The 124768-nt window shown below is 36.1% G+C and overlaps 11 protein-coding genes and 1 pseudogene across 25 annotated transcripts; 1 reads left to right on the top strand and 11 right to left on the bottom strand.

Moving 5' to 3' along the window:
* Positions 1-3727: 3727 nt before the first annotated feature.
* Positions 3728-16789, bottom strand: LOC110714487. Of its 8 annotated transcripts, none has more exons than XM_021893005.1 (14): positions 16583-16789; positions 16379-16471; positions 13617-14144; positions 11510-11835; positions 11311-11403; positions 11136-11223; positions 10114-10207; positions 8415-8512; positions 7676-7745; positions 6165-6268; positions 5940-6056; positions 5102-5178; positions 4681-4725; positions 3728-4589 (listed from the first exon to the last, which is right to left on the bottom strand). In XM_021893005.1, the coding sequence occupies exons 3-14, from the start codon at positions 13956-13958 to the stop codon at positions 4070-4072; spliced, it is 1974 nt and encodes a 657-aa protein (XP_021748697.1). In that variant the 5' UTR covers positions 13959-14144; positions 16379-16471; positions 16583-16789; the 3' UTR covers positions 3728-4069. The 8 variants fall into 8 exon arrangements, with proteins under 8 accessions (XP_021748697.1, XP_021748699.1, XP_021748700.1 ...); XM_021893007.1 differs by having other exon boundaries at positions 16379-16485; XM_021893008.1 differs by lacking the exons at positions 16379-16471; positions 16583-16789 and adding an exon at positions 15160-15261.
* Positions 16790-17369: 580 nt separating this feature from the next.
* On the bottom strand, positions 17370-25233 carry LOC110714489 (protein-tyrosine-phosphatase PTP1-like). 5 transcript variants are annotated; one of them, XM_021893017.1, is made up of 12 exons: positions 23833-24030; positions 23518-23576; positions 22749-22868; positions 22550-22642; positions 20826-20934; positions 20322-20380; positions 20057-20188; positions 19680-19814; positions 18764-18909; positions 18537-18678; positions 17878-17964; positions 17370-17778 (listed from the first exon to the last, which is right to left on the bottom strand). In XM_021893017.1, the coding sequence occupies exons 5-11, from the start codon at positions 20923-20925 to the stop codon at positions 17890-17892; spliced, it is 789 nt and encodes a 262-aa protein (XP_021748709.1). In that variant the 5' UTR covers positions 20926-20934; positions 22550-22642; positions 22749-22868; positions 23518-23576; positions 23833-24030; the 3' UTR covers positions 17370-17778; positions 17878-17889. The 5 variants fall into 5 exon arrangements, with proteins under 5 accessions (XP_021748709.1, XP_021748707.1, XP_021748706.1 ...); XM_021893015.1 differs by lacking the exon at positions 23518-23576 and having other exon boundaries at positions 22550-22633; XM_021893014.1 differs by lacking the exon at positions 23518-23576.
* On the bottom strand, positions 24955-31988 carry LOC110714488 (protein-tyrosine-phosphatase PTP1-like). 3 transcript variants are annotated; one of them, XM_021893013.1, is made up of 9 exons: positions 31383-31988; positions 28999-29095; positions 28779-28861; positions 28260-28397; positions 27220-27354; positions 26188-26336; positions 25960-26101; positions 25391-25476; positions 24955-25255 (listed from the first exon to the last, which is right to left on the bottom strand). In XM_021893013.1, exons 1-8 carry the CDS (start codon positions 31593-31595, stop codon positions 25393-25395), a joined length of 1041 nt encoding a protein of 346 aa, XP_021748705.1. In that variant the 5' UTR covers positions 31596-31988; the 3' UTR covers positions 24955-25255; positions 25391-25392. The 3 variants fall into 3 exon arrangements, with proteins under 3 accessions (XP_021748705.1, XP_021748704.1, XP_021748703.1); XM_021893012.1 differs by having other exon boundaries at positions 24955-25313; XM_021893011.1 differs by having other exon boundaries at positions 24955-25297; positions 31383-31986.
* A 523-nt stretch (positions 31989-32511) lies between these two features.
* LOC110714089 lies at positions 32512-35505 on the top strand. Its single transcript, XM_021892562.1, has one exon. The coding sequence runs from the start codon at positions 33050-33052 to the stop codon at positions 35222-35224; it is 2175 nt and encodes a 724-aa protein (XP_021748254.1). The 5' UTR covers positions 32512-33049; the 3' UTR covers positions 35225-35505.
* A 6456-nt stretch (positions 35506-41961) lies between these two features.
* On the bottom strand, positions 41962-46754 carry LOC110714138 (annotated as a pseudogene).
* Positions 46755-50132: 3378 nt separating this feature from the next.
* LOC110714423 (F-box/kelch-repeat protein At3g23880-like) lies at positions 50133-51389 on the bottom strand. Its single transcript, XM_021892932.1, has one exon. It carries the CDS (start codon positions 51387-51389, stop codon positions 50133-50135), a length of 1257 nt encoding a protein of 418 aa, XP_021748624.1.
* A 1468-nt stretch (positions 51390-52857) lies between these two features.
* Positions 52858-55871, bottom strand: LOC110714652 (G-type lectin S-receptor-like serine/threonine-protein kinase At1g34300). The gene has a single exon (XM_021893206.1). The coding sequence runs from the start codon at positions 55573-55575 to the stop codon at positions 53065-53067; it is 2511 nt and encodes an 836-aa protein (XP_021748898.1). The 5' UTR covers positions 55576-55871; the 3' UTR covers positions 52858-53064.
* A 2126-nt stretch (positions 55872-57997) lies between these two features.
* Positions 57998-61007, bottom strand: LOC110714377 (G-type lectin S-receptor-like serine/threonine-protein kinase At1g34300). The gene has a single exon (XM_021892884.1). It carries the CDS (start codon positions 60704-60706, stop codon positions 58238-58240), a length of 2469 nt encoding a protein of 822 aa, XP_021748576.1. The 5' UTR covers positions 60707-61007; the 3' UTR covers positions 57998-58237.
* Positions 61008-61399: 392 nt separating this feature from the next.
* On the bottom strand, positions 61400-63780 carry LOC110714424 (GDSL esterase/lipase At5g45670-like). The gene is made up of 4 exons (XM_021892933.1): positions 63751-63780; positions 62727-63191; positions 62312-62539; positions 61400-62133 (listed from the first exon to the last, which is right to left on the bottom strand). Exons 1-4 carry the CDS (start codon positions 63778-63780, stop codon positions 61654-61656), a joined length of 1203 nt encoding a protein of 400 aa, XP_021748625.1. The 3' UTR covers positions 61400-61653.
* A 124-nt stretch (positions 63781-63904) lies between these two features.
* On the bottom strand, positions 63905-66881 carry LOC110714485 (GDSL esterase/lipase At1g29660-like). Its single transcript, XM_021893001.1, has 4 exons — positions 66350-66881; positions 65130-65357; positions 64649-64895; positions 63905-64384 (listed from the first exon to the last, which is right to left on the bottom strand). The coding sequence occupies exons 1-4, from the start codon at positions 66767-66769 to the stop codon at positions 64167-64169; spliced, it is 1113 nt and encodes a 370-aa protein (XP_021748693.1). The 5' UTR covers positions 66770-66881; the 3' UTR covers positions 63905-64166.
* Positions 66882-68036: 1155 nt separating this feature from the next.
* On the bottom strand, positions 68037-79842 carry LOC110714196 (GDSL esterase/lipase At5g08460-like). The gene is made up of 4 exons (XM_021892677.1): positions 78996-79842; positions 68973-69203; positions 68613-68853; positions 68037-68498 (listed from the first exon to the last, which is right to left on the bottom strand). Exons 1-4 carry the CDS (start codon positions 79395-79397, stop codon positions 68275-68277), a joined length of 1098 nt encoding a protein of 365 aa, XP_021748369.1. The 5' UTR covers positions 79398-79842; the 3' UTR covers positions 68037-68274.
* Positions 79843-87483: 7641 nt separating this feature from the next.
* LOC110714443 (GDSL esterase/lipase At5g08460-like) lies at positions 87484-89922 on the bottom strand. Of its 2 annotated transcripts, XM_021892956.1 has the most exons (3): positions 89448-89921; positions 88898-89131; positions 87484-87916 (listed from the first exon to the last, which is right to left on the bottom strand). In XM_021892956.1, the coding sequence occupies exons 1-3, from the start codon at positions 89850-89852 to the stop codon at positions 87911-87913; spliced, it is 645 nt and encodes a 214-aa protein (XP_021748648.1). In that variant the 5' UTR covers positions 89853-89921; the 3' UTR covers positions 87484-87910. The 2 variants fall into 2 exon arrangements, with proteins under 2 accessions (XP_021748648.1, XP_021748647.1); XM_021892955.1 differs by lacking the exon at positions 87484-87916 and having other exon boundaries at positions 88725-89131; positions 89448-89922.
* Between the last annotated feature and the right edge of the window lie 34846 nt (positions 89923-124768).

Raw genomic sequence — 124768 nt, forward strand, 5'->3', positions numbered from 1 at the left:
ATTTGATAAAGATTGTGAGCATATAACCATATACATACAAACTTCGTATCATATATTTTTCATTCATCACTTTAATTTTTATGTCCCTGCAATATAATTATTGCTCGATACATAAAACGATCATTGTCTTGTTGATATTCATGTACATTATACATTATATGGCTGTGATCGATTCAAGGTTTAAACTTTATTTTTCTTTAAATTTCGATATTGATCGATTGGAAATAATGAGACATGGACATTAGTGCTTATCAAGTTGACAAGAAAGAGAGAGGACAAATACTGAATCTTAATTAGCATAGGACATGAGTCGCAGGTGGACCGTGGACATGTACATGAGGTATGCTATTTAAAAGAGGTGCAACCCATGAACCTAGATATATATATCCTCAACTCGATCTAGCCATATATACATGTATATCATGTATGTTGTCGTTATCCAAATTAAATCATTGATCGTATTATCGTATATATGTAGTCTAGAGGGTCTTAGTGACCATGTACACCATCTTGTGTGCACCCCTTTAGTTGCATTGGTGTTGTACGTGCCTGTGATCCGTGTTATGACGTGACATCTTAAAATTATTATTCTCAGTTCTCTCATGTACATGGTATACATATTGTATAAGCTAGCGAATCAATAGTTGTAATACACTCCAACACTAGTAAATAGAATAGATATATAGGGAATTTATTTTCACGTTTATCCCACTAAATAAAATGGTTACTGTTCTCCCCCTTAAATTATGTGAATTGCTAAACACCGCCAACAAAAATGATCACCACCGCCAACATTCGATGTGAATGGACAATCGTACCCTTATTACTTCACCACCCCTTATCCTCCCGGCGACCCACAATCCCTTCCGATCGGCAAAGATCACCACCACCCTGATCGGCGACCTACCATACCCTCCTCTATGACGACCCACGACCTTCCCTCGCCGGCGAGAAGATGGTGGTTTAAAATATATATTTTTTATTTCAAGCAACCGCAGTAACCGGAGCCCAAAATCGGTTACCGTGCGCGATAATCGGACGCCCAAAACCGGTTTTGGGCTCCGGTTACCGTGCACCTTAACCGATTCCATGGTAACCAGAGCCCAAAACCGGTTATCGTGCCCGGTAACCGGTTTTGAGCTCTGGTTGGTACGATTGTCAAAAAAAAAACCACCATCTTTGAGGGGGATGTGGTGGGTCGCCGGTCAGAGTGGTGGTGGTGGTCAACGCCGGTCAAGGTGGTTTTGGTGGTGGGGTCATCGTCGCCGATCAGCGTGGTGGTGGTGTTAGTCGTCAATTGGCCTGGGGTGGTGGTGTCAAGGTGTTAATGATTGGTGGCAAGAGGGAAGATAGTGGTGACGTACTAAGGGTATGGTTGTCAGTTCACACTAAATGTTGGCGGTTTTGATCACTTTGAATGGCGGTATTTAACACCCCTAAATTATATGTACTACATGTACTTCAATTTATTGTGGGGGTCGAAAGTTCAAATGCACAGTGAGAAATTTGGTAAGAATAGTGAGACCATTCAAATCAAGCAATTAAAGTCATATAATTAAACCAATCTTTAAGAAGACTAATAGGAGTCCACGTAAGTCTGACTAGAGGATGACAATTATCAACATGATTAGGAATTATGAGACAGAAAGTCTATAAGATAACACTTCATATATTTTAACATTCTAAACAGTAGAACTATTGAGAACCAAGGTTGAAACTTGTTACAATTAAATCTTATCCTATATCCATCTCATTAAATAGGTGAACACATTCACATAAGAGTGCAATTTATTTATTTTTTCAATTTTTTATATTACACGGATAGTCTCATTCAACTTATAACACGATCGTAACAGTTACTATATAATTTTAGGCAAAGTTATATATGCCGAGGTGGATCCTTAGCATCGAGGTTGCTTACACTACAAAAATCCGTGCTTTTAATGACCGTTAAATTTAGTCAGTAACATTCAAATATGTGTCCTAAATCTTATGCAACACGAGCTCTAGAAGCAAGATTATGAAGCAAGTTTTCTTTGATGCGAAAGTACAAATCTAATTAAAAGTATTAATAAAAACAAAAAAAAGAGTTGTAATACTACAAGTAAAATTTACAAAAGTGATAGTTACGCGGTTTACGCCTGATTACCTCAAGACAAATAAAACATTCCGCATTCCTAATTTTGTATTTTTCCATCAATCAAGAAAATTTTATAATCTTTGTGATTACTACTTACAAAAAAGTACAATGAATTTGACTCAAACTTTAAGAAGTTTAAAGTACCCCTAAAAATCTACTGTTAGGTGCAAACCAAATCAAATATTATTAATGAAAAAACAATGGTTTAAGTTACACTTTTAATTAACATCATTAACAATATACTCAAAGAACCGCCATCTTTTAAACCTACTCCCTCTATAACAAAGATACTCATATAGTAGTATACTTGACATGACACGAAGAGAAATTAATGCAAATAATCGAATGTATTTGTGTTAATGTACGGGATTGTATAGTTCCTATCAATAGAGAATCGAGAAATGGTTGGGTGGCAAATGGCAAGCCGAAAGCCTTACATCTTTTGCCGACTGAGCACGGTTTGATACCTGAGATTGTTAGAATGGCCCAGGACTAGGCCCATGTGTGCCGTTCTAAACAAAAAGAAATGATAATGATAATTTATATATTAACGACCATGAAAACTACACGTAGAAAAATATTATACAAAGTATAATATTCTCTCGTTAGGTTAAAGTGGGTAGTTAGTATTTTTAATCAAAAAAATTTATCTGATAAATAGAAATAATAACACATCATCTTTTAGACCCACAAAATCCACCGCCCACCTTCATTCTCCCAGGAAAATAGGCCCATAATTTCCGTTATAAAGGGCCCATTATAAATTATATATTAAAATTATTACAATTGTTATTATTACTATTTCTTACCAAATTTTTTTATACTATAAAATTTAAATTTTAGTATATGGTTTATATTTTTTTTTTTGTTATTTCTTACCAAATTTAGTGGTCACAAGATTAAAAATAAAAAATTTATATAATATGGTTTAAAAAAATATAAATGTGAAAATGGCAGTTCCAGTTTTGGTAGTTGAAGACTGGGGACAGATTAACACTAAACATGGAAAAAATTTGTTTCTAGAAAAAAGGCCCACCAAATCGTTGGTGTGATGCTTATGTAATTGATGGCTAAATTCGTGAAAACCACTTTTATTTTATGATATGACTTTCCCATTAACAATACTCCTGAAACAGTTGAACATGCCTTTGTTTGCCATCAATTTCTCCTCTAGTTAGGCTTTTAGCATTTAGCATTTGTTTCAACATAGTATTGGTCCGCCCATTTTCGTTTTCACTACTACTTGGATGGACAATATTCATTGTGTAGATTGCGTTGTACGATTCGCTTTCCTCGTAAAGTTTGTTTAAAGACTGAAGAGCATCAATATGTGAGTCGCGGGGAACCTGTAATATGATTGTTGTGAATCGTTAATTATAAGAGGTTAGGACAATGAGTTCGGAACTGGTTTGATCACTGATTAGGCCTTAAAACATGGCTATTGTGTATGTCTATCCAAGAACAAGAATCCGAAGATAGGGAGAGAATGTCTGCATCCTTAGATAAGACTGTAATAGGGTATCAACTAGAAAGGATTTGTATCTGTAACCTGTACTGGGATGTGATGCTCAATATTATTGGGAATAGTTTGTTTCAGAAAGATGCAAAAAGGAATATAATGAACCAATATATATTTTTTTCAATTATTCTGGTGTGATCAAAGTATTCTGTACATCAACTTGAACTGACAAAAAAACATGCTGCCTTAACCTCTGCAGAAATCTGAAAACCTCTGAAGCATACAATACATCCTTCCCCTCCTCTCCCTCGAATCTGGTTCTGATTTTCAATTACACGTTTGATTGGGATCCAATTGCTTAGTACCAGCTTTCCCAGTGTAGTCTGAAGGCGTGCCATCATTTTCAAAAATCACAAGCATACTACCCTCCACGACTCCTGAGTATCTCACCTTGTTTATATAGGGCATAATTACAAACTCCTTAAAGTATCCACCCGGTCAATAACATCCAACGCTTTCATCCGGTCAATATCAAAATCAATAATTGGTACAGATGATGGTCGTCTTGTGGAGTAAATTTCTCTTTTAGTTTCTCTTGTGGGGGAATGGCTATTACTCTTGCTCAACCTTTGATGCTTACTCAAGCGAATTCTAGCAGTGTCAAACTCCTGGCTCTTACTAATACCTGGAGTAAGTTTCCTTCTAGTCACATCACATAGCATTTGCTGGTCTTCAATAGAGAGTGTAGGAGATGGACAGTTAGTCTTTTGGGGAGACAACTGCAGGGTCATTTGGTTGGGGGACCTCATCGGAGATTTGATAGGAGATCGTGTGCCACCATTTGAAGCAGACCTAGATTGGCTGATGAGATGGTGAAGCCACACCACTAGGTCTAGGATGTAAGCCTCGGTTTTATCTTTATTTGCGTGATATAGTGTCTCAATTCTGAGCAAGTCATTTTGGCCTGCTGGTTTTCGATTGACCTCCGAACTGAGAAACTTAAAAGAGTTTAGACAACTGTATTTTTATTTTATTGGAGATATCCAAGAATAAGAAACAGGAGTCTCAATATTCGACTTACCCGGTGTTTGCCCATTCACCAACCCAACCAAATCCATGATGTGCTCTACAAATTCATATTGCGGAAAACAAAGTTAGGATTATATTAGGACTAGTAAATTAGATGTCACAAGTCAGGACTTGTAAATTAGATGTCACAAGTCTTCTTGAAAATAATTTTATTGGTTAGAAACAATTAGTATTATTAGGTGATTTATTTGTACTTCAAAATCAATTTATTATTTTTCACGCTAAAATAACCAACAGTTTAAACACATATTTTTTTTTAAAACAATATATATATAGATAAATAAAATATAAATTATTTTTAATCCTTGAAACTACAGCAGAATCACCGTGATTTTACTTTTTTTTTTTTTTTTTTTTTTTTAACGACGAAAGGTGGGGAGGCTAGGGGAGTAATGCAGATATGAAGGGCTCACTTAGTTGTGTTTGTAGCAATAGGAACAAGCCAATGCAGCGTCTTCTCCATTTCGGCTTTAATTTGTTGGACTGTAAGCTGCAAGAGATAGAAAATATTAAACAACATAAAATCAAGCAAAGAATAACTAGACCAATATTCAGCTGTACTGACTTTCAAGGTTGTAGAACCAATTGCGCAAATGACAACATAAGTAAGCTGCTATAGTTGTATCCTAGTCCATATGGGTGGCAATTGATCAACTTCTCATATCGAAGGAAATTATGCTCTAAAAAGTGAAAAATGAACTAAACAAGATTGTGGCTGCTTATCATCTGCTCGGTTCATGCTTTTTGAACAAAATTATCAAAGGAAATTATGCTCTAAAAAGTGGAAAATGAGCTTTGGGTAGTGTTTCTAGTGCACAAAATCTTGATATCCCAACAAAGAGTACATCCATAATAAACTCTTTCATTACCATAACAATTCTCTGTGTTGAAGAATTGAAGATTTTCCACCAGAATAATTTTTTACAGAAAATATTTACTTTGTATTTTGGTAAAAGCTTGTAGGTTCACCAGCCTTCAACACATTGTACAAAATGAAGGCCTTCAACAGTTTATCAATTTTAATTGTTCTTGGAGAAAGTAAACTATATTGGGTGTGGATTTTCTAGAAAATGAAGACAGAAGAATGTCGTGGAGCAGGGTAGTAGACGAACACCCAATAATTTCCTTTTTGCTGTAAAAAATTATGCATCTGCACAGGTAGATTAGTTGCACCACAGTAGGGTAGTTAAAAACATACAGGGAAAGGGAATTAAGAGTGTAATACAACTGTCCTCTAACAAAGCACAGTACCTCTTCCTTGAGCTGAAATGCTTGCAACTTTGATCTTAAAGCTGATTTAATGCTAGGCGGCAATCCCTGGTATAAAGCGTCCCTTGTGTTCGGCGGTACAGAGTTTGAGCGAGAGAACTGTTTATGAAGATAATGTTAGAAAACTTGAAATGATCTATGAATATATACTTAAGACTTGAGGAGCAACCAGTTAAGAGAGGGGGGGAGGGGGGGGGGGGGACTCACAAGAGTATCTATTTGTGTAATAATATTTGCATAATGCAAGGCCAGGCCAGCTGACCCCAACTTTTGATGATTGTTTGAAGATGTCCTAACTGACTTATCTCCATCTGCAAGATTACATTGAAGCTCAATAGATCAGCATTTACTAATAAACCCATGTACTTTTTTGACAAATATAGATTAATTAATCTGTAAAAAAAGTGACCTCGTAAGCAAATCTCACTAAATACAAAATGAACTAGCTGTACTACTGAAGTTGCAATGCAAGACCCAAACCTAGGAAGGAAAAAGAAATCCAAAAAACGACAATGCTCTAGTCCCTAGACAAATTAAAAGCTAATATTGACTCAAAGTTTATGAAAACTTATGTTAACATACATGGTCGCGTTAACAATCCATTGTCATTATAATAAATTTTTTTATAATAACCTAGTTTAAATTGTCGCCTAAGATTTTGCATAGGCTTATAACAAGTATTAGTTATTGCATTGGCATTTAAAACTAACAAGTATTAGTACATTGGCATTTTAAACAAACAAATAATAGTGCATCGATATATAAAATGGCATATAATATAGAATGAAATAGGCAGTTGATTGAAGGGAGTAATAGTGCTGCTGACATCCACAGAAGTAGTAATTTGAGGTTTTTAAGTGAAGATCGTCAGTCCAAATTTACAAAAGTGTTGTGTAACTAGTGTTTATGTTTGTATTAATTTTTCACAATTAGAACAAAATGACAACGATAAAAGTGAACATAATCTTTCTTCTCTTTCCCTCCCCGTCCCCTCCCCCCCCCCCCCCCCCCCTCTCCTAATTTAAAAACAAAGAGAGAAGAAAATAGGTTTTTTTTTTTTTTTTGTTTTTTTTTTTCAGATTTCAAGATGGGGCTTTATGATTTCAGTATTATTTGTCATGGCTGATTGATTACAGTTAAGAATGAATGTATGTTTTTAACTTGATTATCTTTGATAATTTGATCCCATTCTAAGTTTCAAACCAATACAAAAATTGCACTCCTTTGTTGTTCTTTACTTTCAATTGCCACCCCAATTAAAAACGACCAGATCTGCCCTTATGCACAAAACAGGTGCTACACACAAAGGATCTTGAATCCACCTCATAACTAAAATTTTAAATCCATCCATTCTCTATTTGCCTAAAAAGCAAAAACTGTGGGGGGGGGCCTTCAGTACGAATGACCTGACTGAGGATAAAATGCAATTTAGGAGACTTTGTGATTGACTCTAAGTAACTTCTGCTCCATAAATCTACCATGTTCTATTAATCTTTCTTGCATTGGTTTCCCGCAGCACAATCACTTTATCAGGCTTGGCGAAGATAAGACCAGAGTATGAAAGTCTTTTAACAAGGTAACAAAGTGCACAGTTTAGAATTTGGATTCCCAACCAGGGATTGAGGATCAATTGCTGATCAATCCACTTTATTCGTATTAAGTGTCCAGGCAGGAATGTAAACGACATCTGAATGAGCTTTAAAATTACCAATACATACCAGCACTTCCAAAGGCTTCATGAATTTCCAAATGTAAAAAGTGAACTATGTCCACAAGCTTCTCCATCACCTACACAAATCAAGAGACAAACTCAATCAGACGAGCGAGCAGCACAAGTTACATTTTTCTGTTCTTCCATTTCTTTGGGAGGAGAGTAGGGGAAGGTGAGTAATTGGATGCTTTCATTCTTTTAATGCATTTATGCAAATCATAATGTATCAGAGAAGCAACTTATAATAAAACTAAACTACAAGAACCTGAAACTGAAACCCCCCAAAAAAGGAATAAACAGTATAAGTAACAAACATAATACTGTAATATCAAATTTGTCATCTTTGTACGTATTTTCATACAGCTCACAAATCACATAGGAGTGAAAATAACAGAGAAAGACAATGTTCACACGTGCTCACACAGAAAAAAAAAAAAAAAAAAAACACCTTCACTTATTTCCTCCACCCTTAATGATGGAATGAATCAAATCCTCATTCAAGCTACTAATGCCCAACCCTTAAATTTACTTCAAACACCTCATACAAAACACAAGAACATGATTTGAACACAACTAAACCCCTATAAAATAAATACTTGCTTGATCAACAAAACTTCAGTGTAATATAGCTTTACTAAGAGGGATCCAGAGACCAAGGTGACACTTGCAAGTTGAAGGCATTAAACCCAGGACACATGCATCAAGAAAGCATTATGTTGTATAAATCATAAGCTCTAACTGCTTACATCTTCCAGAATCCTAGACCAAAGCGATTTCTTTTTCAAACTTCTGACGTGCTTTCTTTGGCTCTTCAACTCTGCCCTTAAAATTGCCAGGCTGTCTCCTGCAAGAAATCAACACCGCAAATGACTTTCATGGACACTGAGCCTTACAGTAGACAAGAAAATTAATACTGAACTACTTTCAGATCACATGCATCATACAAAATATCCAGATATGACAGTGGTAACAGGCAAAAAGAAGGCAACATATTGAGAAGGATAAGGCACATCAATAAGCATCGAAATGATATATCAAAACAAATAATATGCAATATCCAGGACTCAAGCATCAGTATCAAATACAGGAATAGATCCCAGTATCTGATACAGTAATTTTAAAATCATAAGATACAGGGACACCACCCAACATTAGATATGCGTAAGGGGGTAGGACCATACATATTCCCTCCATCTCCAAATATAATTCTCATTTTACTTTTATCTATTTACTTAATCAAATCATTCAATCAACTTAACCCCACCATCTTCCTTTTTTAGTCACACTTAATCAACCAAACTCGACTATCTTATTATTTTATTCACCAAAGGGACTTTTATTAGGGGATGGACTATGGAGGGAGTAGTATCTAATTTTTAGACCATTAAGCAAATATTAAAACCTTTTGGGACTAAGGTTTTGTTGTTATTGTAAGAAAATATTAAAACCAACAGACTACAAAAGAAAGGAAAGGACATCCAAAATTTTTATTTTCTTAAAAAAAAAAAGTATGTTGTTTCCATGTTATATAGGGTAGAGGAATATAAAAATAATCAATCAAAGCCTTAATCTCATAAGCATGGTCGGCTACATCAACCAAAAGTGATTATTCCGTATAGTCATCCACAAAAATCTTCCTCCATCACTTTACGATCAAATACCTAATTCTCATGCAAATCCATTTGCTTCACTAGAGATGAATAACAATAATAATAAAATCAGCATTAAAATGGTCAGGTGCATGTAAGAGGAGAGAAGATTCGGAAATAGTCGTCGTCACTAAAGAAGACAATTGGCCGGAATGCTGGGCATGCCCATGGTGTTCAGCTAGCCATGGCCCATCCCATGCGTATATGACACAGCTTTTTAGTTTTTACTTCTTGCCTCCAAGTGGTAGATCCACCTGGGTTTAGATGTTTAATCTATAGATGTGATAGACCTGATAAATCAGACATGATTTTGATGGGAAAATCTGATAAGTTTCTCAGTTGTAATAGATCTTGATGGACAGACTAGAACCAGGGATTTTTCAGGTCCAGATAGCATGGAGGTTTCAAGCTAGCAAGGAATGCAAATGATATCTCAATTCTCAACTTGTATCATCATCCAGTGAACATAAACAGACCAGTTCTTACAGCCCCCCCCCCCCCCCGGGTCAAGATGTAGGTCTGGTATTATTTTTTTCCCAATGCTTACAGGAAGCCAGCAGGGGAAAACATAGGAGGCATATAGGTCATAAAACAATTAACAGCTGTTGAAATGCAATCTAACAATATTCGTAACAATCCAAAAAATCATCTTGCACAGCATCTTCTAAGTTCTACTAGGAGAACAGCATTGCACATGATTAACATACCACGTAAAAAAAAAATACTAAAAGTGTACAAACATCCACAATTGGAAAAAGGTTAAATTCATGAAATCAAACAAACTAATTGATAATACCTCTTTGAGCTGTGCTGGGGTTATCTTCCTCTTGTAGTTTCCGCCGATAATCTTGTTCAAATCTATCCAAAGCATGTGACTCATGATACAACTCCTGCATCAAGTTTAAGATAGATTGTAAAAGTAATAACTAAGAGCTTTTTTTCATAGGGTATTATTAGATTTAACAGGGTTTCACATGGTGGGATAGGAGATGAAAAAAGACTACATAAATTAAAGGTGAGTAGAAACTATGATAAAAACAGAAAGCGAGTAGAGCTCAGGATATCCGTAGTATAAGATAATCACTTATTTAACAACAAAGTAAGCCACTTCAAGCATTTACATAAGACAGTAGACACACTTCATGACTTTACTTAATCACTTATTTAACAACAAAGTAAGCCACTTCAAGCATTTACATAAGAAAGAACACAATATTTAACATCAGGACATACTAAATAATAATTCAAATTCCAATTAGACTGATACTTCATGACTTTACTTTGCACCATCAACATATCATAGGGCCATATAATGAGAGCTAACAGCAGATTATGCTTAATAATGACGATATTTTGTGATTTAAAAAATCTCTTTTTGACAGAAATCAACAGGATATTATAGACCTGTAAGCATATAGTTGCAATAAGAATTTGTTGATTGCAGAACTGTTCATTAGCAATTGCCTATACAAGAAGATCAGCACAAGGCAAATAAAGATCTAAACGTCCACAAAGTGATAAAAATGTCCCACATCCAAGGACAACCCTCCTTTTCCTTCTTAGCAAGCTGCAAGCTCAAAAATAGGTACAGGATGATCCTTCAACTTTCCATTAGGTTTTGAGCTTGAGAAAAGCAAGTTTTTTCTTATCCTAGGGAGATATTAGAATAACTTAAGATGGTGTAAAGTAAAGAGTAAAGAGAAAACTTGTTAGCAAGGAGAAAAGGACATGACATACAATAGGCTAGCATAAAAATTGAAAAGACCAATGGTCAATGCCATAATAAAGCAATCAGATCTAAAATTAAAGATCACTCACGGCAGTATTCTGAACCAATGTCATCAGAGTTTGCATTATTGTCTCAGCTTCTTCTTTCAGTTTTTGAGGAGTGAGTTCAGAAGCCAATCTGAGATGAACAGAAAGGTACATAATTATCTTGCATGTCAGATAATTATATAGATCACAAAAATAAAAGCAGTCAAAATAGCATTACTTCTCAAAATAACGATCCAAATTGTGATATTGAGGGTCTTTACAGCGATTTCCAAAGCGAATGACCTCCCCAGAAAATACTTTCAGTTCTTCCCTAAGAAATACATCGGTACACTAGTGTCATGCAAAAGCATATACAAAGAGCAGGTTCAAGAAACGAAGTTGATTGCATCAGAAACAACTAGCTGTTCTTAAAATACCTCTTGTCAGCTGCAGCAATCCTTTGGAGTTCATCAAAATCTTTGGATATTAAGCATTGCACGCCTTCGGAGCGAAGTACCACTTCCTTAAGGTGTTTAATGCTTTCCTTGGAAAGCGACTGCATAAGATTTGCACCCTTCACAATTGTGTTGGCGACTTCAAACGACAATATGGAAATCTTATTCCCTTTGGTCGTCACACTTGAGACAAAACCACCACTGAGATGCAAGCTTGTCATGCTACTACCAAGTGTGTCTAAAACTTCTACAGCTTTACCAAACCCAGCAGAGCCAGCTTTACCTAAACGGGAGCTCACCTCAGACACCTGTTCACCAAAAAGATATTTCTTTATTACCTCAACAACAAAACACTCAGCAGCTATTCCCTAGACCTTGACTTTTGATTACCCTTAAGTTCTAAACAGAATTTCTGGAGCACGGGATTCAAGCCATATATAATTGATGCAAAGATGTGTAACGCCATCATGTCAGATAGAAGTCAAACATACAAGACTAAGGAAAAAAATCAAAATCTTTTAAACAAAAACAGTATCCTTTTCTCCAAAATGACCACAGAAACATATAAGGATTCAGGGGTGCACCCAAAACTCTTCCAAGTGTACCCTTCATTATAGCCATCTATCAATCTACTTAAAGCCAGTTTGAGTTGTAAACAAGATTATTTTCACTCAAGAATTTATAAATCTAATCTAAATTCAGAAGTCAAATTTGCAGGCTACATGCAAGGGCACCAAACCATTAAACACCAAGGATTTTAATAAGAATTTGCCCTGTACATTTGCAAGCTAGCTTCCATGTGATTATTTCCCTAAATGGAGGTCTTGAGCCCGTAGCTTTCAGATTTAATTTTCAATTGTCAAGTAAGCAATTCCTGAAAACATGCATATAAATTAAATATTAAATAGTAAAGGTAAACAAAGGTTACACACTTGGTCTCACAAATTAGGTAGATGGATGGTGACAATCCTCACAAAGACTTCAAATTACTCGTAAACACAGGAAAAGTACAAACATTATATAAACACGTGATAGCATTTTAATAAGAATTTGCCCTGTACATTTAGTCAAATACTCTTTATCAGAAATTCAAGATAACTGTAATGTTTCCTCCATCATTCAAGATAGTTCAAGAACATAAACTAGATATTTACAATAGTGATCGATATATGTAACAGACGTGCAAATCTCATATCTGGAGTGGTATGAAAGATGAATGCAGCGGTGCAGCCTTCAGCAGGTGTTTATAGGCTATGTTATAATGACGTCAAATGGATATCTTTAAAGTATATTATGTACATATAAAAGCTAAAAAGTTCAGATAAGAAACCGAAAGTTCAACTCACAAATTGAGAACAATTTCCAGATAACAAGGTCATGTCAGATCTATTAGTTCAATTCAGACAAGTAGTGGGTTTCAGCTGAAAAGAGCACATCCTTATTGCCCTAACTTTAGTACACTACAACCTTGCTCTTCAGGTGAAAAGAGCACAGCCAAAATATATCATGTAGTCGTCAACCAAGACCCTCCCCTTCTATCAAGTGCTATATGCTCTCCTATAAGGCCAACTTCTTCATAACATTCCTAGCTCCCTCCATCCAAGTTTGTTGCACTAAATTTTATGTTCCACATCATAGTTAGGTAAACATCATTGAAGGAGAGTAGGCAGGCATAAGGGACAGTAGAGCAATTGATTAAAAAATTTAAAATCATGCCATAATACCAATGAACAAACATTTAAAAAAAAAAAAAATTAAGATAAAAAAAATAGCAATTTCCACAAGGAGCAAACTCTATCTTCCTACTGCTTTCCTATTTAACAAAATGAATGTTATTGTGCTGAAGCAGTCTTCCAAATATGTCTGTACCTACCAGAGTTTCTCTGCTACAATGTTCTCTTACATTGAAGCAAGTTTATAAATTGAGATGAAGATGAGTGATGAAATATACTATATTGTACAGATAAACTCAAGGTGGAATAATTATGATATATGAGTGGATGCATCAATGTTACTCATACATTAGCAGGAAAAAAAACAGCATAATAACCTTCAAAACATGCTATTATAACACATGATAGGAATTCACCTTTGCAACAGCAACCTGTTTGGACTTGGTTGACCTAGACTTATGTGATAAAACCCTAGAAAACCGCGGAATTCCATCATCATTTGCATCCGTATACGTCCCATTAGAGTTCTCATTGATCCCATTAGCATTAGCATCCATCTGTGGAAACGAAAAGTCTTCCCGTGTATGCTTATCAACATTTTCCTCGCCATTAGGAGGCATTGATACACTGTTATCTTTACCAGGCAATGCATGAGAGTCCAAAACCAATCCAGCACCGTAGTTGCTACCACCATTTTGCGAATAACCACTACTCGGAACATTATCAACGGTAGCCTTCTTCGAGCATATTCCACCCATTTTATTCACATAAAACTAAAAACTACACTCTAATTTCTATACATCCCTTTGCATAAAACCTCCACCAAATTTCACCACAATCAAGATTATAACACCAATTTCAGCAGCAAAAACTTGAACCCACAACACTGATCTACCACAATACTCTCAATAATGATTCACCCACAAAAATCCAGTTGTCCAAAGCTGCAAATCATAAAACGAACAATACCCATTTAATTAAAATACCATTTTTACCCGATCAAAACCCCAAATTAGAAAATAAAAAAGCATAGAAACCGAACTAATTAAGCACACTATAGTTCATAAACTAATAAAACCTTAAACCCCATTTCAGCAAGCAGGAAAAGGGAGCTAAACTAAACTAAAAATTCAACCCCCCCAAAAAAAAGGCAGTAAATTGATATTAATAACATACGGAAAGGGAGAAAGGAAAGATACCCAGAAAAGTAGAGAGTGTGGATCTGAGTGAGAACGCCAAGAAATTCTAAAATTTTGATATTCCAAGAAAGATAGTGAGTAAAAGAAACGGCGAAGAAATTGATGGGGGTGCAATGGATGATGATGAAGACAATGATTGTAAAGAGAGTAGTACGAACAGTAAGAACATAAAGATGAAAACTTTGATTAAGAAGAAAATTATTACAATGAAAATGGAGATTAACACGGCCCCCAAGCCCAGGTCACACGGTCTGCAAGGAGGCGCACTTTTCTGATTCTCTCTCTAAAAACTTTCTCTATCTAGAAATTCTGGTGCCTAAACAAAAAGCAAAGCAAAGCAAGCAAAGGAAGGAAGGAGAGAGAGACTGAGAGAAGGGGTGAGAGAGAGAGTCAAACAGCAAACCCAAAAATTTGAGCAATTCCACTGTATATTCATCACTTTTTCGTGAAACTATGGTTAAGCTTTTCTTCCTTTTCCTACTCGCACTTCTTGGATCGTGTCGTTTAACCAATTAACCCCCTCTTAACCTCTTTTGATTGTAGTAATCCCTAGCAGAACCTTCGACTTATTTGGATCATAGTAAAGTGTAGAGTTGTACACTAGATGCAATATTGCACTTTGCTATGATCCAAATACTTCGAGATATGGAAGAATCGTAATTTTAAGAGGGAGAAGTATAAGTTTAAATGTCTGTATGAATGTTTGAACAATAGAAAATGTGAAACAATTTATTTCTAAAAGAAAGGATATGGAATTTACATATTGGTTTATTGTAGCTTTTCTTTTCTCACAAGTGGACAAGTTGGGAATTGTTCAACTTGTATGAATGTTTGAATAATAGAACATGTGAAACAATTTATTTATGAAATGATGGATATGGACTTTACATATTGATTGATTTATTGTGGGTTTTTTTTCTCACGAATGAACAAGTTAGAAATTATTCAACCCTAATCTATGGGTAATGTCATTTTCTTGTCTGTTTTTAATCTTTGTCATATTTTAGATGCAATAGTCAATAAAGTATGTGAATTTCGTTTTTTTTTTTCTTTTAGCCTTGCTAATAAATAATGTTAGTTGAATAGACTAATGCTAAGTAACTATCTAGTTCTACATAGACCTCTCATCGTTACCATGTAAATAGGTAGGTTAGTTCAAATTGAAATTCATAGCCTAATCAAGAAGCTCAAGTCAATACACTTTGGAATCTTCTATTAAATCATATCAATCCAAAGGTTACTTACAAAAGTTCGGTTCATATCAATCTATGAACTAAGGGTTTGTTCTCATTGACTGAAGTAAAGTGAACTAAAAATAATCGTATGAGAGCAGACCCTAATTCACATTACATTAGACCTTAGTCCATACTTCCATATTCATTTATAATTTTATCAATTAAACTACTCTCAATATGTTCCTAAAACCTTTATAATTATATCTTTAATAACAACAATTAACCTCTTACTCTTTTTTTAGTATGACTATAACTCTACCATTTCTCATCATTTCATTCAACACTTAATTATATATAATGTTCCATTACTTACATCGATCATTGTATATTTGTATGTTATTGCGCCATTCCATTTATTACCCCCATATAAAATAAGGGAGTTTGAGTCACCCAAATATCTATATATGAAGACTTCATTCAATCAGTAAGCATGAAGTACTCTCCAAGTTAGACTAAAGTCCAACCCCATGAACAAGCAATGCAAACAATCAAACCGCATAAATTTTTGTCATAACACAAAATTGCATACAAATCCTTAAAGACAAATATATTAAGTACTAAGCGGTTTCTTAATGATGGAATTTCAATGGTCAAATTGCTGATTCATACGTAGGTCCCATAATATAAATCTATACAGGTAATCAAGTACTTCGAATAAGACTTTTCAAAGGGCCAATAATATATATTTTCATGATCTTAATACAAGTACTCCATAGTAATAAAGACATTAAGATTTGGATATACCTTCATGTAGTACGTGAAGATTTTGATGGCTCACACTACATGCTCCACTTGCTAGAGTAAGTAAGTACCATGCCTCTAACAAGCAATTTCCAACTACACACAAAGAGCTAATGTCCAATTAGTATTCAATGATCTGATCTGGAATATTTGTCCTGCAATTTCGAAGAGTTTGTATTGGACTAGCAATGTGTTAGTGGTCCTTACAAGATGTATGACTACTGCATAGAGAAATAGTTCAATCCCGTGTGGAGAAAATGAGATACTCCGTAGTAGTTAAACAGTTTAATCTCGTGAAGAGAAATTGATTGCAACAATCCTTAAGATGCGCAGTTGTATCACCGGTCATATGTTTGTAAGGGCATATACACACTTTAATTATACTTGGAATAAATGACTATGTGATGTATTCAGGCGGTGTGTCTGAAAATCATAGAGTTGAGTCAAATTAAAACATAATATGAGTAGTAAATTTAGAGAAAGAATGGTGCAAACTCTTAGAAATGAGTATCATTCGATGATTGATTTATCATGGTGGTCGAAACTCCAAAGCATTTAGTACAGTTTTACATGCTTGCAAAGTCAATGGTTACATATTTGCATGTGAGTATACCCTACTTCTCAGGTTTGATAATTGTTTATACAAAAACTATAAATCATTATGATGTGACTCTGATTCATATCCATAATTCATTCAAGTTGTTGCGATTACCTCAACTTTGAAACAAGACCAACTGACCAAGTCAAGTATGACAAATTGGCAAAGTATAAAATTTCTGGAGAAATCTCTATCATCCTAGGCCCTAGAAGCAAGTATTAGTCAATATTTGGACCCCCTTTTGCAGGATATAAAACATGATTTTAAACAAGTAGATGTAGATGTGATAAGTTTAATTTGTGTCCAATAATGAAATATTAATCATTATACTCATCAATTATACAGAGTAATATTCATGATTATAAGCCAATTTTCTTAATTGAGTATATCTTGGCATTTCAATGTGATAACAGATGCAATAAATCGAGTTGAATTAATCAATTTGCCCTAGGTACTATTACTTCAGTCAACAGTCTTAAGAATCATCACCTGATTCAACAAGCTACCTAAAGAAGAAATTATCCTGCAGATCGTATAATTAATTTTCCAAGATATGTAAATCACTCTAGAAAGCTTGAAACACACAACTTCTTCGACAAAGCAATACCACAACAAACACACTGAAATAGCAAATATAAGCCACCTATAAGGCATGCTTCTAACAAACACACTCTAAAAGCAAATACATGAGTTTTCCATTTGGATTTTGCAGCAGAAACCAGTGTTCCAAGAAACAGGTGCAGAGGCTTAAAATGGCTACGCAAGCATGGATTCTGTAGGGCAGGACATCACTCAAAATCCTGAGCTGAAACACAGAGAGACGATCCATAATGCTAGTTTTGTCTAAAAGACAGAAGTTTGATGAAAGTACAAAGAAAAGATAATGCAAACAATTAAATTATACCATATTGAGCATTTAAGGATTAGTTCCTCCTGATATGAGCTCCTCCAATTCATCTATCACAGCCTCGTAGCAAAACTTGTATTGATCCTAGAAAAATCCACACTTATAAACGTACAGAATAGAATAGAAGCAGAGAAATTACATGCTAATTATATAAGATCCCAGCATCGGGATAGAAACAGAATACATAAAGATAGTTACTGAAAAGTCTGACTCACCAGCCTTTCTCCTTAGGAGAACTAATCACAAATAAATTTTTACGTTTTCATCATACCAATAATGTATTGATTTAAATTTCTTTTCCATCAATAACAATCAAGGGAGTGAAGTCCAAATTAAAAAATAAATCCTAGAAAGTACACTATTATATTGAGAAGGCCTAAAATAAATAGTAGGTGCCTCCTTGTTAAGGAATGAAGTTTTCTTTCAGAAAATGTAACAGCTTTTAACGGACATCCTTATTTAGAAATTAGAACTATGTATACGTGACCATTCTTCTGTACAGAGAATGCAACATCAAAGGGTTGGACTATTCAACATGACTACTGCAGCATTTCCAATAACTAATTAATCAATCTTATAGCTTCATCCAAACCCAAGCAATAGTTATAACCAAAAGACCAAACACAAGAGTTGTCAACACTCAGAAGAGACAATACCAGTGATTGGACCATTCCAGCTCGCTGAAATCTGAATGCCTTGACAGTTTTGGCTAATTCTAAGGCAGACTCATCTCCTCCTAGAATTCTTTGGATTGTATCATGAATGGTGCAGTATGTTCCAGTACGGCCAATTCCAGCACTGAGAAAAGTAGCTAATATGTCAGAAAATCTGAAATTATCCAGGTAATAGTAAGCCCGGAGAATAAAGTCATTTATTTACTTACCTGCAGTGCACCAATATCGGGCCAACACTGGGAGGCTGATGAAAAATTCTTCTGAAGAATTCTCGAACAGCTAATGTGTCCTTCGGTGTGCCATGATCTGGCCACCCTAGATACTGAATATGCAAAACCGACAATGCCTCTTTCGACTGAAACAAATGTGAACTGTAACAGTGAGGTACCATCTCATCAAGGGACGTTGCTACTAAAAATGCCAGAGAAAGAAAGCTCATATATGGATAAAAGCAGAATTTCAATTAACATAGTTCTGTATAACTATCAAACAGTGAATTCATAGGCGTACTAATCATTTTCATTTCAATGTTCCAGAGTTTTCATGTTTATTGGACTCAGGTTTGTGCCCAAGCATTAGCCTTGGCCAGTTGGCCCTTGGCTATAAAACTCCTTTATTTGGCCCAGGATAAACTGTCAAGCATCCACAACCATATGTCAAATCATCAAAGAGCTGACATGAGTCCTTAAGGTAAAATGAAGAGTTCAAGGAACATAACTAAGGATGTCAATGGGTCGAATCTGACAAGACCCACAACCAAACCCAGACCAGACCTGGATTTTTAAAGGTGGACCCAGATCAGATCCACTGGCTCTAAATAAATTAGACCCATACCAGAACCACTGGGTCTAGCAGGTCTCAGGTCTAACTATGAATTTTTAATTTTTTTAATCACTTGTTTAGTTATTTTATATACAAGTATTACACTATCCTATTACTTGAATATAAACAAAGATACATAAAAAAAATTTGCTACATATCAAAATAGATTGCATAGAAAGAAAGATAAAACATACTAGTTCATAATAAAAAATAAAAAATCTTAAAAACAAAGTTTCATGCTGCAGGTCTTCATTTTATTTTATTTTTTGCTCCAATTAATTTCTTTTATTAAAATGACCTTACCTCTGCTTTGGTGACTTCCAATTGCCGAAAGACCAAGGAGCTCCCAGTTTCTTTTATCCAAGTTGTGACGATAGAAATGTTGCCAAATTCATTAGGTCCATTCTCTGCTTGAAAGTAGTCATGACACTTCAACTTCTGCATTCAAAATTCCATTCCAGAAATTAAGTTACACATAAATAGATTACTAGTACAAACACTCTGTTCAACAAAGAGTTTCTTTATGTTTTTTACTCCTGAGATGCAAACCTAAATTCAAGAGTTGAACCTTGAAAGCAGCATTAGCAAAAGAATCAAAGGGAGTTTGGAAGAAGTACATCAGTGCCAGATATCTGTCACATAGAATGCTAATTATAATAAGGTGATAGCAATCAATTTACCCCTTCAAACAACCGTGTAAGCATTACAATCACAGGGCAGCGATACTGCAACACCATTTCCCAGAAATCCGTAAATGTGCTTGGCAATGGACCTTGTGTGGCTATGAACTGAGGAGCATGTTCTGCAGAAGACTAAATTTGACATAAAATTCAATGGACAAAAAAAAAAAAAGAAAGATAAACTACGAAAAAAGTATGTAGTGAATCTAGTGATCATGCTTGGTTTACATAGTAAGATATAGAGTGCAATGCGCACATCACTTACATTTACAAAGCTTGCATTGATGTAACCCCCGTCTGTCAGGACAATTCTGTTGCTGTCAACTGTAAAATAATAAATAAATAAATTTTCTTTTTAAAAAAAAAAGACAAAAATAAGATTTTTAACACAGCTAGACAATTCACAAGTATATAACAGTAATTAAACATGCGGATCATATCAACATTACCCCAATGCCACTGAAGAGGCTCTCTAACCTAGTCGATTCAAGAGGTATTGAATGCATGTAGTATTGTAGTCTCATAATCTTACACTTTTAATAATGGAGAGATTATTCCCCATCAAACTTTGAATTTGACATACACTAACTGTTTGCTACGTCAAAATGAATAGGAACTTTAGGCATTTACTTTAACCATTTTAATTGTGTAAGTTATATTCCAAAAATCAATGGTAACTAGTACGTAGTACATGTTTGATTCCATTATAATTGGAGAAATGACAGAGTAAGATCTTTAAAAAAAGTTAACTTATTGGATTAGGAATTACATGGTAAGACATTTGGATACCGATTTTTGTTCAAATTGTCCACATGAATAGCCACCTGACAGATTTCTTCCTTTTGCTTTTCCACATCAGATTCTTTCATTGATTCTACCTGCATCAGAGAAGAGCTGGCTTAACATCTATGTCATTGTAGGAACCACAAAATAATGAAGAAAATATTGATGAGCAGAAAAATCGAGAGGAATCACACATAATACAGCATAATCTGCAGGGTGTGATGGACTAAGTATTTCCCACCCTAACAGATATACGGAATAATTATAGGTTTACTAACATAACTTGTTTTGCAAGTTTCATATTGATGCAAAAACTGACATCTTCTTACTAAAAATGAGTGAACAGCAATTGTTTAAAGTGAAGTAGAAATCGGTAAAAACTCATATTTAAAAAGATCAAACAGTGGTTACTCTGTAAAGTGTCACATGAAGTAGTGGATCAGACATAATACCTCAAGAAGATCAAACTCACGTTCTTTGAAATCAGGGTGCCCCAAATTCTCCTTGAAACAGTGAAGAGCATCATTGCAATATTCTATCTGCTCAGCGGAGAGAGATATCTGAGGAGGATGTTGTGGGAAATCAAAGGATTTGGGAGGGTGAGACAGAGAAGGGGTAGAAGAAGAAGCTGAAACTGAAGTAGGTTCTACAGGAGCAGCCATATTTATCCTTAAGAAGTTAAGAATAGCGCGAGAGTGAGAAAAAAAAAAATGAAAGGTATTGCTACTTCTCTTTCAATGTCTTCAGGTAAGTTCTCTGATTCTAATGTTTGATTTTCAACATATTTATAGTTGGGAAATAAGAAAGATAGTCTGTCTACTTTTCTTTTTTTATCAGGACATCCCAAACTTTTCTACATTATTATAAACGGAATATATAGAAGTACCATTAATTAATGGCTATGTGAAGAATTTTGCATTATTGATATAAAAAAACAAATGATACATTAAGCAAGTTACTTATTATAGTTGATCATTTTAAATCGTATCGTACATAATATGCTATCTTTATTATTACAGTACAAAACACAGAACAAAAAATACATACTTGATCATCACTTGCTAACAACCCACAACAACTCATGTTCTACCCAATATAATCATCGTACCTTATTGAAACAATACTATATCTAAGCCTTTACCTCCATTTATAATAACCAACAGCTTAGCCGCCCTCATTGTTATAATGGGAATATAATAATACAAAGTATCAAACTTCATCAATTATTAAAAGCAATACGATGAAGACTTACAAAGCAATCTCTAGTCAGATTACCATCATAAAATTCGCAATGTACACATACATTTTCATTTAAATAAGCTAGACTACATCCCATTGACGGGGGGGAGGAAATCTGGTGATCGATTTGCTTTACATCTACTGGTCTATGTTGTATGTATATAGAGTCATCAAATACGAAGCAGCAGTAAGCCGGTAACAATACTAACAACAACAAAGTTAACTTTAAAATGCCTCTCCAGGGTTAAATGTACACATACGGGCAAAAGAACAAACAATATATGATAAACGCGTACAAGAACATGAATTAAAACTACAGCAGAAGGCAGAAACCCAATTTTCCGAGCTTGGTGCAATCAGAAAAAGAAATAATAAAAGCAAAGACTGATTACAGTCTGGAAATTTTAGCAGTACGTTGTACATTAAGCAATCATCATTCTTCCTCTGTGAATATTCATGTAAGGAAATTACCTTGAGAAGTCACTGCTGCTCTTCTACACCTGCACCAGTCTTGCTGCCGCAAAGAAGCAACATAATGGCAGAACAAGGACAATCCTGCAGAGTCTACATTCTCTAAATAAGATAATTCTGAGCTGAACAAAAAATAATATTGGTACATGGTGCGAAATGGGTATAAACTTATGAAAATAGCTAGATAAAGGTGACATACCTTTTAGCACTTTCTCAGGATCCTACCCAGATATGAGCTCCTCCAATTCATCAACCAACATCTTCCTGATATGCGCTCCAATTCATCAACCAACATCTTGTAGCAGAAGTGGTATTCATCCTAGATAAAGGGCACATGCATAATCATGTAATGGGTTTACAAGACATAGGAAAATTACTTCATAAATCCTAATTCTTAACAAACACTTTAGCATTAAACAAAGGCGGAGATTATTATCCTAATTTAATAAAATCAGTTTCTGTCCTCTACACTTTCCATCTGTGAGGGTTAGGGTCATTTCTCATTCCCACAACTTCAAGGTCATTCTTACTCACTCTTATACCAAACCTAATTATTATATATTACCCTCATCAAACATACCAAGAAAGTCCAAGTTTATCTCCTTGATAAACATAACAATTTATCAAGTGGCAATTTCCAATTAATAACCTTATAAAAGTTCCATCTTAATCACTACTCAAATCCAGGCAAGGCCTTGACAACACGCTTGCTTTACTGCGATATAGTATACCGAACTTCGAAAATTTTTACATAGCCTAAATTAACCACACAGAATAATTTCTTAACTGGCAAAAATGGTACAGTATAAAGGAGGTTTTTTTTTTTTTTTTTTTTTAAATTAAAAAAAATAAAACTGAACAAGAAAATTAAGATAGCCAATTAATCAAGACAAACGCAATAACCATGATCATTAGCATTAAAAACTCGAAACGATAAGGGGAAAACAAGACGATCGTCAAAATCATACCCCAGTCATCCATGATCGTTTGATCACAATCACTGCAAATTACAGCACAGGCTTAAACCCTAAATTCAAATTAGCAATAACATTTCAATTATCAATTTATTATCACAATTTGACGTAACTAAAAATAATCAACTCAAGAAATTTCAACACTACAATTGAACGCAATTAGTTACTTAAATTTTTAATCGCATAAAACGGAAACCCTAAATCTCAGTACTGTAATAATTCAGTTTGATTGGAAGCCTAAATTATCACTAATCAATGAGTTGCAAAAGCTAAATAGGTAAAATACAGCAAATTAAATAAAATTCTTACCATCCATGTTTAGAGCGGAAGCTTGAAGAAAGAGAAAATCATATAAATGAAAGAAATTATGGGATTTGGATGATCAAAGTATGGATGATTCAATCAAAAGAGTGATTTCTCTTTAAGATGAAGAATGGAAGAGGAATAATTGGAGAAAGTACAAGTTGATCTTCAACAATTGTTTATGGAAGGACAATATTGTACATTTGTACAGTAGATATATGGATAAATATTTTGGTCTTAAAAAAAAAAAAAAAAAAAAAAAAAAAAAAAAAAAAGGATAATTGACTGTTGGCACAATGGCACTTGATACACTCATTCCGTCCTTTTTTTTTTTTTTTTACCTATGTCTTAAAATGCAATTACTCCCTTTCTCAAAAAAAAAAAAAAAAAAAAAGGGAATTACTCCACATTTTGGTCAATGTTTTGAAATTTGAGAATGAGGGATAAATCAAGTGGTTAGACCTCTCATTTTCGATTTCAAGCGATTCTGAAATCGATTCGTATCACTCAGTCTTATATTTCTCTACATACCAAAAAAAATTACGAGTATTTTTAAAGTTAAACTCATTTATTTACAACTGAGGAAAAAATGTCAACAGAGGATGTAATGGGGAGGTAATAGTGCAAAGCTTGACTTTAACATCACAAGGGCATTTTGACTTTGACAATATAAGGGCATTTTGGACTTTTTCCCTCAGACTTGAACATCAGAAGTTCACAGCTCCGGGGCAAATTTGATGTTGATATTGTTGAAGCTATGGCAATGAGGCATGCTTTGAAGATCACTATGGAAGCTGGTTTTGTACGAGTATGTTAGGTGAGTAAGGTGACTGATAACAGCAAAGTGTACAAGCATCTTCAAAGTGATGTCTTCACAGATACTAATATGTTAAAACAATGGGTAAAATAACCAAACTTGACTCATAATTAATAAAGCACGCCTCTTTAAATCAAATTTGAATAGTTACATATAACAGCATTGTAAGAAACTTAATACACTGTTTTGAATTCTAGTGATTGACAATACTGATATACAGACAATAGTCACAAAACTCGCAATATGTCCACACTTCCAATAATATTTGTTTGGGTTGGGGGATTATAAAAATTCCAGAAAAACAAGCATCGTCACAAAATCACAACAATAAACTTTAAAAATGTCTTTCCCGGGTTAGATGTACCAATACAAGTACAAGAATAGCTATATACTTAATTAGTATGGATAGAAGTACACTCACAGAAATTAAATGTACATAAGAATCCGAATTTCCATATGATACTAGGGATTAAAAATCATAAATTCTGAATACAGTCTGCTCAGTATTACGTTGCAAATCAAGCAATTTTCATTCTTCCTTCTGCAAATATCCATGTTGAAATAATCACCTTGAGAAGTCACTGCTGCTCTTTTGCGCCTGCGCCAGTCTTGCTGCAGCAACAAAGCAACCAAATAAAAAGGACAGGATCGATCCTGCAATAGCATTATTCTGAGCTGAAGTAGAAAATAATTGGTCTGTGATGCAAAATTTACATAAAAGCAATCTTATGAGAATATTGGATATACCATCAAGCGCTTTTCTCAGGATTGTAACTTGATATCAGCTCCTCCAATTCATCAACCACCACCTTGTAGCAGAAGTAGTATTGATCCTAGATAAAAGACACATACATAAAAATCAAAAAATGTATCAAGTTTATAGACATAACTATATAAGACATTACTTCACATCCTAACAATTAACATACACTTCAGCATTAGAAGAAATGCAGAGATTATTATCCTATTATAGTAAAACCAGTTTCTTTCCTAAGAGATACTTGTTCACAAAGTCAACAGTAACGAAAAAAAAAAGTGGCAGAGCCACTATTTGGAAATTCAATGGTAGTGCTCCCACTTCTTCCAACTTCAAGGTTGGGTTGTATTATTGGGTTCTCATTGACCGTAACATCCAGATTCGTATTTTAGGGAAGGGTTTCCCTATGGTTGGAGTCCCTTTTAGGCTCATAGGGGATGGTCCTCCTGAAATAGCTAACTAGTAATTACCATATCCTCTTCTGTTGTGCCCACACCTACCCTTCGAGAGAGAGAGAGAAAGAGAGAGAGAGAGAGAGAGAGAGAGAGAGAGAGAGTACCAGTGTTTGAACCATTCCAACTCGCTGAGATCTAAAAATCTCAACAGTATTGGCCAAATCTAAGGCAGACATGTCTCCAGCAAGAATCCTTTGGAGTGTGTCATGAATGGTGCAGTATGTTCCTGTGCGACCAATTCCAGCACTGAGCAAAGAAAATAGGATGTGTGAGGATCAATGGTCAATGATTAACTTAGAGAGCAGAAACTAGGAACTGAGCACGAAGTATACCTGCAATGTACCACTAAAGGCCCTAAACCAGGTGGCAGATGATACGTTCTTTTAAAAATCTCTCTAACAGCTACTGAGTCCTTGGGAACACCATGATCAGGCCATTCAGGATACTGAATATGCAAAACAGACAATGGTGCCTCTTCCGACTGCAATAACCACATAAGCACAACAGTAAGTTACTGGTCACTGTCTCATCAAGTACATCAAGTTATAGAGAACAAGCTCACACTAAAAAGAATTCAGCTTAGTTACCAGACTGCCAGTATAAATGTCAAGGAACAAATCTGATGAGGTGATAACTGATAATTGTACTTGGTCTTTAATCAACAAATTTTTATAAACAAATTCAAGAAGCAAATAGAAGTAAGACTTTTCCAATACATTCTCGGTTTATTTACAAATAGTATTATCTAATGCAATAAGTCCAAGCACTTCGATGCAAAGCAAAATGATCCAATATTCATAATTCATGATTATTCAGCATTCCTTGCTCTGTTTCTATTTACCCATACTCCATAGTCCATACTCCCACCAAGAGTATGAAACAATTTCTCCTCAATTATTGCAAACAAGAAAGTTGTATTAGCTATGAAATGGCTAGTGCTTCTGCTTCATGAAGATGAATGATATAATTTAGTGAGTGTTTGGCTTATCATTAGCCTTCTTATTTGCAGTATAATCATCTGCTTTCTAATTTGAGAACTATTTACAAAGTTTGGGTGGTCAGGGCTAGAGCTAAGATTTTATTATGCTCTTTTCTCTTATTACTCGTCACAAAGCTCTTCAGTTAATTTAAAAGGATGGTTCAGGTTGGATCGTCTTTAAAAACTCCACTGAGATGGTTCAAGTTGGATCGTCTTTAAAAACTCCACTGGATTTCTCTCCTAATCCAAAGATCAATTAAAAAAATAGATAAGGCCATAGCCTAGCATATTTATTCTTTAAAATTATTCTAGTTCCTTCTAGTTCAATTTTTAAGACAATAATTCAACAATGAACTACAATTTTGAAGACATAGAATGATCTTACCTCTGTATTGGTCACTTCTAAATGTCGCAAAATTAAAGAGCTCCCAGTTGTCTTGATCCATTTAGTGACAATTGATATGTTACCAAATTCCCGAGGACCATCCTCTGCTTGAAAATAATCACCACACTTCAAAGTCTGCATATGAAATCCAAAAATGTAGATACACACTATTAGAGCAGAGTTCGGAACGGAAATTCGTGGAGAGCAATTAAGATATCCACACTCCCAAACTAGTACAAGAAGGAATAAATCACTGCGTGCATTTCTACAAACATATAGGCCATCACATATATGGAAGAATAAATAATCCAGAACCAATAACTTCCCAGAATACAGCATTAAGCTTGCTTGCTTACAAAAGCTGTGTGTGGCAGGCCTAAAATACTCGTAAACACACTGCATATAATAAAACACATACTCAAATGAAATACAAGCAGCTTAAACTAACCAACTTTGATTTTTCTCTCTCCTCACACATTATATGCTTTAAACAAAGGCACTTAAAAAGTTAAAAATTAAAATTATCTCTGTTACTGATGTTTTAGAGGTGTGCTTCCTTTCTAATCCATGTAAATTTTATACGGAACAATCCATATAAGCTTATATATAGTTATTTAAAATCAGATTTAACTGAACATTTGCCATATTGTTTAAGATAGGTAACTTTCATACAAGCTTTAGTTCACCATGACATCAAGTTTGCCATTGATTTAACATCAAAGTTATCTCTAGTATTTGCCTCCTTGAATAATAATCATAGATAATTTTATGGGCATAGGAGTGCAACGTCAACAGTGTTTTCATTTTCACACAACACATTCAAATGGAATTGCAACATGTGTATCATCACTAAACAAACAATAGTCAAGTGTATTTTACATTAATTTGTTTTTTGCTCTGCTTATTAGTGAAGACTGAAGACATGGATCAGTTGAAGAAGCAAATAGCATATGATTAGAGAAAAGTTTGGCAAGTCACAAGTCCCTTTCCTTATATGGTCACACAACTCAAATAAGATGGTATACGGCACAGTGAAGTACCTTGTAATTGTCAACCAGCCGTGTTAGCATCACAATCGCAGGGCAGCGATTCTGCAACACCATTTCCCAGAAATCTTCAAATGTATGTGACAATGGACCTTGTGTGGCTATAAACTGAGCAGCACCTTCTGCTGGTGTCTACATTTGATATGAATTCAGATGTCAAACAGAGAATGTAAACTATTATGACACCATTCATCTATGAGTGACAGTCCCAAACACAAAATATTTGCAAAAATTTAGCAATTTTGATAGTCAATTATTCATGCAAAAAAGGGTTTGAATTGCTCTAGATTTTTTTGTCCAAATAAAAACATAAAATAAAAAGATAACACTTCCATGAGTATTATATTACTCGTACGAAATATAAATGGTCAAATATTATATTCAATGATTCATTCAATAATCAGATCACAGCAATCAAGTCTAGATGGAAGGAGTGAGTAATAAAACAAATTAGTAAAAACTACTCCAGGAGTCCAGGGTTACATAATTCAGTGGTGGAGAGCACATACTAACTTTTATAAAGCTCGCATTAATGTAACCCTTGGCTGATGGTCTATAGTCCTTACATGAGGTCAAAACAACTCTGCTGCTGTCAACTGGAGACAAGGACAACAACAAGCTAGTCAATTACATTATTCATTCATAACAACATTCAAACTGATAAAAAGAGTCAGTGAAAGTGTGAAACAACTAGAAACCTTCAAAGAAATAGATTGATTGGAAAAGAAATTACATGGTATAACATTAGTATAGCGGTTTTTGCTCAAATTTACAGGGTCAAGGGCCACCCTACAGAGTTTTGTCATGTCAGATGATCTGATTCTTTTGTCCTGCACCCAAAAAAAGCCTAAGATCTCAGAATAGGAACTGCATCACACTGAACAGAACTTGATAAACAAAATTTGGCGGACAAACAATAAACAGCATAACATAATCTCCAAAAATAAATATTACTCCGTAATAAATAAATTATACAAGTAAAAAGAGATTTTATTTATCTATTTATTAATAAGAAATGAGAAATACAACTAGAGGAAATGAGGTCCCACCAAGTGCCACAACAGAACAAAATAGAAATGAACCATTGAAGCAACATAACATTCAAATTCTAGTATTTCACCCTTTTATAAAGTGCAACATGGATTTTATAATATCCATTCACAGAAAATCTATGGAGTAAAATTCACATAGCCTTAAGGTTGCATACCATCGAACCATTCACATGGTCTAGGTGAGGCGATTTTGAAGAGGCGCAGCTTGAGGCGCACAAAGATTTTGTTTTTTTTCAATTTTTTATATACTGCTTATTATATGCACCTCACTTCAATGAGGCACACTTAGGCGAAAGGAACTCCAAAAAGCCTTTGTGCTCCTTGAGCCTTTTTTACGCATTGACCTGGCTGACTATCCACCTAGATATTCTGATAAGAGACATTCATGGATCAAAGAAGTGCCTACTTTGACTAAGATATGAGTAGTCCATTCTAATATAGTAATATTAAATACTCCCTTCTTCCCTATTTTTTTCCCTATTTGACTTTTCACGGTCACCCAGACACCTCTTAAAACGTATATATCACTAATTCTATACACGTAAGTACGTAACATTATAAATACTTGATATTAATAAAATGTACAATGAGACGAATTCAACAAGATCCTGCATAACTATATTATCTCCTATAGATTAACTTTCTTATAAGCAATGGAAATTAGTTTAATACGGTAGAGCTTGGTTGAGCTAATAGCTTATCAACAGAAACATGTATGACTGTTAGAATTGAGAAAGAAGTACTTTGTAACATAATATCCAGAAAGGAGTTTCTCTTGGAATGGGAGAATCATGGCCACTGAGAAAAGTTGATGCTACTTGGCAGCTTCACAAAGGACACTGCACACTTTAGAAACTGCTTCTAGAGCAAATGTCCTCCAAAAAAAAAAACAGCTAAATCCTTGAAGCAAACATATTTCCTGCTCCAAAAAAATATTTACAAATTCAAACTCTACACCCCTCTCATCAACCCATTCCCTCCACCAATTCCCATTCCCCCCCATTCACAAAAGGCAGAAACTGCTCACTCAGTTGGAAGCATAGTTTCATAATTTCTAATACTTAGTTCTCCAAGCAACACTCATACTATCAAAATATGCCACTTATTTCAAGAATTCGTACAACATAAAGCTTCTCAGTTTGATTAAAATTCCATGATCGTTCCCACTAATTTACATTAGATAACAGAGAAGGAAGTAGGGAATCCTCAAGTGCTAACAACAGTGTGGGTCAAATCAGAAAATACAACCCTTAGAAGGCCCCTGGAGCATGAAGTCAGTGACAATTAGAGATACTACTGAGACAATTTTAACCCATAAGCACTTGCTAATTCGCAATCCCAAAAATCAAGTCAATCCTTTTCAACCACAATGTCCACTAAAGAGCATATCATGCCCTATGCCACAACATGTAAATATGTAACAGCTCTATCCAAACCAACACAGATCGAAATACAGGACTTGCAGGTGTACCTAACAGAAATCGACCTAACTCACCCCGCTCTCAAAGTCTCAAGGAGCTTATATCAAAAGAATCTAGCATTCATAGTGTAGATTATACTCTCAAAGAAGGGAAGAAGTATATTTAGTCCCCTATTTGGCACATAATCTATGGTGTTAATACCTTTAACTCCAAAAAGTGTTGCAACAAAAAGACACTAAAGAAGCAAAATTATTGTAGCTGTTACCATGACAACCCACAAAACAAGGGTATATTTGGTAAAATTAGGAGCATTTTTTTTCTTTTAACAATGTACTTTATGCCGATCATCAACTAATTATGTCTAGGTTTTAAGCATCTGAATTGGACAACATCATCAAAATTAACATCAATTAACTCCTTTTTCCTTCTAATTATATATCCAAAATATCTTCTAATCATACAACAATAACCTACAAGTACATACAACCCAACATTCAACATTGAACTAAAATCAACAGTACATCAAATATCTCCCTAAAATAATTAAAACTGCAACATTCAAGCTGATCCCACCAAATAAAGCACAATTCATAAAAATCAATTATTTTTCTGGGAAATGAGTAAAATTTATGAATAAGAAGTACCTGAAGAGAATCGAACTCACGTTGAATGAGTTGGGTATTGTCCAATTTTTGTTTGAAGAGGTCAAGAGCACGAGAACAGTTATGAAACTGGTCAGAAGAGAGAGAAAATGCAGGGGAATGTTCTGAAAAATCGACAGATTGAGGAGGAAGAGGAGGTGGTGAAGAAGAAGAATGAAGAGAAAGTGAAGCAGGTTTTGGAGAAGAAGCAGACATTTTGGGTTTTTTCCGGAAGCAAATCCGGGATGAAACAGAGTTCCCCGTTGTTGAGAAAATGAAAAAAGATCAAATTTGTAGGGTTTTTTTTCTGGGAAGTCTGAAAATTTTAGACAGTGTGAGCTGTTGTTTCTGTAAAATTGTGATTTGGAAGAGAGATTTTCGAAAGAGATAGATTATCTATTTATTTATGTGGGTCAATTTGATTTCGCACTCTTTTCTTTTTGTTTGATTTTTGTGTTGGTGGATTTGGTGTTATGGTGGGAGATCATTGTATGGGTGTTGGGGTGTGTTTGGTGTGTGCTTTTTGAACCATTTTTTTGTGAAAAGAAATATGGTTAACATAGTTGGCTAATTAATAACGAGTACTAGAAGTACTAGTTAAGCTTAAGCTAACATCATGGTAATAACCTTTTGAGCTTTTTTCGATGAGTTAGTAACGGGATGTGTGGTCATGATTGCTTGTATTGATTATTAAAAATGGTTTCAACCGTTTAGATGGTCTCTAAAGGTCTCGTGCAGTCTATGAAATTTATTTCAAATGTTGGATGTCTAACTTGAAGACTAAATCATTCGAGTCCAAAAATGTTCTCTAAAGGCTAAATTGAAGACTAGCTATATTTACAATATTGGAACTGGCTAAATTGGTTTCGACCACTAAAAAGGCCTCCCATGGATTCACGACTCGCGAGCTCCATAACAAGCATCATGATTCATGTCCTACATACTTTATAGGTCTAAAAAAGCCGAAAAATTCTTACAATCGACAGTTCTAATACACAATTTAGAATTAATTTCACCAAATTTTTTGAAAGTTGAAGTGAATGCCTTGTGGGCATAAAAGTGTTAGTTTAAAGCTATAATAAACCTACCAATTCGTTTTTAAACTCTAGAGAATGAGCTTGGGACGGGAATGTTAAATTACGACAACTGATACACTGACAGTATATATCAATTTGCGATATACTTCGTAAGTTCGTAGTATATTGATTATCAACGCAATATGGGTGTAAAAGTGAAGACAATTTTGAAATTTTTACGACTAATATATCCCGAAAGGAAATCGAGCAATAAATTATGTTTCCCTTCTTGGCTACTCTACTCCAACTTATCAAAATATTGCCCCCCTTAATCAATTTTATTTTTTGAGACGGATTAGTGTATGATCTTGGATCTTGTGAGAAAACATTCATAACATTAGAAATGTATTTTACCTTTTCAAAAAAAAAAAAAAAAAAAAAAAAAAAGTGTACTAGAGTGAGTGAGTGACCTAACTAATCTCGGGGTGTGTTTCATCCAAAAAAATCACAGCCCCCAAACCTTAAAACTCCTCAATCCTCAATTCCAAACAACCAAGCAGCCAAACTGGCAAAACCCTCCTTAAACCCCAAACTACCATTTCCTATTCTTCACTTCCCCCAAACCCAGAAAACTCTGCAAATTTAACCACAAAAATGCTAATAAAATCCAAAGTTCAACGCTTTATATTTGTACCTCACCACCCAAATCCCTCCAATTTTCAATGTATAAGAACTTTTCTTGATAACATTGAGATAAATTTTGTTCCAGATCGTGGGTTAGACCATGCTGTTGAGAAAGAAAAAGACCTAAAATATGTGGTTAATCTCAAGAACTTGCTTAAATCAGAGCCTTCAAAGTCTCTTTCTCTGTCCTCCATTGTTGACCATACAGAGAAGCTCAGTATCCCATGTCGAACAATTGATTTTATTCGTAAGTACCCTAATTTTTTTGAAGAATATTTTCCTGCTAATATTGGGGTCCACCCACATGTTAGATTAACCCCAGAAAGTTTGAATCTTGATGCTGAAGAACAGTTGATGTATGATAGTGATACATTTAGGAAAGATGCTGCTGATAGGTTGTTGAAACTCTTGATGTTGTGTAGAATTAATGAATTTCCTTTGAAATTGATTGATAGGTTTAAATGGGATTTAGGTCTTCCTGATAATTATGTTGATACATTAGTTCCTGAGTTCCCTGATTATTTTAAAGTGAAAAGGATTAATCAGACCCGGCCTAATAGGGTTGAGGGTTTGCTGGAATTGGTGTGTTGGAGTGATGAATTGGCAGTTTCGGCTATTGAAAAGATGGCTAAGAAGGGGGATCCCAAATATGAAAATGGGATGCCAATTGCTTTTCCTTTGCAGTTTTCTAATGGGTTTGAGATGGATAAGAGTCTGAAGAGGTGGTTGGATGACTGGCAAAAGTTGCCTTATGTATCACCTTATGAGAATGCAACTCATCTTCAGCCTAATACTGATATGTCTGATAAGTGGGTGGTTGCGGTTTTGCACGAATTGCTCCATATTCTAGTTTCCAAGAAGACAGAGAGAGATAACCTGCTTTGTCTGGGAGAGTTTTTAGGTATAAAGCCAAGGCTTAAGCGTGCATTGGCTCATCATCCAGGCATATTTTACCGTTCAAGTAAAATTGGGACTCATACTGTGGTTTTAAGGGACGGGTTTAAGAGAGGTTTGTTGATTGACAAGCATCCATTGATAGATATGAGAAATAAATATATACATCTGATGCACAAGGTGAAGGAAGGGAAGAAGTCAAAAAGTGTGGCTTGTCCTAATGCTGGTAAGCAACAAGCAGTGAAGGAAGGGGAAGTGGAAAATGAGGAAGAGACTGAAGAGGATATGCAATTATCTGTTTCTGATGTGGATGAAAGCAGTGATGATGAGGAGGACAAAGAGAGAGAAGTGGAGGAGCAAGCTGAAAGCTCAAGAGATAAGGTTAATAAGGGAAGAAGAAAACCTGGAGAGGGTAGGGGGAAGCCTGGGAGAAATGCTTTGGAGGAGGAAAGTGATAGTGATGATGATGAGAAGCAAGTTGAGATCGCAGAGGATGGGCGCAATAATGGAAGAAGCGGATCTGGTAGGGTAAATGAAGGCAAGGGAAAACCTGGAGAGGGTAGGGGGAAGCGTTGGAGAAATGTTTCGTGGGATGAAAGTGGTGAGGCTAGAGAGGAAAATCAAGTTAGGAGCTCAAGAGGTGGGCGCAGTAATGGAAGAAGAGGATCTGGTAGGGCAAATGAGGGCAGGAGAGATTCTGATGAAGGTAGGGGGAAGCCTTGGAAAAAAGCTTCCCGCAATGAAAGTGGTGGCGATGATGAGGAGGAGCTAGTTGAGAGCTCAAGAGGTGAGCTCAATAATGGTAGAAGAGGATCTGGCGTGGTAAATGAGGGCAGGAGAAAACCTGGAGAGGGTGGGAAGAGGCCATGGAGTAATGCTTCACGGAATGAAAGTGGTGGTGGTGGTGGTGGTTATGAGAAGCGAGCTGAGAGCTCAAGGGGTGGGCGCAGTAATGGAAAAAGAGGATTTGGTGAGGGGAGGCCATGGAGTAAAGCTTCACGGGGTGAAAGTGGTAATGGTGGTGGATATAATGAGGAGCGAGTTGACAGCTCAAGGGGTGGGCGCAGTAATGTTAGAAGAGGTTCTGGTGGGGGGAGGCCATGGAGTAATGCCTCAAGGGGTGAAAGTGGTAGTGGTGGCAGCTATAATAAGGAGCGAGGTGAGAGCTCAAGGGGTGGCCGCGGGAATGGAAGAAGAGGATCTGGTGGGGGGAGGCCTGGGAGAAACTCTTCTCGTGAAAGGTTGGCCTAAAATAACCCACCAGAACTTGCAAAATAGGTCATACTCATTAGTCATTGCAGAAGAATGCGTTAAGCTAATAGCAAGTCCAATATCAAGATAATTGAGAAAGCACTCTTTCTGTCACTGTATCACACATAGCTTTGTAAATGATTCAGTGTCTAATGTGAAAGTCTTGAATAACGGTATTTTATTTCTTTTTTGGTTATAAACCAGCCAGTTTTGTGACTTGGTTGTTCCATATCATTCCACCTTCAAAATTTATATCCTTGAGATGTTTATTATTGTTTACATTGCGGTGTTGATGTTATTTAAATCTATACGCCATAAAATCACGTGTATGAACAGTTTTGCTCCGTATGAAAAACTACAGTATCCTAAATTTCTGTTGCGTTATGGGGGTTATTAATCTCTCAAGATTAATAATGTCAGAAATCCTGTAGAATGGTACTTGCTATTTAGTTTAGCTGGACTTAAAACATATGTGGTCTATGATACACCATCAATCCATCATATTGCTGATTTATGTTATCGTTCATTTTTTCCAAATAGTATAGATTGCTATTAAAGTGGTGATAACATTGTTAATTATATTTGCTGATGGGTGATGAAGTTGTCAAGCCACTAAGTGCGCTGGAATGCCACCTTTTGCATTGTAGTGCTGCTCTTTCTAATTGCCCAGACCATGCTGTTCACAGATAAATTCCTTTCATGTATGATTATTGGGAGAAGCTTTCTGTGAAGTCCATTACTGTTTATTGAGTGGCTCCATAAATTGTAATATGTGCAGGCATCCCAGGTGTTATTATTGTGGTTCTTTGTTATCTGCATATGGTCTCTATTTTATAGGTACTCAACTACTCATGGTATGGACTTTTAGTTCCTCATTGATGTCATATTATTTCATGGCATGGAGCCAGTTCAAGTAAACTTATTGGTGGGTTAGTTGGCGTGCATCTAGTCAGAATTTGCCATATTTAGTGAGGCTCAAACACATTGGGTTTTGCATAATGGAATCAATTAAATGTGTGTGCAAATTAGATGAGCTGACTTGGGAACCTATACTCATGTTCATGCTCTTTGTCCCTTCAAGGTTCAAGTCTGTTTCCTTGCTTTTACTGATCCATTATTTACAAATAAAGTTTATGATTTTTGTATAATTATAATTACTATTGTTTGACAGATATTTAAGACAAGATTAGTATTATTGGTCAGTACGAGAAAGATATTGGAGAATTTAACTTCATTATCAATTGTGACAAATCGCAGCCATTCCATCTGACAGAACTCAAGTTGTGCTGCATTATCGCCATGATTATGGGAAGATGAGTCAAACTTGTGCCAGGTTTCTATCTCAACCCTCTTGTTGCTAGTATGCTCTGAATATCTGCATCTTCAGCCCACCATTAGAATGTGCCAATATATAATATAAACGAAATTGACCAACATATTGCTAATCATATTGACCTCCACAAATGAGTAATAGGCATCTTGTAATAAGAGGCTTTTATAAGGTCCGGTGTCTGCAGTGAATTTTTTCAAACTTAATCTGATGGGGGTTTATGTGTTGGATGTAGCTGCTTAGGTTACACATCTAACAATCCTTATCCCCAAAAGATTATATGCCGAAGGCACAACTTAGTATATGGGAGTTGTTGCTGCAATAAACATTTGCATACAAAAGAGGATGGGGTTTGGACTTAATCAGTGAGTGACTTGTTTTGAGACAACTTAGACAAGGTTGCATCAGTAGAAGTTTAAATTCTTCGGAATGGCCCTTGTCCTTAGCAGTGGTCTATTGAACATTTATAACTAGTCCTGTGGTTCATATTGGATCCATGCCAAAACTGATAATGTTGTAGAATGTAACGTAGAATAGACCATAGCTGATGATGATGGCATTGTTTTAATCTTCCCTATTGTGGGCCTGTATGCGTGACTTGTGCATTGACTTTTAGCCGCATGAATCTGAAATTTGGATGTGACAAGCCTTAGATGGTCTTTTCAGATGCTATCTTATAGTACTTGTTGAATTGATTGGTAGCATAAATGGTGGAGAACTCTTGCTGGTCATCTAAATTGAAATATCTAGGCTTCATGAGATAGTTGAAGTCACTGTTAGTTTATGTGTTGTGGTTTAGATGTTATGGTCTATTCTGTGTGTATAAATGATCACTTGTTCAAGCCTTAGTTCTAGTACCAAGTTGTTAATGCACTGTACCTTAGGATGCTAGTTACCACAAAGAGAACAATAAAGTTTATAATACAGTACGATAAGGTAGAGATAGTGGATGCAGTTAGCGAAAGGGAATTGACTGAATCACTGAAATAGATAGTTCAACGATGTGCACTTAATGCATTATTGCTCTCTTCAATCATGTTGATTTCATAATGTAAATGGATTGAAAAAATCACGGTACATGACAATGGAATAATTGCTATAATATAAGGTTGGTTTCAGAAACACTGTCTCTTTTGTTACAATAAATAATGTTTATTGTGGTAGAAAGTACTCTTTGATTAATCAGGAATTGTGACAAGGTCTATAGCTTTGTGCCTACGTGTGTGACTACTATTGTGGTTGAATCATTAAGCATTTTTTGCCGATGTACCGGTGACTGTGACTTTCACTAACATTATATGCAGCTGATGGCTTACCATACAGGAAAGTTTGAGTAGAAATTTGGTAATCCGTACAGATTAGAGATTTGTTATATTGTCTGAGGTACTAATTCTTCCACCTTCCATTTTTTAATTCAGATTTCATTTACTTTACAGTTATCTTTTTAAGTGTTTCTTATTTTCAAACTCAAAATATGATTCGTGGTACCAAAGTTTTTAGTGACATGATATATACGTAAAATGTAACACTGTTGGTGGATAGCGGCTGACATCTATACAAATCAGCTGCGCCTAGCAATCTGCATTTTGATATTCTAATTAACTGATATCGACCTTCTCCCCTTATCAACGTTAATTGACATATTTACATATTGTACACTGACATATCGTTATAGTCCTTGTCGCCTCCTATAGTTATGATACTGGGACTTGGCTACTTGTTTCACTTTTTTTACGAATACTTGTTTCATACTTAGATATTTACTAGTTAGTAAAAACAAATAACTTGATGTTTTTGGTCCAAATTGGATTCTCAAATGTTCATACACATATTAGTGTCGAGGATCCAACACAGGTTCTTTAGGTAGATTAAAGAGCCTGATTAACATAATTGTCATGATTATATACATCCATGTAAGAAGTTATCATTATTGAGTGATGAAAGATCCTGAAACAAGAATGACTCTTCAATTAGTTGAAGGCACATCTTACCTGAAAACTGTTGCTTGTTCACTGTAGATTTTAATAACAATATATCATTGACTCTTGTTATGATTGTTACCCTTCACCCTTTTTTTTCCAGATTCCTGAACAAAAAAAGTTGGAAATTCTTGAATTGTTCTTTTCACCATACAACCACTGAACTGCAGGATTATTGGTACAAAACTAAAGTTTTGTTGTTTCTTGCCATAGTAATGAGCTTTTGTGCTATATGTTGGAACTTTTATACTAAATATTCTGATTATCTTGCTAATTATAGCTTATTTCTTTCTCTAAATACTCTAGAAAAATTTCGACGGTGGAGAATGCATATCTTCGGTACACACGAAGAAGCCACCTTGCAGCATCAAAAGAAAGCAAAGTCATATACCTAAGTAGTGAGCATGGCAAATAAGATATGGTACATAGATTTGGTATGGTAGAATATGTTTCTGTACATATGCATGATGATGCAATCTCTTGCTGTATATTGTAGTATGATTGATGCCACTACTTGCCATGGATACATAAAAGTAAGTGGTTTTGTGCTTTTGTGACAAGTTAATGGGTGTTTTTCCTGTTCTTTTGCCATCTGCAAAAGTTTTAACTTGTAAAAAATAGCTGATTTATCCACAGAATATTTGGACTAAATGCTCACAGCCTCACCCCCACCCCCACCCCCTACAGTACAAACACATACGGGCACGCACACAGCTATTGCAACCGATTGTTGTTGGTCTAGACATGATTATTGGGCCGGTTTGATTGCGTAACTGGTGGTGAAATTGTTTTCTCATCTAGAAGTACGAAGCCAATCTATTAGAAATTTGGAATCCCTCTTATCAAGTGTAATTTCCAAAGAATATGACACTAATCGGAATATTTACTTACCTAAATTCTCTAACACAATAAAACTTCTCGTCAAAAGTTTGTAGACTAAGGGCCTGTTCCGATTGACTGAACTCAGCTGAGCTGAATTGAACTGAACTGAACTTATTAATTAGTGATTTCTAACTACGGATTAGTGATATTTGATTATTTATTACTATACATATGTGTATATACAAATGTACATATTATTATTAATAATATTATTATTATAATAATAATTATTATTATTATTAATATTTATTGGTTATTATTATTATTATTATTAATTTTGATTATTATTATTATTATTTATTGATTATTGATTATTATTATTATTATTGTTATTATTATTATTATTTATTGATGATTATTATTATTATTTATTGATTATTATTATTAGTATTATTATTTCAATTATTATTATTATTATTATTATTATTATTATTATTTATGGATGATTATTATTATTTATTACTTATTGATTATTATTATTATTATTATTATTATGATTGTTAATATTATTATTATTATTGTTATTGTTAATATTATTATTATTATTATTATTATTGTTGTTATTATTATTATTATTATTATTATTATTATTATTATTATTTATTATTATTAGTATTATTATTTCAATTATTATTATTATTATTTATTGATGATTATTATTATTATTTATTACTTATTGATTATTATTATTATTATTATTATTATTATTGTTGTTGTTGTTGTTGTTGTCGTCGTCGTCGTTGTAATAAGAGCTTATAAGAATGAAATTTGGTTTTATATCATTAGCAATATCATTAGACGTAAATTAAGAGCTGAATTGAACTGAACTGAACTAAATTTCAACGAAAGAGAACAGACCCTAAATAAGATTACACATTTTTTCGAAAAAGGTACTTTATCTGTTCAACCAAACGATTGAAACGAACGCCCGAGCATGTCAAATACTCTGAAGTCAAGGTACCAGTCATAAGACTCGTAAGACTCTACGGCTCTCTAGTCTCTTCAGTCTTGCAGATTATTGGATCAAACTTGTAGCTATTAGTTGGACCAGTTTACTGACTGTACATCTATATTGAGTATTTAAGGTGATATCCGTACACAATATACAAGTACTCACTTACCAAAACAGATAAGGTCAACAACATCACCCCTGCACTAATGCAGTCATGCAGTCATGCAGCCAATGCATGCATGCAGGTCATTTGCATCAAAACTATACATCTTAATTTATAACTCTGTATTTTTTAATTTTTTTTTTTCTCTTCTAATAATCTCATCAAAACGATAATTCTTCGTACAACTATTAAAAATTAGTTATGCGGAAATTTTGTTAGATTTGATTCAATGTATATTTAAAAAATATTAATATTAAAAAATATTTCATGAGTTTTTTTTATAATTTGTTACATTATAATAAAGACTATCCCAATAATTACTATTTTAAGTGACAAATCATCAATCGGAGAATAAGGCGGATTATTTAAGTCCGTTGCTTTAGAACGATGATAAAAGGACAATGATTAGTTGGCTTGCTGGTGAAAAGCAACGTTGAAAAGCATTGTCATTTTACAACCAAAATAATAAAAATTGAAGGCTAAATGCCACTGTTAACTACTTGTAAAATAATTGGGAAGTCACAATCAAACAATAATTTGAGTCTAAAATTGCACGTATCAACCCCACCCATCCATTATCCACTTTCTTCTTGGACACCCTTTCTCTTGTTCATCTCACAACACAACCTGCTTTACCACTACTAGTATTGTTTGGTTCGATGCAAAACTTAAATCAATATTCGAAGTTTCATTCACCTATGAAGATTTGATCGGATTAGCGTTTTGAAAGTAAAATTCATCATAAAGTTTTCATTTTATATTTTTGAATAGGTGGCATGATAATATAAGACGATAAGATAATATGAGATAGGATCTTAACTCTTAATTAAATTTCGCAAAATTTGTAAAAGAGTTAAAAGGTCATTCTCATTCTCCTCCACTTGCTAAAATGTACTCACATAACACTAGGAAAAGGGAATGCACATTGCACTACATATGTGTACAAGGTACACCCCTCAAAGTTGAATTGAGATCAAACCTATCCTCTTATCATGTCCCACCTCTCATAATTTTCACACAACTTCATATGATGATGACGATGGCCAAAATAACACTTGTGATGTTTTCAAGATTGTGATTAATGTAGGTGACATTATATAATAAGACATATTAGATAATATAATGCAAAAAGGACCTTTACCAACTAAAATATGTGTTACTCATAAAATTTATTCAAGACAATGGCAACATATTTTTCAAAACCAAACCAATTCAAAACTTGATTGCAACATCGTTCATACAAACATCCCACCACCTAAATTTTCATCACCCTTGTAGTATTCGAGTTGATCTTAGTGGATATGATTATAAAACACGTTGAGATATTAGGTTCAATCTTAAATGCAATAAGGGTGTTACTCCATTAATAAAATAAGACATGTTAAGATAAAATAACGTTATTTTATCGTTTCGAAATTTACAAAAATGAAGTTAAGACAAGGTAGGCAAATCTGTGTATACTATTACCAATCAATCTACATAGAAGACAAGACACTTGAATGGTCATAAACTTGGGCAGTACAAAAGCAATGCAATAAAGATACTTCTCTGTAGATTGGGCCACATCAAAACTTGAGAATAACCCTACAGCAATACCATTATCAGATCTTCCTTTACAGAAGAACAGCAAAAGTTGGTTTTTTTTTTTTTTTTTTTTTTTCAATTCAAAATTACAAATTATTGTTAATTTTGTTACCCTCTTTTTCCTCACTATCTAAAAACCCTACTTTTTCTTCTTGATTAATACAAGATTTACTATTATTATTACTCATCTCAACTTGTTCAGAACACTTCATAGCCTTCAATGCCTCAGCTTCCCAATCAGTAGACCCTAACACGGCATGCAGAACCCAAACAGCACAGGCCACCTGTGCAGCCAAGAGCCCATACCAAAGCCCACTAAACCCAAACTTAAGCCCAAAAGCTAGGCCCACTGCAACCGGGGTCCCGACAAAGTAGAAGGACCCCAGGTTGATTCGGGCCCCCACAGCAGGGCGTGCCGTGCCACGGAGGATGCCACAGCCAGTAGTTTGTGGACAGTTGCCTAGCTCACATAACCCCATTATTGGCATTACTGAGGCAACAAGGACAGTAACACTATTATCAGGTGTAAAGAGTTTACCCCAACTTTCTCTGAAAATGACTGTCCATATTACATTCATTATCCCAATAAAAAATGCACATCCTAATGCAACCATTGCTGCTAGTCTTGCTTTGTATGGTTTTCCTGCTCCTAGCTCATTTCCCACCTGCAACAACATTATTTCCAATTCAGTATTTATTACGGAGTACTTCATTACATATTACGAAGTACATTGGTACAAGTTATAACCAATAACACAATTTACGTGGTAATAGTGCTACGTGTTACCCCTTAAAAATAACAAAAGTACCCCGGACATTGTACCCAAATGTCACACTATTATTCCAACATTGGATATGCGGTTATACAGTATCATATCAATCGAAAGATATTATAAGTCCCAAAAGGTACTAGCATGGATATGGATTGGATATAGATAATCTCCGATTAGTTGGAAATTTGATATACTTATTGTAGCATGAAAAAACTTTAAGAAGATACGATCTTCTCTATAACAATACTTAATTGAACAACATTACGTCAAGCCTCCCATAAACTGCAATTGGTCCATTAACTACCAAATTAAATAACAGTGCCCTTATATTTTTGTGGGGGTGACATGAGAAAAGTGTAATACTGTACCACTTTGTTTAGTTTTTAGTTGGTTATGATGTTTAGTCACCACATCAAATAGTAGTGGATGGGGATATAAAAGTACTTGGTTGAGATTTCTTCACTAACCTTGTTCCACCATATTTCATGGGTGACCTATGCTAAATTTGATGGGATTAAGTAATAGATAAAAAGACAAGGAACTTTGAATATACATACAGTATGCCTAGTAACCAGTCTATCTAAAATTGGTTATCATGTTGGTAAACAAGTTACGCTACAATTAGATTGAGATGGATGAAGTACCTTTTTTTTCTACACCATATCGCCCTCCAATCTAATCCATATCTTCAATCGTATTACAAGTCTCATTTAAGGTCCCATATGTCTATGTTATTGCCTTAGAATGAACCATTTGAAGTGAATGATCCTTATTATATCTATCTTGATAGACGACAAATACTAAACATTTAAGATCGAAAGATGAAATACAAAGAGGGACACAAGATCTGTATATCCTTTCCATCCCTCGAATTTCTTTGTCCCCATGTGAACAACATTCTTGAGATATCCATCAATCTAGAGATGTCCATTTCTTGTAATATCAAGTTGGTCCATACCAAAACCCCATGAAATTATGTAGGGTTTTTGCTCAATTTCCTATAAAACTAGTACTTGGTACTATATAAGACTAAACAAGGCTAAAGTAAACAAATTACAAATAAGCAAAACAAACAAAAAGCATGACTAAGCAAAAAACTTAATTGCTTTATAGTACCATAGTATGCGGTTAACTGTTCCCTAAAAGTTGCACAGTACCATGCATGCAATACTAAACTAATCCAATACACAAATTATTCTTCCCAACCATAAAATGGTCCCAACTTCAAGTGACTTTAGACTCAACTACACTAATCCCTCAAAAAAAAAAGACTCAACTACACTAATTACTTCTTAATCTCCCCATTATTGCCCGTATCTAAGTTAATTAAACTGACTTATACAATCCACAAAATTTCAAACTTCTGTTATTATTGATTTTCAGTTTTAACCAACTATCATATATATCACTAAACAAGAAACATGATCAAGTCTTCATACAATTCATCCAAATTTAATCAAGAATATGATTCAGTTCTCATAATTTAAAATTTTGTACACAATATTAACAAAATAATTAATGGCTGACATATTGTATTAATTGATAAAGAAATATGGCAAGTAGTAAGAATTCATTGAACCCTTCACTTCCCTAGCTACAACCTTAAATCCATTGAATTTCTTTGTTTCCCATAGTTTTTTTTAATTGGTTATACCAACAACCAACTTAATTCGTATTCGTCCATCCCTATTTTATTTTGAGGTTGGTATAAGAAGGTCTAGATATACGAAACCTTATCTTAAGTATACTAGCAAATGAAAATAATTAGATGCTATGCTTTTTTTTTTCCCCTTAAAAAAAAAAAAAATCACCAAGACCTTTTGTTCCCTTGTTTTGTGAACAATGCCCTCAATCATCCCAAAACACCCCCTCCTTACACCTACACATTTTTCCTCACCCAAAAACATAAATTGACACCCAAACACATGAAATGACACACAAACAAGACACAACGTACAAAACCATATCCAAACACATGAAATGACACACAAACACGACAATACTATGTATTAATCAAAACTCGTAAATCATCATAGTAATAAACATGAATCCATCAAAGACAAAAATCATTAAAAAAAAAAAAAACAGTAATTTCGGGAAAAAGATTTTAAAAAAAAGCTAAGCTTACTCTAGCGGAAACGCAGCCGGCCAAGGCCATAGGAACAGTATACATAAGACTAGTAGTCTGAATCATAATCCCAGTAGCAGCAACAGCAACTTTAGGATTACTTAAATACCCTGAAAGAATAGTAACAATTTCATACCACCACCACTCTAAACAAATCCAAGACAACTTGGAATTGCCAATTTCATCAATGGTTTAATCCCTTCAACACCAATCCCTTTAACCCCCCAATTCCACCATTTCATCATTTTCCCTTTTTGACCCTCCATATAATAAACATATCCTGCTAACATCACAGCCATGTTCAGATTTGTCACCACCGAAGCAACAGCCACCCCTTTCACCCCCCACTCTAGAACCATCACCAACCAATAGTTTAACGGCACGTGGAACACCACAGCAGTCAGAGTGCACCACATCATAGGCTTCGTCACCCGCTGTGACCTTAGATAAACCCTCAAAGGCTGTAAAAATGTGTTGGTTAACAAATCAGGAAGTGAGAAAATACAGTACAAAGCAGCCATTGATGTAACTTCTTTATCTTGGCCCAAAAAGATCATTATTGGGCCGAGATTGATCCAGAGGAAACTGATGGGTATGATTGCAAGGAAGAGGATGAAGATCATTCGGAGGAGAGAGAGTGAAAGAAGGTCCCAGTTTTGTGACCCGAAAGCCTGTGAACAAACGGGCTCAAGACCGGAAGCAAGGCCCACTAAAACAGAGTACCCTGTTATGTTGGTGAAACCTATTGAAAGGGCCCCACCTGCAAGCTCTAAACTTCCTAATCTTCCTAAGAAGAGAACTGATACTACTGCTCTTATGTATACTAAGCAGTTCATTGCTGTTATTGGAAACGCCATTCCCCATAATTCTTTTAATTCTTCTATTACCTGCAAAAATAAACAGAGGAAATTTAGAAAAAGAAATGAGTAAAATGATTCTAAAAGGGAGTTTTTTTTATTATCAAGAAAAAACTTTGACAGTAAATTCTCATTGGTATGTAAGGGACGAAGGGAGTATTCGTAATAAAGATTAAATCTTTACCTGGGAAGAAGAAGGGTGTTTGTGAGAGGAGAAATCAGGGTCTTTTTCTGACATTTTGAAGGTGAAAATATGAAATTAAGCTTAAAGATTTGTTTTTTTTTTTTTAGAGGAGAGAGAAATTAAAGGATGGAAAAATGGAGGGAAGAAAGAAAGAAAGAGATGAAATAGTGGAAGTTAAAAGTGTTGTTTAAGGGATGATCAGGTTTATACAGCTGACAAAATGGGGTCAATTAATTTGAGGAAAATGAGTGGACTTTTTTTTAATGTTTTTGTTAAAAAAGAAAAAAAGTGTAAACGGCGGCGACTGTGACAGCTTAGGGAAGACTGGAGGATTACTGCAGAAGAAGAAAGAACAGAGGAAAAGAAAAGTGAAAGTGAAAGGTTTTATTTTTCTTTTCTTTATGTAAAGATGATATTTTTGGTGAGTGAATAAATATTGTTGTGTTCGTTCAGGGTTCGGGTTTGGATCCTCTAGAGTTGGTTCATATTTTCATGATCCAATTCATTTTTTGCTCTATTTTTTTTACTTTTTGGTAATAATTTTTTTTTGAAACACTATATAGGTATCAATAATTAATAAAATAATACAGAGTAATTGATTTAATCTGCTCTACACAAAACTCAAAATAACTAAGGGGTCGTTTGGTTCGCGAGGGGTAATCGGAATGGAATGAACATAGGGAAAGACAGGGAATGGAATGAAAATACCTAAAATTTTCTATATTGTTTGGTCTTAAAAACAAAGGGAATGAGGGCCACCAGTCCCACCCCCACACCACCACCACACATCCACCTCAAACCTTCATTCTCCACCGTTTCCAGCCACCAAACCACTCGCCGCACCTCCCTCCCCTTCGCCTCCCTTCGCCGGTCATCCCCGCCCCTCGCACAGCTCTCCCCGCCCCTCGGAAACCCTCCCTCAACCCCGAAAAACCACCATCAGCCTCGAATAAACCCTAGAAAATATTCTCCCTCGTCGTTTGAGGTGCGACAACCTCCGACGAGGGTTGGGGAAGGTGCGAAAAGGGTTGGGGGAGGTGCGAAAAGGGTTGAGGGAGGTGCGAAAAGGGGTAGCGAAGTGCAATTCCGGTGCGAAAAGGGGCAGCGAACGATTCGATTCCGGTGCAGGGGAGAGTCGGTGAGGGTCGGCGAGGGGCGGCGAGGGTCAGGGGAGGGGCGGCGAGGGTCAGGTAGGACGGTGGTTGGTTTTCCGGTGGTTGGGTAGGTATGAAGGTGGTGATGTGGTGGTGTGGTGGTGGTAGGGAATGGGAATGGAAATACCTAGGGGGGTGGGGAATGGGCTTAGAAGAATTTGGGGGAATGGATTGGGGAAAGGGAATGAAAAAAAAGGGCTAACAAACAGCAACAAAGGGAATCGGGGTGGTTGATTCCCTTTCCCTTTGATGAATACCCCCAACCAAACGGCCCCTAAGTATAACTAAGAATGTCTGCCCCCTTTTTTTTTTGGAAAATGCTCCAGTGAAGCAATCCATTATCATTGGAGAATATGGAGATTAACATTCAAAAGAGAAAGAAAATCCATCACCCAAGCTCGACTTCCTAGTTCCTACTTCCCATGGCAAGCAATGAGCGAGCTGAGCAATCCCATAAGCTACTTTATTTCCCTCCCTACAAACAAAACTCCAAAACACATGATAAAAAAAGCAACTAGCATGATAAATATCATCATCAATAATGTTTTAAACTACAAGCTTCAAAAGTATTGATCATTTAATTTATAAAATTGGATTGGATGCTTTTCAATTTAAAAAATAACGAACACACTACATTACTAGCTATTTGAGAATGGAGTAAATTGTTATAAACTATAGAAAAATTTCTAGAGGTTGCTCAAAATATGACCTATTATTCTATTAAACAATGTCTTTGGCAATATAGATTTGTGTTTGATGCTATGTTTTGTGTTCTAATAGGAAGTGTATTGATGTAATATCATTAATTATAATGATAATTGTGGTATAGCTTCTCAAAAGTTGAATTGGTCCTACTTCAAAGTTATAATTAAACTATGTTCCTAACAATGTTTTTTTATGTTAATTTTTTTGAAATAGTAACATAACGACACTTGATATTTAAATCATGTCGATAAGACGACACTTGATATATGAATCATGTCGATAATAAGAGTTAATTAGGTAGGAATGTATCCTAATTTAATCTTATTTAATTTCAAATCAAACCAATAATTTATACAACATACACTAAAATAGCCTATCTAAATTGAGGAAAATAAGTACAGAAGTGAGCCAAGTGATAGAATCTTTTTTGGCCAAAGGCTAGCAATGAACATTAAGAAATATGAGAAACTTTAACGGCAAATAATTCCTATTTGACACGAAGCTGATTTCTTGTTGGTCCAATCAAATGACATACTTATATGCATATATTAAACCTTATATTATAAGAAGTTCTTATAATCATATCCATTAATTGGCGAGGTTAGGTATGCAAAGCACAATTAATTTAGAAATTAACTACAAAACAGCATCTTAGCAATAACAAAGTGGCTCTTTTTTTCTTCTTAATTTTCATGGCTTAATTGCTTAAATAAAGCGTAACATATAGCTAACCGTAGGCACATTACTTTATCCTCATTGTCGAGATATTAGGGATATAGAATCGATGCCTAAGTAAAGGGAATGATTTTTGATACTTCAATGATATGCTAATGTGATTTTATACTCATTCCAACTTTTGATTTGACAACAACATTTTGGGTGATTGAATTTCGTTGTCGTATTATTTTTAGGGTAATTCTATACATAGCCCTTAGACTATACATAAACATTAAATATACTATTGAAAATTATATTAAAAATAGGAATTCATGACAAAAACACACGTAAATCGGTATAATTAGTGTGTTTTTCTAAATTTAAACAATTTTCTAGAGCATATTTAATGTTTATATGTAGCCCCAAGGGTTATGTATAACACTTTGAAATTAGAGACCAAACTTTAAATAAAAATAATTACCAAATTTAAATGGAAAATGATAAATATATAAGACAGTGTGTATTCATCAACTGACAATAATTATGATCACTAAGATAAAAAGTGCTTAGTATTTTTTTTAAAAGAAACAAAGTGTTTAGTATCTTATGTACTCCGTGGTTCTTTAATATATATATATATATATATATATATATATATATATATATATATATATATTAAGAATAGAAAATTAATAAACATTTATTATACCGATTTACTCGTGAATTGTCGATAGATTCTCAACCTAATACAGAGTACTAAAAAAGGAAGTATATTAAGGCTGCATATAGCTTTACCCATAAAAAAATAAAAAATACTCGTACAAAGCATATTAATTCTTATCAAAATTTGTAAAAATTACGAGACCGGACATGAGGGGAGGGAGGGGGGGAGGACATGAATGTATTTCATTTGCAATAACTTAGCTAAATGTAAATTAATCCCTAAATTCAAGTAATTATGTCTTGTTTAAGGCCAAAGATGATGTTTATGTCAGTTTTATGTCTAATTCATCTCTTAAAATATGTCAATAAATGACCATTTTCATGATTATATTGTTTTGATCAATTTGGTAAAGAGTCACATCCTCCCCTCCCATTTTTAGTTATGAAGAAGGGAAACTTTCTGATTATGTTCAGCTTACCTGAGTTAAGTTGGTTTGATTAAAAAATTTTATCTATATTTTGGACCTTATTAATTTTTTCTAATCAAACATTATTTGGCCATATTTAATCAATTTATATACTACGTATAATAATAATAAAAAAAAAAAAAAAATATTTGCCTAGATAAGCTAAATTGTACATACCTCTAAGCACTTAAGTTATCGCTACATTTGAAGCTAACACATGAACTTAAAATATCAAGATGAAAAGGGTAACATTGAAGATAAGACTACTCTTGCAATAATTTAAGGCACCAACATTACTACTGATTATGATACAAAAAAGCCAGTAATTTTATTGTATACTACAATCCAAAACACAATTTGAAATAAATTCATACTCTAAACCTGAGTAACCACAAATGTTCTTAGAAACCCCCAACATACAAAGATGAGCTTAATTCTGGATAACCCTCCTCAATAAAGGGAACAAGCTCACCACATATATGTGACAAAAATTAACTCTTATACCAAAGCTCGAGATATTGTCTGTCGCGGGATTATAAAGGTACAAATCACCATTGATGAGGAGCAGCAGATCACCATCCATTCGCCCAGCCATAACACCATAAGTAGACAAAACACCATAAAGTTTTGGAAATGGTCTGGAAGAGAACAAACATTGCCATGCCAATGGGACTCCAAAGTCATCATCAAATTCAGTGGCTACCCAGATATAAAAATTACCCGCTAACTCAGGATGAGATCTGCGGGTGACAAATACCGCGAGACATTCCTTGTATAGCCCAATATCATACTTTGTGTCAGAAGGGCCAGATAGAAAATCCCAATCCACTCCAGGAAGATCAGAAAATTTAAAAAGCTCAGTGCTCATGTTAAATGATAGGACCCAAGACCCATGACGCTGAGCTAGCTTAGGGTGCATATGACTTCCGAAGGCATTGCTAATCCAATAATAAACACCATTTATGCATGAACCCATAATAGGATTTTGAATCATGCCAAGACAACCCAATAACAATGGCGGCTCAAGTCTCTTCCAAGAGTTGGTGTTCAGGGAGTAAATATCGTATGCTAATCCTATGTCAGATGACACAATACTAGTTCTAGTCATAATCTTCAAATCATTAGACACTGAATGAAACATAAAACCTACTACCACAAAAGTGCATCCATACTGAAGATCAAGATCTGGTGCATCAGGATAGGCAATCATCCTAAATTCTCTTGTGGCCGGATTCCATAAGCAACAACTAATATTAACACTCATCCAATCTTGACTGGTGCACCAAAGTTCAAGACAAATGACACCATTAGCACTGCCTCTACAAATAACTTTCTCTTCTCTATAGGAGGGATCCATTGTGAAAACAGAATTTTTATCACGCTCTAGATCAGAATTCAAATTCAAAACATTGTCATCCCCTTGTTGTTTAGAGAGAAGATACCATTGGCTTGAGTCATTTACTACTGCAGTTGAGCGCTTCATAAGAAGGAGAGGCACATCCCCATTTTCTTTGCACATGGCACATTGAGCATGGTGGTGCATCGAAATGAATCTAGAACCGTCAATGAGGGCACACCATGACTTACTGACACATCGCATACGCAATAAGTCTCTCACTGGGAGCCTTGAAAGGATATTCTCAAACAGATCATCAGTAAGAATGCAGTTTGTTTCCCCAGAATCCATTTTGCTACAAGTAAATAAATTAGGTGAATTTCAACTGTTTTAAACATTAACATACTTCTTCAATTTCTTGTTATTCAAATGCTACAAATTCTCATCAAAAGTTATCATCTTGCAAGTAATAACATGTTCGTCAACTGAACTACTAATCACAAATTGGAAGTAAAACATTTAAATTGGAGTGAAATAGTTGATTCCAATTAAGAACAAGCAGATTAAAATTTTGGATATTGAATGATCAATTTCATACACCAGGGCCTTAATTACTGAGTATACAAATTACAGAACAAATCAAATTCTGAAAATGATTATGTAAAACAGGGGATTAAAAACAATTATCCATTCAATCCAAAGATAACAAAACTCGTTGAAAGGCAATCAATTATATCACAGGCAATCATGGTTTTGTAATGAGATTAAAGCAGGGTTATACAAAGCAAACCCAAAATCGAATAAAATTAAATCTCATTACAAAACCCGTGAAATTATAATGATATCGAAGAAATTATTGTTAAGTGAACAGTATAATTTTATGCAATTTAATTGATCTAAGTAAAATACTTATAGGTGTGAAAGAAAAATTGTGGGATAATAGTTTATTAAAAACAATTATTGTGGTGGAGAAAATTACGTTCACATTTGATGATTGGTGAGTTTAACACTTAAATAAACACTAGTTTAAGTCCCGTGCAATGCACGTTTTTACTTAGCATATTTATAAATTATAATGTTAATTTAACAATAATTAAAAATAAAAATCAATGTTTTTAATTGAAACAATACTTGATTTTCTTTTCCATTGAATTTTATATTATATTGATATCAAAAGTTATTTAAAAAAAGAAGAAGCAATATTTAATGATTATAGAGTTTTATATAAGATTAAAATGTTATGTTAATTATAACCCGTGAAATGTACTTATGTACCCTATATATCCCTATTTTGTTGACATGTTTTGACTGGCACAATATAATGTTTTATAGCATACTTTGACGGTATAATGTTTTATACAAATTTAATTGAATATATTTTTTGTGACAATTAATAATCAAGGTTTTTTAATTTTTATTTTATAGTTATTGAATTGTAGTGTTATTTTTATAAATAAATCAACAATTCTAAAAAAATATAAATAATAAATAAAAGGAAATGTAACAATCCCGGTTGGAGCAAAAAATCTTTCAAAGAAAAAAAAAATATGATGTAGAATGATATGAACTATGGAAAACTGGAGTTTTACATTATTCCAATATTCCTTATATTACCTTATATGTAGTATATGTTTGTTTGATATAGAAAAATACCTATTATAAAATATTATATGTCAAAATATTTTCATTGATTGAATGCATATAGAATATACTTTATATATAGTTGTCAAATTGAAAGTTAAATATTATAGGATATTATAAAATAATGTTCATAAATATTGTTAAAAAAAGGAAAGTAAAAGTGGCACTACTTAAAAAATTGCACAACTGTTTTGATAATGCATTACCATTGATAATTTGATATTGATCCCATCAACAACTTGGTTGTATTGAAGATTTACTCAAAGCGAACAGAGCAATTAACTCTTACACAAGGATAATTACAGAACTTCCACAATTTACAACAACTTAAGTTATAATGGGATTTTAACTACTGTCATACATCTTACATGAGCAACAAAAACACTCAATGATTATGAGGTTCAGAGGTTGTCTCTCTAGGAATTAGGGATGAAGTATGCCTCTCCACACTCATAGAAGATTGAGCTAAAGGAGTTTGGAATGAGGATGATGACGAGGGACCAGGGGCTGAAGTGGCAAATGTGGAAAGAGCGCTAATACTACCGCTCATATTCAAGCTAGTCCCGCTGATTGAACCTTCCGGGGCTGCCTTTGGGGCCGGAGGCTTTTCAATCGCCATAATCCCTTCCAACATCTGCACAACTTTACCCATCATAGGCCTTTGAGATGGCTGCTCTTGTATACACCAAAAGCTAACTTGAATTGCTCTTGTCACTTGATCCATATCCACAGCTAAGTCAGCAAGCCTCCTGTCTAGTATATTTCTCACCTTTCCCTTCTCAAACTCCTCATATGCCCAAATCGAGAACTTCTTCCTGTCTGTTTCGTTTGACACTTCAAAGTTTCTTCTGCCACTCACTATCTCCAACAACACCATACCAAAACTATAAACATCAGATTTTGAAGTTATTGGAAGATTAGCAAGCCATTCAGGTGCTAAATATCCTCTTGTACCTCTTACACTTGTGAGGGTGCGGTATCTATGGTCTTTTGGGTTAACGAGCTTTGCAAGGCCAAAGTCTGAAACTTTGGCATTGTAGTTATCATCTAAGAGAATGTTTTCTGGCTTTATATCACAGTGTACAATGCAATCCCGACATTCCTCATGAAGATAAGTAATTCCTCTTGCAGTTCCGAGGGCGATATTGAACCGATGCTCCCAACTTAAGAGTCTTCCTGATTCATCCTCTGTTGCAAAGAGGAAACTATCAAGAGAGCCATTTTTCATGAACTCGTAAACCAAAAGCCTATGTTTCCCCTCAGAGCAAAAGCCTATCAACCTAACCAGATTCAAATGATGGGTGCTACTGATCGTAGCAACCTCCATTCTAAATTGTTTTTCCCCCTGTTCAATACCTTCAAGCTGCTTCACTGCAGCAACAGTTCTATTGGCAAGGATGCCCTTGTAAACCGCCCCAAAACCTCCTGCACCAAGCTTCTCCTTGAAGTTCCTTGTAGCCTGCTGGAGGTCTTTGTATGAAAACTGTACAGGTGCACCTGATGCATACTCGAGAAGGGCATATTGAGCTGACAAACCTCCAAACTTAGGACTCTTTCTACAGCACCACCACCAAAGACTTCCTTCTAATAGTATCAATCCAACAAGGGTGCCTAGAACAACCACTGCAATGATCCAACCTTGCAGCTTCTCCTTTCCTCCTCCGTCCTCAGAGGAAGGAGGGGCATTTGGTTCGGCTGGGGCACAAACCTTCACATACGAGGTGCTAGGTAGAGCTGCAGACTCATATCCACTCACAAACCTCGATGTCTTAATATAACACTGCCCCGATCCATCAGCTAAAGTAGTCGAAGCCACACAAGAACTACCCGAAAGACAATTACCCCTACAAGCCGAAATACCCACAAAGTAGACATCATTCAAAGTCTCAGGAGCATACGTCAGGAACTTAGTATGCTCCATCTGCAACATCGCGACACTCCCAGGACAATCCTTAATCTCCCTCTTCAACTTACACCCTTTCTTACTATCATTCGGATCAACCGAAACGAAATTCTCCGACGGACAACCACACACAGGACTAGTATCATTGTAACTACAAATTCCCATATTACCACAATAACCAAAAACCTGACATTGATCACTAACAGCAGTCCATCTCACAGTAGCACTCCCACTACCTTTACTAGAACTATAAATCCTCAGATTCCCATCATTATCCAACCTTAAAAACCTCAAAATATCCCCAGATTCAGCATAATCACTCCCATAAGCCATAATCACAGAACCAGTTAAATTGCCATCATTAAGTGACAAAATCCCAATTGATTGAAGCTGTAATCTAGGGTTACTCAAATTACTACTAACAGTATCATTCAACCCTAAACTCCAATAAACAATATCTTTATTCCACTGTAAAGTTAAATTCCCAGTTCTATTCAAAGTAAAAGAATACAACCCAGATGATAAAACCATCCCAACATTAAAATTCTGAGATGGGACAATAGTATTAGTGGGATGATCAAAAGTAGACCAAACAACCGAATTAGACCGATTTTTGAGGGAAAAATTACCAGAATCATCAAGGGTAGCATGGGAAACGCCGGAATTCGAAGTATTCGACTGCCACAACAGATTACCGGCGCCGGAAAGCAGTCGGAGATTCCCGTCGGCGAGAAACGAGAAAGTTGCGGCGGAGTCAGCGACGGCGGAAATAGACCAAATGGAAAGAGAATCATAGGTGATTGAGAGAGAGAAAGAGGAAGAATTTAATGGGAGAAATCGGAGAGAGAAAGAGTTGTTTGGAGAAGGCCATGTTTGATTTGGGGTTGAAGCTGAAAGAGTTGAACCCAGTGGAATATCTGCAGAAGCTGAAAGAGTGAAGAAGAAGAAGAAGATGAAGATGAAAGTTGAAGAAATTGTAAGATTTTGCTTCATTTTTATTTGGGAAATTTAAGATTTTGTTCCAAATTGATTTGGGTATATAAGTATTTATTTAGATTTGGGTTTGGATTTGCAAATGAATTTCTGGGTTAATAAGTATTGAATTGAATTTGAGAGTTAGAGCATTTTTGACACGGTAAGTAGACCAGATAGTATGACTGTAGAAAGAACAAGTCAACAAATGCTGTCAAATATCTACTTGTATATTGGATGATTTTTCATAGGTGGAAGGTTTGTTGAATTGTTGTCCAAAACTTTTTTAGTGGAGTGGGGAACGCATATTCAAGTATGATTCAATGGACACTACTAAAACTAATATATACTTGTGAATAAACTCCGTCAAAACTTTAGAATTATTTTTAGTTAGAGCGAATTAAGTTCTAATACTATACTTTTATATTCGTAGTTGACATATGTATAATACAATTGTTAGCAAATTTTCAATATTTATTTTTATGCTTGATAATTGTTCAAATTGGTGTGTTAAAATGATTTGTATATTGATAATTGTATTATGATAAATAAAGAAAATTTTAAAACTAAGAGACATGGTCTTATGGAGTACAATATTTTAATTGAAGTATGAGAAAAGCTCATTCCAATTATGTGAGCTTACAGACTTGAGTATACTTTGAAGTCTTTAATGCATAAAATCAAATGAAAGTCTTCTATATCAGATAAATTTAATCCTCAAATATTACAGTAACAATAGTCTTTTATATAAACCTCCTTTTCAAGAAATTTTTTTGATCAATAATTGTATTTATTACTTCCCCTGTTCTTTTTTACTTGACCTATTTCTTTTATCACGCTTGCCAATGCAAAACTTTAACGATCAATAACTTAAATTCTCCAAAAGTAAATATTATAAAAATTACTTCCTCCGTTCTGTTAATATTGCAACAAGGAGGAAATTACGCATCCCAAAACACATTTTATATGCTTCTATAATTGTGTAAGAGTAAAAATTATAAAAAGTTGATATTGTGAAAGTATTTTATGAGACGAATCCAACAAGATCTCACTTGACTATATTTTGCTTAACGTATAACTCATATTATATGGTCAAACAAGAGTGATGAATAGTGCAAAAAGTCCATTGTTGCAATATTAATAGAACGTAGGAAGTATATATTATGATAGTACTTATTGAGACGAATCCAAAAAGATCATACCTGAATATATTTTTCCTTACATATTATTCACAAAATACGGTCAAAGGAGGGATGATAAATAGTGTAAAAGTCAAAGCGGGTCAAGTAATAAAGAACGGAGGAAGTATGTGTTTAAAATTTTTAGTACCCCTTCCATGAAATTCGATACTAAAAAAGTGAGTAAAACTAACTATTTTCCACGAACATTTTTTTTTTTTTTTTTTTTTTTTTGACAGCCGTGAAAAGGGCAATCAAGCCCCAAGAACATTAGAAGTCAAAATGCTAAAGCAATGAAAATTAGGAATAAGCTTCTTGAAATCACAAATCTTGTATCTGAACGGTTGAGCTCCTGAGTAGTCACCCTGCAGCCAGCTTGCAATTCTAGTATTGGAAGTACTATGCTGCAGATGCCATATCTTCTGACCCAGAGCAGCTCTTGTACCTGCAAGTATAGCATCCATACAGATTTTGTGTACTTCGTACTCTGTATTTTGATTTTGATTTTTTTTTTTTTTACCCCAAACCAGGGCAAGCTGGTGGAGCCATATTTATTGACTTTATGCAAGAACGCCAACTGTGTATATGCAATTATGCATCACTTTCATCTTTTGATTAGCAACTTGACAACGTAGTTACACATTTCACCAAACATCATATCACACATAAATTCATTACTTTCCCTTATTAATTATTTTCTTGGCCCCTAATTTATTACAGTACTTTCTCTTAACAATAATCTGTCGCAATTTCTTGTTGTTGGGACTGACTAGGAAGTTAGAAAAAGAAAATCCAATGTTCTACATTTTCAATTTCTTCCATCAAAATTTCAGAAATTCTGAATGTTCTTAGTTGATTTTTTAAGAATTACTGCAATTTCTGAAATTTTCAGTCAAAAGTGAAAAATATACGGTAGAAGTTCGTGGCTTATACGAAATACGGAGTATGAATAATTATTAACAGCTTTGTTACGTACTTAGATGCTAGTAAGATAATGACGGGTTACAAGTTTTTCAACTCTTCAAACACAGCCTAAAGCCAAAAAATGAAGAATATTCTTAGTAAAAGTGTATTGTTATAGGCTAATGCCAAAGTGCAGTGCAACAAGGCCAAGCTTCCATTCATCCTAACGTTCTATGTGACTTATGTGGGTAGCATTGTCCATTCTACAAGGACATGTCTCGTATCCAGCACGTACTTAGACCCACCTTAAACGCGTCCTGTACACATCTCAAAATTTCTATTGGTAATTTTCGTAATTTTATGCTATTAACTAACTTGTTGAGGTTTCTTAATTCTATAACAAGACCTCAACAAGTGTAGGGGCAAAAGCGAAAAAACAATACAACCAATTAAATATATGGTAAATACACTAATACATACATCATTAATCATAAATAATATAATCTACAAAATTTACAACAAACAAGGCTGCATCACCCTGTCATCAAACTGCATACATAGCTGCAAAGTCCTAGATAATGCGAAGTGTAATACTATGTAATTCATCTGTTCAAATCATTTTCTTCCTGTAGAAGGGAAGAGGAAGGACGTTCCAGATCTACTGCAGAGCCAAAGGATTTTTGCACTGATGAAGATGCACCAATGCTGGAACTAACACAAATGCTAGTACATAAATCCACTAAACCTTCCTCATTAGTACTCAAAGGAGGCGGATTTTCGACAGGTATAACTCCTTCAAGCATCTGCACCGCTTTCCCCATCACCAGCCTATGAGATGGTTGCTGTTGGATGCACCAAAAACTTACTAGAAGAGCTCTCCTAGCTTGCTCCATATCGAACTCTTCACCTAGCCTCTTATCGACTATGTTCATTATATTACCCTTCTCGAGCTCTTCATAGGCCCAACTGGAAAATTTTGTCATGTTTGTGTCCACTGAAACTTCAAAGTTTCTCCTACCACTGACAATCTCTAATAAAACCATCCCAAAGCTGTAGACATCAGATTTCGATGTAATTGGCAGATTAGCAAGCCATTCTGGCCCCAAATATCCTCTTGTCCCTCTGAAGGTTGTAAGCTTGTGAGTTTGTTGATCTTTCTGGTTGATGAGCTTTGCAAGTCCAAAGTCGGAAACTTTGGCATTGAGATTATCATCTAAGAGAATGTTCTCCGGCTTTATGTCACAATGAACTATACAATCACGGCATTCTTCATGAAGGTAAGTAATCCCTCTTGCAGTGCCAACTGCAATGTTGAACCTTTGCTCCCAATTCAAGTTAAAGGATTGATTTTCCCCTACAAAAAGGAACTTATCTAGTGAACCATTTTTCATGAATTCGTAGACTAGCAGCCTGTGACGGCCTTCAGAGCAAAAACCAATCAGCCTCACCAGATTCAAGTGGTGAGTGCTACTGATAGTCGCGACTTCCATCCTAAACTGCTTCTCTCCCTGCTCGATACCCTCAAGTTGCTTCACCGCAACAGCCATGTTGTTGTAAAGACTTCCTTTGTAAACAGCTCCGAATCCCCCAGCCCCAAGTTTCTCCTTGAACCCTTTTGTTACCCTCTTAAGATCCTTGTAAGAAAGTTGCACAGGAGTCCCAGATGCATACTCGAGGAGTGCATAATGAGGAGAAAACCCACCAAACTTGGGATTATTCCTAAAATACGTCCACCAAATGACACCACCTAATATGAATAACCCAACCAATGTACCTAAAGAAGCAAGAACAACAATTATCCAAGAATGCAGCTTCCAACTAGTAGAAGTGCCTGATCCCTCTAGTGTCATAGGCGGGTTTGGCTCAATCGGTCCACAAACCTTCACGAATGAACTTCCAGGGATCGTAGGAGACTGATATCCGCTAACAAAACCTGATGTTTTGATATAACAGTATCCTGTACCATCAGCCATGACAGAAGAGGCAACACAACCACTGCCAGAAAGACAATTCAACCTACAAGCTGTAGTACCTAAAATATATTGTTCAGCAGATGATTCCGGGGGATAGGTCAAGAATCGAGTATGATTCATAGGTAACACGGTCTCAGTCCCGGGACAATCTTTGATCTCAACCTTCCTCTTACAGCCTTTCCTACTATCAGTAGGATCAACGAAAAGGAAGTTCTTTGACGGACAAGAACAAGTAGGATCACCAGTCACATTGTAAGTGCAAATTCCCATATTACCACAGTACCCAAAAACCTCACATTGATCACTAATTCCAGTCCATTTAACAGTAGTAATTCCATTGCTAACACTATAAGTTCTTACATTTCCATCACTATCCAACTTAAAGAATCTAAATTCATTACCATCATCAAAATCACTACTGTAAGCCATGTTAACTGGACTAGACAAATTAGGATCATAAAGAGACAAAATCCCATTTTGCTTAATTGATAAACTAGGGTTTGTCAAATTGGAAATAACAGAATTATTCAATTTCACCCCATAATTCCAATATAAAATACTGTTATTCCACTTCAAAGTTAAATTCCCACTTCTATCAAGACTAAAAGAGTACAGCCCAGAAGTTAAAACATCAGAAACAGTGAAATTTTGAGAAGGTACAAGAGTGTCCTTAAGGTGTTCGAAAGAATGCCACACTGAAACAGAACCATTTTTAAGGACGAAATTACCAGAATCTTCAAGGGTAGCATGAGTAATTCCGAGATGGGTAGTGTTTGATTGCCATAAAACTTCGCCGGAGCCGTTGACTAGCCGGAGATTTCCATCGGAAAGGAAATTAAAAGAGGAATTTCCGTCGGTTATTCCGGCGGGTTCCCAGATTGAAACGGATCCTCCATATGCAATGCAGAGAGAGAAAGTGGTCGGAGTAATCGGAAGAAAGAGGATAGAGAAAGCATTTCTGGGTGATGACCATTTTTGGTTTTTATTAGAAGCATAAAGAGAAGAGCCTGGAAGAACATCAGCTGCAAAAACAGAGGATGATGATAATAATGGAGTGAAAAACAGAGGATAAAATATCAGAAAATTTCTGATATTCATTTTTATGTTTTTGAAAAGTTGGTTCCTCAATCACAAGAAGTCTCAATTCAGCATTTAATCTTGCATTAATGAGCCCAGCTGTTTTTTGATGTATATAGAGCTACTCGTACAAGGAGCGATAGTAATAGTAATGTAGACGGGATTTGATCTAAGGGTCTCGACAGCGACATTTGCCTAAATATATCCTGTTGTTGGAGTTGAAGGGAAAAAAGGGTGGCAGTACTCGAGGCAAAGGGAAATCAAGCCTAAAATGTTTTGTTTGTTTTCTCAGATATTCTGTTTATTTTGTTGACAAATATAGCGGGAAATGGAAATCAGAGTAAGAAGAAGGTGATGGAATTTTAGAAGTGAGACTTTTCAAGACCGTGGGGAACCTTCTTTTGACTATTCTAAATTTCTAAATATCCTTGTGTTCCTTGCTTTGAATTTTTTACTAGTAGTACAATAATTTCAATATCTTGACCCAATTATATATTAATTTAATTGTGCAATGTTTTTCGTGTGTTCTTATATAATCCAATACATAATTTTTAAAGGGTTAATAGATTTATATACATGCGTATTATTACGATTGAATGATTAATTTTTAATATGAAGTATTAAACTGAGAGTATTATACCTTGTTTTCAAGAAAAGTAATTGAGTTATTAGTGACTGTGTTAGATATTATAGAATAAGATAAATGTTGTCATTCTTTGATTTTTAATTATTTCTCAATCATCTCAAATACATTTTCTATATAATAAAGAACCAAAGAAGGCATAATTTGCTAAAGAAAATCAAACTCTTATTCCAAAATTGATCATGTACAAACTACTTCTTAGAACAAAATTGCTTAGGAAAAAAACATAAAGCAAAAAAAACGAACAAAAAGGAAAGTTTAAGCTAAAAAAGATAGTCTCTGATCCAAATTAAATCTTGATATAGGTCTAAGATAAAGTCTCCTCCTAATTACGGTTCTTGCCTGAGATCAACGCCTTAACATTAACCGGACTAACTTCGGCAGTGTTAGCCGAGTCGAAAGCCTTGCTAGCTAAGTAACAATTTGCTGCTTCAGTAAGATGAATTCCATCATAGTACAAATACTCATTTCTGTTTAGACATGTTTTACCAGCCTTCTTACAAGTATCTCCTAGGTTGGTATCACAACACGCGCAATTACAATTCTTGAATCCTGTCGCGGCTGCTGTTGCATTGTTAGTTATGACTTCTGAGAGAAGCTGGAACGAGTTGAGGACTGAAAATTCAGCATCAAGAAAGTTTTGTTGCTGATGCTTAAGCGCGATTTGTAGTTGGTCGTAAAACATTTCTGAGGCATCGTTTAGGAATTTTACGCATTCTTTACTCTCCTGTACAATGCCCGGACCACATCCTAGTGGATATGTTGAGATCAATAGGAATTTTCGAGCTCCCAATTTGTACAAGTCCTGCAATATTAATTTCATAATTCACGTACAACCATATGATAAATTGTAATAAATTAAACTTGTAACTGTAACGAACAAGCCCTAAGTTTATATGCTAATTATTACATGTGTACATGTATATATATATATATATATACACACGAAGTATATGTGTATTATCTAGGATATCGATGCTTACTGTGATGTATTCAACGTATTGCTTGACGAGATTGGCAGCAAAAACTTCGGGAGTTATGAATAAGTATTGCTTCAATATGTAATACGAAGAGTAATCGTTGTTTCCTGCTCCAATCACAAACAAATACTGAGGAAGTATGATTTGTCCACTGCATCCTAGCATATCCTTTAACTTTGGCAGAATATCGTTCTTAAATCTGTTTATTTGTTGGTCCATATGTTGAACTCCCTATATTATTAGATGACAATGTATATAATAAGATGAGTGTATGGATCATAGTTTAATATAATTAGTAACAAGAATTAGTCAAAGATATGTCTTGACCAGGCCATCGAACTAAATTAGTTGACATCTATATGACCAAACAAATTAAATGAATAAAAACGTGTTATTATATTGAAATGTTGAAACTTACTATTAAGAGTCCACCGGTAATAGCGAAAATGCCAGTGCCAGAGGAGCCAAAGTTGATACCATCAAGAAGAGGGGTACCCTTGTGGAAAAAATCCGGGTAAGGAGGAGGAGAATGAAGTTTAAGGTTATCGGCTACACAATCAACAATGGTCTTGCCATTGCTAAACCTGCCCGTAGGACCATATGGGAAATCAACACCATAGGGCATGTAATTGCTCTTTAGGTGAATTGTAGGAATGTTATTGTTGTTCCCATTGTCAACGACGTCGTCTCCAAATGCAAATATCCCCTTTAAACCAGTGATGTTATCACAAGCTAATGAGCACCTTACTACAAGCAAAAAAATTGAGAGAATGATGCACAAAACCGAACTTTTAGCAATGGTACGTACGTATTTTTTCGCTTTTTCGAGTGCTCTTAAGGGGATACTAGAGAAATGGAGAACGGGGAGACGATGTATGTAACACTAGCTATTGAGCAGACGTGATTGTGTGATTTGTGAAAGCAAATAAGGTATGATTTTATAGTGTTGCATGGTAACTAATTTGAGATTGTCTTGGATCTTTAACTCATCACTTGAAATTGTCTTCCTAGTAATTTGTTGTACAATTGCTTTCCTAACCATAAAATTGTCCCACGTATGTTTACTTATTATGGAAGATTTTTTGCCACAAGAAGTGCTACAAATTCAGAATTGAGATCTTGATTTAAGAACATGATACTAGAAAATTGAATAATAAAGCAAAATATATACTTCTATCATAAATAAGGTTGTCAGAAACTTAGGAGTCAGCCAAAATATGAGCATGCAGACAGATTGATGAAGATCCTTCTTACAAATCCAACCACCCACCCAAAATATGATAGCTAATAAATTCTCCTTAAAAAAAAAAAAAAAAAAAGAAGCTTTAGCAAAAATAATTTTATCACGGAGTATATTATTTTCTAACACGTTAAATTCCCATGAGACATGCATGTTAATCGTTAAGTTTTAACTTAGAAAGTTATAAGTGTCACTGTAGTACTCTAGTAGCATCACTAATATATCGTCTCATTATATGGTTTCAAAATATCAAATTTTAATAGTAATGTTTACTAGTTAAAAAATAATGATATCAAGGGCCAAAGTTGTGCATTGTCGCATGCTTATTATAACACTAAGCAAAATTTGGTCTTTTTTTTAAACGAAATTATAATATATTTTTGTTGTTGGGATATCAGTGTACTATCTTTGCCAACCACAAAAAACGGTTTACTTTACATGATCACACATTGAAAAAAAAAAATGGGGGGAAATACTCCTATTGTTGCAAAATTTCCAATATGTACAAACTAACTCTTATTCCACCAACTCATGCATATTGCATAACAATAATGTCACGAAATAATGATTAGAAAAAAAAAAAAAAAAAATACAAGATCGCAAAGGCAAAGCTTGGTCTTAAAATTGGACCAACTTTTCAAGATTAACAGGAAAAACTTGAGAGCTATCAATGGAATTGTAAGCTTTAGTTGCAAGGATAGCATTGGCAGCTTCGGTAAGGTGCAAGCCATCAAAGTAAACGTATTCATTCCTCTTTGGGCAAACTTTACCCTTCTTCTTGCAAAGTCCTCCCAGCATGCTTGTATCACAACAAGTAAAATCCACATTTGTGAAACCTGCGCGTATTAATTCACCTAGTTACAACTTATTACAATTATAACCTACTCAAAACTCAATTTTAGAAGATATAGATGTGCACGCGCATACACTTTGGTATGTAGTAGTTTATTACGTAGTACTTTAATTATCCTATCACGTATATTTTAAAGTTTGATTTAGAAGGTAGATCTTGTTAACATCTGAATTGATATATGTACTTGTAATATATGCACGAAATGTATATGATTCATTCCTTATTAAAGGCATAGATAGATAAGTACCTGATGCGTTTGCATTTTGTATCATGCCATTGATGATTTTGGCCGAATTGACGACAGAAAATTGAGCAGCAGGCATATGTTGGTCGTTCTTACGTTTAACCATAATCAACAGTTGATCATAATATAAATTTACAGCTGCATTCAGTTCTTTCACGCAATTTTTTTTGTTTTTGGCTAAAACAGGATTGCACCCAACTGGATACACCGATAATAACAAGAATTTCCTGGCTCCCAAATCATATAACTCCTGTAATAATATGATTAATTACACACCAACATATTACCTACTTAGTCATCATAATAAGATACATAAAAATTTTAGATGTAACAAGTAAGTCGAAGAGTAGATATTTTATCTTGTACTCAGTATGTTACTTTTATAGAGACTCTATATTATGTAGTCAAAGATATCTATTACGGAGTACTCATTTGGCAGGTAATAATAAATGATCATGTATATATGTTAACGAACAATTCATACCTTGAGTTGGGCAAACAAGTTACTGATAAGCTTAGCAGCAAAGACTTCTGGAGTCCAAATGATGTTTTCGTGCAAGAGGTAATAGGAAGAGTAATCGTTATTTCCAGCTCCCACCAAAAACAAGTATTCAGGAAGTATTTTGTGTGCTTTACGCCCAATTTCGGTCTCCAATTGAGGCAAAATCTTGTTCTTAAAATTCTTAATTTGATTGTTCATACTTGTAACACCCTGTATTTAAAGCAGAGATATACTTATAAAACAGAGGAAAAACAGGGTCCATCAATATTATTAACTCAAAGTACGTACGTCCCATGCAAAAAGGTTACAAAATGATACATGAGTAAATGACATAATGCAATTAAATGACTCACAAGTCAGAACCATCACAAGAGTCATGTCATAATGTAACTACTTATTTGTACGGTACTTTAAAAACTTAGGTTGTTACTTAAGTTATTACTTAATCTATTTCAAAATACATTTTGATTTTTTTCAAATACAATGATTTTTTTCACTATTACTATAATACTATGTAATACGTTGGTCTTTAATTATGATTAGCTTACTCAACAATCAATTTCTTCATTAATTAATTAGCCCCTTCTTAAAAATGAATTTTAAATATGATCAACATTTTTTACTCTGCTTAAAAATCATCGCGTGATAAATGGGTCAAATAATATATATACTCCATAACTTACGAATAATTGTTAATCAATCATAAGATGAACAAAGAAATAAATCATTACAGTCGACTTCTACATTTTCATTCAACTTAACATGAATAAGGAACAACCAATTACAAGTCGATTTTGTGTTTCTACATTTTCATACGAATTCCGAAATTACTTTTTATTTGGCAAAACCAATGAAATAGGTTCGTACAATATAATTTTAATTTAGATCTTACACTCCAAGAGTATATATATTAGGCCTATATATTATTGTGGTGAATCAATGCAATATAATTTTCCATTATAATTTCAAATCATTTGATAGCTAAAATACACAAAACTTGAAGAATTTCAATAAAGGAAATAAATTAATTAAGCTCATTATTAGAATTTTTTTTTTTTTTTTTTTTTTTTTGGGGGGGGGGGGGTTATTATTAGAATCTAGTATGTGCCCTAATATGTTCTTTTATTGGTGGGAGTGCAATGCAAGAATTAAACCATGATAAATCAAACATCCTTTAAAAAGAAATTAAAATTTATGTTTACCAGTAAAACACCAGTTACATCAAGGATGCCCGGACCACCGGACCCGAAATTAACACCATGAACAATAGATTGACCCTTAGCATTAGGATCAGAGAAGGGTGGAACAAGAGGAAGCTTAAGGTGATCGGCAATAAGATCGGCTACATTCTTTCCATTCGAAAATCGACCGGTTGGACCCAATGCAAGATCAATACCATATGGTAGATAATTGGCCTTCGCAAAATTACCAAACAAATTGTTGTTGTTTCCATTATCAACAATCGAGCTCCCAAAAATGAACATTCCCCGCAAACTACTTCCGTTGTTTAAATTTGTTGGCGAGGCATCGACGACGACATTGCTATAGCTAGCTAATACAAAGAAAGAAAGGGTGATGAAGAGATTTATGGAAATGGAATTGCTATTTGGAGTTCTAGACATTCTATAAATGTTCCTTTTTTGTGTGTGAAAAAAAAAAAATGTGTTTAGGATTGTTGATTCATGTTTAAAAAAATGATCATGCAAAAATTAAATGATAATGAGCGTATGAGTCGTCGAGAATTGGTAGAGTGAACCTTTGCATTTCCCTATTATAGGCACAATTTATATTTGCATGGTTGGATTTTTGTAAGCTTTTAGTACATTTATTCTAAAATTGGTCTCTTTAATTAATGTTTGTCTGGATTTTAACTTTAACTTTGAAGATACATTTCTCTCAAACAAATTGTAATATAATAAGGAAAAAAAATATTGTAACATAATTATAAAAATTAATACTCATACTACTATATGTTTTTTACTTCCTTTTTGCGATCAAGTCTAGTAAATTATTTGCAATGTACAATGGTTGAATAGAAAATAACGATAAAGATGGAACCTAGCTTACAACTATTTAGAGACAGAGAAAAATGTTTAAACATGAATGTATCAATATATCATGTTTGTTTGGTAGATTTAAATTTTGAGTTTCGCTATATTTAATTTTATACAACAATGGGGCATTTCAATGAGATTCACATTTTTTTTGTATTGCATGCAACTTAGCTAGTATATATATATAGCTCTCTAATTTCAATAAGAATTTTAATTACCTTTCTCGTAGAAGCTTGTATAAGGTCTAGAATTGTATAGAAACAAGTGAAAGACTTCTTTTAATAACTAAATCGTGTATATATACAGTAACGCTGTCATTTTGAAGTACAATTAGTTAACTAGCTCTTCTTTTAACAACTTTATAATCACAATTCTTAGTCCTGTCAAAAAAAAAAAAAAAAAAAATCACAATTGTTAGAGCTTCGTTTTGTATTTTCTTACTCTATATCAAGTATTTACTAGCAATTTTACTGTTACACGTATGTTTGATTCAACCTGATTTGGAACTTAACAACATTTATTTCTACAAGTTTTTTACCAATACTATTATTACGGAGTATCATTTATACTTTATGAGACAATCACATTAATGTGAAAATAAATGTATATAATATTGTACCAAAAAAGGAAAGGAGATTATATTATGTGACATGTTGAGCTAGCTCGAGATTGGCAGTTGGATTCTACTCCGTGTAATAAGCGATCGATATAATTGCGCCATCTATTGTGTGTCTTTACTCTCTAGTGATGTTCAACACTTCAAATTTGATGCCTCAAAATTGGCTTATTGACCAAAAAAAACATTTTACAAAAAAAAAAAAAAAAAAAAAAGTTACTTATGGTTTTGAAATTCATTGAAATTTGTAATTTTTTAACATGGGCTTATGTTACTGATATAGAAAAAAATGAGTATTATACATACAAAACAAGGAAGTTGCTAATTTTTTTTTTTTTACTTATGAAAAAAAAATTTTAGCAAATAAAATTAATTACTTTATAATGTGAAGGGACTATTTGATGATTATAATTGAAAAGATACAAAAGCCCTAAATTGTGGAGTTTTTGTACATAGATTAGAGGTGGGTTTGAGCAAGTTGATGAAGATTGATAGGATAGGCTTCGGAGTGGTCGCGAGAAGTATAAGCCTTAGTTGCTAAGGCAGCGCTTAGAGATTCTGTGTTGTGTTGGCCATCAAAGTAAACATTGCTTCTCCTGTCTTCACATACATTGCCATTTTCTTTGCAAGACAACCCATTTAATGATATTTCACAGCAAGGCCCACTCACATTACTGAAACCTACACATATAGAATATGTATAACACTCATCTATCAATATTCGAGCTTATTATTATAAGCCATGTTCGGCAAAATTAATTGTTATCACTTATTTATTTGAGATAGAAATTGTACCTATTGAATTCGCGTTGTTTATGATGTCTGTAATGATTTTCACTGAATTGATGACAATGAAATTTGAACCAGGCAATTGGGGTTTGACCTGATTGACCATAGATATCAACTGATCATAAAATATAGTAATGACATCATTTGGTCCTGGTAAGCATCCTTGGCCTTTGCTCACAACAGGGCTGCATCCCAAGGGATACACCGATAGCAGTAAAAAATTCCTTGCTCCCAAGTTGTATAATCTCTATTAAACATCAAACGCTTTAGTAGTACAACATAATTAGCCAACTATCGACATGTACTCCTTTCATCTAGAATTAGTTGTCACGTTAAAAGTATAATATGAAATAGTGATAAGTTTACCTTGAGTTGAGCAGAATAAGCAGAGATAAGTTTTGCAGCAAAGGCTTGGGGAGATTGAGTAAGCTGCCCTAGTAAAAAGTAATTTAGAAGGTAGTCATTGTTTCCAGCAGCAAGAAGAAACAAATAATCAGGGAGTATCTCCTTTCTTTGACATCCAAGCTGGCTTTCTAATTTTGGCAAGGTCAATGCTTCAAAGTTTGTAAGTTGCTCATTCAAGCTGATCACCCTCCCCTGTATTATTTCAGAGTTTGTGACTTCATTCATTTGTTTGTGTAATAAACTAACTATTATTGACTGTTAGTTGCTTGTATTGATGATAGTAAATTTTCTTGGATTATTTATTTTTGATAAGTTAGGATATAATACTGTTGTATGGAGACTTGAGAAAATACTTTCAAACTATTATTTATGTTTCTTTGTACAAATTTGATGGAAGAGCATAGGCAAATTGAAAGTTTTCATAAGCATATCAAATTTTGGTAAAATAGGGTTACATGGAGATCAGGTTGCTGCTTGTCATCTGTTACTGTAACACCCCGACCCCAAACAAATTAGAAGACTACTCCCAGGGTCCCAGCCAAGCACGTTTAACTGTGGAGTATCTTATCATATAAACTCCCTAAAAGAAAGATGCATCTTATTGATACGAGTAGTATATCAAATCCTTTTAAAGCAATAATGAGGGGTTTAATTTTACAATTACAACCTTTAAACTTAATTGATGTAATATGTGAAATCGACATGTTGCTAGTTCTTATCATGTGCATATTATTGAAATATGGAAAATGAGGTATTTAAAACAGAATAGTTAGTTGGATAAACAGACAATTTCCTACTTTTCCTCTTAAAAAATAAAGTGACGCGAAACAATTCAAATACAATTATGTTGAATTGACTACCTTAATATTTTGATGATTGACTTACGTAAAACAAACTCTGACTAATGATGTTTATGAGTCTTGGTTGAACAGAAAGATTCAGGTACACAAATACATGTTTCGGAGTAGGAACAACAGAGTTTGGAAGACTTGATGATGAATGCAAGCTTTCAAGATGTCCTCACAACTCTATATACTTAGTTATTCAGTGTACGAGCTTAAGAAACAAAAGTGTTGGAAGGAATGGAAGGAATTAAGAAGAAACTCGAAGTTCCTGAAGGAACCTGAAGTTCCCGAAGGAACTTGACGATTGACTCAGAAAGTTTTAAACGAAAGTTTTAAAACGGTTTTCAAAACCCTTAATTTAAGGAAGTGATAAAAATCAGTTTTGAAAAAGATTTAAAAAGATTTTATAAATAAATAAATAATTCATTAATTTAAAAAGATAAGTTTTAAATTAATTAATTATTTATCTTTTAATTAATAAATAAATAATTATCTTTTTTATTAAATAATTATCTTTTTGAATAACTGATTTTTTTGACTTGGTAAATACTGGCTCCTAGTATTAAGGAGAACGTTGAACTTGGGAGTCAAGCTAAGGAAATCATGTTCCTAAATTTCCTTTGCCTACATCCCAACTTCCCAGTCAAAGAGAACGTGGGATTAAGGGGGAAGTGGGAACTTGATGGAAGCTTGGTTTAACTCATAAAAACAGATCAACGTTAAGTTTTGAAAGCGTGGAAAAACAATCTTAAGTATTCTGAGCATAGAGTTTCAAAGTGTTTAAAAGAGAAGTTCCTTCCATCCTTAGTCTCTTAAGTTCTTTAGGAAATACTTGTAATCATTGTGTAATTGGGTTTGGGTTGTGAGAGTTGTAAAGTGTGAGACTTGAGAGAGTTGTTTACACTGTACAAGTGATTCGGAGTAGAATCACAAAGTGTGAGAAACTGTGATTGAGGGATCACAGTTGGGTAACTTGAGTTCCTCACGGAACTTGAGTCTAGGCAACGTATTAGTGATTGTAAATCATTTTTACATAGTGAATTTATTCATTGCCTATCTCAGTGTCTTTTCTCTTAGTAGTAGATTTAATTCCGCAAAATTTACCATAGTCTACATACACTACAATTCACCCCCCCTCTTGTAGTATACATTGTTCTATCAATTGGTATCAGAGCAAGGAACTCGGAAAAGCAGGAAGCCCTGTCGAGTCAAGTTCCTGGAGGAACAATGTCAAAGGACGAGGGACTAGCTGAAGGTTATTCTACACAAAGACCTCCACTCTTCAATGGGAAGTACTACGCCTATTGGAAGACGAGGATGGAGATGTTCATACAGTCCGAGAATTATCAAGTCTGGCGATCTATCAAGGTAGGAGATTACGAGGTAACAAAGACCAATGCAGAAAACGAGGTAATTCCTAAACCTATTTCTGAATACGATAGAAGCGACTTTGAGAAGAAAGAGATTAATGCTACTGCTAAAAAACTCCTAGTTTGGGGTTTAGGGCCAGATGAACACACTCGTGTTATGGGATGTAAAACAACAAAAGAAATATGGGATTTACTAGAAATAACCCACGAAGGAACTCATGAAGTTAAACGTTCTAAAATTGATATACTGCTTTCTAAACATGAACGTTTTGAAATGAGTTCAAAAGAAACTATTCAAGAAATGTTTACTCGTTTTAAAAATATTACTAATGAATTAGTTTCTCTTGGTAGAGTTATTCCTATGGATGAACAGGTACGCAAAATTCTAAGGAGTCTTCCTGAAGATGAACGGTGGAGATCCAAAGTGGCAGCTTTGCAGGAATCAAAGGACTTTACAACTTTCAACCTTGAACAACTTGCAGGTTCCTTAATAACTCATGAGCTTCACCTATCAAACAAAAGCCAAGAAAGTTCAAAGAGCCGAGGAATTGCTCTAAAGGTTGTCCAACCAAGTGAAGAGGATTCCGAATCTGGAGAGAAAGAAGCTGCCATGCTAGTCAGGAAGCTAAAAAAGTTGTACCGCAACAAAAGGTTTGGTGACCGAAAGAAAAGGAACTTCAAGAAAAACCAATATTCCAAGGAAACTGGAGGATGCCACAAATGTGGGAACACAGATCACTTCATCAAGGAATGCCCTCTCTGGGAATCAGAAAAAGGAAAAGGCAAAATGAAGGAACACGGAAAATCTAATACTCCAAACTTTTCAAAATCTGATTACAGGAAAGCCATGATAGCTGCGTGGGGAGACACAAGTTCCGAGGATGAAGAAGAATCCACGGAAGAAGAGACGGCAAACCTGTGTTTGATGGCTAAACACAGTGAGTCTGCTAAAAAGTCAGAGGAGGTAAATCTCGAACCTAAATTTCTAAAATCCCTGTCAAAAGACAAATTAATTTCTTTGCTCATAGAAACTTTGGATGAATATAAAGAAATATGTCTTAAACTTGGACAAAATGAAAAAGATCTAGAAATCTATAAGGATCATATGAAATATTTGAATAGTTCAAGAACAGATGTTCAGGGAAGATTCTTTGATTTGCTAGATAGAAACACTATGCTTAAAGAAACACTGGAAAGAGTCAAAAATGAAAATATCATGTTAAATGTTGAATTGACTCAGTATAAATTGTTATGCACTAACATTGATTCTAATAGTGCTCTTCAATTGCCTTTAGTAACCTTTAATGATGATCTTGAAAATTTGAAAAAAGAATTGCAGGTTAGTAAAGACAAAAATGAATCCCTTGAAAAGGATTTAAAAAGAGCTAGAAACAACAAAAGTGCAATCCACATGGGAGTTCCAAGGTGGATATCCGAAGCTCAAACCAGAAGGACAGAGGGTTTGGGTTTCAACCACAAAAAGAAGAATAGTGGTAAAAAGAAAAAGTACGTGGAACTCCCTAGTGAGACTGTGTGTTCCTTCTGTGGCAAGTCAGGACACAAAGATACTGATTGCAAAAGAAAGGAACTTAAGTCCACTAAAAATATAGCTTATGTATGGAAAAAGAAAAATGAGTTTGCTGTATCAGCAAAGGAACTCATGAAAGATGGGGTTCCTGAATCTAACCCTTAGTTTCTTTTGCAGGTCGTAGTGAGGGGGAACAACCAATGGTACCTCGATAGTGGTTGTTCCAAGCACATGATAGGAGATAAATCAAGATTTCTCTCACTGACGGCCTATACCGGAGGAACATTGACCTTTGGTGATAACAAGAAAGGCAGCATTGTTGCCGTAGGAAAAGTTGGAAGGTCAAGTTCCCAAGCTATTGATAATGTTTTTTTTAGTCGAGGGCCTCAAACACAGCTTATTAAGCATATCACAATTTTGTGATAAAGGAAACTCTGTAAGTTTTGATTCTGAAAAATGTAGCATCATTCAGAATGACACTGGGAAAGTTTTGCTAGAAGGAACTCGGAAAGGAAACACTTATACAGTGGATCTCAATACAGTTCCGAGGAACAACTTAACTTGCCTCAGTGTCATTGAGGATGATCCTTTACTGTGGCATAAACGTTTTGGTCATGCAAGTTTCTCTTTGATTGATAAGTTAAGAACAAGGAACTTGGTAGAGGGACTTCCTTCAATCAAGTTCCTATGTGACAAAATTTGTGACGCTTGTGTGAAAGGAAAGCAGGTCAGGACATCCTTTAAATCCAAGAAGATGGAACATGAGGACTATGACTTTGAAATTAGTCTAGTACGTTCTCAAGAACAAGAAGAAGATGCAATAATTCCAAATAAGCAGCCAACTCGAGTAAATGAAAATCATGAAAATCCGGAGAAGGAACTCGACATACTGACTGAAGTTCCTTCGACAGATCAGCCTCAGATTGAAGAACCTGCCGAGGAACCAATAACACAAGAGGAAATCACTGAAGAAGAAGCAACTGGCTCAGAAAATAAGAATAGTCGAGTTACTATCCAAACCTTCCAGCCCAAACCTTGGAAGCACCAAAAGTCACACCCACTGGACAAAATTATTAGTGACTTATGCAAAGGAACTCAGACTAGATCGCAAATGAGGAACTTCTGTGCCTTCAATGCTTTTCTATCTACTTTGGAACCTCGCAACCATAAAGAAGCCTTAGAAGACCCTGACTGGATTATAGCCATGCAAGAGGAACTTAATGAATTCAAAAGAAATCAGGTATGGCATCTTGAACCTAAGCCACTAGATAAAAAGGTCATAGGTTTAAAATGGGTCTTTCGAAACAAACTTGATGAAAATGGTACAATTGTAAGAAATAAGGCTAGGTTGGTTGTTAAGGGATATAACCAACAGGAAGGTATTGATTTTGAGGAAACATTTGCTCCTGTTGCTAGACTTGAGGCTATTAGAATTTTAATATCTTTTGCTGCTTTTATGGGTTTTAAACTGTATCAGATAGACGTAAAGTGTGCGTTTTTGAATGGTTTATTAAAAGAAACAGTTTACGTCGATCAACCCCCTGGATTCGAGAATCCAAAATTTCCAAACCATGTTTTTAAACTTGATAAGGCTCTCTACGGGCTAAAACAGGCTCCAAGAGCATGGTACGAAAGACTGTCCAAGTTCCTTTTGGAAAATGATTTTAAACGAGGAAAAATTGATAAAACTTTGTTTTTAAAATCTAAAGGAACTCATCTCTTAGTTGTGCAGATCTATGTTGATGATATTATATTTGGTGCAACTAACGAATCTTTGTGCAAGTACTTTGCAGACTTGATGTGCAGTGAGTTCCAAATGAGCATGATGGGGGAACTCAATTTCTTTTTAGGACTGCAGATCAAACAAACAGAATCAGGAATATTTATACATCAGCAAAAATATGTCAAGGAACTCCTGGAAAAGTATAACCTTGACAGCGCAAAGACTAACCACACTCCTATGGGAACTAACTCTAGGTTAGACGAAGATCCCTCGGGAACTTGTGTGGACCAGACAAAGTACAGAGGTATGATTGGTTCCTTACTATACTTAACTGCAAGTAGACCTGACATTTCTTTTAGTGTTGGTCTGTGTGCTAGGTTCCAATCAAACCCCAAAGAATCGCATCTAACAGCCGTCAAGAGAATACTAAGATATCTCAAAGGAAGTGACGACTTGAGTTTATTCTACCCAAGAAGTGACACATATGATCTTACTGGATTTGCCGATGCCGACTATGCTGGGGATTTGGTGAATAGAAAAAGTACATCAGGTATGGTCCAATTCCTAGGATCTTGTTTAGTTTCTTGGAGTTCCAAGAAACAGAATACAGTTGCTCTATCCACAGCAGAAGCAGAATACGTAGCAGCTGCTGCATGTTGCTCACAACTGTTGTGGATAAAACAACAATTACGTGATTTTGGCATAGTTCTTGAATGTGTTCCAATATACTGTGATAATACAAGTGCTATTTGCATATCAAAAGATCCAGTACATCATTCACGTGTAAAGCATATTCATGTTAGGCATCATTTTCTAAAAGACAATGTGGAAAAAGGCTCTATTAAACTAGAATTTGTACAAACTGAATATCAAATTGTTGACATTCTAACAAAGCCTTTGAATAGAGAAAAATTCGAAAAGATGCGATTGGAACTCGGAATGATAAAGCTGAATTGAGCAGTTCTTCTTAGAACCCCAAGGTATGTCTTAGTGAAACGACTGAGCATTGCTATATATAACCTTGGTGTGAAAAACATATTCTCGAATCTTGCAATGAAAGAGTGTGTAATTCTAATGAGTATGTGATCATGTTGATGAAGAAGACAAATTAAGCCATATTATTTTCCAAGTTCCTTTTTGTAAAGCTCTGTACATGTTAACTAGTATTTTACTTTGAAGTAACTTACTGGAATTTTTTTTTCTTTCGTAATTTTTATTTTTCTTTATTTTTCAATTTTTATTTTTATCTTTTTATTATTTTTGTTATCTTATAAATTTAAAAACAACAAAAAGATTTTTTTTCTCAATTAGATTTTATCTTATTTTTTTTTAATTTTTATCATTGTCAAAATAAATCACAACCTTTTCTCTATCCCACTAAACTCTCAACTATCACCTATCTTTTCACCTCACTTACCACACGCACCCACTCACCTCAAAAAACCCCAAAACACCAACCGCCACTTCCAACCTTCAAAGTTCCTCTAACCAATGAAGAAACCCACCCCTTGAAACCAGAAAACATACTCCATGAAAAATCCCTCTCAAAATAAAGCCTTAAAGTTGTTCGTGGAAAAGTTTGTTTTATTACCGATGTACACTCGGAATCCGAGGAAGAGGGAGATCAACGTGAGGGGGAACTGAATGAGAGGGAAAGCATTGATGAGGAGGAAGACAATGAGAAGGAAGAAGTAAAAGAGGAAGACAGTGAGAAGGAAGAAGTAAAAGAGGAAGAAAACAGTGAGAAAGAAAAAGAAAAGAAAGAGAAAGACAGTGAGAAAAATGATGAAAAAGAAGAGGAAACAAAGAGTGAAAAAGAAGAGGAAAAAGAGAGTGAAAAAGAGTGAAAAAGTGCAGTAGAGAGGGAAACAGAAGAAGAGAAAGAAATAGAGAGTGAGAAGGAGGAAAAAGATGACAAAGAGGAGTTAGTGAAAGAGCTACTCAAGGAAATTGGAGGCTCTGTTAAACAAATTGTCCCTGTAACAGGTAGAAAAAGGAGAAGTGTTAGACTTGCTTCTTCTAAACCCAGAAAACTGAGATCTCAGCCTGTTATTATTGTTGAATTGGATGATGATACATCTAAAGTTTCTGAATGAACTTCCACCCAAGTTCCTCAGGGTCCGTCTTCCCTTGTTTCTGAAGGAACTCCATCACCACCCCCTATTCCTTCCTCTGTTCACCAAACCACACCTTCTCCACCTGCTTCACAGCCTCGTACTTCTGGTTTCGGCTTCAGTGCTTTTAGCTCTGGTCTAAGTTCCTTGCAAATCCAGGAGGAACTTTAGCTTTTGTCCACTACACTTACACAAAGTATAACTAACCTTTCTTCTAAAGTGGATAACCTGGCTACTAAAGTTGAGGGGCTGCAAACTCAGATGCTTTCTCTGGAAGATAAAGTAAATGCTCATATGGACTCCTCGGCTCAGGAACTCAAAGCTAAAGTGAAGCAAAGTTGTTACAAGACCATTCTCGATGCGATCAAGGATGTTACCTTACCATGAAGCTGCTACCATTTCCTAGCCCTTTGCAAAACAAACCTACCCCACTCTTTCTTGTGATTTATTAAACAGTGATATTGTCCTTCAATTTTATTTTGTTTGGCTTGTTTTGAACACTTTATTTGTTTTATTTCGATTTGTATTAAACTGGCTAAGTTTGTCTTTGAATTTGATGTTTTCATTTTGGTTGCATATGAACTGTGTGCGCATGCTTAATCGTTCATGAATTCAGATTTACTACTCCCTCCGTAGTTTAGTACTATATATGCATGCTCTTTATATCATTTTGATAATGTCAAAAGGGGGAAGAGAAGAACAAACTCAGAAAGCCGGACTCAAACCGATTCCCTTCAAGTCTTCATCATTAAGTGAAGGTATACTTTCATAATTTATTAATTTAATGAATGATGTAGACTTCTTTATCCTTAGTTTATTTTATTGCTTTAAATAATTTAATTGTTTTATTTAAGTATTGGTTACTCTGATTGCTTGGATGTTTGTTTTGTTTAACCGAGTTTGTTTTTGTTTGTCATCATCAAAAAGGGGGAATATTGTTGAATTAACTACCTTAATATTTTGATGATTGACTTACGTAAAACAAACTCTGACTAATGATGTTTATGAGTCTTGGTTGAACAGAAAGATTCAGGTACACAAATACATGTTCCGGAGTAGGAACAACAGAGTTTGGAAGACTTGATGATGAATGCAAGCTTTCAAGATGTCCTCACAAATCTATATACTTAGTTACTTAGTGTACGAGCTTAAGAAACAAAAGTGTTGGAAGGAATGGAAGGAATTAAGAAGAAACTCGAAGTTCCTGAAGGAACCTGAAGTTCCTGAAGGAACCTAAAGTTCCCGAAGGAACTTGACGATTGACTCAGAAAGTTTTAAACGAAATTTTTAAAACGGTTTTCAAAACCCTTAATTTAAGGAAGTGATAAAAATCAGTTTTGAAAAAGATTTAAAAAGATTTTATAAATAAATAAATAAATAATTCATTAATTTTAAAAAATAAGTTTTAAATTAATTAATTATTTATCTTTTAATTAATAAATAAATAATTATCTTTTTTATTAAATAATTATCTTTTTGAATAACTGATTTTTTTGACTTGGTAAATATTGGCTCCTAGTATTAAGGAGAACGTTGAACTTGGGAGTCAAGCTAAGGAAATCATGTTCCTAAATTTCCTCTGCCTACATCCCAACTTCCCAGTCAAAGAGAACGTGGGATTAAGGGGGAAGTGGGAACTTGATGGAAGCTTGGTTTAACTCCTTATAAAAACAGATCAACGTTAAGTTTTGAAAGCGTGGAAAAACAATCTTAAGTATTCTGAGCATAGAGTTTCAAAGTGTTTAAAAGAGAAGTTCCTTCCATCCTTAGTCTCTTAAGTTCTTTAGAAAATACTTGTAATCATTGTGTAATTGGGTTTGGGTTGTGAGAGTTGTAAAGTGTGAGACTTGAGAGAGTTGTTTACACTGTACAAGTGATTCGGAGTAGAATCACAAAGTGTGAGAAACTGTGATTGAGGGATCACAGTTGGGTAACTTGAGTTCCTCACGGAACTTGAGTCTAGGCAACGTATTAGTGATTGTAAATCATTTTTACATAGTGAATTTATTCATTGTCTATCTCAGTGTCTTTTCTCTAAGTAGTAGATTTAATTCCGCAAAATTTACCATAGTCTACATACACTACAATTCACCCCCCTCTTGTAGTATACATTGTTCTATCAAGTTAACTTTTTTATGGGGTGTTGTTGCTAGCACATTATCAAACACACTAGCACACGCATTACGTCATTACGTGACTAACTGACTATAACTTAGATAAATACTTTTTTATGGGGTGTTGTTGCTAGCACATTATCAAACACACTAGCACACGCATTACGTCATTACGTGACTAACTGACTATAACTTAGATAAATACTCTGTAATTGAATAATTCTACCATATATAGAAATAGTATAGAACTTTATTTGATCTAGTAAAATGAGAGAGTTAATTATATTTACCACAACCAGGCCAGATTCATCTAGGATGCCGGAGCCGCCGGAGCCGAAGTTGACACCGTAAAGGATAGAATCCCCTTGAGTTTGAGTATCAACAAAGCTTGGAATCAAAGGAAGCTTAAGATAATCACCTATAAAATCAGCAAAATTCTTCCCATTTGAGAATCGGCCCGTCGTTTTTGTTGCACCATCTATACGAAAATCGATACCATATAGTAGATAATTGGCTTTGGCTATGGTACCAAAAACATTGTTATTGTTTCCATTGTCAACTACTGAACTACCAAAAATGAACATTCCCTTAAAACCGCCTCCTTTTTTAGGCATGTTTTTTGCATTGCAAAAACAAGCCAATGCAAAGAAACAAAGGGAGATAATTCTTATGCAATTGCTATAAATGGCCATGAAATTTTATTACTTAAAGTAGCTATAATTTGATGTACTATATTTTGATGAAATGTAAGGGGTATATGTAGGAAAATTGATCTTTATATCTTGGAAAGTGGACAAATCAATGGTCTAATTTTAATAAAGATTTAATGCTTAGATATTAATGGGGCCTAGTCCCTCTCCTTCACCAAAAAAAAAATGCGTAGATATTAATAAAAATAAAAAATAATAATTATAACGATGTGTTGGAATTAATTAATGATCAAAATATTGGAAAAGACAATATCTTAAAATATGGATTATATTTGGGTATACTTCGTCATATTAAATGGAGTAATTAATATACTGTTATACTCTGTATTATGCTTCGCTAAGCTAGTATGTAGGACGTTTTTCCAAAGTGAGCCAATTTTGGCAAATATTAACCAAAATGGTTGCATGGCAAAAGTATTTACCAAACTAAGCTTCCAGGCTAAAACGCTGTCTCGGTCAGCGTTTTATGCCTGGGTTTTTTTTTAAAAAAATCAACCTAAAAACGCTGTCTGGGACAGCGTCTTTGTTGTTGACCTTTTTTTTAAAATTTTTGTAATTGCCTTTTATTTATAAAAATGTTTTTAAAAAACAAAAACAGTTATACCAAAGACGCTGTCCCAAACAGCGTTTAAGGTAATTAATGAAACGCTGTCTGAGACAGCGTTTCTGTCGTTTTTTTTTTCCTGCACCAGCGTATTTCATCCTTTCATTTCCTCCTCCTTCATTCTCAAACCCCTTCTTTCCCAAACTCTAACTTAATCCCCCTCTCTCTCATACTTGTGCTCCTCCGTATAGACCGCCGCCGGCGCCGCCACCTCCACCGTCGCCCGCCGTCACCTCCACCGTCGCCCTCCGTGTAGCCCACTATACACTCCCCTCACCCTGAAATAGGTATTCATTCAACTTTCTTTGTGTTTTAAATTCTAGGGTTTATGTTGGTGATTTCTAATTTTTTTGGAATTGGGTTAAAATGTTGATGAGGTTGAGTTGTTAGTGTTAAAAATGTTGAACTGTTAGTGTTGGTATTGTTGAATTATTAGTGTTGGTAATTGTTGAATTGTTAGTGTTGATAATGGTAGTGTTGATATTGTTAGTGTTGATAATAGTTTGGATAATGTTGAATTGTTGTTGTTGGTTTTGTTGAAAATTGTTGACAATGGTTGATAATTATTAGGTTTTGAACAATTGTAATTACCTACATTGTTGTGTAATAATGGTGATTTAGGGGTTCTTAGTAGTTAATTTGTATAGTATGTAAAATTTTTTTGTTTGATTGTGGTGATTTAGGGATGATTTAACGGGTTTACGTAAAATGTGTTTTGGTTGTTATGTAGAATATGGCTGGACAAAATGTAGCGTTGTTATGTCGATGGGGAGGTGAAATTTTGTGTAATGGATCAAATGTGGAGTACAGTGGAGGGAATATGGACCTTATAACACTTGAACCGAACATGATTGTGACTGATCTGATGAATGAGGTTCACAGTTGTATTGGCCCAAACCCTATGACTGTTGAACTGAACCTTAAAATGAGGTGTGATACTGGTCATGGGGTGCAAGTGTTACCTGTCTCTACGAACAGACATTTGAAAGGTTTGAGGAGCATGGTAGGAATGAAGGGTTTTCCCAATGAGATATATGTAGAAACAGTGCCTATATGTACCCAACAAAGTACTCGGGCAGAACAGCAAGCTACATATGTCTCTGATTACAACACCGCGTCCTTCCAAGAGCCCGCAAACCACATTCCATTGAATGCATATGGGATGGGTTCTTTCACTCGAATGATGCAGGAAGACTAATTTCACTTGCCTTTTAGTTCTCATATAGCTTCACCAGTACATGCGGGGGGACGCGTGACAGTGTTCAGCCAGCCTGCTCCGTCGTCATCGAACACCGTGGCATCTTCGCCGATGCAATTGCATAGCTACTCTCCTATGCAAGGTGATGATGGTTCACCGTTTCGAGAAGAGCCAAATCATTTTGATGATGTTGTGAATAATGAATTGTCGGTGTATGATGTGTATGCGGAAATGGATGATGAGGACGAGAACGGAGAGGGGGATGATGAACCTACACAGGTGGAAGATGGTCAGCCGTTGGTTAGAACTCCCATACCTTGGTTCTGTGAGGTACCCGAGAACTATGAAGTTGATCAGTATTGGGCCGAATCGGGTAGCCACACCTCTTTTGTTCCCGGGGGAGAATTTGAGAAGGGAATGTATTTTGAGAGCAAGAAACTGCTTCAAGAAATGGTGAAGATGTATTATATTCAGAGGAATCAATTCTACACCACAGTGACCTCGAATGATGGTGTCCTACATCTGCGATGCAAGAAGAAATGTGGTTGGATGCTACGGGGTACCAAATCGAGTGAGCACTCACGTGGTTTTACCATAGTCACGTATAAAGGCCCACATCGGGAGACATGTGTCAGTGAAGTACTATCTAATGATCACCCACACTTGGATTCGTCCGTAATAGCCGAGTATGTGAAGTCCTTTGTGCGGAAAGATCCTTCGTTGAAAGTGGAATTCATACAGGAACTGATCTCGAAGCAATTTCATTTCGATGTCCCGTATTGACGAGCATGGTATGCCAAGGAGAAAGTTATAGCTGAGATATTTGGGGATTGGGAGAGTTCATATGGCAGACTTCCCCACTTCATGCAAGCACTCCTACGGTCAAACCCGGGAACATGTGTCGTATGGAAACACAAAGCTTTAGTGGATGGTGTATACTACAGCAACATGGAAGTGTTTGAACGAGTGTTTTAGGCCTTCGGTCCTTGTATCGATGGCTTTAAACATTGTATGCCTGTTATCTGTATCGATGGGACGCACTTGTACGGGAAGTATAAAGGAACACTGTTGGTTGCTACGAGTGTTGATGCAAGCTTCCAAGTATTTCCTATTGCATTTGCGGTGGTTGAAGGGGAAAACACTTCCAGCTGGTCTTGGTTCCTAGGTTGTATTCGAGATCGTGTCACGCAACAGGATGGCCTTTGTGTTATTTCTGATCGGCATCCTGGGATCATTGCAGCAATGAATGATCCCAATGTTGGATTCACCCAGCCCCGAGCGTATCACAGGTTTTGTGTCCGCCACATAGCCTCTAACTTGAAGACTCACGTGCGAAGTAACGACATGAGAGACATGTTCAAGGCCGCTGCGTACCAAAGGCAAGAAAGAAAAATTCAAGCTGATCTGTGTTTCATTGGTGAGGCCTGTCCCAAGGCCATTGAGTACATTGCTCAAGTCTCGTTCCCTATGTGGTCTCTGTTTCACGACAGTGGTCGCAGGTATGGTATATGTACTACTAACTTCTCGGAGACATTCAACAATGTGCTGAAAGGAGCTCGGTTTCTACCGATTATGTCCCTTGTCGAGTTAACCTTCCACAGAGTTAACAAGTATTTCACTTTGAGAAGGGAGTCTTCTGAGGCTAGGTCTGATCAGGGACTTCCATACCCCCCAAAGGTCACTGCCATCCTCGAGAAGAACACCGCTAAAGCCAGATATCATAGAGTGGATGCCTATAACCGGCGATTGCATATTTACCAAGTGACAACAGAGAGGGGAGAGAGAGTTGGTAATAAAGGAGGCCACAAGCATACGGTGAACTGCCAGTTGAGAACGTGTACGTGCAACAAACCGAAGATATTCCACCTCCCATGTTCTCATGTGCTAGCAGTCTGTGCTACATACTCACTATCAGAACGGCCTTGGGTGGACCCTCTGTTGCAGTCGGCCGCCTACATGAACACCTATGCACCACAGTTCTGGCCGATCCCCTGCGAGACAACCTGGGCACTGTGGGCACAGTACGTAGGCCCTAAACTCATTCCGGACGGCACAATGATACGTGGAAAAGGTCGTCCAAAGTCGAAGCGCATACGCAATGAGATGGATGACAGCAACCGGCCCCCAACCAAATGCAGCCGTTGTCACCAGCAAGGTCACAACCGCACTACTTGTCCATCTAGACCAACATAGGACCTAAGTGTATATGTGTTATTTGATATAGTAGTATGTAGTGGTGTTATTTTGATGAAACAATTATAATTTTCTACATTATGTGTTATTGTGTTCAATTCGATGAATTTTATTTTGTTCGTTGGATGTTCGAGATTTCCTGTTTATGCCTTTCAATCGAAATTAGTATTCAATATATTGTGTTAGTGTTTGGTGTTTAACGTTTTCCATGAACAAATATCATGGACGTACAGGATAGGACACCCGGACCTGTTGACCCTTCTGTCCTGACACTACAAGACACCCATCGGAGCGTCGACGTATGGAACCTGACGGTAATGATTCATCTTTAACGTTTTTGGATTCTTTGATGTACTATCTTTTGTTACTTATAAATGCTCCTGTGTTTTCAGGGTGACTTAGCGAAGCCACTACAGTGCAGGCACTACAGGACCCCCTGGGTTGTCCATGATCGGTGCCTTGAGTACGTGACGTACGCTGGCTTTGGCGGTGTACATCGCTTGGGATTCAGGGAGATCGACCGACACCTTGTCACGGCGTTAGTGGAGAGATGGAGGCAGGAGACGCACTCCTTCCACCTACCAGTTGGGGAGGCGACTGTGACATTGCGGGACGTGGCAATACTTACGCGCCTTCCAGTACAGGGGACTGCGGTGACGGGATCATTTCTAGTCGATCCCGTTGGATTGGTTGTGCGGGTTCTCGGGGTGCAGCCGGGTCCCAACGATGTTAGGGGCTCCGCCTTGAGGACGGTCTGGTTACGAGATACTTTCCAGGGCTTGCCTGCGGAGGCCGATGAGGCCACAATACAGAGATACGCTCGAGCGTACTTGTTCTTCCTCATATCCGGCGTGTTGTTCGGCAACAAGAGCGGGAGCCACTTGCAGCTTATTTACCTACAGCTGTTAGACCACGACTGGGAGCATATCCGTGGATACAGCTGGGGTAGTGCCTCTCTGGCGGTGTTGTATCGCCAACTTTGCAGAGCCTCATGGAGTGGTGCGCTCGAGATTGGAGGACCTCTGTTTGTGCTTCAGTTATACTACGTATATTATCACAAGCGAATTATGCAATGAGTAATGTCATATTTAACATAGTTTTGTGTTTTGCTATTGAAGCTATGGGCTTGGGAGCACATCCACGTAGGAAGACCAGGGAGGCCTGCTGTACATCGTCCGGGGTAGCAGGACCAGGATGACCAGTATGAGCCGTACATCGCTCCGCCTCGCCCTGCAGCTGATGAGGCTTACGGTTGCAGGTTTGTAACAATTGTCATTTTTTTCCCATATACGATTTCATTTTGTAAACATACTTACCAAATTTGTTGCCCCAGGTGGATGGTCCCCAGACTCACACAGGCACATGCGGCGACGGGTCTCCCATACTACCGAGACGCCCTTGATCGACTCACTGAGGATCAGGTACAAACTCTGAAGACATTTGTAAGCATTTAGGTACTGTGTATACTGATTGTGGACTAACTTATTTAGGATGTGTTATTGCAGATCACATGAGATCCGTATGTACCGGAGTTGGTAGATGTCATGCCTGCACATCTACTGGAGCATCAGGGAGAGTGGCGTGCCCGGGTCCCCCTGATCTGTTTCGAGGTTGTGGAGAGTCACCTACCTGACCGCGTCATGCGACAGTTCGGACTGCAGCAGCTTATTCCCCAGAACTGTGACACTGTCGTGCGCCTTCACGACATTGACCGTCGGGGAAAGACGGATACAAACTGGGCACTGGAGCATTGGCAGTATCTTCAGCTATGGGAGCAGCGGTTGGGTCATGTCGTTCAGGGTTATCCCATGCAAGGCGTTATGGATCATGACGATCCGTACATGGTGTGGTACAGGCTTATCACACGCCGTTTCATCAACCCCAGCTACACACCACCGTCCACCCATTACCACCCGGCACATGACATCATTAGCGGATATGTGAGTTTCTTTTACTATACTTATCATCCTCATTTTTTAACTTTTTTAAATATCATGTACTCGACTGATCGATGATTACTACAGGCGGCGGATATGGTGGCGATGTATGATGCACTGTCCCTCGCCCTTATAGACGGACCCACCAGAGCCCAGGTCCAGCGGATGCGAGATATGTCCGCGACTTCCTTACGCAGACATGGTCACGGTCATCTCATCCAACAGCGGGACGGTGATGATGGTCACTCCATCCATTCGCGGTTCGACCCCGGCCAGAGTAGCAGTGGAGGTGATCCTACGTCGCACACAGAGGCAGAGGAGTACATCTTCCACAGTTCTGCACCCTTCAGAACCCAGGAGGACGCATCGTCCAGCCAGCTCACTCCTCCCCCCCCCCCCGCGCCGAAACCCATTCACCACCATTCACCATTACACTCGGCGTCGTCCAAGACGAAGGGACGACAGTGAGGCTAGGGAAGGGTTACACCAAATTGATGAGTAGTGAACGTATTGTATCATTGTTTTTTCCTTTTTCCTGGAATGCTGTATATAACGATTGCATTATCAATATAAGACATGCTGGTTGAATGAATCTGTTTGTGTTTTGAAGTTTTGTTTGCTTATTTATCCAAATCGGATTTATGTCAGTCAAAATAGATCCTTCAGGGCTAATGTACATTAAGCAACAGACATTTGGAATCCATAGTCGAAAATGGGGAAGAAAGGATGGCCCGTGGTGGTTAATGTGGTTGTTCATGGTGGTTTTAGTGTTGTTGGTTGTGGTGGGTGGTTATCGACGGTTGTTGAATGGTTGGGGTTGGTGGTGGAGCTGGTTGAAGTGTTGTTGGAGGTCAAAAGTGGTGGCAGATGGTGGTCGATGGTGGGGGTTGTTGGTGGATTGTGGTGGCAAGAATCATGGCAGGGGGTGGTGGGTGGGGGCAGAAGAAAGTGGCAGATCAGTGGCAAAAGGCTGATTCTGCTGCTGTTTTGCACACCAGCAGAGAAACGCTGTCTCAGACAGCGTTTTAGGTTAAAAATAAGACGCTGTCTGAGACAGCGTTTTAGGTACAAGGAAGTTTGTACATAAAGCGCTGTCTGGGACAGCGTCTTTGGTATAACTGTTTTTGTTTTTTAAAAACATTTTTATAAATAAAAGGCAATTACAAAAATTTAAAAAAAAAGGTCAACAACAAAAACGCTGTCCCAGACAGCGTTTTTAGGTTGATTTTTTTTTTAAAAAAACCCAGGCATAAAACGCTGACCGAGACAGCGTTTTAGCCTGGAAGCTTAGTTTGGTAAATACTTTTGCCACGCAACCATTTTGGTTAATATTTGCCAAAATTGGCTCACTTTGAAAAAACGTCCTAGTATGTAAGACAGGAAAGAGGTCCTAAATATAACCTTAAAAAATTGGCAAGTCATCAGAATTCGGCGGATTATCCTTTTCTTAAATTTTGGAGATTTAGTAGTTGGGGTTTCTTACGAAATTATGAAGAAAAAAAAATTGATCCCATCTGTTATTCATAATGGACAATTTGAATAATGTATTAGATTATTAGCTAATATAATTATCTAATACAAGTTGGGCACAATTGGCTATATCTAAATATTTTATGTATTTATGGTATAACTGATTGCATGTGATGATGTTTCTTTGTAAATTGTAATTACAAGCAAACTAATCATAAATTTTACTTACTCTGCGATAAAGAATATATATCCTAAACTAATGACATAGATTATCTTACTATAATCAATCTATAACACTCCAAATATATCATACTCGTATCTCATATGAGGATTAATTATATACTAGGTTGTTATCGTCTCATCGATCGATAGAGTATTGTATAACATCCTAATTTAAGATCTCTTATGCAGTGAAACCAATTGCTAGCATTGCACGATAGGTTAATGTTGCTTTGTTGTGCCTAATGATATAAAACTTGATACATAGTGCGTGCTTCCAAGCAGTCATTTATTTGTTAGTGTGATAATCTTGTGTTAGCGATATTTTTAAATTAAGAAAAGATACACGCGTACAAATTACAATTAAGTCTGTCTTTAGACATAGTAGCTAGTATAAATGCATGCCCTGCATCTATTTTCACTAGATAAGCACAAATTGTAGCTGATTGGTAAATTCATTAGCTCGCTCGAAACATACATTTTTATTTATTTCATGAAAAACATGGGAATTTTAATTGTTTAACCCATATCGATCAATATAGATCATTGAGCCAATAATGTCAAATAAAAGAGAGGAACATCGATGAATCTCAAATCAAACAAATGGCATAATTTGTTGAGTTTATAACTAGTGCAAATTCGAGTGTTGGCGATGAGAAAATCGGTGAAGATTAACCGGAAAAACTTCGGACTTGTTACGAGAGCCATAAACCTTAGCTGCTATGGCAGCGCATGCGGATTCTGAGTAATGATTGAGATAAAAAAAAGGCATAGCGTCTCCGATCATCGCAGGGGGTGCCATTAACCTTGCATGACGATTCACTTGTTGGAGATTCACTTGATGTAAGTTCACAGCAAGGATCATTCACATTGCTCAAACCTACGCACAATTATTTCGATTTTCGAATTACCAAAACAACTCATCAAGTGTGTATAACCTTGTAACATAGTACATAGTGCATGCAATACAAGATAAGAAAAAATTGTACTAGGTCAAATATTTCTTCATAAGCTACATTTTTCAGGTTTTCGTAAAAGGGTATTTCCACTGCTATAGGTCACAAATTATTTGTTACAATTTGACTTTTTAAGGTCAATATTATAAACTTTGAGCTACATTTGTATCTAGTCTCCATTCTCCACGTTAGCTAGAGTATACGTGGCATAAACAATTAATAACATAAGGCAATACTACGTCATAACATCATTGTTTAGAAGAAATGAGATTTATTTGAGACAGAGATTATACTACCTGTTGAATTCCCGTTGTTTAGAATATCCGTGATGACTTTAACAGAATCGAGAATCATAAAGTCTGAACCAGGCAATTCGTGTTTCATCTGTTTAACCTTGGAAATCAACTTATCATAAAATACAGAAATGTAGGGCCTGTTCATATTTACTTATTTTCAGTTTAGTTCAGTTCAGTTCAATTCAGTTCAGCTCTAATCAGTTCAGTTCAGTTCAGTTTAGCTCTAATTAGTTCAGTTCAGCTCAATTCAGTAAATATGAACAGGCCCGTAGGCATTTATTTCTGGTAAGCATCCTTTGCCTTTGCTTACTGGAGGGATGCATCCTAGGGGATATGCTGATAGCAATAGGAAATTCCTAGCTCTGGCCTTGTATAATCTCTATCAAATATCAAATCACCAAATAACATATGAAAAAACGACAATTAGACAGTAATTGACAAATACTCCTCCCTTCCAAAATTAATTGTCATACTGAAAGTGTAACACAGTACAATATGTGAAGTATATATATAGTTCACGGGTATGAACTAGTAATGTAACAGTTAAATTCTGCGCATACAAGCAGATGGATAGTATACAGTTTTATGGTTTATAGACGTTTTACGTACCTTGAGTTGAACAGAATAAAAATCGATAAGCTTTGCAGCAAAGGCTTGGGCAGATTGAGAAGCGTTTTGGGGGGAAAGTAATAATTGAAAAGTGTAGTCATTGTTTCCAGCAGCTACCAAAAATAGATAATCAGGGAGTATCTTATCTCTTTGACTTCTCAACCGGCTTTCTAATTTTGGCAAGGTCACCCCTTCAAAGTTTGTAATTTGCTCATGTAAAGAGATCACCTTTCCCTGTTTTATTAATAAGACAAAAGGAGAATTGAAATGAGTTTGTGATTTTTTCCTGTTTGTGCAATTACTATTCCTAAGTTGACCCAAGTACCCGATGCTTACTTACACAGTTAAACCCAATCCAAAAAAAAAAAAAAAAAAAAGACTACAAAATAATTCGTCTCAAATTAATTAACCTGACCTAAACAAACTCGTTTGCCTAGTCTAGGCACACCATATATTTTATACAAAGATATAAGAATTGAAGTATAAATATATATACATTTTGACAATAGTACAACATATAATAAAAACGTGTAAGTTTAATTATATTTACCCAAATTACGCCGGTTTCATTAAAAATGCCGGAGCCACCAGAAGCAAAGTTGACACCGTAAAGGATAGAATCGCCTTGAGTTTGAGTATTAGCAAAAGAAGGAATCAAAGGAAGCTTAAGATGATCACCAATTAAATCAGCAACATTCTTCCCATTTGAGAATCTGCCTGTTGGTTTTATTGGACCAACATTAAAATCAATACCATATGGTAAAAAATTGGCTTTGGACGTGCTACCTTTAAGGTTGTTATTGTTTCCATTGTCGACTACTGAGCTACCAAAGATGAACATTCCCTTAAACCCGCCTCCGTTTCTAGGCTTGTTATTTGCACTGCAAAAACAAGCAAATGCAAAGAAACAAAGGGAGACGATGATACGTAAGTGTTTACTTAAATTTATAGCCATGTTTGAAGTGTTTCTATAATTTGATGAAATGAAAGGGGTATATATGTAGCCAATATATATATAATGTAGGAGGAATAATTGATTGATACATCATAGAAAGTGCACGTTTTAAATGATTCAACTAGTATTATTTGGTGCGAGTGATGCCCCGAGTCATTATATAGGATTATTAATACTCCGTATGTTTTAATTTATGATTCCATTTTCTTGTAATTAAATTTGTTATTCTTATTGTCAATTAATTAGTTTGTACTATAAAACTTAAATGAATTAGCATGTACTATAAAATATGAATTAATTAGCTGGTACTCCAACACTTTAACTTGAATTGATTAGCTTGTAGTAAAATTAAATTTGAGTATTTTAGTCTTGGTTTAAATTAAATATTTTTTTTTATAAATTAAATGTTTTAAATTAGTCTTGGTTTAAAATAAATGACTAACAACCCATTTCTTCTTCTATCACATATTCATTTGTTTTAATTTTGTATCAAGTTTCCATAGAATTTTACTCCGTAATGTTTAGGGTTTAAATCTTACCAAATGTAGATAATTAAAGGTTGAAATCCGGCCCTCATTTTAGCTTAACCATACTTTTTCTAAGCACATGACCAGTAAATAATTGGATTAAAAAAAAAATGAGAGTACTGGTCATTTTCGTACTCACCTCAAATCCATGTTTTATTATGTATCGTAACATGCATGGTAGCAAGGTGCCCTTGGCCCGTTCTGCCAAAAATACCTCCATGATTTCCACGGGTGTTGCGAGGCTACGTCCCGCGTGGGAAAAGTAATTGATGGAATGACGATGATTTCCACGGGTATTGCTTATGGAGTACTGGTATAATATACTTGCATATCATGACGATGCTATTTGAGATATACTATCTTTGTTACATATTATTTTGCAACGATTTGACATAAAGTAGAGAGAAAAAATGTCTAATCATTGCTGCGTTGCAATTAATATGTAACGGAGGTAGTACCTTTTAATACTTTCTCTGTATTTTTTTAGTTGCAACACTTTTATTTTCATGGTCTCCTGAACAATTACTTTCTACGATTCTATTTAGTTGTCATGTTCAATTTAGGCACATATATTAAAGAGAGGCGGGTGAGTGAGAGAGAATGATAAAGCAAGTGGGGTACTTTTAAAACGCAAGGTATAAAACTTACCCAAAAAGAAAATGTATCAACTAAATAAAAACTTCCTAAAAAGGAATATGTGTCAACTAATAAAAAACGGAGGTAAGTATTAAAGAGGAGAGAAATAAAGAAAAAATAAATAAAAGGGACCCGTATGGGTAGAAGAGAGATAGAGAGAAAAAATGTCAAAAATAGAAAGTGTTGTAAATAATAAACAATTTCCATAATAGAAAAGTGTTGCAAGTAATTAGATAGTCCGCCTTTAGATATAATAGTAGTATATATGTAAATAGAGCTGTCAATTTAGGTAAACGGGTCGGGTTTGGGTCGGTAAGAGTGAGTCAGGTCAATTCAGATTAATTCCATAACCTATGCGGGTCAGGTTTGGGTTGGGTCATGCTTAAGTCGGGTAACGTCGGATCATACTTCTTATCAGGTTTGGGTCAGATTTAGGTCGGGTTACATTCAGGTCGGGTGAACAATAGGTCGGGTTGAATTTGGGTTTTCACGGGTTAAAAGGGTTTGGGTAATTCTCGGGTTCGAGTCGAGCTTGGTTCAAGTCAATAATTTGCGGGTTAGAATCAGGTCGGGTCATTCTCGGGTTTGAGTCGGGTTCGGTTCAAGTCAATAATTTGCAGATTATAATCAGGTCGGGTCATTTTCAAGTCGGGTCATTCTCGGGTTTAAGTCGGGTTCGGTTCAAGTCAATAATTTGTGGGTTATTATAATCAGGTTGTGTCATTTCCAAGTCAGGTCATTCTCGGATTCAAGTCGGATTATGTTCAAGTCAATAATTTGCAGGTTACAATCAGGTTGGGTTATTTACAAGTGAGGTCATATTCGGGTTCAACTAAGTATAAATAGATAATTATCATTTTTATCAAGCTAATTATTTCCTTTGACTATAATATATATGGAAATATACTAGAGAATTATAATCTATAATTTAGGAATATAATGATCTCCTTTGACCAATTAACAAATATATATTATATTTAACTCATAAATTTGATGATGATGTTGCTCCTTTCTTTTACTAGCTAGCCTGGACTTACTTGGTCTCCCAAGACAAAATGCTATGATCAACAATATTACACTAGTAGAATAAACATAATAGCAAGCGGTTCAAACCCCCTAATGGGAAGCGGTTTCGAACCGCATGCCATTAGGGGGCTTGCCATTAGCCTTTTAAATGGCAAGCGGTTCAGAACCGCTTGCCATTTGTAGTGAAAGGGCAGCGGTTTTGGCGCCAAACCGCTGCCCATTATGGGTATAAAAAATATTTTTTTTTTATTTTTTATTTTTTTAGTTTTTTCAATTAAATTGAAACACAAACATAATATATGCAAAAACAATAATATTTTTATTAATTAATTATTGTAATATTACATTTTCATAAAAAAAACAAGCATATTAAAACTGATGCTACTCTTGTTCACCAGCCGTGCACACCACCAGCCGCCACCACCAACCACCTTAACCCGTATTACCACCACCACCCTATCCCGATTCACCGTATCTGCCAAAAAAAAAATTGAAAAAATAAACAACAATAATTATTAACTTAATTTCAGATCTTTTGTGTAAAAAAAAAAAAAATCAGATCTTAAATTATGAACAACAAAATTTTAAAGCTAAAAACTTGAAAATCATACACAAACATACCGAGTTCAGATCTTTAATTATAAACAACAAAATTTTAAAGCTAAAAACTCAAAAATTATACACAAACATACCGGGTTCAAATCTTAAATTATACACAAACATAATATATGCAAAAACTCGAAAATTAGCTAAAAATTTAATGAAATACCGGAAAATCAAGTGAGATATGACTTGAGAAGCAGCGATCTGAACCCTAACGTCGAGCCGGAAAACTGAACCCAAACGTTTTCTTCATTCTCGTCGTTGGGTACTGAGGCGTTCGTCGTTCTTCGTTGTGGTGAGGCGTGAGATATGTGTCCGTCGTTCTTCGTTGTGGTGATGCGTGAGAAAGGAAAAAAGGGAGGCTGAGTAAGGAGATAAGAGAAGAAAGAGACGAAGATAAAGGATGGAGGGGAGATAGAGGAGAGAGAGCGTGAAAATGAGAGGAGAAAGAAAAAATGAGGGGATAGATCAGAGGAGAGAGAGCGTGAAAATGAGGGGAAAGGGGACAGAGGAGAGAGAAGATGAGGCCGTGAGCTAGTTTTAATTTTCTAGGGTTTTTTTGACCAAATGGCAAGCGGTTCAATGCTCAAACCGCTTTCCATTTACATTTTGGTAAGCGGTTCATGCAAAACCGCTTGCCATTGGCATTTTGACAAGCGGTTCATCCAAAACCGCTTGCCATTTACATTTTGGCAAGCGGACTTCAAAAACCGCTTGCCATTTGTGGCTGCCCATCAAGTTTATTCTACTAGTGATAAGGTGGTCTGAATTGCATTTAAGGTGATTTGAAATCGGGTCAGGAACAGTTTGGGTTGAATTTAGGTCGGGTCAATAACAAGTCGTGTTAATTTCGAGTCGGGTTAGTAATAGATCGGGTTGAATTTTTAGGTTGGGTAAGTAATAGGTATGGTAAAATTCAGGTCGGGTCAATAACAAGTCGGGTTGAATTGGGTTAGGTCAATAACAAGTCGGTTTAATTTCGGGTCGGGTTCGTAACAGGTTAGGTTAAATTCGGGTAGGGTTAGGAACATGTCAGTTGAATTTAGGTAAATTTAGTAAAAATTCGGGTTAAATTCGGGCTTTGACGGGTAAAAACGGGTTTGGATCAATTTCAGTTCAAGTCGGGTTTGGTGCAAGTTAATTAAATTGGCCGTGGTAAACCAGTAAATCGGTGCAAGTTGGAAACCGGCAAATTGGCCGTTTAAAAGCAAATTGAATGGTTCCACACACCAAATTGGACTCCTAGAGGGTATTAGGGACCATCGTACACATTTCGGCAATTTTTATTTTCAGGCGAAAAAAAGTCAAAAAGTTCCAAAATTAAAGGCTAATATCCACGCTTTTTGAGAAATTTTGGAGGTTTCGGGGCCCGGTGTCGAAAAGTCTTGATATTTTATGGGATACATCTTGGGGTCATATAATTCCGTTTGGTATGATCATATATTTCTTGTCATAAATGATCGTGATAGGCTTGAATTAATAAAATCGGTGCAAGTTGTAAATCGGTAAATTGGTCGTTTACAGGAAAATTAGATAATTTCATCCACCCAATTGGACTCCCGGAGGGTATTAGGAACCATGGTAAACATTTCTGTAATTTTTCTTTTCGGGCGAAAAAAATCAAAAAATTTCAAAATTGAAGGCTAATATCCACGCCTTTTGCGTTGGAGGTTTCGGGGCCCAGTGTGGAAAAGTATTAATATTTTAGGGGATACATCTCAGGGTCATATAATGGCGTTTGGAACGATATATGATCATTATATGTTGTCATAAATGTTCGTGGTAGGCTTGAGTTAATGAAATCGGTGCAAGTAATAAACCGGTAAATAGGTCGTTTAAAAGGAAAATTAGATGGTTCCACCCACCAAAGGATATTAGGGACCATGGTAAACATTTCGGAAATTATTATTTCCCGGTGAAAAAAAAACTAAAAATTCCAAAATTTAATGCTAATATCCACGCCTTTTGAGAAATTTGTGAGGTTTCGGGGCCAAGTGTCGAAAAGAAATGAGGTTTTATTTGATATATCTCGGGGTCATATAATGACGTTTGAAACAATAAATTACCATTAAATGATGCCATAAATGTCCGTGCACTACGTGAAAAAATGAAATTGGCACCGGTTCAAACCCGGCTTAAGGCACCGGTTTGAACCGGTGCCAATGTGGGGGGTGCCAATAAGAGATTTAAAAAGGCACCGGTAAACCGGTGCCAAAAAATCCCAAAAAATTTAAATTCACTGTTTTTGGCACCGGTTAACCGGTGCCAAAAGTGCCAAAATATTAATATTTTTTTTACTTAAAAAATAAATCTGTATCAACCAAATCTGTATTAACCAAAAGTGCCAAAATATTAATATAATCAAATCTGTTCATTATATATATATAATCAAAAAAAATTTACAGTATAGATCAAAAGAAATTACAACAGCTAAAACAAAATAAAAAAAAATTACAACATATAAATCAAAAAAAAAATTACAATATAAATAAAAAAAAAATTACAACTTCACAATAAATAAAAAAACCTATACAACATCTAAATCAATATACTTGAATGTTGATTCTTCGATTTAAGATCTAAATCCATATACCTGCACCAATTAAAACAACCAAAATGAATCGATTAACATGATTTAGCTGCGAAAAAAAAAATAACCCAGAAAATCGAAAAAAAAAAAAAAAGAAAATCAGTTCAAAAACCCAAAAAAAAACCTAGAAAATCGGGGGGGGGGGGGAAATCAGTTCAAAAACCCAGAACATCAATTAAAACCCAGAAAATCAATTAAAACCCAGAACATCAATTAAACCCATAAAATAAAATAAAAATTTGACAAAAAAAAATCCAGAAATTAAAAAAAATTCGAATTAAAATAAGTTTAAAAATTGATTAACATACTGATGAGTGACATTTATGTTACCCTTAGGGGTAGTGTATTGGTCTCTTTTCTCCTGTTTTTCTTAGGTTTTCTACCTCTTTTCTCCTCTTATGGCTTCCTTTTCTTTTATGGATGAAAAGTATGCTTATTTGCGCTTGTTTTGATAATCTTTATGCATAATTTTATCATCCCCATGCTCTCGTGATCTTTGCTATCTTTTGCAGGTTCCATGACGGTCCTAAGCACGGTAGGAGGCCCCTTGGCCAAGTATGGAGGCATGGACAAAGACTAGAGGAGCAAAAGGGAAGAAGAGGAAGCAAGAAGAGGAAGTTCAAGAGGAGGTGTGGCCGAACCTTTAAGAGGTTGGGTCGAACCATGGTGTGGTCAAACTTTTGAAAAGTTCGACCGAACCTCCAAGGCAGTTTCAACCAAGTTTTCAGCATGTTTACAGGAGGGGTCGAACCAGGAAAGTTCGACCAAACAAGGATCAGGGAGGTTCGACCGAACCTACCCTGAGTTCGGCCGAACCTACCCTGAGTCCGACCGAACCTACACAGAGTTCGGTCGGACCTTTTCCCGTTTCAGCTGACTTTTTGCGGAGCTTCCTAAGCAAATTTTGTAAGGGAATTTTTTAGTTGAGAACAGATTTTAGGTTAGTTTTAGGTTTTAGAGAGAGAAACTCTCAAAATTTTAGAGAGAGAAAGTGAGAGAAACAATGGTTTTCATGGATTTTGGATAATCAAAGGAGGAATTTGATGATTTGAAGATCTTCATTTTATATCAATGAGCATTTCTTACTCTCTTCTCTCTTTATGCTTTATTAATTTCTTTGTTAATCATGTTTGAGTAGATTTCCTTCTACTAGGTGTTGAGTGAAGCTTTGTTATGGTTAATTGAGTTATTTGAGATAAATTTGATGATAATTGTGTGATTAAATTGATTGAATTGATGATGGCATGTTGTTTGTTTTAAATTGGATTGATCTCCCAAGATAGCAAACTTAATTGCATGTTAGTTCTAGTTTGACAAGGGATTGTGAATTAGAATTTATATATTTGATTGCATTTTGGGTAAATTTCTTCTATGCACCTAGTCAATGAGGGATCTAGGCTAGGAATTTGAGAGATTGCTCTTGATGGTAATTAATTCCCATTTTAATTCTTTCTTTGCATGATTGATTATCAAATCGATTCCCATTAACTTGTTAATTGTTCAAAGTGGATCTTTGCCCCTAGTAGACTTTGTAATATCTTGATCTTTATATGTGTGTTAGTGTAGTTGTAGTGTCCACTATCCATAAACCGACTTCGGCATAGCTTAGGCATTAGATTAAGAACAATCTAGCATTACCGTTCCTTGTGGTTCGACTCCGAACTTACCACTAGACTTGTTTAGGGGTTAGTTTTAGGATTTATAAATTTATTTGATTGAGTGTGGAATGTGCGACCGTTCTAACGCCCGTCACATACCAAACTAGAAAATCGAAAATCACTTAAAAAAAACAAATTAAAATCGATTAAAATAAAAAATAAATCGATTAAAATAAAAGAAAATTCGAAAATCAGTTAACAACCCAGAAAATAATAAAAAAAAAATCGAATTAAAATCAAGAAATTATACCCTAACCTTGCTCATGCATGTGTTCGTGGTGGATTAAGCCAAAAGTTTTTGAAGAAACCCATAAAAAATTTCGAAGACACTCATCAAATCAATTAAACCCAAAATCAACTTCGAACAAACCAAAATCAACTTGTATTAACCCAAAATATTCAACTTCGAACAAACCCATACAAAAAAACACCCAAAAACGCATGCATTAACCCAACAATCGATTATTGTAACCGAAAATTAACCCAGAAATCGAAAAACAATGAGAAAATCGACTTACAACATCGAAATTTGTGGTGTTGATGTTACGGTGGTGGCGGCGGCTTTGCAGTAGTGTTGTTGTTGTTGTTGTTGTTGTTGTTGTTGTTGTTGTTGTTGTTGCGGTGTTGTTGTTGTTGTTGTTGTTGTTGCGGAGATGTTCGAAGAGAAAAAGAAGAAATTGGGAAGGAGAGCTAGAGGAGATAGCGGAGGAGAGAGAAGGGAGAGGAGAGAGTAAAGAGGCGGAGTGAGAGGAGAGAGAAGGATCAATTAAGTTTTTTAGGGTTATAAGTAAATAATGGCCGACTTTTTTATTTAATAATTAAAGGTCCGGTTCATAAAGGCACCGGTTCAAACCGGTGGCCTTTATGCATCCGGTTTGAAGTGAACCGGTGCCTTTTACTCTGGTTCAGCTTCCCACAAATTTTTTAGGCCATTTTTGGCACCAGTTTGGACTGAACCGGTGCCAATTAGGGGGTGCCTTTTTGATATTTTCTACTAGTGGTGGTAGGCTTTAGTTTACAAAATCGATGCAAGTAGCGAATTGACAAATTGACCGTTTTAAGGCAAATTGGATGGTTCCACACACCTAATTGGACTCTCGGAGGGTATTACGGACCATGATAAACATCTCGGCAATTTTTATTTCTGGGCCAAAAAAAGGTCAAAAAATTCCAAAATTGAAGGCTATTATCCACACTTTTTAAGGAATTTTTGAGGTTACGGGGCCCGGTGTCAAAAAGTGTTGATACCCTAGGGGATACATCTTAGGGTCATATAATGCCGTTTCGAACCATATATGACCATTAAATGAGGTCATAAATGTCCGTGGTAGGCTTGAATTTACAAAATCGGTGCAAGTTGCGAATTGGTAAATTAACCGTTTTAAGGCAAATTGGATGGTTCCACCCACCTTATTGGACTCCCAGAGGATATCAGGGACCATGGTAAACAGCTCGACAATTTTAATTTCCGGGCTAAAAAAGGTCAAAAAATTCCAAAATTTAAGGCTATTATCCACGCTTTTTGAGGATTTTTTTATGTTATTTGGGCCAGTGGCGAAAAGTGTTGAGACCCTAAAGGATACATATTAGGGTCATATAATTCCATTTGGAATCATATATGACCATTTAATGATGTCATAAATGTCCGTGGTAGGCTTGAGTTTACAAAATCGGTGTAAGTTGCGAATTGGTAAATTGACCGTTTTAAGGCAAATTGGATGGTTCCACCCACCTAATTGGACTCCCGGAGGATATTAGAGACCATGGTAAATATCTCGGAAATTTTTATTTTCGGGCAAAATAAGGTCAAAAAATTCCAAAATTGAAGGCTTATTATCCACGCTTTTTGAGATATTTTTGAAGTTATAAGGGCCGGTGGCGAAAAGTGTTGTGACCCTAGGGGGTACACCTTAGGGTCATATAATGCCGTTTGGAACCATATATGACCATTAAATGATTTCATAGATGTTTATGGTAGGCTTGAGTTCACAAAATCAGTGCAAGTTACGAATTAATAAATTGACCGTTTTAAGGAAAATTGGATGGTTCAACCCACTCCATCGGACTCCCGGAGGGTATTAGGGACCATGGTAAAACAAGTCGGCAATTTTTATTTCCCGGCAAAAATAGGTCAAAATATTTTTAAATATTGAAGGCTATTCCAACCTTTTTGAGGAATTTTTGAGGTTACGGCGCCTGATGGAGAAAAGTATTAAGACCCTAGACGATACATCTTAGAATCATACAATGCTATTTGGGACCATATATGAATATTATATATTGTCATAAATGTCCGTGATAGGCTTGAGTTCACAAAATCGGTGCAAGTTGGAATTGGTAAATTGATCGTTTTAAGGCAGCTTGGATGGTTCCACCCACCTAATTGGACTCTCGGAGAATAATTAGAGACCATGGTAAACATCTCGACAATTTTTATTTTTGGGCCAAAAAAGGTCAAAAAATTCCAAAATTGAAGGCTATTACCCATTCTTTTTGAGAAATTTTTGAGGTTACGGGGCCCGGTGGTGAAAAGTGTTGAGACACTAGGGGATACATATTAGGGTCATATAATGTCATTTGGAACCATATATGACCATTAACTGATGTCATAAATGTTTGTGGTAGGCTTGAGTTCACAAAATCGGTGCAAGTTGCGAATTGGTAAATTGACCGTTTTAAGGCAAATTGGATAGTTCCATCAACTTAATTGGACTCCCGGAGGATAAGAGGGACCATGGTAAGCATCTCAACAATTTTTCTTTCTTGTCAAAAAAAGGTCAAAAATTAAAAAATTGAAGCCTATTATCCACGCTTTTTGATGAATTTTTGAGGTTACGGGGCCCGGTGTTGAAAAGTGTTGAGACTTTAGGGAATACATCTTAGGTTCAAATAATGTCGTTTGGAACCATATATGACCATTAAATGATGAAATAAATGGCCATGGTAGGCTTGAGTTCACAAAATCGGTGCAAGTTGCGGATTGGTAAATTGATCGTTTTAAGGCAAATTGGATGGTTCCACCCACCTAATTGGTCTCCTGGAGGGTATTATGGAGCATGTTAAACATCTAGGCAATTTTTATTTCAGGGCGAAAAAAAGTCAAAAAATTCCAAAATTGAAGGCTATTATCCACGCTTTTTGAGGAATTTTTGAGGTTAAGGGGCCCGGTGGCGAAAAGTGTTAAATCCCTAGGGGATACATCTTAGGGTCATATAATGCCGTTAGAACCAAATATGACCATTGTATGATGTCTTAAATGCGTGGTAGGCTTGAGTTCACAAAATCGGTGGGAGTTGCGAATTGGTAAATTGATCGTTTTAAGGAAAATTGGATGGTTCCAACCACCTAATTGGACTCCCGGAGGATATTAGGATCCATAGTAAACATCTCGGCAATTTTTATTTCCGGACGAAAAAAGGTCAAAAAATTCCAAAATTAAAGGCTATTATCCACGCTTTTTGAGGAATTTTTTGAGATTACAGGGTCTGGTGGAAAAAAGTGTTGAGACTTTAGGGAATACATCTTAGGGTCTTATAATGTCGTTTGGAACCATTTACGGCCATTAAATGATGTCATAAATGTCCATGGTAGGCTTGAGTTCACAAAATCGGTGCAAGTTGCGAATTGGTAAATTGAATGTTTTAAGGCAAATTGAAAGGTTCCACCCACCTAATTGGACTCCCGGATGATATTAGGGACCATAGTAAACATCTTGGCATTTTTTATTTCTTGTCAAAAAAAGGTCAAAAAATTCAAAAATTGAAGGCTATTATCCACGCTTTTTGAGATATTTTTGAAGTTATAAGGGCCGGTGGCGAAAAGTGTTGAGACCGTAGGGGGTACATCTTAGGGTCATATAATGCCATTTGGAACCATATATGACCATTAAATGATTTCATAGATGTTTATGGTAGGCTTGAGTTCACAAAATCAGTGCAAGTTGCGAATTGGTAAATTGACTGTTCAAGGCAAATTGGATGGTTCCACCCACCTAATTGGACTCCCGGAGTATATTAGGGACCATAGTAAACATCTCGACATTTTTTATTTCTTGTCAAACAAAGGTCTAAAAATTCAAAAATTAAAGGTTATTATCCACGATTTTTGAGATATTTTTGAAGTTATAAGGGCCGGTGGGGAAAAGTGTTGAAACCCTAGGGGGTACATCTTAGTGTCATATAATGCCATTTGGAACCATATATGACCATTAAATGTTTTCTTAGATGTCTGTGGTAGGCTTGAGTTCACAAAATCGGGGCAAGTTGCGAATTAGTACATTGACCGTTTTAAGGCAAATTGAATGGTTCCACCCACTCAATTGGACTCCCGGAGGATATTAGGATCCATATTAAACATCTCGGCAGTTTTTATTTCTTGTCAAAAAAAGGTGAAAATATTCCAAAATTGAAGGCTATAATCCATGCTTTTTGATGAATTTTTGAGGTTACGGGGCCCGGTGTTGAAAGTGTCGAGACTTTAGGGAATACATCTTAGGGTCATATAATACCGTTTGGAACCATATATGACCATTAAATGATGTCATAAATGTCCATGGTAGGCTTCAGTTCACAAAATCAGTGCAAGTTGCGTATTGGTAAATGGACTGTTTTAAGGCAAATTAAATGGTTCCACCCACCTAATTTAACTCACAGAGGATATTAGGGACCATGGTAATTAAACATCTCGGCAATTTTTATTTCTTGTTAAAAAAATGGTCAAAAAATTCCAAAATTAAAGGCTATTATCCACGCTTTTTGAGATATTTCTGAAGTTATAAAGGCCGGTGGCGAAAAGTGTTGAGACCCTAAGGGTACATCTTAGGGTCATATAATGCCGTTTAGAACCATATATGACCATTAAATGATGTCATAGATGTCTGTGGTAGGCTTGAGTTCACAAAATCAGTGCAAGTTCCGGATTAGTAAATTAATCGTTTTATGAAAAATTGGATGGGTCTACCCACCTAATTGGACTCCCAAAGGGTATTATGGACCATGTTAAATATCTCGAAATTTTTAATTCCGGGCAAAAAAAGTCAAAAAATTCCAAAATTGAAGGCTGTTATCCACGCTTTTTGAGGAATTTTTGAGGGTAAGGGACCTGGTGGCGAAAAGTGTTAAGACCCTAGAGGATACATCTTAGGGTCATATAATGTCGTTTGGTTCCAAATAGGACCATTAAATGATGTCATAAATGTCAGTGGTAGGCTTGAGTTCACAAAATCGGTGCAAGTTGCAAAATTGGTAAATTGACCATTTTAATGCAAATTGGATGGTTCCACCCACTCAATTGGACTCCCGGAGGATATTAGGGACCATAGTAAACATCTCGGAAATTTATCTTTCCGGGCGAAAAAAGGTAAAAAAATTCCAAAATTGAAGGCTATTATCCACGCTTTTTGAGGAATTTTTGAGGTTATGGGGCCCGGTGGCGAAAAGTGTTGAGTCCTTAAGGGATACATTTTAGGGTCATATAATGTCGTTTGGAATCATATATGTCCATTAAATGATGACATAAATGTCCATGGTAGGCTTGAGTTCACAAAATCGGTGCAAGTTGCGGATTGGTAAATTGATCGTTTTAAGGCAAATTGGATGGTTCCAACCACCTAATTGGTCTCCTAGAGGGTATTATGGACCATGTTAAACATCTAGGCAATTTTTATTTCAGGGCGAAAAAAAGTCAAAAAATTCCAAAATTGAAGGCTATTATCCACGCTTTTTGAGGAATTTTTGAGGTTAAGGGGCCCGGTGGCGAAAAGTGTTAAATCTCTAGGGATACATCTTAGGGTCATATAATGTCGTTTAGAACCAAATAGGACCATTATATGATGTCTTAAATGTGCGTGGTAGGCTTGAGTTCACAAAATCAGTGAGAGTTGCGAATTGGTAAATTGATCATTTTAAGGCAAATTGCATGGTTCCCCTCACTCAATTGGACACCCGGAGGATATTAGGGTCCACAGTAAACATCTGGACAATTTTTATTTCCGGGCAAAAAAAGGTCAAAAAATTCAATAATTTAAGGCTATAACCACGCTTTTTGAGGACTTTTTGAGGTTACGTGGCCTAGTGTTGAAAAGTGTCGGGACTTTTGGGAATACATCTTAGGGTCATACAATGTCGTTTGGAATCATATATGTCCATTAAATGATGACATAAATGTCCATGGTAGGCTTGAGTTCACAAAATCGGTGCAAGTTGCGGATTGGTAAATTGATCGTTTTAAGGCAAATTGGATGGTTCCACCCACCTAATTGGACTCCCGGAGGATATAAGGCACCATGGTAAACATCTCGACAATTTTTATTTCTTGTTTTAAAAAGGTCAAAAAATTCTAAAATTGAAGGCTATTATCTACGCTTTTTGATGAATTTTTTAGGTTAAGGGGCCCGGTGTTGAAAAGTGTCGAGACTTTAGGGAATACATCTTAGGGTCATATAACGTCGTTTGGAACCATATATGACCATTAAATGATATCATAAATATCCATGGTAGGCTTGAGTTCACAAAATCGGTGTAAGTTTCGGATTCGTAAATTTATCGTTTTAAGGCAAATTGGATGGTTCCACCCACCTAATTGGACACCTGGAGGGTATTATGGACCATGTTAAACATCTCGGCAATTTTTATTTCCGGGCGAAAAAAATTCAAAAAATTCCAAAATTCAAGGCTATTATCCACGGTTTTTGAGGAATTTTCGAGGTTAAGGTGCCCGGTGGTGAAAAGTGTTAAGACCCTAGGGGATATATCTTAGGGTCATATAATGTCGTTTGGAACCAAATATGACCATTATATAATGTCTTAAATGTGCGAGTTAGGCTTGAGTTCACAAAATCGGTGAGAGTTGTGAATTGGTAAATTGATCGTTTTAAGGCAAATTGGATGGTTCCACCCACTCAATTTTTATTTCCGGGGGAAAAAAGTCAAAAAATTCCAAAATTAAAGCTATTATCCACGATTTTTGAGATATTTCTGAAGTTATAAGGGCCGGTGGCGAAAAGTGTTGAGACTCTAGGGGGTACATCTTAGGGTCATATAATGCCGTTTCGAACCATATATGACCATTAAATGATGTCATAGATGTTTGTGGTAGGCTTGAATTCACAAAATCGGTGCAAGTTGCGAATTGGTAAATTGACCGTTTTAAGGCAAATTGGATGGTTCCACCCACTTAATTGGACTGCCGGAGGATATTAGGGACCATGGTAAACATCTCGCAAATTTTTATTTCTTTTCAAAAAAAGGTCAAAAAATTCCAAAATTGAAGGCAATATCCATGCTTTTTGATGAATTTTATAGATTACGGGGTCCGGTGTTGAAAAGTGTCGAGACTTTAGGGTACACATCTTTGGGTCATATAATGTCGTTTGGAACCATATATGACCATTAAATGATGTTATAAATGTCCATGGTATGCTTGAGTTCACAAAATCGATGCAAGTTGCGGATTGGTAAATTGATCGTTTTAAGGCAAATTGGATGGTTCCACCCACCAAATTGGACTCCCGGAGGGTGTTATGGACCATGTTAAACATCTCAGCTATTTTTTTTTCCGGGCGAAAAAAGTCAAAAAATTCCAAAATTGAAGGATATTATCCACGCTTTTTGAGGAATTTTTGAGGTTAAGGGGCCGGGTGACTAAAAGTGTTAAGACCCTAGGGGATACATCTTAGGATCATATTGTAATCCCCTGTATTTTTAAATATTTTATAAATGAAAATTTATTTTATTTATAATATTTATTTGTTATTTTTCATAATTTAATTTCAAAAGTTTCAAATTATTAATCCGTGTCGAAAATTATTTGATCAAATTATTTTATGCACCTTTATTCTACAATTTATGTCCAATCATACAAGCCTAACCCATTTGTTTACTTAATCGACCCATTATTTTAATGAGGCCCAATCTTTCTTTTTACCCTACAATAATTCTCTCCTATAAATACCCCATGAATCTCCAAAAATTTCCCATACAAAAAGGTTAGTCTTATTTTCATCCTCATTTGTTTCATTATTTTGCTTAATGTTAATTTAATTGTTTTGGGTTTTGATTTTAGTATAAAGATTATATTTTTAGTATCAAATTATATTTTAATGGTATAAAGATTATAAATTTCAGATTATATTTATGTTATAAATTTCATATTTTATGAATTATAAATCTAGGGTTTCAATTTATTGAAAATCATGATTTTAGGGTTTTTATGGACAATTGATTTAGGGCTTTTATAGTAATGATGTTTTGAAAGTTTGGTGATTATAAGTACTGATTAGTTTAACTTAATTCCAGATTATTTTGAACACATAGATTCGTGTTTTAATTTATAGATTTTCGTTCGTTAATATTAATCCCGTTTTAATCCCGATCAGATTTTGAACTCATCCGATTTTGATGAAAAAGTAGTGTTTTCCATGTAAAAACAACGTTTTAAGAAAGAATCACTACTTTTAGTAGTGTGAACCACCCTCTAGTGGCCAAATTCAGCCTCTAAATATGATTTTCGGGCAGTTTTTGATTTTAACGAAGTTTTTTTATACTAAAAATATTATCCTTGAGTTTGATTAATAAAATTAATTATGTTTAAAGTTAATTAAGCATAAATATATGTTTTTATTGAAGTTTTAAGTGTTGGAAATAGTTTCTAAGTACTACTTTTGATGTTTTATAAAGAGGGTTTAATCACCCATTAAAAAGGGAGATTTTTTAGGGGTTTTTATATAATTTCAGATTTTTATTAGATTTTGAACTTGCTGTAATTTCATGTATAAGAGTGTATTTTAAGGTTTTTATGAAGAAAATTTAAAGAACTATATATAAGCCTTTAATTTTAACTAAAGGGAAGGTTTTAAAGTGTTGTTTGATTTGGATTTTGAAGGTTTTAAAGTAAGTTAGTATTGCTGTAAATTTGATTGATTGGATATTGATTGAGATGTTATTATTTGGCTTAGGAGAGGAGTTTATTGAAGGTGATTTCTAGTTAGTAAAGTGGCATACCAATTCGTTTGCTCAAGATACGTACAAGTTACGAAACCTTTTTTTAGGTGCAAGTTTAAGGACGACGGATCGAGAACTTAGTATCATGTATAGGGATACTGAGTTAAATTGTTTGGTTATACATTGTGAATTTCGTATGACGTGCACTATTTTATATTGCAAGTATTATTTGTGCTCTAATTATGCGAGGTGCGCTTAGAGGCAAAGGTATATGATTGGTGTAATGATTAATTTATTACTCATTCATGATTATGCAAGCAGGATGAGTAAAGGAAGAATTTAAGTCTTCTAAGACGATGTTAAGGTTTTGGGGTGTCTTATGCACTCAAGGTGTTTATACACCGAGGTAGTAAAGGAATAAATAATAAATGTTGCTTGCCACTAATAAATCAAGAATTGAAATTGAAAAGTTGTTTTACTTGATTGAATTGATATTGGATTGATTGTATTGTTATGCATATGAGTCATCACCAAGTCTAAACCTGTAAATCACGTAAAGTGCAAGATGGATGGGCTATAAAACTCTGGATTGGTGCACTTCTGGAGTAATGACAATCAGGGGTTGGGGTACATGGGGTATTAGCTGTGTACTTTTCTCGAGGCCGTCTGATCTACGAGTCTCTTATTTCAAATATTTTTCAAAACTAGGAGTAAGGTGAGATCTCATACTAACTACGGTCACGGAGTCGCGCCCGTGGTCGTTGGATGTTTATTGATGTTTTCGAAAGGAGGCATGGGGTTTTTCTTTTTTTGATGTTCCAAATGGAGCATGGGTTGGACAACCTTGTCTATTGCGTAATCCAATGAGTAAAAAAAATGATTTACCTATTATTAATTAATGGAGTCTTAGTAATATAAATAGTTGAGTCGTGTGTTGAGTCTATAATTTAATGATGCATGATGATTGATTATTAGTAGCATGTTATGGATTTCTTAATTTATTTTGCAGCTTGTATGTACTCAGCTTTGCTGATTGCGTGCTTTGTGTGTCTTTCTTTGGTCATGGCCTTCGCCTTTCAATGACCCTATAACGATCTAATTTTTACACTTGTAATATTGGGGAACAGAATTACCACAGGTTCTTACACATGCCGCATTCATCAGGGTTGTGGGATCTTGAGTAGAGAGTTGGTTGTTTGCATTTTATTTCTTTTGCAAGTTTGAATTTATTTTAATTCGATTTTATTCAACACTATTTCTTTTGGGTTTGAATTTATTTGAACACTGAATTTAATCACTTACTACTTTTATTGGGTTTTGAATAAGGGCCTTAATGGTTCCAAGTTGTATGACTTAATTTGGTTTCATTCGTTGGTTTTGAAACTTATTTATAACTGATTTAGTTTTTCCGCTGCTATTTTCTGATAAAGCCTTAACGTTTGAACACGTGGCGGTAGCACGCCAATAATTCTCTTGAATATTGTTCAGGGTCCTCACAGGTTTAAAGAGAGAATTATTGGGGTGTTTCACATATAATGCCATTTGGAACCAAATATGACCATTATATGATGTCTTAAATGTGCGTGATAGGCTTGAGTTCTCAAAATCGGTGAGAGTTGCGAATTAATAAATTGATTGTTTCAAGGCAAATTGGATGGTTCCACCCACTCAATTGGCCTCCAGGAGGATATTAAGGACCATAGTAAACATCTCGGCAATTTTTATTTTCGGGCGAAAAAAGGTTAAAAAATTCCAAAATTGAAGGCTATCCACGTTTTTGGAGGAATTTTTGAGGTTACAGGGCCCGGTGTTGAAAAGTTTCAAGAATAAAGGGAATACATCTTAGGGTCATATAATGTCGTTTGGAACCATATATGACCATTAAATGATGTCATAAATGTCTATGGTAGGCTTGAGTTCACAAAATCGGTGCAAGTTGCGAATTAGTAAATTGACTGTTTTAAAGCAAATTTGATGGTTCCACCCACCAAAATTGGACTCCCGGAGGATATTAGGGACCATGGTAAACATCTCGACAATTTTTATTTTAGAAAGAAAAAAGTCAAAAAAATACAAAAATTGAAGGCTATTATCCATGTTTTAATTGCTGAGTAATTTTAGAAGTTACGGCGCCCGGTTGCGAAAAGTGTTGAGACCCTAGGGGATACATCTTACGGTCATATAATGTCGTTTGGAACCATATATGACCATTTAATGATGTCAAAAATTTCTGTGGTAGGCTTGAGTTCACAAAATCAGTGCAAGTTGCGAATTGGTAAATTGACCGTTTTAAAGAAAATTGGATGGTTCCACCCACTTAATTGGACTCCCGGAGGATAAGAGGTACCATGGTAAACATCTCAGCAATTTTTATTTCTTGTCAAAAAAAGGTCAAAAAATTCCAAAATTGAACGCTATTATCCACGCTTTTTGAGAAATTTTTGAGGTTGAGGGGTCCGGTGGAGAAAAGTGTTAAGACCCTAGGGGATACATCTTAGAGTCATATAATTCCATTTGGAACCAAATATGACCAATATATGATGTCTTAAATGTGCGTGGTAGGCTTAAGTTCAGAAAATCGGTGCAAGTTGCTTGGTAAAATAACTGTTTTAAGGCAAATTGGATGGTTCCACCCACCTAATTGGACTCTCGGAGGATATTAGGAACCATGTTAAACATCTCGGCAATTTTTATTTCTTTTCAAAAAAAGGTCAAAAAATTCCAAAATTAAAGGCTATTATCCACGCTTTTTGAGGTATTTTTGAAATTATAAGGGCCGGTGGCGAAAAGTGTCGAGACTTTAGGGAATACATCTTAGGGTCATATAATGTCGTTTGGAACCATATATGACCATTAAATGATGTCATAAATGTCCATGGTAGGCTTGAGTTCACAAAATCGGTGCAAGTTGCAGATTGGTAAATTGATCGTTTTAAGGAAAATGGGATGGTTCCACCCACCTAATTGGACTCCCGGAGGATATTATGGACCATATTAAACATCTTGGCAATTTTTATTTCTGGGCGAAAAAAGGTAAAAAAAATTCCAAAATTGAAGGCTATTATCCATGCTTTTATATGAATTTTTGAGGTTACGGGGCCCGGTGTTGAAATGTGTCGAGACTTTAGGGAATACATCTTAGGGTCATATAATGTCGTTTGGAACCATATATGACCCTTAAATGATGTCATAAATGTCCATAGTATGCTTGATTCACAAAATCAGTGCAAGTTGCAGATTGGTAAATTGATCGTTTTAAGGCAAATTGGAAGGTTTCACCCACCTAATTGGACTCCCCGAAGGTATTATGGACAATGTTAAACATCTCGGCATTTTTTATTTCCAGGCGAAAAAATGTCAAAAAATTCCAAAATTTAAGGCTATTTATCCACGCTTTTTGAGGAATTTTTGAGGTTAAGGGGCCCGGTGGAGAAAAGTGTTAAATCCCTAGGGGATACATCTTAGGGTCATATAATGACGTTTGGAACCAAATATGACCATTATATGATGTTTTATATGTGCATGGTAGGCTTGAGTTCACAAAATCGTTGAGAGTTGCGAATTGGTTTATTGATCGTTTTAAGGAAAATTGGATGGTTCCACCCACTTAATTGGACTCCCAGAGGATATTAGGGTCCATAGTAAACATCTCGGAAATTTTTATTTCCGGGCGAAAAAAGTTCGAAAAATTCCAAAATTAAAGGTTATTATTATCCACGTTTTTTGAGAAAATTTTGAGGTTACAGGGCTCGGTGGCAAAGAGTGTTGAGACTCAAGGGAATACATCTTTGGGTCATATAATGTCGTTTGGCCTGGAACCATATATGACCATTAAATGATGTCATAAATGTCCATGGTAGGCTTGAGTTCACAAAACTGGTGCAAGTTGCGAATTGGTAAATTGACTGTTTTAAGCCAAATTAGATGGTTCCACCCACCGAATTGGACTCCCGATGGATATAGGGACCATGATAAACAACTCGGCAATTTTTATTTCTTGTCAAAAAAAGGTCCAAAATTCCAAAATTGAAGTTTATTATCCACGCTTTTTGAGGTATTTTTGAAGTTATAAGGGCCGGTGGCGAAAAGTGTTGAGACCCTAGGGGGTACATCTTAGGGTCATATAATGCTGTTTCGAACCATATATGACCATTAAATGATGTCATAGATGTTTGTGGTAGGCTTGAGTTCACAAAACTGGTGCAAGTTGCGAATTGGTAAATTGACCGTTTTAAAGCAAATTGGATGGTTCCACCCACTTAATTAGACTCCCGGAGGATATTAGGGACCATGGTAAACATCTCGGAAATTTTTATTTCTTGTCAAAAAAAGTTTAAAATTTCCAAAATTTAAGGCTATTATCCACGCTTTTAGATGAATTTTTGAGGTTATAGGGCCCGGTGTTGAAAAGTGTCGAGAATTTTTGGAATAAATTTTAGGGTCATAAAATGTCATTTGGAACCATATATGACCATTAAATGATGTCATAAATGTCCATGGTAGGCTTGAATTCACAAAATCGGTGCAAGTTGCGGATTGGTAAATTGATCGTTTTAAGGCAAATTGGATTGTTCCACCCACCTAATTGGACACCCAGAGGGTATTATGGACCATGTTAAACATCTCGGCAATTTTTATTTCCGAAAGAAAAAAAGTCAAAAAAATTCCTAAATTGAAGGCTATTATCCACGCTTTTTGAGAAATTTTTGAGGTTAAGGGGTCCGGTGGCGAAAAGTGTTAAGACCCTAGGGGATACATCTTAGGGTCATATAATGCCGTTTGGAACCAAATATGACCATTATATGATGTCTTAAATAGGCGTGGTAGGCTTGAGTTCATAAAATCGGTGAGAGTTGCGAATTGGTAAATTGATCGTTTTAAGGCAAATTGGATGGTTCCACCCACTTAATTGGAATCTCGGAGGATATTAGGGTCCATAGAAAACATCTCGACAATTTTTATTTCCGGGCGAAAAAAGGTCAAAAAATTCCAAAATTGAGATATTTCTGAAGTTATAAAGGCCGGTGGCGAAAAGTGTTGAGACCCTAAGGGTACATCTTAGGGTCATATAATGCCGTTTAGAACCATATATGACCATTAAATGATGTCATAGATGTCTGTGGTAGGCTTGAGTTCACAAAATCAGTGCAAGTTCCGGATTAGTAAATTAATCGTTTTAAGGCAAATTGGATGGGTCTACCCACCTAATTGGACTCCCAAAGGGTATTATGGACCATGTTAAATATCTCGACATTTTTAATTCCGGGCAAAAAAAGGTCAAAAAATTCCAAAATTGAAGGCTGTTATCCACGCTTTTTGAGGAATTTTTGAGGGTAAGGGACCTGGTGGCGAAGAGTGTTAAGACCCTAGAGGATACATCTTAGGGTTATATAATGCCGTTTGGTTCCAAATAGGACCATTAAATGATGTCATAAATGTCAGTGGTAGGCTTGAGTTCACAAAATCGGTGCAAGTTGCAAAATTGGTAAATTGACCATTTTAATGCAAATTGGATGGTTCCACCCACTCAATTGGACTCCCGGAGGATATTAGGGACCATAGTAAACATCTCGGAAATTTATCTTTCCGGGCGAAAAAAGGTAAAAATAAATCCAAAATTGAAGGCTATTATCCACGCTTTTTGAGGAATTTTTGAGGTTACGGGGCCCGGTGGCGAAAAGTGTTGAGTCCTTAAGGGATACATTTTAGGGTCATATAATGATTTTTGGAACCATATATTAAATGATCTCATAAATGTCCGTGGTAGGCTTGAGTTCACAAAATCGGTGCAAGTTGAGAATTGGTAAATTGACAGTTTCAACGAAAATTGGATGATTTCACCCACCCAAATGGACTCCCCGAGGGTATTAGGGAACATGGTAAACATCTCGACAATTTTTATTTCCGAAAGAAAAAAGTCAAAAAAAATCCAAAATTGAAGGCTATTATCCATGTTTTAATTTTTGAGAAATTTTTGAAGTTACGGCGCCCGGTTGAGAAAAGTGTTGAGACCCTAGGGGATACATCTTAGGGTCATATAATGTCGTTTGGAACCATATATGACTATTAAATGATGTCATAAATGTCTGTGGTAGGCTTGAGTTCAAAAAATTGGTGCAAGTTGCGAATTGGTAAATTGACCGTTTTAAGGAAAATTGGATGGTTCCACCCAATTAATTGGACTCCCGAAGGATAAGAGGAACCATGGTAAACATCTCGACAATTTTTATTTCTTGTCTAAAAAAAGGTCAAAAACTTCCAAAATTGAAGGCTATTATCCACGCTATTTGATGAATTTTTGAGGTTACAAGACCCGGTGTTGAAAAGTGTCGAGACTTTAGGAAATACATCTTAGGGTCATATAATGTCGTTTGAAACCATATATGACCATTAAATGATGTTATAAATGTCCTTGGTAGGCTTGAGTTCATAAAATCAGTTCAAGTTGCGGATTGGGAAATTTATCGTTTTAAGGCAAATTGGATGGTTCCACCAACCAAATTTGACTCCTGGAGGGTATTATTGACCATTTTAAACATCTCGGCAAATTTTATTTCCGGGCGAAAAAAAAAAGTCAAAAAATTCCAAAATTGAAGGCTATTATCCACGCTTTTTGAGGAATTTTTGAGGTTAAGGGGCCCGGTTGCGAAAAGTGTTAAGACCCTAGAGGATACATATTAGGGAATATAATGTCGTTTGGGACCAAATATGACCATTATATGATGTCTTTTTTGTGCGTGGTAAGCTTGAGTTCACAAAATCGGTGAGAGTTGCAAATTGGTAAATTGATCGTTTTAAGGCAAATTGGATGGTTCCACCCACCCAACATCTTGGAAATTTTTATTTTCGGGCCAAAATAGGTCAAAAAAATCCAAAATTGAAGGCTATTATCCACGCTTTTTGAGGAATTTTTTAGGTTACATGGCCCAGTGGCAAAAAGTGTTGAGACTCTAGGGAATACATCTTAGGGTCATATAATTTTGTTTGGAACCATATATGACCATTAAATGATGTAATAAATGTCCATGGTAGGCTTGAGTTCACAAAATCGGTGCAAGTTGCGGATTGGTAAATTGACCGTTTTAAGGCAAATTGGATGTTTACACCCACCTAATTGGACTCCTGAAGGGTATTATGGATTATGTTCAACATCTTGGCAATTTTGATTTCCGGGCGAAAAAAAGTCAAAAAATTCCAAAATATCCACGCTTTTTGAGGAATAATTGAGTTTAAGGGGCCCGGTGGCGAAAAGTGTTAAGACCCTAGGGGATACATATTAGGGTCATATAATGACGTTTGGAACCAAATATGACCATCATATGATGTCTTAAATGTGCGTGGTGGGCTTGAGTTCACAAAATCGGTGAGAGTTGCGAATTGGTAAATTGATCGTTTTAAGGCAAATTGGATGGTTCCACCCAATCAATTGGACTCCGGGAGGATATTAGGGACCATAGTAAACATCTCGGAAATTTTTATTTTCGGGCTAAAAAAGGCCAAAAATTTCCAAAATTAAAGGCTATTATCCACCCTTTTTGAGGAATTTTGGAGGTTACGGGGCCTGGTGGCGAAAAGTGGTGAGAACCTAAGGGATACATTTTAGGATCATATAATGCTTTTTGGAACCATATATGACCATTAAATGATTTCATAAATGTCCGTGGTAGGCTTGAGTTCACAAAATCGGTGCAAGTTACGAATTGGTAAATTGACCGCTTCAAGGCAAATTGGATGATTCCACCCACCTAATTGGACTTCTCGAGGGTATTAGGGACCATGGTAAACATAACGAAAAATTTTATTTCCGAAAGAAAAAAGTCAAAAAAAAATCCAAAATTGATGCTTTAATTTTTTAGGAATTTTTGTAGTTACGGCGCCCGGTGGAGAAAAATGTTGAGACCCTAGCAGATACATCTTAGGGTCATATAATGCCGTTTGGAACCATATATGGCCATTAAGGAATGTCTGAAATGTCCATGGTAGGCTTGAGTTCACAAATACGGTGTAGGTTGCGAATTGGTAAATCGACTGTTTCAAGGAAAATTGGATGGTTCCACCCACCCAATTGGACTCCCGATGGGTATTAGGGTCCATGGTAAACATCTTGGCAGTTTTTATTTCCGGGCGAAAAAAAGTCAAAAAATTTAAAATTGAAGGCTATTTATCCACGCTTTTTGAGGAATTTTTGAGGTTACGGGGCCCGGTGGCGAAAGGTGTTGAGACCCTAGTGTATATATACATATTAGGGTCATATAATGCCGTTTGAAACCATATATGACCATTATATGATGTCCGAAATGTCCATGGTAGGCTTAAGTTCACAAAATCGGTGCAAGTTGCGATTGATCGTTTTAAGGCCAATTGGGTTGTTCCACCCACCTAATTGGACTCCTAGAGGGTATTAGGAGTACTGTGGTTTTTGTTTAGATTATAGGTTAGAAATCATCATTACGGTCCTCGTTAGAGTCAATATTGATTTTTGTTTATGATTCTTATGTTTGATTTTTTGTGAAATATATTATGTTTTATGTGTTAGAAATTACAAGATGTTGATGGTCATGTTTGAATAATGAAAACTAAGTGAGACTTTAGGAACCAAAATCACTCAAACACATGTTTAGAAAAGAACCATAGGCTGCATAATTGCTTCCACCATAGCACAACATCAAAACAAGCATCACATCAAGCATGACAGTAAATTGGAGCTCAACTGCAAACCTGAAATTCAAAAGAAAGCCCACAAGGCTCTGAAAAGTCGAACCTTTCAAAAACCCACAGCTAATTGAACCTGGATCAACAGCCAAATCCAAGCTGCTATAGTCTAACTCACCTCCATCAAGCTGACCACAACCTGTGTATCACCTGCCAACAAAACCGCTGCAGCTCAATCACTGATGCCATTAGCATGATGCCTACTCTGCTGCTGCTACACCACCCAGCAGCAAAAAACAACAACCCCATCTGCAGATTTAAACCCCAGTCTGTAGATCCCCCCTCCCAAAAAAAAAAAACCACCTGCTGCAGGTCATTAGACCACAACCAAAACCACAGGCACCTGTTGAATCCACTGACTTGAACATCAGCCACCTGCATAGAGAAACCAACCCCCTTTGATCTGTTTGCCCAACAGTACACCTCTGAAACAGAAGGAGCAAGCAAGTTCCAAACAAAGTATGGACCCAACTCTCTACATTTCATGATTCTTTTGACCACCCAACTGTAATTGCAAGGTGGCTTATTGTTCCACCAGTCTTCTCCATGGCACTTTAGGGGATTGAGGTCTCATGCGATTATACAGGGCTTTGATACTCCATTTGTAGATCCATTTGTTATCATTCACAGCCCACAATAATTTGTTTTTAAAGTTATAATTTGTTTGAAATTGAGGATCAATTAATCTTGATTAATGTTCTTGTAAGCCTAAATTCTTAGGCATCATGGTTGTCATAACTATTCATGATCATGGTTATTTTTAGATTATGATGCTTGCTGAGAATGCTGCTGCCGATGATGATGATGATAATGATGTATGATGATGGTGATGTATGATGATGATGATTTATGATGATGATGTATGGATTTTATGACGGATAATTTTTTTTTCTTTTTTTTAAAATGTTTTATGTGGATATCTTTTTATGTTTTATGCAGAAAATGGATCAAATTATTTTCTGGGAAATTGGATCAAATTATTTTATGGGAAATTGGATCAAATTATTTTATGGAAATTGGAACAAGTTGTTTATTATAACTTTGCCTCTTTAACTTTGTCTCTCACTAAGTAATGGGCGTCTCACGTTGAAGTGTTGAACACATAACTTTTTCATTTTTCTTAAAAATAAAATACGGTATATTAATTGGAGTGTTTAATAATGTAATGATAAAGTTTCATAACCAATGGCGCCAAGTAAGTTTAGAATGATCGCTTAAGTAAAATTGTTTTTGAATGTGTGTTTGTATATGTCATTAACAATTAATAGTTTTCTATTCATAAAGAAGTTTATTAGGCCCAAGTAGCTTGCCATTATAGTGCTTCAAAATGAATCAGGCCCATTTAGTGTTTATTAATGCTATAGCAATGATGTCTCAAATTCCCAAAATATAAGCTAATGTATTATGCACATTATATATTGTGGCATTTACATTTTACTACTTGACTGCAGTGCGAGGGTTAAACATGTGAGACAACCATAATGGGGGTGAAGAATTTGGAGAGCGGGTGGCGACAGTCATATTATAGTGTGTCGGACAGGCGAGCGGCAGTGCGAGGTCCGCACCGACAAGTTCGGGACTCCGTGAACGGCTGCCAAAGCCAACGAAAAAGGACTGAGGGTTAGACATGTAAGACACCCTCTCGGGACTGAGGGACTGAGGATAGTTGATCACAAGGGATCCTCAAGCACCTATCCTCGACATTTGCACAATCCGAGTCTCCGTCATTCAACGAGTACCCGCACACCCGAAAGGATTCATCGACCAAAATGACTTAATTAAAGGGTTCAGCAAGTCCTGTTGTCCAACGTTATCCCTCAAACGCCCTTACGGGGACATCGGGCTCGCTCGAACCCCCTCCCTACTCCCCTGTGAGGCCCAACGAGCAACATCGTACCACGAGTCGCGTCCGTCCTCGTCATCCGACGCACGGTGCACAATGGAAGATATAAAAGAGTTGAAGAAGAAAAAAATTATCAATTGGGTCACAACTGGCTATTCCACTTTGGATTTTTCCATTAGTAAGGAATCACCTTGTTAGAGACAAGGTAATAACCCAAGTTATTACCTTTTATAGTCAGTCAGGAATTTGCAGACACATTGGAGGAAAATTGAGTTTGATCTTATAGCTGGGATCACCATCTAAAGTGAAAAATTCAGGAAGGTTTAGAGGAAGAGTACCTAAGATGAAGTTCCAAACTCTGCCAGATTGTCTCCCCAGTAGCATTTGAAAGAAGAATAAGATTTCCAATATCTAAAAGTTGAGCTACTATGCACATCAACGTGCATTGATGGCAACAATGAGTGTGAATGATGTTCCAAACTCTGCTAGATTGTCTCCCCAATAGCATTTGAAAACAGAATATCTAAAAGCCGTGTAAAGGATGTTCCAAACTCTGATAGATTGTCTCCCCAATAGCATTTGAAAGCAGAATATCTAAAAGCTGAGCTATTGAATTATTTTCCTGATCATTAGATATATTTGATGACCAAGAGATATTGTTCTGTTCATCTAGGGCATTAGGATTACTATCCTCGGAAACTTTGAGCACCCCAAAAAAAGTATTGCGTAGGGTCCCTCTATGAGCGTGGGGTTTCCTTAGGCGTGGGGTCCCTCTATAAGCGTGGGGTTTCCTTGGGCGTTGGCCCCGCCCCAATATAAGCGTGGTGTCCCTCGGGCATGGGGCCCTCCCTAAGGCGTGGGGCTTATTAGTTGGGCGTGTGGTCGGTTGGTTGGGCATGGGGTTGGTTTGTTGGCATGGGGTTGGTTCGTTTAGGGTTTCTCCTTAGGCGTGGGGTTCTTCCTTGGGCGTGGGGTTCTTCCTTGGGCGTGGGGTTTCAAGATGGGCGTGGGGTTTCTTCCTTGGGAGTGAGGTTCTTCCTTGGTCGTGGGGCCCCTCTTTAAGCGTGTATTTTGAGCTTAGGCTTGGGGTTTCAGGATGGGCGTAGGGTTGATACATTAGGCGTGGGGTATCAGGATGGGCGTGGGTTCCCTCTTAGGCGTGGGGTTCTTCCTTGGGCGTGGGGTCCTCTCTTTAGGCTTGGGGTTTGAATAAAGGCGTGGGGTTTCTTCCTAGGGCGTGGGGTATGAGATTAGGCGTGGGGTTGGAGTTTGGGCGTGGGGTTTCATCTTTGGCGTGGGGTTTCATCTTGGGTGTGGGGTTTGAGCTTGGGCGTTGATAAGCCGTCGTCGAGCCTATCAAAGATAAAGTCCTATCTTGGTCTCACTAGCTAATAGCAAGGGTAAGAAAGGGTAGAACCCAAGAGAGGCGTTGAATCAACCACCGAGATACTACCGTTTAAAAAAGCTAAATGAAGTTGAAATTGGTTTGGTTTTATGTAGCATGTACTAATTCAAATCAACTAATACTAAGGGGTGATTAACAATAATTAGAGAGTTCTAAGGCTCGGGATATACCACTCAATTTCGTCACAAATCACAAATAGCATGTAGCAAACAATGATAAATTAAGGGGATAATATAGGGGAAGCCATCTAAAGCACCCAACTACTCTCTCAAGCTAGAGGGATTACTTGAATCATGAATACAACCTACTCTCGTGGTTACAAAGCATAAAACAAGTGTTAAAGCATAATCACGATGACGAAAACATTCCCTTGACTGGAAATTCCTATTCTCATGGCATTTCAAGTCAATTAAGCATAAGGGAGCTAACTCAAGTTCATCTCTCGATCCGTCGTTGAGAAAGCTTAGATAATAGTTCTAGCAATGGCCATATACAAGAACTAAGGAATTAAACCACTTAAGCTCAACTAATTAACACCCAACAATTACCAAATTAATACATGCAACAAGTAATTAGTGACTACATTGAGGGTTTTACTCAAACCCTAGAAAATTAGACTACTCACAATCCATGGAGATTAAAGCAATTAGGGGTTTCAAGTAACTCATGAACAAGAATTAACTAAAGATTAAGCTAAATAACAATCTAAGCATACAAGAATTAAGCAAGAAAATTAACAATCAAAGCAATTAAAATGGAAGAGAAGAGTGAGAAAAAATATTACTAGAAGCTTGAACTTGAAAATCAATGGTGGAACTTGTCTTCTACAATGATTGAGAATGAAATTTCCAAGCTAATAATTATAATCTAACTAATGATTTGAGAATATTTGTGTTTCTACAATTGCAAACTAAGAGGAAGCACTAAAAACTTGGATGTCGTACAAATGAGCTCAAGGGGTTATTTATAAAGACCCCCAAATAAAAAAGACGGAGAAAACAGGAGTCGGGCACGGCTACAGGTCAGCACGGACGTGCATCCATACCTGCACGGACGTGCACCTTTGAAAGAAGAGAGGCAGAATGTACTGTTTTGGCCAGGGCATCCTGCACGAACGTGCCAAATTTGGCACGGACGTGCAGGCCTTGTTCAGTAGAATCAGTTTTGAAACTGATTTGGGCTGAGCAAACTGCACGGACGTGCAGGATCAGGCACGGACGTGCTGAATATCCTGCATGGACGTGCTGAACTCTGCACGGATGTGCATGCCTTAAAAACAGTAGGTAGTAGCTTTTGGTCGTGCTAGGGCACTCCTGCACGGACTTGCCATACTTTGCACGATCGTGCAGACTCTCTAAGGTCTTTATCTTCACTTTTCTTCGGTTTTGCTCCATTGTTTTGGCTTCTAACCTCGGTTTATCATCCAAATGCCTCAAATGGTCGTCTTTGAACCTAAAAACTCAACAAAAACACTAACAACCCGTGAAGCAAGAGATAAACAAAAGTTGAACAAAAATAGAGTAAAAGTGAACCAAAATGCCAATATACCAAGTAAACAAGGTTTGAAATCACTCTAAAATCATATCAAATTACAAGTTATCAGGCGTGGAGTTTGACCTTGGGCGTGGGGTTTGACCTTGGGCGTGGAGTTTCTTCATTGGGCGTGGGGTTTCTTTTTAGGGCGTGGGGGTTCTTCATTGGGAGTGGGGTTGATACTTTAGGCGTGGGGTTTGAGTTTTGGGCGTAGGGTTTCTCTTAGGACGTGGGGTTTTATGATGGGTGTGGGGTTCTTCCTTGGGCGTGGGGTTTGAGCTTCGGCGTGGGGTTTCTTCCTATGGCGTGGGGTGAACTTCTACGTGGGGTTCGAGTTTTGGGCTTAGGGTTGATACATTAGGCGTGGGTTTCTCCTAGGGCGTGGGGTTTCATGATGGGCGTGGGGTTTAAGTTTCGGCGTGGGGTTTCTCCTAGGGCGTGGGGTTTCATGATGGGCGTGGGGTTTGAGCTTCGGCGTGGGGTTTCTCCTAGGGAGTATGGTTTCTTCCTTGGGCGTGGGCAAGGGGTCGTGTGGCGCATGCGTTGCCTGGTTGAAAATCCAGTGGCGCGGAACTATCGTGTGCTGGATTATGATTGAACGCCTCTAAGTCAAAATTTGGGCCAGAAGCGACGCATGCGCCCACCGCCCGATGCCGTCCTACAGTAGGGGTTTCGGCACGTGTCGTAGGCTAAGCTCGCGCGGTGGATACTGAGATTCAGCCCTAGGTCACTTCGATTCGTCCCTCCCCCCCCCCTATTCCCTAAAAACACCTATATTTTAGAAAACGAGGTTAGCGATGCATCTCGTATGCTAAAAAAGGCTAAGTACGGGATTAAGAGGTGTCACAAATCCTAAGTGTTGGGATGTTGGATGGTACAAGTGGGCAAGGGGCCGTGTGGCATGTGCATAAGACATGTGGACCCAAGGACAAGGCATACCGGGTTACGAGCACTATTTACGACTCCCAAGGCCCTTAAGACATGAAGTTTAAGGATGAATTAGATGGTTCCGGACACTGTTTATGACTCCCAAGGGCCTTTGGGAACCCAAGGAAGTACTTAGATGCATAATCTCGCCGAGTGAAAAAATGATATACAGAAGACAAATATGAAGGCTATAAAACACGAAATCGAAACAAATTAGGATGTGACGAGACCTGGTGAGGGAATTTCACGGAACAATACGAGATGCATCCCGGGGACATATAATATTGTTAGGACCCAAATATGACCAATATTCGACTACGTACAAGCCCCGTGAAAACTTATAGCCAATACAGGCGGAGTGTACGAAAACGTGTAAATTGATCGTTTTAAGGAAAATTGGATGGATCCACCCACCCAAATGGACTCCCGGAGAATATTAGAGACCATGGTAAACAACTCGGAAATTTTTATTTTCGGGCAAAAAAAGGTCAAAAAAAAATTTCAAAATTGAAGGCGCTATTATCCACGCTTTTTGAGGAATTTTTGAGGTTACAGGGCCCGGTGGCGAAAAGTATAAAGACCCTAGGCGATACATCTTAGGATCATATAATGCCATTTGGAACTATATATGACCATTATATAATGTCATAAATGTCTGTGGTAGGTTTGAGTTCACAAAATCGGTGTAAGTTGTGAATTGGTAAATTGATCGTTTTAAGGCAAATTGGATGGTTCCACCCACTCAATTGGACTCCCGGAGAATATTAGAGACCATGGTAAATATCTCGGCAATTTTTATTTTTGGGCCAAAAAAGGTCAAACAATTCCAAAATTGAAGGCTATTACCCAAGCTTTTTGAGGAATTTTTGAGGTTACAGGGCCCGGTGGCGAAAAGTGTTGAGACCCTTAGGGATACATATTAGGGTCATATAATGCCGTTTGAAACCTTATATGACCATTAAATGATGTCATAAATGTTTGTGGTAGGCTTGAGTTCACAAAATCGGTGCAAGTTGCAGATTGGTAAATTGATCGTTTTAAGGCAAATTGGATGATTCCACCCACCTAATTGGACTCCCAGAGGGTATTAGGGACCATGGTAAACATATCGGCAATTTTTATTTCCGGGCAAAAAAAAGACAAAAATTCTAAAATTGAAGGCTATTACCCAAGCTTTTTGAGGAATTTTTGAGGTTAAGGGGCCCGGTGGCGAAAAGTGTTAATACCCTAGGAGATACATATTAGGGTCATATAATTCCGTTTGGAACCATATATGATCATAATAAGATGTCTTAAATGTCCGTGGTAGGCTTGAGTTCACAAAATTGGTGAGAGTTGCGAATTAGTAAATTGATCGTTTTAAGGCAAATTGGATGGTTCCACCCACTCAATTTGACTACCGGAGGGTATTAGGGACCATATTAAACATCTTGGTAATATTGATTTCGGGGCGAAAAAAAGGTAAAAAAATTCCAAAATTGAAGGCTATTATCCACGCTTTTTAAGGAATTTTTGAAGTTATTGGGGCCGGTGGAGAAAAGTTTTCAGACTCTAGGGAGTACATCTTACGGTCATATAATGCCGTTTGGAACAATATATGACCATTAAATGATGTCATAAATGTCTGTGGTAGGCTTGAGTTCACAAAATTGGTACAAGTTGCGAATTGGTAAATTATCCGTTTTAAGACAAATTGGATGGTTCCAACCACCTATTTGGACTCCCGGAGGATACAAGGGACCATGGTAAACATCTCGGCAATTTTTATTTCCAGTCAAAAAAAGGTCAAAATTTTCCAAAATTTGTGGAATTTTTGACGTTATGGGCCCGGTGGCGAAAATTTTTGAGACCCTATGGGATACATCATTGGGTCATGTAATGCCGTTTGGAACCATATATGACCATTAATTGATGTCATAAATGTCGGCGGTAGGCTTGGGTTCACAAAATCGGTGGAAGTTGCGAATTGGTAAATTGATCGTTTTAAGGCAAATTGGATGGTTTCACCCACCCAATTGGACTCCCGGAGGGTAATAGGGACCATGTTAAACAACTCGACAATTTTTATTTTCGGGCAAAATAAAAGTCAAAAAATTCCAAAATTGAAGGCTATACACCTTTTTTGAGGAATTTTTGAGGTTATGCGGCCCGGTGGCGAAAAGTGTTGAGACCCTGTGGGATACATTTTAGGGTCATATAATGCTGTTTGGAACCATGGTAAACATCTCGGCAAATTTTATTTTCGAAAGAAAAAAGTCAAAAAAATTCCAAAATTGAAGGCTATTATCCATGCTTTTTGAGGAATTTTTGAAGTTATGGGCGCTGGTGGCGAAAACTGTTGAGACCCTTGGGGATATATTATAGGGTCATATAATGGCGTTTGGAACCATATATGACCATTAAATGAAGTCATAAATGTCCGTGGTAGGCTTGAGTTCACAAAATCTGCAAGTTGCGAATTGGTAAATTGACCGTTTTAAGGGAAATTGGATGGTTCCATCCACCCAATTGGACTCCCGGTGGATAATAGAGACCATGGTAAACATCTCGAGACTTCTTATTTCAAGGCGAAACAAGTCAAAATAACTCCAAAATTGAAGGTTATTATCCAAGCTTTTTGAGGAATTTTTGAGGTAACGGGGCCCGGTGGCGAAAAGTGTTGAGACCATAGAACATACGTCTTAGGGTCATATAATGCCGTTTGGAACCATATATGACCATTAAATGATGTCATAATTTTCCGTGGTAGGCTTGAGTTCACAAAAACGGTGCAAGTTGCGAATTAGTTAATTGATCGTTTTAAGGCAAATTGGATGGTTCCACCCACCCAATTGGACCCCCGGTGGATATTATGGACCATGGTAAAAATCTTGACAATTTTTATTTCCGGGCGAAAAATAAAGTTTCAAAAAAAATTCAAATTGAAGGCGCTATTATCAACGCTTTTTGAGGAATTTTTGAGGTTACGGGGCCCGGTGGCGAAAAGTGTTGAGACACTAGGATATACATCTTAGGGTCATATAATGTCGTTTGAAACCATATATGACCATTATATGATGTCTTAAATGTCCATGGTAGGTTTGAGTTCACAAAATCGGTGCAAGTGGCGAATTGGTAAATTGAACGTTTTATGGCCAATTGGGTGGAACACCAAATTGGACTCCCGGAGAGTATTAGAGACCATGGTAAACATTTCGGCAATTTTTTATTTCGGGCGAAAAAAGTAAAAAAATTCCAAAATTGAAGGCTATTATCCACGTTTTTTTTGGGAAATTTGACGTTACGGGCTTGGTGGTGAAAAGTTTTGAGACCCTAGGGGATACATTATTGGGTCATATAATGTTGTTTGGAACTATATATGACCATTAATTGATGTCATAAATGTCTGCAGTAGGCTTGGGTTCACAAAATCAGTGCAAGTTGCGAATTGGTAAATTGACTGTTTTAAGTCAAATTGAATGTTTCCACCCACCTAATTGGGATTCCGGAGGGTATGTATTAGGGACCATGGTAACATCTCGGCAGTTTTTGGTTCCGGGCAAAAAAAGTTCAAAAAATTCCAAAATTGAAGGTTATTATCCACGTTTTTTGTGGAATTTTTTACGTTACGGACCCAGTGGCGAAAAGTTTTGAGACTCTGGGGGATGCATCATTGGGTCATACAATGCCATTTGGATTCATATATGACCATTAATTGATGTCATAAATGTCCGTGGTAGGCTTGAGTTCACAAAATCGGTGCAAGTTGCGAATTGGTAAATTGACCGTTTTAAGGCAAATTGGATCGTTCCACCTACCCAATTGGACTCTCGGATGGTATTAGGGACCATGTTAAACATCTCGGCATTTTTTATTTTCGAGCGAAAATTGGTCAAATAATTCCAAAATTGAAGGTTATCCACGCTTTTTGAGGAATTTTTGAGGTTACGAGCCTGGTGGCGAAAAGTGTTGAAACCCTAAGGGATACATTTTAGGGTCATATAATGCCGTTTGTAACCATATATGACTATTAAATGATGTCATAAATGTCCGTGGTAGGCTTGAGTTTACAAAATCGGTGCAATTTGCGAATTGGTAAATTGACCATTTTAAGGAAAATTGGCTGATTCCACCCACCCTATTGGAATCCCGGAGGGTATTAGGGACCATGGTAAACATCTCTGCTATTTTTTTTTTCCGGGCGAAAAAAGCGAAAAAAATTCCAAAATTGAAAGCTATTATCTATGTTGTTTTAGGAATTTTTGAAGTTACGGCGCCCGATGGCGAAAAGTGTTGAGACCCTAGGAGATACATCTTAGGGTCATATAATGTCGTTTGGAACCATATATGACCATTAAATGATGTCATAAATGTCCATGGTAGGCTTGAGTTCACAAAATCGGTGCAAGTTGCGAATTGGTAAATTGACTGTTTTCAGGCAAATTGGATGGTTCCACCCACCCAATTTGACTTCCGAAGGGTATTATGGACCATGGTAAACATCACGGAAATTTTTATTTTTGGGCGAAAAAAAGTCA

Source organism: Chenopodium quinoa, unplaced genomic scaffold (genome assembly GCF_001683475.1).
Source record: "Chenopodium quinoa cultivar QQ74 unplaced genomic scaffold, ASM168347v1, whole genome shotgun sequence".
Taxonomy (NCBI): Eukaryota; Viridiplantae; Streptophyta; class Magnoliopsida; order Caryophyllales; family Amaranthaceae; genus Chenopodium; species Chenopodium quinoa.

Bases quoted from the DNA above. Each gene is read 5' to 3' on its own strand.
- LOC110714485 (XM_021893001.1), bottom strand. From the start codon at position 66,769: ATGTCTAGAACTCCAAATAGCAATTCCATTTCCATAAATCTCTTCATC. The intron at 65,358-66,349 runs GTAAACATAAAT...CTTTAAATACAG, and splicing joins ATGTAACTGGTGTTTTACTG to GGTGTTACAAGTATGAACAA. The intron at 64,896-65,129 runs GTATGAATTGTT...ATATTATTACAG, and splicing joins ACTTGTTTGCCCAACTCAAG to GAGTTATATGATTTGGGAGC.
- LOC110714443 (XM_021892955.1), bottom strand. From the start codon at position 89,852: ATGGCTATAAATTTAAGTAAACACTTACGTATCATCGTCTCCCTTTGT. The intron at 89,132-89,447 runs GTAAATATAATT...TTAATAAAACAG, and splicing joins ATGAAACCGGCGTAATTTGG to GGAAAGGTGATCTCTTTACA.
- LOC110714377 (XM_021892884.1), bottom strand. From the start codon at position 60,706: ATGAATATCAGAAATTTTCTGATATTTTATCCTCTGTTTTTCACTCCA.
- LOC110714196 (XM_021892677.1), bottom strand. From the start codon at position 79,397: ATGGCCATTTATAGCAATTGCATAAGAATTATCTCCCTTTGTTTCTTT. The intron at 69,204-78,995 runs GTAAATATAATT...GAAATAATACAG, and splicing joins ATGAATCTGGCCTGGTTGTG to GGGAGGGTGATCAGCTTGAA. The intron at 68,499-68,612 runs GTACAATTTCTA...CTATATGTGTAG, and splicing joins AAACAACGCGAATTCAATAG to GTTTCAGTAATGTGAGTGGG.
- LOC110714652 (XM_021893206.1), bottom strand. From the start codon at position 55,575: ATGAAGCAAAATCTTACAATTTCTTCAACTTTCATCTTCATCTTCTTC.
- LOC110714487 (XM_021893005.1), bottom strand. From the start codon at position 13,958: ATGGGTGGAATATGCTCGAAGAAGGCTACCGTTGATAATGTTCCGAGT. The intron at 6,269-7,675 runs GTATGTATTGGT...GTAATCTTGCAG, and splicing joins TGAAGCCTTTGGAAGTGCTG to ATGGAGATAAGTCAGTTAGG. The intron at 4,590-4,680 runs GTAAGTCGAATA...TAAGTTTCTCAG, and splicing joins GGTGAATGGGCAAACACCGG to TTCGGAGGTCAATCGAAAAC.
- LOC110714423 (XM_021892932.1), bottom strand. From the start codon at position 51,389: ATGGATTCTGGGGAAACAAACTGCATTCTTACTGATGATCTGTTTGAG.
- LOC110714489 (XM_021893015.1), bottom strand. From the start codon at position 20,925: ATGAAAGAATCTGATGTGGAAAAGCAAAAGGAAGAAATCTGTCAGGTG. The intron at 20,381-20,825 runs GTAATTCCTAAT...ATTATTTTACAG, and splicing joins GTATCCAAATGTCTTACCAT to TTGACAGCAACAGAATTGTC. The intron at 18,679-18,763 runs GTAAGTAAATAA...TACTTTTCTCAG, and splicing joins CCGATATTGGTGCACTGCAG to TGCTGGAATTGGCCGTACTG.
- LOC110714424 (XM_021892933.1), bottom strand. From the start codon at position 63,780: ATGAGACGATATATTAGTGATGCTACTAGA. The intron at 63,192-63,750 runs GTACTACAGTGA...CTCAATAGCTAG, and splicing joins ATATTAGTGATGCTACTAGA to TGTTACATACATCGTCTCCC. The intron at 62,540-62,726 runs GTAAGTTTCAAC...CTAATAATATAG, and splicing joins TTACCGGTGGACTCTTAATA to GGAGTTCAACATATGGACCA.
- LOC110714488 (XM_021893013.1), bottom strand. From the start codon at position 31,595: ATGTCTGCTTCTTCTCCAAAACCTGCTTCACTTTCTCTTCATTCTTCT. The intron at 26,337-27,219 runs GTAAGATCATTC...TGGTTATTGCAG, and splicing joins TAGAAGTGACCAATACAGAG to TCGGAAGAGGCACCATTGTC. The intron at 26,102-26,187 runs GTATACTTCGTG...TTCTTTGCTCAG, and splicing joins CCTTTAGTGGTACATTGCAG to TGCTGGAATTGGTCGCACAG.
- LOC110714089 (XM_021892562.1), top strand. From the start codon at position 33,050: ATGCTAATAAAATCCAAAGTTCAACGCTTTATATTTGTACCTCACCAC.